At 35.3% G+C, this 144,179-nt stretch overlaps 2 protein-coding genes, 1 long non-coding RNA gene and 3 pseudogenes across 5 annotated transcripts; 1 reads left to right on the top strand and 5 right to left on the bottom strand.

Moving 5' to 3' along the window:
- Window positions 1-50,037: 50,037 nt before the first annotated feature.
- Window positions 50,038-60,712, bottom strand: LOC124983611 (killer cell lectin-like receptor subfamily F member 1). Of its 3 annotated transcripts, none has more exons than XM_047551015.1 (7): window positions 60,592-60,712; window positions 59,642-59,740; window positions 58,615-58,643; window positions 55,892-56,034; window positions 54,984-55,096; window positions 53,446-53,593; window positions 50,038-50,288 (listed from the first exon to the last, which is right to left on the bottom strand). In XM_047551015.1, exons 1-6 carry the CDS (start codon window positions 60,603-60,605, stop codon window positions 53,452-53,454), a joined length of 540 nt encoding a protein of 179 aa, XP_047406971.1. In that variant the 5' UTR covers window positions 60,606-60,712; the 3' UTR covers window positions 50,038-50,288; window positions 53,446-53,451. The 3 variants fall into 3 exon arrangements, with proteins under 3 accessions (XP_047406971.1, XP_047406972.1, XP_047406970.1); XM_047551016.1 differs by lacking the exon at window positions 60,592-60,712 and adding an exon at window positions 60,245-60,334; XM_047551014.1 differs by lacking the exon at window positions 58,615-58,643.
- A 14,093-nt stretch (window positions 60,713-74,805) lies between these two features.
- Window positions 74,806-107,993, bottom strand: LOC124982779 (C-type lectin domain family 2 member F-like; annotated as a pseudogene).
- Window positions 75,810-76,262, top strand: LOC124981861 (40S ribosomal protein S17-like). Its single transcript, XM_047547884.1, has one exon. The coding sequence runs from the start codon at window positions 75,810-75,812 to the stop codon at window positions 76,215-76,217; it is 408 nt and encodes a 135-aa protein (XP_047403840.1). The 3' UTR covers window positions 76,218-76,262.
- Window positions 107,994-108,273: 280 nt separating the features above from the next.
- Window positions 108,274-114,981, bottom strand: LOC124981862 (uncharacterized). The gene is made up of 3 exons (XR_007108110.1): window positions 114,605-114,981; window positions 113,641-113,772; window positions 108,274-108,561 (listed from the first exon to the last, which is right to left on the bottom strand). It is a non-coding gene; the product is annotated as an uncharacterized LOC124981862 (long non-coding RNA).
- Window positions 114,982-116,999: 2,018 nt separating this feature from the next.
- On the bottom strand, window positions 117,000-117,858 carry LOC124982778 (poly(rC)-binding protein 2-like; annotated as a pseudogene).
- A 7,499-nt stretch (window positions 117,859-125,357) lies between these two features.
- LOC124984048 (lysophospholipase-like protein 1) lies at window positions 125,358-125,950 on the bottom strand (annotated as a pseudogene).
- Window positions 125,951-144,179: the final 18,229 nt, after the last annotated feature.

Below are 144,179 nucleotides of genomic sequence, written 5' to 3'. Positions count from 1 at the left end.
TTGTGATTGAGTAAACTTCCACTATGTACATATGCCACATTTTCTTAATCCATTCATGTACTGATGGGCTTCTGGCTGATTCCATAATTTGGCTATTGTGAATTATGCTGCTATAAACATTGAGTTCTGTGTATCACTGCAGTATGTTTTGGATAAATATCAAAGAGTGGGGTAGCCAGTTCATAAATTTGTTCCATTCATAGACTTGGTGGGAATCTCTGTACCACTTTTCAAAGTGGTTGTGCTAATTTTCAGTCCCACCAACAATGTATGAGTGTGTATCCCCCACATCGTGATAATTGCCATTATTGACAGGAGTGAGATGGAACTGTAATTTTGTTTTGATTTGTATGTCCCTAATTGTTAGGGAAATTAAAAATTTTTAATACATTTGTTGTCAATCAGTGTTTCTTCTTTTGAGAAGTGTCTCTTTAGTTCTTTTGCCCATTTATTGCTTGCATTATTTGGATTTTTTGGTGTCACACTTTCCAAATTCTTTATATATTCTGCATATTAATTCCCTGTCAGTGGAGTAACTATAAAAGATCAGACATCATTACCCTATGTACATGTACGATTACATGAATGGTGTGAATCTACATCATGTACAATCATAGAAACAAAAAGTTGTACCCCATTTGTGTACAGTGACTCAAAATGCAAAAAAAAATTTTTTTTTAATTAAAAGATTTCTCTCATTCTTTAGGCACTCTGTTCATGTTCTTAATTATTTTCTTTGCTGAGCAGAAGCTTATTAATTTGATGCCATCTCACTTACTGATTCTTGTTTTTATTTCTTGAACTTTAGCGTTCTTGCTAAGGAAGTTGGGTCCTGTACCAGTTTATTGGAACCTTGACTCTGTGCTTTCTTCTAGCACTAGTGAAGTTTCTGGTCTAATTCATAGGTCTTTGATTCACTTTGAGTTGATTTTCTTGCAGAGTGACAGATAAGGATCTAGTTTTATTCTTCAACATATGGATACCCAGTTTTCCCAGCACTACTTATTAAAAAGGCTGTATTTTCTCCAACATATACTTTTTGGTACCTGTGTCAAGTATCAGATGACTGTAAATGTGTGAGTTTATCTCTGTGTCTTCTATTCTGTTCCACTGGTCATAATGTCTGCTTTTATGCCAAAACCATGCTGCTTTTTGTTACAATAGCTCTGTAATTTGAGATCAAGTATTGTGATGCCTCCTGTGTTGTTCTTCTTGCTCAAGGTTGCTATGGATATTCTGGGTTTTTTACCCTTCCAAATGAAATTTAAGACTGTTTCCCCTAATTTTGTAAAAAATGTCATTGGTATTTTGATGGAGATTGCATTGAATCTGTGTAACATTTTTGGTATTGTGGCCATTTTGACAATATTCTGCCTATTCAAGAGCATAGGAGGTCTTTCTGTTTTCTAAGGTCCTCAATTTCTTTGTTCAGTGTTACGTAGTGTTCCTAGTAGAGGTCTTTCACCTCTTTTTGATATATCAACTTTCAAATTTTTGAAGTTATTATGAAAGAAGTGTTGTCCATAATTTATTTCTCAATAGAATCACTGTTAAAGTATAGGAAAATGACTTATGATCATGTATTCTGCTACTATGCTGAATTTATCAGTTCTAGAAGTTCTCTGATGGAGTTTTGGGTTTTCTAGATATAGGATATATTTCTTTTGGTTCATCAGTAAACAGAGAATTTGACTTATTATTTTCTTATTTATATAACTTTAATTTCTTTCTCTTGTCTGATTATTCTGGATAAAGTTTCAAGAACAATACTTAAGGGGAGTAGTAAGATTGGACATCCTTGTCTTATTTGGATTTTAGAGGAAATGCTTTCAATTTTTCTCTGTTTGATATGATATTGGCTTTGGGTTTGTCATAAATGGCATTTACATTGTTAAGTTCCTTTTATCTGCAGTTTCTCCAGCACTTTTAAACATAAATGGGTGCTGGATTTTATTAAATTTCTTTTTAGCATCGGTTGAGATGATCATATGATTCTTGTCCCTAATTCTATTTATTTGGAGAATTATATTTAATGATTTGCTTATGTTGGATCAACCTTGCATTCCTGAGATGAAGCTCATTTGATCATGGTATATTGTTTTTGATATTTTTAAATGTGATTTGCCTAACATTTTATGAAGAATTTTTGCAACTGTGTTTATCAGGGATATTGATCTGTAGTTTGCTTTCCTTCCTTTGCCTTTGTCTAGTATTGGTGTCAGGGTTATACTGGCTTCATAGAATGTGTTTAGGAGTGTTCCCTTTCTTTCAATTTCATGAAATAATTTGAAAAATACTGGTGTGAATTCTTCTTTAAAGGTCTGGCTAAATTCAGCTGAGAATCCTTCTGGTCCTGTTTTTTGTTTGTTTGTTTTTGTTTTTGTTTTTGTTGGAAGGCTTTTAATTGCTGTTTCAATTTCATTACTAAACATGGGTCTATTTAAGTTTTCTATATCTTCCTGATTCAATTGGGGCAGGTCATATGTGTCTAGAAATTTTTCAATGTCTTCTAAATGTTCCAATTTATTGGAGTATAAATTTTAAAAATAGTTTCTAATTTCTCGGAATTTCAGATGTGTCTGGTGATATCTCATTTTTCATCTTTAATTTTGTTTATTTTGGTCTTCTCTGTTTCTGTTTCTTTTGGTTCATTTGGCTAACAGTTTATCAATATTATTTATCTTTTTGAAAAAATAACTGTTGCATTGATCATGTGTATTTTTTAATTCTCAATTTTATTAATTTCAACTCTGATATTTATTATTTCCTATCTTCTGATTTTATAACTAGATTGTTCTTCCTTTTCTAAGGTCTTGAGGTGGAACATAAGCTTATTTATTTGACGTATTTCTGTTTTTTTCTTTAAAGTGAGCCCTCAATGTTATAAATTTTCCTGTTAGAAATGCCTTCATACTGTCCCAGAGATTTTGGTATGTTGTGTCTTTGGTCTTACTAGTGTCTAAAAATTTCTTAATTTCTTCTCTCATTTATTCTATAATCCATTCTTCATTAAAAAGAATATTATCCCATCTCCATGCATTCATATAGTTTCTATTATTTTTCTTGTGATTTCCATTATTTTTAGTTTAATTTCATATGATTGGATAGGATACACAAGATTCTATCATTTTTATATTTGTAAAATTTATTTCATGACCTAGAATATGGTCTATTTTTTTTTCCAGTTTCTTTTTCTTTTTTTTAATTGTAAACAAATGGGATACATGTTGTTTCTCTGTTTGTACATGGCGTAAAGGCATACCATTTGTGTAATCATAAATTTACATAGGGTAATGTTGTTTGATTCATTCTGTTATTTTTTCCCTTCCCCCCACCCCTCCCACCCCTCTTTTCCCTCTATACAGTCCTTCCTTCCTCCATTCTTGCCCCCCTCCCTAACTCTAACTCTAACCCTAACACTAACCCCTCCCACCCCCCATTATGTGTCATCATCCACTTATTAGCGATATCATTCGTCCTTTGGTTTTTTGAGATTGGCTTATCTCACTTAGCATGATATTCTCCAATTTCATCCATTTGCCTGCAAATGCCATAATTTTATCATTCTTTATGGCTGAGTAATATTCCATTGTATATATATACCACAGTTAGAATATGGTCTATTTTTGATCAAGTTCCATGAGCTACTGACAAGAAGGTACATTCAGCTGTTTTGGGGTGAAATATTCTGTAAAAGTCCATAACAACCATTGGTTTATACTATTGTTGAGATCAGAAATATCTTTACTTTGAGTGTACAGTTAGATGACCTGTCTATTGGTGATAAGGGTGTGTTGAAATCACCCAGTCTATAGTATTAGATCTATCTGGAATATAATGTTTTACATAATTAGGTACAACTAACATTTGGAGAGTATAAATTTATTATCTTTATATCTTCTTGTTGGACTGTTCCCTTTACCAGCATATAATGACTTTCCTTTTCTGATTAAATTTTGCTTGAAATTGGCTTTATCTGATATCATAATAGCTATTCCTGTTTGGTTTTGGACTCCATTTGCATTGAACATTTTTTTTCCATTATTTTATCTTCAGCCTGTGAGTGTGTTTGCCTATGTGCCATGCTCTTTTGTCTTGATGTCCTGCCTCACATCAGACTCAATGAAATTGGTGAACCACAGATTAGGACCTCTAAATTCATAAACCAAAATAAACTTTTCCTCCTCTAAATTGCTCTTGTTGGATATTTGGTCTAACTAACACAAAGGTTTGACTCACACAATGTCTATTTTCATTATACATTTTAATCTTGGTAAATAACCATGGTATGAGTTTATAAACCCAGTGGGTCCTCTGTAAAGAAGTCTAAGTTATAACTCCAATGATGATCTGAAGATTGATAAAATTTATCTTCAAGATTGTGTCCATCTAGAATCACCCATAGTGCCTAAATCTGTATCAGTCTGATGTAACTCACTATGGCAAAGGAGAGCCACTATTATATAAATGTGTTGTCCCAGAGTTATTATAACTCTGACAGACAGACAGTTTAACTCTAAGGAGATCAAATGATTAGCAGCTGTTGGTTGCATTTTCTGCTTTATAAGCTTTGGACACCCAGGAGTGGTCTCAGTCCCTCAGCAATCCAATAACAGAGGATGTGTTATAAGAGGGGAAGGTAAAGTTAAGAAAGTTCTTTAGGCAAATTAAGCAAATAAGGAACCCAGTCCCAAAGTGGGCCTGAAAAGCCACATATACGCTCAGTGATTGCCCCATGGATGATCACTCAGAATCTAAGGTAAAGTATTCACAAAAAGAAAAGCCTAGAGAGAAGACTGCCATCTATTCTCTTTTATTTATTTATTTATTTATTTTGATATCAAGGAATTGAATCCATGAATATTTAACCACTGAGCCACATCCCCAGTCCTTTTTTTGTTTTATTTTATTATTAGTGTTGTTGCTAATTATTATTTTAGTACTGGGAATTGAACCTAGGGGCACTTAACCACTGAGCTACATCCCCAGGCCTTTTTATATTTTATTTTGAGACAGCATCTCACTAAGTTGCTTAGGGGCCTTGCTATGTTGCTCAGGCTGCCTTTGAACTTGCTATCCTCCTGCCTCAGCTTCCTGAGACACTGGGATTATAGGCATTATAGGCATTTGCCACTGCACCACACCTGATTGTTTATTTTGAGACAGGATCTCACTAAGTTAAGAAGGGTCTCACAAAGTTGCTGAGGCTGGTCTCAAACTTGCAGCCTTCCTGCGTCAGCCTCCCAAGTTCCTGGAATAACAGGCATGTACCACCACATTCTTTTCTCTTTTATTTAGCTCTTTCTATAGTCAACTTCTCAGAATTCTGTATTTGTGGAGGGTATTAGTGTGCAGAAAAAAATGGTCAAAAGAGGCCCATCTGTCACTATCAAGAGAGCAACTGAAACAACCTAAATTCTTAGAGACCCCTTGAAGGCATTAAAAAATTTCAGCATAGAAGGGACAGTGGAAGTACAGGAGTAAACAACAACAAAAAAATCCATTGTTAAACCCCCTGGACTAGAGAATTTCCTTGTTACATGAAGGTGACTACATTTCTATAGATTAGTAAAACGAGAAGTCAGCAAACAATGAATAAATTCCAACACAGGGTCTTGTACTGAAACATTAATTGCTAAACTAGACTTATTTTGCCATGGTAGTTAGACAATCCAGAGAACAAAATTTTCTTATAAAGGGCAGGAGTGAATGGCAAGCGCAAGACCACAAAGAAAGGAAAACTCAGAGTGCCAGAACTTCCCCCTTCCCAGCCCTTTTACAGTGCAACTAACAGTGGTTTTATCTCTATGCCAAATTCCCTGGAAATTTTCCAGGTATTTCTAGCAACATGGCTAGATTTTTCCAATGTTTTATTAATAATTTGAGAGAGGGCTAGAGCAAGAGAATAATATTATCTCTTTGCAAAATTATATCAGATATCTGGACATGAGAAACCAAAAAACCTTTACTTTTGGAATCTGACAAGGTCAAATGGCAGCCTGTAAACAAGAGTGGCATCACACTGGGGACGTTATGGTCATACTCCACGATGATAAACTGGATCTACTTTTAATGAGAAAATAGATCTTCAGGAATGTGTCCATCAGTATCTTTTGAATCTTATTTTTCAAGTTATATCTGCTACCAAAGATATCATTTCGAAAAGGATTTCTGATAATTACTTGCTATTGAGATTTCAGTGTTTAGAATATGGTTTCTATCAAACTGATCAAGGTATAAGTATCAACCTTGATGATCAAATGCTTAAAAAGTTCCGTGATTATACTGGACCACATACAATGACAGAATACTCACGATGCCACAGTATGCTGTGAATAATCACGTATCACCCTTGTTTTTGTGGATGGAAAGATTTTAAGCAGAATAGGAAAAACAAGGAGTTTATGATGGAACTAAGGTAGCAATCATCGAAGTATGGATCCATATTCCCCTGGAAAACAGCCCCTCCTTGAGACCAGAAAGGTTGTGGGAGACTTTATGTTATATTCATACTGGACTAAGTCCAGGTGCGACTTCCACTCATCTATCTAACCCTGGTATGGAGGACCCAACACTTCTTTATTCATTCACTGGTCCATGGACTTAGGTCGTTCCCATATGTCAGCTACTATAAATAATGCCATAATGAGCATGAGAGTACAGATATCGCTACAAGATACTAATTTCATTTCAATTGGTTATACGCCCAGAAGAGGAATTGCTGCATCAGGTGGAAATTCCATTCTTAGTTTGTAAAGGAACCTCCATAATCTTTCCCACTATTTATATTGCCCCCAATAGTGTTCAGGAACTGCAAAATTTTCTCTATAACCTCCCTAATATATATCTCTTGGATTTTTGAGATTGGCCATCCTAACATGTATGAAGTGATAATTCATTGTCATTTTTGAATTTCCCTGATGATTAGTGTCATTGAGTAACTTTTCATACATCTGATGATCATTGGTATATCCTCTTTGGATAAATGTCTATTCAAGTCCTTCACTCATTTTTAAAAGCAGTTTGTTTTCTTTCTCCCAAGTTGTGTGTGTCCCTTACTTATTTTAGATAATAACCTCTTATCCAACACATGGTTTGCGAGTATATTCTTCTGATTTATAGACTTCCTTTACATTTTGCAGTTTTCTTTGCTGTGCAGATTTTTAGTGTGATGTAGTTCTTCTTGTTTAGTAGTGTTGTTGGCTGGGCTTTTGGTGGCACATAGATCTTAAGCTTGTTGTTGTAAAATAACAATTTCTTTAAAGGAAATAAGAAAATAGTTTATTCTTACCCAAATATAAAAGATCAGAGTCCAGGAACACAAATTTGTTAACTTAAAGGATGTGTTCCACCATGGAAGAGGTTACATGAATTTTTAAAGTCAATACTAACAAAAGTCATTAAGCAATGTATTTATTAAATAGATAGCTAGGGTCATCATGTAGACAAGTACAACAAGGTAAGGAAATTCCTTCTATAGGATTCAGATGTTTTCTTTATCAAAGCAGGGTAATTCCTTCTATAGGCTGCAGGTGTTATCTTTATCAAGGTGGGAATCTCTTCTTTAGAATTCAGATGTTATCTTTTCATATTGTTAGCTTTAGTGTTGGTGGAGGATAGAGGTCTAGTATTGGTCAAGGTTAACATGCACTCTAAAAGTTTTTTTTAGTTGTCCTGAGGATGTTAAGTCAAATACAGTGGTTGGTAGTAAATGACTATTTAAAGGCACTAAAGATAGGCCAAGATAACTTTTGCCTTTTTTCTGCAACATTTGGTCTCTCCATGGAATTGAGGGGCTAGGGGTATAACTTAGTGGTAGAACAGTTATCAAGTATATGTGAGGCCCTGGATTTGATCTCCAGATTTGAAAAAAGAAATTGAAATTGGTCTTCTAATTTTTTTCAGATGGATTGCTGTGTGTGTACAGAAATGCAACTTTTTTGTGTTGCTTTTGAATCCTTCAACATTGCAACATTATTAATTTTTAGTGTGTTGATCATTTTTCATTGCTGTGACCAAAATACCCAACAAGAAGAGCTTAGAGGGGGGAAAAGCTTATTTTGGTTCAGCCTCAGAGTTTCAGAGTTTCAGGTTGTTCATTTCCAATATTGTGGCTTAAAGTAAGGCAGAACATCATGGCAGAAGGCATGGTAGAATGACCTTTCTTTTTGATTTGGATGTCATTTATTTATTGTCAGAAATTTCTTGCTATTACTTGGAAGTGGGTATCTTGGCTTCATCTGGATCTTGTCAGAGAAACGATCAGTTTTTCCCCAGTGATTAGGATATTAACTGTGATCTTAATTATATTAGGAAATGGCTTTCTCTCTCCAAATCAAGAGATTTTGTCAAGATAGGCTGTTGAAATTGGTTAAAGACTTTTTCTGAATCAATTGAGATAATTATTCATTTTTATCTTTAATCATTTTATTGCATTCTGTTAATATGATGTGTCACATTGGTTGATTTGCATTTGTTAAACCAACCTTGTATCACAAGGATAAATCTCACTTTGTTATGATGTATAATATTTTTAATGTGTTCTTAACTTTTTTTTGTTATTTTAGTGAGTGGTTTTGAATCTATATTCTTCAGAGCTACTGGATTGTAATATTTTCTTGAGGTGTCTTTGTCTAGCTTTGGTATCTGGGTGATGATAGCCTTGTAGAATGAATTTGGCCGAATTCTATTTCTATTTTTAAAGAGTTTTAAAATGGTATAAATTCTGTGAATGCTCAATAGAACTTATCCATAAATTCATGTGATACTGGGCTTTCCTTTTAGGCAAATTTTTAATTACTACCTCAATCTCTTTACTTATTAGTGGTCTGTTCCATCTTCCTAGTATTTTCTGATTCAACCTTTGCAGGTTGTATATTTCTAGGAATTTATCTATTTTCTCTAGGTTATTCAACTTTTTGGTATAAAAATAATTTTTTAAAAAAAGTTGTAAGTCCTTAGCTATTCTAAAGGGGAGAAAAGAAAAATATTCGATTAAATAAAACCAGGAATGAAAGTGGAGATATTGCAACAGATGAAACAGCAGTTTAATTGATGCAGAAGTCACTGATGAATTATCCAATGTTATCGCTTCCTTGAGTAATTTCTAAAGGTTTTACCACTGGGGCAGGCCCTTAGAGCTTTATAGATTGATTAACCAACTTTCATTAGTCATGGGGGTCACCATTGTATTCAAATCCATCCAGCTTGCTTTTCGGTTTTCTAATATAATATCAAAATGCTACCTTATTGTACTTGGGACCTGCATAAAGACCAAGTCCCTTCTGAACAAATTATGATAGAAAGCTGGTGAGTTCAGATAACATTGGGCCAGTACAGTTAGTGTAAATTATTATCCAAGACTGAGGCAGAGAGTAAAGCATTTGTGAGAGCAATCACTGAATACCAGTCTCCTTTAGCCTGTTGTATGTTTGTGCTGTTGAAAACAAGTCTACAAGTGCTGGGGCTTTGGATAGTACAGCTTTTTTAAGCTTTAGAACAGTCTACTGTGAGTTTCTAAGCCATCTGCCTATTTCAGTGGCCAAACGGAGATATTGTACAAAGAGTTCATTAATATCAGCACTTCAGCTTCTAGTTGGGTGGTAATCTCTTTCTGATAACCAACTAGTCTGAATAGTTGTCACTCAGTATCCACAGATGATTGGATTCAGGATCCCATGAGGACACAAAAATCTATAGTCCCTCTATTCCCTTACACAAAATATGAGTAATATTTTCATATAACCTTCCATATCCTCTTATATACTTTAAATCATCTCTAGATTACTTATAATATTTACTATAAAGCATGTGCTATATAAATGGTTGTTATGTTTCATTGTCTAGGTAATAATCACAAGAAAAAGATGTCTCTACATCTTCAGTACAGATACAAACATCACAGGCCTAACAACATGGTCCATATCAACAAAAATGTAATATAGTTTACATCCATGATTCATTAAGTCCATAGATATGGAACCCGTGGGCATGGAGGTGCAACTGTACTGTTTAACTACTTTTTAGGCTTGGGGAATTCTAATGGTTCCCATTTAGCATGCCTAATTAGGAGTGTCCTGAGGATAGATTTGCTTGTCTTCTTTTTTATCATAGTAGGTACAGGAACCAATTCCTAATCTGATGTGCTCTCCATCCCATACATCAAGGTAAAGGGAACATAAGTACCTCACATAAAGACTACTTAAAATTCCCACTTTTCATCCAAAGTTGCATCTAACCCCATTAAAAATTGTATCTCCATAGCCTCCCAATACAAATTTAGCTCCTCTAAAGACTTCAATTTGTTTCAGAATCACAGGACTTTCTTGTTAAGAAGTCCCATAAAAGTCCCCATCAACTCCCACTTTACCCATATACATTCATATAATCTCTGACCACCAGCATTAAACCACAAGACCCTTACTCTTCATCAGTTTCTGTCTTGATTAATATGTGTAAACATTTCTCTAGGTGTCTGCATAGCATTTTTCACTGTAGTCTTAGTCTTTCCACTTTTTAAATTTCTCCAAACTGGATTAGTTGGAGCACATTTGTTTAAAGACTTTTAATTTGGGGAGACCAAGAGGTGGCTCCATCAATCTACCCAACCTCTGATAATGCTGTATCAATACCTCAGTTTCAATACCATCAAGGCTGTCATTTTCTCCCTATCTTGCAATAACCATTTAAAGATTAGTACACTGCTAGAAGAAGACCTTTAACTCTCTACTCTCTGTCTCCTATTTTATTGTTAGTTTCATTGCTTTAGAATCAGCAAGACCCATACTAGAAAACTTGAGACAGTTAAATCCAATAATGCTTCTTGGTTAGTTGTTTGATTTTGCTGTAGTAAGATTACACTGAGTGTCCTTGTCAAAAGCTGTCCCTTAATCACAACACTCACCATTACCTGAGTAAGGAGAATATTCAACAATTTCATGTGTAAGGCTCACATATGAAACATCATTTACTATATATCAGGGTGTTCCACTTGACATTTTTAGAAAGAGTTGAGCTGTTAGCCTTCTCAAGGCAAACACACTTTACAGTATGAATTACAGAGACTGATTGTTCCATCAGGAATAATCTTCTACATGTCTAGGTCATGTATAACCATCTGTGATTAGTTAATAGTGAGCTGTGGTCTTGTATCAAACCAAACTACAGCATTTAAAATCTAAGCTACTCTTCCTAAATCAGTCACTTCCACAATTCATTTATTGAAGTTTCTTCAGAAATTTTTTCAGACCCATTAAAAAATGATGTAACCCTTTCACACCACACCATTTGGTTTCAGTAATTTCTTGGTTTTCATCTTCCCCCACAGCAACTACCTTCTTGGTCACCCAAGAACTTAAAATACTTTCTGTTGTCATAACGTAATTTTTTTTTCTTTTGGGGGTGACTTTGAGGCTAGATCAACTGAAATCTGAGTTTTGAGAATAGACTGAATCTGAGTTTAGTCCAACATCAAGATCTGATCAAGAACTTTCTTTTACTTTCACTTTAGCTATTATAGAAAACAATAATCAAGGGACTATATATTTAGCATGCTTTTTATTATTTTTCATTTCTTTGTGTATCCAATGAACCACTTTCTCAGAATTTAAGTCTACCACCAATTCTAAATTCCATTGGCAATTTTTACCTTTAGAAAACTGATCTTAGATGCAGTTTCACATCATGAGACTATGTAGCCACCCAGGGATCAAGGTTCCTCATTCTCTAACTCCTCTTCCCTTCTCTTCCCAAATCACAGGTTCCTGTGAGCCTGGACCACTCTTGAAAAATCCCACTTCTGATAATACTTATGACCAATTTTTACTTACTTCTGATAACTAATGAAAAAATTATTTTATACACCAATGATCAGTTCTTCAACTCTTTAGACATCAACTGGATGTCCAATGACCTAATTTAATTCTGACACTAGCTACCTAAAGTTAATGTTAAACTCCACATTATAAGGATCTTAAGGGCTCGGCCTCACAAAGCTATCCCCACTCAGATATAAAGTGCAAGTCCCAGAGCCCCCACACTTGTATCTGACTGGGGTTAAAAGAATCAAGTATTTGATTCCTTGGCTCTTCTTGGCTTTGATAATTTGTTAGACTAGCTCATGGAACTCAGGGAAAACCATTTTCTTACTTTTATCAGTTTATTATAAAATATTATAAAATAACATAAATGAATTAATGAATGAAAAGATACATAGAATAAGTTCCAGAAGGGTCCCAAGCTTAGAATCTTCTATTTCTGTACAGTAAATTGTGCCACCTTCCTGACACATAGGTGTGTTCACCAATCCAGAAGCTCTCTGAATCCCCTTGTTTAGGGGTTTTATTGAAGATCCATTATGTAAGCATGATTGACTAGATCACTGACCATTAGTGATTAACTCAATCTCTAGCCCCTCTCTTCTCACTGGAGGACAGAGTGTAGGGATAAAACTTCCAACCCTCTAATTTTAAAGTTTCAGTACTCTAATTTCTAATTTCTGGAAAAAAGATCCCGTCCTGAAGCTATCTAGGGGCCCACCAAGAATCACCTTATCAGCACAACTCATATATGGTGGAAAGGGGCTCATTGTGAGCAACAACAGATAATCGCTAGGGTAATTCTGAAGACTTTAATAACTCTCATGTCAGAAATCAGGGACAAAGACCAAATATAACACAGAGTTCTCTTATCAACCTTATTATTCAGGAAATGAAAAGAAGTTTAAGAACTCTGTGCAAGAACTGAGATAAATAACTACATTTTTCTTATTATGTCACAATAACAGGATGCTTAGAAGAGTTGAAGTGAACAATACCTCAGATGAAGTGAAGAAAACAGAAAGAAAACAACAGTGCAAAAGAATCAACTATCATCACAACCTCAAATAAAAACTACCACTTGTATAGCACTTAATGTTTGTTTAACATGGTTCTGAGTGGTTAAAACATATATTTGAATTTCATCAAATATGATCAAGTAGACAGTATAATATTCTCATTTTAAAGATGAAGAAACTGAATGTATGAGAGAATATGAGTAGTTTTTTTCAAATTTCACATTTAATAAGTACAGAGCTGAAATTTAAACTCATGCAGTCTGTTTTTAGAGTCCATATTCTATGTCTCAGTTACATTATTCCTGAGGGTCAAACAGAAGAGTGAGTTTGGATAAGATGAGTGTTTTGGGAGACATTAAAAAATCAGCATTGCTCTTTTCTATTTATATCATTTTGTGTGACAAAAATCACAAAATCACAAACAATATACACTGCCTATAAAATCTTCCTTCACAGCATCGTGCATGCATGCATGCAGGTATGTACACACACAAACACACACACACACATATATATCTTAGCACACTGATTTTCAATACTTTATTAGTGCATTATAGTCATGCATAATAATTGGGTTTAATTGGGTTCATTTGGACATAACCATACAGGTATGGAATTTAATTTGCTCCATTTCAGCATTTCGGTTTCCAGTGACTCCTATTTTCCTCCCCTCCTTCCTCCCTTATTCCCATCTCCTCTAATCTAGTCTTCCTTCAATTTTTTTTATTTTTAATATTCCTTTATAATATACACAAAGGTGGAATTCATGATATGTTTATACATGGATGTAGTGTAATTATGCCAAATTCATTACACATTTCCTCCTGTTTCCCATTCCTCTTCCCTTTCCCTCAATCTCCTCCTTCAGGTTCACTGATCTTCCCTCTAAACTTTTGATATCTGATCATAAGGATAGTTACTTTGCTCTAACTTCTGCATTGATTTTTCTGGATTATTTCACTTGGCATGATGTTCTCCCTTTCCATCCATTTAACAGAAAATGTCATGATTTCATTCTTATTTGTGGTTGAGCAAAATTCCATTGTGTACGTATGCCACATTTTATTCCCCATACCTCTGTTGATGGGCACCTGGGCTGGTTTCATAACTTAGCTATTGTGAGTTGTGCTACAATAAACATTGATGTGCTGGTATCACTACAGTATGCTGATTTTACTTCTTTTGGACAAATACTAAGATGTGGGATAGCTGGGTCATGCGGGGGTTCCATTCATCATTTTCTGAGCACACTCCTTATTGCTTTTGAGAATAGTTGCACTAATTTGCAGTCCCACCAACGATGTAACTGTGTGCATTCCCCCAGATCGTCCAAGAGTATTCATTATCTGTATTCTTCAGAATAGCAATTATTTCTTTCGAGAAGTGACTGTTTACTTCTTTTTTCCCATTTATTGATTGGATTATTTGTATTTTGGCTCCCTCTTCATGCTCATAATCACTTCCTTTGCTGTGCAGAAGTTTTTAAATTTGGTTTTATTTAGGCCTATGATGTTTGCATCTGTACTGAAGATGTAGAGACATCTTTTTCTTGTGATTATTACCTAGACAATGAAACATAACAACCATTTATATAGCACATGCTTTATAGTAAATATTATAAGTAATCTAGAGATGATTTAAAGTATATAAGAGGATATGGAAGGTTATATGAAAATATTACTCATATTTTGTGTAAGGGAATAGAGGGACTATAGATTTTTGTGTCCTCATGGGATCCTGAATCCAATCATCTGTGGATACTGAGTGACAACTATTCAGACTAGTTGGTTATCAGAAAGAGATTACCACCCAACTAGAAGCTGAAGTGCTGATATTAATGAACTCTTTGTACAATATCTCCGTTTGGCCACTGAAATAGGCAGATGGCTTAGAAACTCACAGTAGACTGTTCTAAAGCTTAAAAAAGCTGTACTGTCCCAAACCCCAGCACTTGTAGACTTGTTTTCAACAGCACAAACATACAACAGGCTAAAGGAGACTGGTATTCAGTGATTGCTCTCACAAATGCTTTACTCTCTGCCTCAGTCTTGGATAATAATCTACACTAACTGTACTGGCCCAATGTTATCTGAACTCACCAGCTTTCTATCATAATTTGTTCAGAAGGGACTTGGACTTTATGCAGGTCCCAGGTATAATAAGGCAGCATTTTGATGATATTATAATATATAAAACTGAAGAGCAAGTTTCTATCAGAAGTTTCATAGAAATTCATATGAACTAGTTATAAAATCAAGTGGATTAATAACTTATTTTCTCTTATCTGCAAACCACCCTCCACTGTAGCCCTGTTGGGATGGAGATAATATCTATAAATATTAATTCTTGCCAGCTAGCACCATGCTGTTTTATCTGTTGAGGGTCCTGAAAGTACTCTGGAAAAGGGGGTTTCTTTCTGATCCCAGTGTGTTTTGCTCATCAGGTTTCTGCACACCTGACTGATTTTTCAGTACCCATTGTATATTTCTGTTGATATGTCACCTTATCTAACTTGTCCATCTGAGCTATGATACACCCTCTCTGTTGAGGTGTGGACCTCAGTCCTTGGTTTAGTATAGAGACCTTTCTCTTGAGTGTTCTGTCTTAATGTTAGGGGTAATGGCTGATCCTTGTATTTGTTGTTCCTATACTTTTTACCTCCTTTTAGTGGACCTTTTATTACTGTGATGCTCTATTGACAATTTTATGTTAAATTTTATAGTTCATATTGTGGAATTTCCTGACTAGACTCTAATTAGTATGGAAATTCAATGACTTTAAATGGAACTTTACTTGATTGATTTCTCACTCTGATTTCCTTCTGATTCAGTGATATTTAAACTTGTTAATTATCAGCGTCCTTATTTCATTTTATAAATAAACCTCATGGGCAACAGAGATGATTTGATTTAAGTGGGATAAATGGAAAGTTTCCCCAAGTAAGGCTCTTTCTCCTCCTCCTTCCTCCCATCTGCCCTTGGAAACCCCTCCCTGTTATCAGGACAGAACTTGATAAACAGAGCTCTGTACCAAAATTATGTGTGAAAAGTAAAGAATGGGCCCGCCTGACGCCCAAGCCAAGGTAGGACACCATCAAGGAGCTAGCTGGCCCACCAACCATTGAGGTCAGATGCCATTGCTGAGCCTGCCTGCCTGCCCCCCTACTGCTGAGGGACACTGCACTTGCCTCTGTGCTGACTCAGTGCACCCTCACTGGGGCTCCCCAGCTTCTTTGGAGGCTGATGCAGGCATTTTGAATTATTCCTGAGGGCGTGGCCATCATCATTGGAAGGGTGGCTCCCCTCCTGAGACACCTTCAGGAGACTGGAGGCCCTTTGACAGGACTCAGGAGTCAAGAAGAGGAGGTATTGAGACTCGGGACCAACTCAGAGCAGCCAGGTAAGTCTCTCCCACTGGGCAAGGTTCCCTGGATGGGTCAGTAGTCCCAGAATGCAGTGAACTTCGTGGAGTAGAGTTGCCCAGTGAGACTCCCTGGCTGGAGCCATGAATCCAGACAACCGGGAGCATTGTAGAGGAGGACCGCCCAGCAAGAGGCTTCAGGGCAGAGCGAGGGTCCCAGGCCTGGGTAGTAGGGACGTCCCAGGGAACGTCCCAGGGAACGTCGCAGAGGAGGTCTGCCCATCGAGAGTCTCAATCACAGGGTGAGTCTCCCTGGCCCAGGAGGTAGGTCCAGACCCCTGGGAACGTCACAGAGGAGGGCTGCCCAGCTCAGTGGTAGTTCAGGACTGAAGGGAACTTCTTGGAGGAGAGCTGCCCAGCAAGACGTCCCCACTGGGTGAGTCTTCCCCTCCGGGTGAGGCTTTCCCACCAGGGTGGTAGAACCAGAGACACAGGCCCAGACCAGCCATGCCCCAGCCCACAGTTTATTCCCCTTTTGACTGACCATTGGTCAACAAGTGGAGATGCCTTTTCCTACTAGCAGGAAATACACCCCACCTGAAGGTCACCACCCCTAGAGGGGCAGCTTCCTTGTGAATCACTGCATTATCAAGTTCCTCCAAGACTTTAGGCTACTGAAGACTAGGAGGTGAGTTATTGGAAATCTACAGGGACATTATAAGTCAATAGAGTTTCACTACTAAAGGGGTACACAACTGACCAATATGAGAAAACAAGGGAAGAAAATGTCCCAAATAAACCTAGATGCTACATCAATAAAATCCAATGACAGCAGGGCAGAAGAAATGTCAGAAAGGGAGTTCAGAATGTACATAATTAAAATGATCAGAGAAGCAAATGATGACATGAGAAAACAAATACAGGCTTTGAATGATCACACCAATCAACAGTTAAAAAAGAAAATGGGGGAAGCAAAAGATCATTTGAATAAAGAGTTAGAGATACTGAAAAAAAAAAAAAAAAAAAAAACCAGACAGAAATCCTTGAAATGAAGGAAACAATGAACAAAGTTAAAAACTCCATACAAAGCATAACCAATAGGATAGAACACCTAGAAGACAGAACCTCAGACAATGAAGACAAAATATTTAATCTTGAAAACAAACTTGACCAAACAGAGAAGATGATAAGAAATCATGAACAGAATCTATAAGAATTATGGGATATCTTGAAAAGGCCAAATTTAAGTATTATTGGGATTGAGGAATGCTTCGAGAAACAAACCTAAGGCATGAACAATCTATTCAATGAAATAATATCAGAAAATTTCCCAAATCTGAAGAAAGAAATGGAAAATTAAGTACAGAGGCTTATAGGACTCCAAATATACAAAATTACAATAGACCCACACCAAGACACAGTATAGTGAAAATACCTAACATACAAAATAAAGACAGAATTTTAAAGACTGTGAGAGAAAAGAATCAAATTACATTCAGGGGGAAACCAATACAGATATCAGCAGATTTTTCAATCCAGACCCTAAAAGCTAGAAGGACCTAAAACAACATTTTTCAGGCTCTGAAAGAAAACGGATGCCAGTCAAGGATCTTATACCCAGCAAAACTTACCTTCAGATTTGACGATGAAATAAAATCTTTCCATGATAAACAAAAGCTAAAAGAATTTAGAAAAAGAAAGCCAGCATTACAGAAAATTCTCAGCAAAGTATTTCATGAGGAAGAGATGAAATACAATGATTAAATCAGCAAAGGGAGAAACTACCCTAAAGGAATAGCCAAATAAAGGAGAAACCAAGGCATGTTCAAAAAAAAAAAAAAAATGAGTCAAATGACATGAATACAAATCATATCTCAATAATAACCCTGAATGTTAATGGCCTGAACTCATCAATCAAAGACATTGGCTGGCAGATTGGATTAAAAAGAAAGATCCAACAATATGCTGCCTGCAAGAGACTCATCTCATAGAAAGACATACCCACAGACTAAAGGTGAAAGGATGGGAAAAAACATACCATGCACGTGGACTCAGCAAAATAGTCCATCTTCATGTCACACAATGTGAACTTCAAGCCAAAGTTAGACAAAAGGGATAAAGAAGGACATTTCATACTGCTTAAGGGAAGAATAAATCAGCAAGACATAACAATCATAAATATCTATGCCCCAAACAGTGGCTCATCCATATATGTCAAACAAATCCTTCTCAATTCCAGGAATCAAATAGACCACAACACAATAATACTAGGTGACTTTAACACACCTCTCTGACCACTAGACAGATCATCCAAACAAAAATTGAACAAAGAAACCATAGATCTCAATAACATAATCAATAATTTAGACTTAACAGACATTTATAGAATATTCCATCCAACAAAGAGCGAATACACTTTCTTCTCTGCATCACATAGATCCTTCTCTAAAATAGACTGTATATTAGCCACAAAGCTACTGTTAGCAAATACAAGAAGATAGAGATATCACCTTGTATTCTATCAGATCATAATGGATTGAAATTAGAAATAAATGACAGAATAAAAAACAGAAACTATTCCAACACCTGAAGGTTAAATAATACATTATTATATGATGAATGGATAACAGAAGACTTCAGAGGGGAATAAAAAAATTCTTACAGGTAAACGAGAAAAAGATACATCATATCAAAATCTCTGGGACACTATGAAAGCAGTACTTAGAGGAAAATTTATTTCATGGAGCGCATTCAATAAAAGAAGAAAAAAAAATCAACAAATAAATGACCTAACACTACAGCTCAAAGCCCTAGAAAAAGAAGAACAGAGCAACACCAAAAGTAGTAGAACACAGGAAATAGTTAAAATCAGAGCTGAAATCAATGAAATTGAAACAATCGAAAAAATTGACAAAATAAATAGTTGGTTTTAAAAAGTAAAGAATTTCCTCAAATTTTATAAATTAAATTGTCATATTCATTATAGCCAGTGTACACTGGATGGATATCAAGTGGTTGTCTTATTCAAAAAATAAAACAGTGTCCTTTTATTTTTTTTTATTTTGATTCATTGTACTCAAATGGGGTACAACTTCATTTCTCTGGTTGTACATGAAGTAGGGTCACACCAATTGTGTAATCATACATGTACATAGGGTAATGATGTTTGTCTCATTCTATTATTTTTCCTTCCCCCACCCCTCATTTTCCTCTTTACAATTCATCCTTTCTCCATTCTTGCCTCCCCCCATTATGTATCATCATCCACTTATCAGAGAAGTCATTCATTCTTTGATTTTTTGGGGACTGGCTTATTTCACTGAGCATGATATTCTCCAGCTGCATCCATTTACCTGCAAATGCCATAATTTTATTCTTCTTTATTTCTGAGTAGCATTCCATTGTGTATATGTACCACAGTTTCTTTGTCCATTCATCCATTGAAATGCATCTAGGTTGGTTCCACAATCAAGCTATTTTGAATTGAGCAGCTATGCACATTGATGTGGCTGCATCACTGTAGTATGCTGATTTTAAGTCCTTTGGGTACAGGCCAAGAAGTGGGATAGCTGGGTCAAATGGTGGTTCCATTCCAAGTGTTCTAAGGAATCTCCATACTGCTTTCCAGCAGGGCTGCACCAACTTGCAACTCTACCAGCAATGTGTGAGTATACCTTTTTCCCACATCCTCTCCAACACCTACTGCTGCTTGTATTCTTGATAATGGACATTCTAATTGGGGTGAGATGAAATCTTGATTTGCTTTTCTCTTATTTCTAGAGATATTGAACATTTTTTCATATATTTGTTGATTGCTTGCAGATATTCCTCTGTGAAGTGTCTGCTCACTTCCTTAGCCCATTTAGCAGGTGGTATTACAATACTATACTACAGAGCAATAGTAACAAAAATGCCATAGTATTTATACCAAAATAGACAGGTAGACCAATGGTATAGAATTGAGGGCACATAGACAAACCCACATAAATACAGGTATCTGATACTAGACAAGGTGCCAAAAATATACAATGGAGAAAAGATTGCCTCTTCAACTAATGGTGTTGGGAAAACTGAAAATCCATATGCAGAAAAATGAAATTAAACCCCTGTTTCTCACCCTGCACAAAACTCAACTCAAAATGGATCAAGGACCTAGGAATCAGACCAGAAACCCTGTACCTAATAGAAGAAAAAGTAGGTCCAAATCTTCATCATGTTGGCTTAGGACCACACTTCCTTAACATGACTCCCAAGGCAAAAGAAATAAAAGCAGGAATCAATAAAGGGATAGATTCAAACTAAGAAACTTTTTCTCAGCAAAGGAAACAATTAACAATGTGAAGAGAGAGCCTACAGAGTGGGAGGAAATCTTTGCCAAACACACTAAAGATAGAGCACTAATCTCCAGAAATTATAAAGAACTCAAAAAATTTCACACCAAATTTACAAATAACCAGTTAATGATGTCCTTTTAAACTGACCCTATTATCTAATTATGAAGCAGTAAGATATCTGGAAATGAAATACCCTTATTTCTACTAAACAAGAAAGTAGACACACAGTGAGGAATGATCATGAGAGAGGATGTGTATGGGACTAGATTTCAAATCTCAACTCTTGAGGTTGAGGAAAACTTCTGCTTTCATTTCTTGTTTGGAAGACTAAAACCTGCAATTGTGGTTCTGGAAAGCCCCTGTTATGACTAGGTCAAAGAGGGAAACACCAGCAGAGGAACAGTTTCTTCTTTCAAAGAGGACTATTCACTCAATAGTAAACCTACCTTCTCAGGCATCCTCACTGTGGGAAGTCCTCATCCTAAATCTTCACATTAACTTGATCTTATCTCACCTTTTACTTCAGAGAATGATCAAATATAAACTACATTGCAGAGGTCTGCAATATACAGAATTAACACAAGAGGATTGCATTCTGACAAACCTTATTAATATATCAAAATAAATTGGAATAAAACTAGTCATTTATCTTCAAAAACTATTTGCTTACCTTACATGAACATTGGGTATAACTTGATTTTCAAAATGGGTATAAAGAGAAATGAGCATATGGTGAACCTACAGTATAAACTTGATGTTCTAAAATAATTTCATGGAAGGCAAAAAATATAAAATGAATTTTTAAAAATGCCATCTCAATGCTCATAGAAATAAGATAGTATTCTTCTGAGCCTTCCAGGTAATTGGTACATTCTGGAAATGAGATCTAAGTAGGTGTCATCTTGTTTATTAACAGGTTTTTGTTTATGTAAGATTCAGAAAGCAGACCAACAGGAAAAACACCTTTCCCCCATTCCCTACTATAAGGAGAGCTATAGAGAAAGAATATTTATCATTTAAGACTGTGCATTATTTCCAATTTTAAATCCCATATTTGAAAGGAGGACAGTTTTCTGATTACAAGTGACATTAAAATGAATGATCTTAATATTGTTGAACAGGAAAATCTAAAATGAAGGGAAGGGATGGAGGATAGGAAAAGGAAAAACAGTAGAATGAATCTGAAATAATTTTGCTAAGTACATATATGGATACATATAATGAATCCTTCCATTGTGTACATCCACAAGAATGGGATCCTAATTAGAATAAGTTACATTCTATGCTTGTATAATTATATCAAAATGCATTCTACTATCATGTATAACTAGAAAGAACAAATAAAAATAAAATGAGTTTATGAGTTAAAATATGATTAAACAGAGTTAAACATCTACAAAAGCCAAGAAGAGAGGAATGGGACAAACAGAAGAAAACAGGTCCTATGTCCATGGTTGTATACAGAATTGACTATGTCTGAGCCTCCACAGAGAACAGAGGGGTGTGTATGTTTAAAATGATTGTTTCTAAGCATCCAGGCTTAATGATTGCTGTCTTTTTTCATTCCAGCCCTCAGATTCCATAAATTGTTTAGGATGGATAGGATAATAGACATAAAAAATAGCAGATTTTCTGCATTTCAGGACACTCAGCTTTTTATATGACAGTTTCTGATTTTCAAATATTAATCATCAAATGTTGCAAAAATATTTTAAAGTATTATTTGGGCATGTCTTAGGCTGAATTTCATTCATAGATTGCTAGCTAGTAATTTTTGAATTGTTTTTATACAAAGCATTCATGCTAAATGATTCCTCTGAAAATTTGACAAAAATTTTCAGGTTTTAGGTAGCATACCACTTTTGACCTCAAATTTACTTTCCTCTTTAGAAAAGAGGAAAATGTAATGAGAAGAATCAGTGTTGATGCAAGACTCTTTCTTATCATTCAAGGTCTATTATCATCTGGACCATCTTACCTTATATTTGCACAATATAAATCTACACCCAAACTAGGCTGGACACTTTCATAGTAATTTTAAAAAATGTAACAATAATTATTCCAGAAATGGGGGGGTGGTCTTTGCTTAGTTCTGTGTTATAAGAGCAATTGGTCCAGATAAAGTAAGAAATTGTGATTCATAAGCAAGTGGCAGGAGCATAAGTTCTCCAAGAATAATGGACACCAGGTAACCAAGAAAAACTGCAGCCATAAAGGAAAATCCATTGAAAGGCCCTATGCACTGTAGAATATTAATGTTCTGGTCCTCCATAGTATATGTTAGTGATAAATTTGAGGACACCAAGTTATTGGTGGAAACAGGTTTTGGGAGAGGTGCAGGACTTCACCTATAATAGCACTATACCCTCAAAATAGGAAGCAACTCAGGATGATGAAGATAACAAGGACAAAAATGCTAGTTACTTTTTCAGGAAAGAGTCACACATTTTTATCTTCCTGCACATTGCTGTCATCTGGTAGAATGATGCCAATTAAACACCAAACTCCCTGGTACAGCCAGAAACCATCCCCCAAAATAACTCAGGATTCTAATATTCCATTCTTCCATCTCTAATCATGAAAACAGAAGGTTGAATCCTTAATTGTCCAAACGCCAATGCTGTGTGGCAAGAAATGCCCAGAATCTGCACTAAACAGTCAAAATTGACTCTCACTACATTAAATAATGGGAAAAAATTCCTTACAAATAAAAATCAAAACTAGTTTTTGTTTTCTTTCAAATGTATCAATCAAGCAATATAGTATCTTAAGTGAATTGATAAATAGCTCTTTACGCATCAAGTATTTTAGTGCATACTATTGAGTTTTTAAAAAATATAATCATTACTGTTCAGAATAATGTTTGGAAATGAAAGAAAAAATAATTTCATAGTCTATGTAAGAGGTTTAAAATGAAGTGCCGAAGAGATCACAAAATTGTTATGTGAGGCATTTATGTACTTGTTGATTCTTAAATATATAAATTAAAAATGTATAGGAAACTTGCTTATATAAAAATGCTTAATTTAAGTATTAAAGAAATGTTAATATAGAAACAAAATTACAAATAATTCTATCAAAATGGAAACATCCATTATATTGTACCACAGTTATTGAATTATGTTAATGAAGATTCAACTTTCATTATGTGCAGCTGCTTTAAAACATTCTACATTGCCTATAAATATAAATGAAGTTATGGGATATGTGTGCTTTTTTTAGAAGATGATTCAATTCATTTATACTTTGGAGCAGGATTTGTAGAAAATAGATTTCATTTAATTGTTGTTGAATAGAAGTTAGCGTTGGCCTAGTATTCACATGTAGAAGAAATCCACATTACCTGATAAAATAAGTGAGAATGTGGAGGAAGAAAGACAAAGAATAAGACTTTTGCAACATATTTGGGAAAGTATACATAGAATTTTCTTAAAATATGAATGAAACAGTCTTTGAATAAAAAATATTAATTATAAAATAAAAATAACATGCTATTACATAAATATTTCCTTACTTTACATATTTGTTCTACAAACTATTTCCACATAATTTCTTCTAAGCCTAAAGTGCTACAGAATCAAACATACTGAGATTGTAAGTCTTTAGTTTTTATTAATGCTTGTGCCTTGAGCTATAGAATTTTATATACTGGACAACTACACCTACATCTTTAGAAGAATTTCAATCTAGTACAGTTTCTAATGATATCTGCTATTTTTAAAGCATTATAAAGTTGAAAAAATTATAAATCGAACCACTGTAATATGGGGACCACTTGTATATGTTTCTTGAATCCCTTGATGTTCAAGAGTTTATTTTGTAGTACATATTTTGTTTGGTAACTTTTTCCTTTATCTTTTTTTTTTTTTTTTTTTTTTTTAAGAATCACAATACCTAAAACACTACTAAATTGTCTAGTCTTCATTATGGTTTAGATATTAGGTGTCCCCCAAAAGCTCATGTGTGAGATAGTGCAAGAAAGTTGAGAGGTAAAATGATGAGAACCTTAACCCAATCAGTGAATTAATCCCCTGCTAGGGATTAAATGAGTGGAAACAAAAGTCAGGTAGGGTGTGACCAGAGGAGGTGTTCATCAGGGGTGTGCCTTTGGGGCATTTGTTTTGTATCCCATGAGTGGAGTTTTTTTCTTTGCTTCTTGGTGGCCATGCCCTGGCCTGCTTTCCTCTACCTTACCATTCTGCCATGATGTTCTGCCTCACCTCAGGTCCAAAGGAATGGAGTCAGCCATCTGTGGACTTGATACCTCTGAAATCATGAGCCCCAAGTAAACTTTTCCTCCTTAAAATAGTTCTCTGGTCTCGTTTAGTTAGACCAGTGAAAAAGCTGACTAAAACAATCTTAAAAGAAATGTTTGGTCTTGACTAGAACCTCCAAGTTCAATACTGATTAATTTAATTCCTGTATAAAAGAAAGATAATTATCATAAATTAGAAATATTAAAATAAAATATCTTGATGTTTCCCACGAACAACAACAACTGAAAAAAAAATTCTCAACAGTAATGATTGGGCATAGTGAGCAAAAGCATTGTTTAGTTTGAAAATATGAAAAGCAATATGACTGGAATGGTAAAACTACTTCTTCTAATATTTTAAAATATACTTCTCATGTTTAGTAACTGGTAGCTATTTAGAGCAAAGGAAGATGGTATGTACAAGCTTCAAGAACAGTGATCTTTTTTCCTTAACATTTAGTAGAAATTTTACCTGGAAGATTTTACATGTTCATTCTCTCAAGCAATATACATTTAGTAAGAGAAGAAACATCTGCATATATAAACATAAGTAATAATAAAATTATGAAGGATTCTAAAGTTCTGTTCCCACACTGAGAAGGGGTAAATATTCTAAAGGCAGATTTGAATGAAGGAGAATGACATTCTCAGTGGGGTGTCAGTGAGCTAAGGTTTGAGCTTCAAGTTCTAGGTCCTTGTGGATTGGCATGCTCCTTGTGCCTCCCTACTGCTAACCCATGCACTTGCTTTTTTCATTAGATTATTACGTTTTTGCCTTTTTCTTCCCATGGGCATTTAGGGCTTGGACATTTCTAACTTCTGAGGTTTGGGGTTGCAGGCTACGGTTTAGCTCAGCACTTCCAATTCCCTAATACAGCTTTAAATGTGAGTCATTTCTTACTGAAGTAACAAGCAGAGGAAAAGGATTCCAAGAGTGAGAGGCTGAGGAGCAAATAAAATTTTCCAGCGTGAGCATCTTCCTTTTGCAGGTGAGTGCTCTGAACGTCTCTGGTAAGTTTCACGTGCCTGATAAAGGTATCACTGAATCAGATGTAAGTTAAGCAGTGCTGGAAGGATCACACGGAAGACTTACATGCAGGGAAAGGATGATTTGGAAGGAAAGTCTGTTGGATAGTTTTCTCTTAAATTGTGAACATAATCATTATCAAAAGTCTGGTAGAATGCATGAGCTTATAGTTGATTTAGGAAACAGTTTCAAAGTAAAAAATAAAATAATAATAGGGTAATTTCAGAATATATATAACCAGATGGGTGTTGTGAGGTGATTCAGTTGTAAAATTAAGCTTGTAATCTGCCAATTATTAAGTGTTTCTGGTCATTCTTTATTTAACAAGATAGAATTTTCTGGCTCTTCCAAGAGAGAGAAAATTTGGGGTATGTCAGGAAACAGTAGATCAAAGAAAAATCTGGGTGATCTCGTGAAAAATGAAGAGTAAAGGGAGAAAAGAAAAAAACGTTAGTTTGATCATAGTTATTTCTAAAGAGAGTCATGTGTTTTTTTGGCACCTGGGGAAACATTATCAACAACTTAGTCTGGAACAGGCAAGTGGTTGAGAAACAAAAATGATAAAGAGAAACAAATCCTTATTTTAAAACTAAAACAGGATTATTAGGAGAAATGGATAAGTCCAGCAGTATTGAACCAGAAATTATGGAAGAAGTAACTAAAATATTGATTCTAGAGACAATGTGTTTAGAACTTTGCAGCATTTCTTTTTCTCTTGGAGCTTACAGTCTCTTAAAAGAAGCCGAGAAGAGTCTACAGAATCTCAGTCTAGCCTAGTAAATTGGACATAGATGTTGGAGAGAAAATAAACCACCATATAAAGAATCGGAGTCCTACACTAACCTGTTCAGTGATCTTGAATAATTCCTTTATGCTTGATTCATTTTTCTCATCTATAAAATACTATAGTTGGAAGAGGTGATTTTCAGGGTCTTTGCATCATGAGTGTACTTGTATGTGATAACTTTGTATCATTATATAACTTTATCCCTGGAAAGGTAAGTTATTGTACTCTGAGACATTTGATTTTGGCACACAAAATAGGACTAGTATGAAAGGATACAGAGGAATCGAAAGTGGAGAAAAGAAGGTGATATCTCAGGAGAAAGCCTTTTGCTGGGTGACTTGGCATTTCTCTGTGGGAATAAATGGAACTTCCCAACTCCTTGAAGGCCAGCCAGGATGTAGCTTCAGCCAGCATGATGATGTTAACATTCACATGCAGGGATCTGAGTTGCTGGGGTCACCCACCTACTCCTCTGTGCCTCCATGACAAGAGATTTTGTGATCAGGTTGTAACCCAATTTAGTAGCTTTGAGGGAGACAAGTCTAGTCAGACTTGCAGATGAAGGCAGAGGCACAGAGCTACCAGCGCCCATCAGACCACCCTCAACCAATGCAGGACAGACTAATAAGTGAAAATAGAGGTTGCCATTAGCCAGAATTTGGGGTGTGATTTATAATATAGTATTAACATGGCAAAAGCTCCGTGGAACAAATGCAAATTTATGGTCTTAAAATAGTACAGAAAGTTTGGGGTTAGTTTGTACATACTACAGATCTGACTTGTCTCTGGCACTTTCTATCTCTGTCTGTCTGTCTCTCTCTCTCTCTATTTCTCAACAGTCTGCTTGTCTCCTTAAAAAATTGTTTGAAAGATGAGAAATTAAACATTTATTAAAAACTTCAACACACAAAAATAGAACACTTTGCTTTGTAATCCAGTTTAAATTGTCAACCTCATTGCTTTTTGTTTCTCAAGCTGATGAATTGAAATATAGTATGTCTTGTTTCTGTCCTTTTCTATATCAAATGATATTATATGATTACGATTATCTTCACATGAAAAAAATAGCAAAATACTTTTGCGGTTGAATTTGAAAGCTGCTTCCTATTTTTGGAAGTGAATCTCTGCATTTGAAAACATCATTACTGGCAGAGAATCAATAGAATGTAGTCTAGTGGTTAAATGGACAGAGCCAGCTAGTATCTATGCTCCGCTGCATATTAGTCAAGTACTTAAGGAAGTTTTTCAACCTCACTAATGCTTTAAGGATATTGCCTCATCCGTGAATTAAAGTAGTAGCTCCTACCTGATAATGTCTTTGTGAATTTAAAGAAAATCATAAACATTAAAGGCTCAGACCTGATCTTACCATATTGTTAAACAAATGACATATGTTAGATATTCTTATTATTAATATTATTTCTATCAGGATCAATCAATTTGAATTATCTGGTATTTTACAAAAGTTTTGTATATGGTATCATACAGCATGTACTCATTTTTGTCTGGATTATTTTATTTAGCATAAATATTTTAATACTTATCCATGTTGTTGTGGACATCAATAATTCATTCCCTTTTTTTATTGCTGAGTAGAATGGTATCTACTCACCCATTGATGGACATTTGGATTATTTCCAGTGTGTGGCTATTTTGCATAAAACTTTTAAAATGCCTGTATAAGTCCTAGTATAGATCTAAACATATATGTCAATCACTTGATGCCCTCTCTTGAGGCAATCAAGAGATACTGTATTATATGAGACATAGGACATAGCTACCAGCATAAAACAATGCACTGTTTTTCACTAATTTTTTTTTTTTTTTTTTGCAAATAGGAGTACACTCTAAAACAATGAAAAAAGTACAGTATAATACATAGATAAACTAGTAACATAGTCATTTGTTATCATTATCAAGTACTATGCATTATACCTAATTGTATGTGCTGTGTTTTATACATCTGGCAGTGCATCAACCTTACCACATGTGAGTGATGTGTTACACTGACATTAGGATTGCTACATCACTTTACAATAAGAACTTTTTAGCACCATTATAAATTTATACCATTATATATGTGGTTATCCTTGACCAAAACATGGAAATGGTACTTGGTATGATCAGAGGTTTTAATTGTAGTCATTCAGATACCTATGTTGTGATTTCCAAATTTGGTTTGCATTTGCATTTTCTTAATGATGAGTGTTTTTGTAAGTACAATTTTACACCATATATCTTCTTTAATATGTATCTGTTCAATATTTCTACTCATTTTTTATGAAGTCATTAATTTTCTTATTAACTATTGAGAATTCATTATACATTCTGGACACAAGTTCTTTACCAGATATTTGGTCCGCAAATATTTTCTCCCAGTCTCTATAGCTTATCTTTTCATTTGGTTAACACTATCTTTTGAAGAGAAGAAGTAATTACTTTTTAAAAAGCACACGTCATTATTTTTTGATAACTCATGCCTTTTGAATTGAATTGAAGAAATTTTTTCTTAGTCCAAAGAAATTTTTCCAATGTTCTATTCTAGAAGTTTTATAGTTTTGGGTTTTTTATTTCTGTGATAAATTTTGAATTAATTTATGCTAATGGATTGAAGTATGGATTGAAATAATTTTTTGAGTATGAATATATTCAATTGTTCCAGTATCATTTATCAAATGACTATCCTTTTTGTGTTTTTGACAAAATCCCATGTCCACATATATGTGAATTCATTTCTGTACTATTTGTCTATTTTTACAGTTACCTTGCTATATTGATAACTGCAGCTTTATAATAAATCTTAAAACTAGGTAATGTTCATGGAATTAATCCTTTTTCAAACTTATTTTGGCCATTCTAGTTCCCTTGTATTTTCATATGAATTTTAGAAATAGCTTGCCAACATCTGCCAAAAAGCAAAATAATGAGAACAAAGTCCTGGGGGAATATTTTCCTGGGATTGTAATGAATCAGTTGGTTAATTTGGGTAGAATTAACAATTTAAAAATATGTGTTTTCTGACTCATAAAAACAGTATCTCTCTGTTTATTTGTGTCTATAATCTTTGTCTGAATGTCATGTAGTCTTTATGTATCCATAAGTATTTAAAATTTTATGCTCGTGTTAATGATTTTTTATGTTTTAAAATTTCTATTGATCATTGCTATTACATAGAAATACTGTCAATTTGTTACACTGATTTTGATCTTGCATCTTATATTATTTTAAACATACCAGTAATAGAGATCTGATTAATCTTTTATAGGACATACTATCTCCACCAATCTTACCATGCAGTCACAAGCATCTCCAAGACAGAGTATAAGATTTTATATCTCTAAAATCATTATCTTTGTCTTCTGTTTGGTGATTCTAATAACTATACTGGCCACAATTTTAACAGGTGAGTTGCCTATTTCTCAATATGCTCATGTAAACTCTACTATGAAGTATTTTATTATTTGCAAACCTCTCATATTAGTCAAAGTCAAGGAATGATTTCAGACCAAATATAATCCTGACATTTTTACAGATACTTCTCATCTTATGATCGGTTTATATCCTGATAAACTCATTTTAAGTTGAATGTACCATAAACAAAAAATGAACTTAATATACCTAACTCATAAACATCATAGTTTAACAACACAGTCACTGTGTTCACATTTGCTCTGTAACTGGTGTGGTTGATTTGGAGTTATGGTGCACTGCTGCTGCTAAGCATAGTAAAAGAGTATCATAACCTCAAATCACTAACCTGAGAAAAGGTCAAAATTCAAAATTTGAAGTTGGGGTCCTGAGTGCATATTGCTCTTGCATCATCATGAACTTGAAAAATCATAGACTGAACCATCATAAGTTGGGGACCATCTGAATATGGAATAACCCTTTTTCTTTTCTATAAAATGAAGACAGGGACTGTACCAAATATTGTGAGGGTAAAATAATCTATGTTTCCTTATATTACTGGTTAGGTTCTTACCAGGTAAGGGTTTCAGTGTACACTATAAATCACTATACTGTTTCCTTCATCAAGAAAGACTCATAATGGAAATAAAATACAAGAATTAAAAAGTATGTTTGATGAGATAACTAATTTACATTTAACAATATTGCCACAATTTTTACAACCTGCCATGAGGTTCTTATCTCACTGCAAACTGGTAGCAGTTTGTGGAATAGTATCTAGCGTGTAGACTAACTCATCCCAAACCATACACATTTATATAAATCTTAGTATTTTATTTTAAGTTGCTTCTAGTTGATAGTTATGCCTAAAATAATTAATTTTGAGTCCCAGGTGCAAAACAGTTGCTCTCTCTGGTTGTGCAATTTGCACTGATGGAGTCAGATGTCTAAGTCCTAATCACAGTTGATGACTCTACATATATAGATAAAATTGTTGCTCTCCTAATAGCCATGTTTTTTACAATGAAATATAGATTATGAATAAGATTATTTTTATATTTTAAAAGCAACATTTCCTCTTCATGATAGTAAACTAAGAACTTCATGTCTTCCTAATAATTAAAACCATTATAATAAAGTATTAAAAAACATATACATAAATATACATGTATGTAGATCTCATATACAAATATATAGATGAGTTTCACATGGACATATGTGTTATAAATATGTACATAATATAAATATATATAGTAATTTATAGAAATAAATGTTCATATACTATGTGTTTATACATGAGTGTAAGTGATTTTACACAGATATAAGTAAATTAATCAAGCATGTTCTATGAACTAAGTATTATGACTCAATATATACATGAATATATGTATATGTATGATTATATATATTTATGCATACTTGTGTGTATGTATGCAAAGACACATTTATAGTATATAAATTTGTACATATACTATAGGTGTGTGGGTAGAGAGAGGGAGAGAAAATAAGGTAATTGTTTAAACTAAGTGCAAAACTAGGTATTTAAAATAAGACAAATGTGATTCTCATCCTCATGAAACAGCCAACAGGAGAAAAAATTATGAGTCAAATAATAATAATAATAATTTCTATGAAGAGGACTTTAAGATATCCAGATAAATTAATAATTTTGCCAAAGAGTACTGCAGTATGTTACATGAATGGGCTTCAATATTTCCAGTAAAAGCAATTTAGTGATGGAACTCATGGTACCAAATTGACTGATTTTGTGCTTTGGGAAAAAAAAAAAAAAAAAAAAACCAGACTCTTCCTACTTAATAAATGTTGATACTTAAATTAAAATAATCTGTAATAAACATCAATGATATAACCAATACTAAAATTAAAATTATTCATGTACTTGGGTATGCTTGAGAGGTATATGACCATTATATACCCAAATATGATATAATTATATACAATCATGTTACATAATAAAGGGAATAGAGTCTAAGAAATAAATCATTAGGCAATTTCATCATTGTGTGAGCATTGCTGAGTGTTCTTATACAAACCTAGATAGTACAGGGCAGTCACTCAATGTGGCCTCTTGATGAAATCATGGGATAAAGTAAACACAACATATAATCTTATAGGATCACTATCATATATGTGGTCCATTGCTGTCAAATGTCATTACGTGGAACAAGGTTTGCTCTCCCCCTAAATATGCAAATACATTTTTCATATATGTTGGCACATGCAGTAAAGAGGCAAGAAGTAATCATCAGATGCTGAGATACAGAATAAGAGACAAAAATGATCATCAAAACTATAACATACAGAACCTGATGTTCTATCAGAAGTAGACATCATGGAAAGGAGTAAATTCTATCAAGTTGGGGCAGGGAAAATTCATAGAAAAGACAACACTTCAACAGAATAACTTTTATCAATATAAATAGATTATGTCTAAATGGATATGGCATTTTTTAATTATAAGTTTAAGAAGAGAGTGTGGCATTGAGGAATATTTATCAGCATAAACAAAAGCCCAATGTTACATTATCATGGTGTGTATAGGAACTGCAAGCAATTTTTATGAAAAAATTAAGTGAGCAAAACAAAGTGCATGCAGAGAGAATAAAGCTACAGAAATAGAGATCAAATCCTGATGCGTTTTTTCATCAAAGTTTGAGGAGAAAGATTATAACCATCAATTAAGCATAGTGTAAACAAATGCATAACAGGATCAGATGTTCCCACTTAGTTGCCTGGTGTACTTTAATGTGAACACAGGTCTTTCTTACAAATGTGTTTTTCTAATATATTTTTACGAATCAATATCTCATCTGTGTAACACATATGATACTATCTATACCTAATTTGGAGATAATCCTTTAGTTTAAGTTTGAAAAACTTCAGCATGCTAAAAAGCAACACTCAGTTTTTGCCCATCTCTCAGGCTTTAGTTCCCTCTTGTTCTCTATATGCAATTGTACTGGTTTTCTTCCTTTCTCAAGTGAAAAGTCAGTCACTCCAGGGCATTTGCTCATTCACTTTCTCTTTGTTGATAACACATTTAACCCACTCATCTATTGAGTTCAATGCAAACTTAAAATATTAGCTTAGAAGTCCACTCCAATTTCCTCCTCTGAAATAGAGAAGCTCCCATTGACACATGTTCTTTTAGCCTTTATCACTATTCCATCTGTATCTTTCCTTGAATATTTTTTTATTTGTTCCTTTTAGGTGTACATGACCGTGGAATATATTTTGGCAAATTATACATACATAGAGTACAACTTATTCTATTTAGGAGCCCACTCTTGTGGTTGTACATGATGTGGAGTTACCCTGGTCATGTATTCAAATATAAGACTAGGAAAGCTTTGTCTGATTAATTCTTCTTTCTTTCCTATTCCCCCTCCCTCCCCTTTGTTTCTCTTTTTTTTTTTTTATTGTAAACAAATGGGATACATGTTGTTTCTCTATTTGTACATGGAGTCAAGGCATACCGTTTGTGTAATCATAAATTTACATAGGGTAATGTTGTTTGATTCATTCTGTTATTTTTTTTCTTCCCCCGCTCCCCTCCCACCCCTCTTTTCCCTCTATACTGTCCTTCCTTCCTCCATTCTTGCCCCCCTCCTTAACCCTAACCCTAAACATAACCCTAACCCTAACGCTAACCCCTCCCACATCCCTCTCTTTTTCTAATTCAGTGGATTTCTATTATTCTCTCCCCAACTTCCCTTGTTTTGGTTAGCATTCACGAATCAGAACATTCAGTCTTTAGTTTTTTTGGATTGATTTTTTGGATTTTACTTAGCATAATAGTCTCCAGTTCCACCCATTTACGGGCAAATGCCATAATTTCATTTTTCTTTATGGTTGAGTAATATTCCATTGTGCATATATAACACATTTTCTTTATCCATTCATCTGTTGAAGGGCACTTAGGCTATTTCCATATCTTGGCTCTTGTGAGTTGACCTGCTATAAACTAGATGTGGCTGTGTCACTGTATTGTGCTTCTTTTAAGTCCTTTGGGTACAGACCAAGACGTGGGATAACTGGGACAAATTGTGGTTCCAGTCCAGATTTTCTAAGGAATCTCCATACTGTTTTCTATTGTAATTACACCAATTTTCAGTCCCACCAACAATGTTATGAGAGTACCTTTCCCCTACATCCTCTAAAACATTTAATTTTACTTGTATTTTTTATAATTGCCATTCCGACTGGAGTGAGATGGAATCTCAGGGTAGTTTTAATTTACATTTCTCTAATTGCTAGAGATATTAAACATTCTAGCCCTAGTTTTTTTCATATACTTTTTTACCATTCCTATTTCTTCTTCTGTGAAGTGTTTTTTTGGTTCCTTTACCCACTTATTGATTTGGTATTTATTTTTCTGGTGTTAAGTTTTTTGAGTTCTTTCTATATCCTGGAAATTAATGCCTTATCTGAGGTACAGTTGGTAAAGATTTTCTCCCATTCTGTAGGATCTCTCTTCACATTCATGATTGCTTCCTTTGCTATGAAGCACCTTTTAAGTCTGATACCATCCCATCAACTGATTCTTGATTTAACTTCTTGCACTTTAGGAGTCTTATTGAGGAAGTCAGTTCCTGAGCCAACATGATGAAGAGGGGGCCTACTCTAGTAGAAAGAAAACTTCTAGTAAGCTCAGTGTTTCAGGTCAAATGTCTAGATCCTTGATTCACTTTGAGTTTTGTCCAGGATGAGAGACAGAGGTTCAATTTTATTCTACTACATATGGATTTCCAGTTTTCCTAGCACCATTTGTTGATAGGCCGACTTTTCTCCAATGCATGTTTGTGGTGCCTTCATCTAGGATGAGATAACTATATTTATGTGGGTTTGTCTCTGTGTCTTCTATCCTGTATTATTGGTCTTCATGTCTTTTTTGGTGCCAATACCAAGCCATTTTTGTTACTTAGCTCTGAGTATAATTTAAGGTCTGGTATTGTGATGACTCCTGCATCACTTTTCCCAGTATTGCTTTGGCTATTCTGTGCCTCTTATTTTTCCAAATGAATTTCATGATTGATTTTTCTATTTCTATGAAGAATATCATTGGGATCTTAAAAGGAATTGCATTAATCTGTATAGCACTTTTGGTAGTATGGCCATTTTGATAATATTAATTCTGCCTATCCTAGAACAAGGGAGATCTTTTCATTTTCTAAAATTAATTTCTTTTTTTTTTTTTTTTTTTTTTTTTTTGCAGTGCTGGGGATCGAACTCAGGGCCTTGTGCTTGAGAGGCAAGCACTCTACCGACTGAGCTATCTCCCCAGCCCTAAAATCAATTTCTTTAGTGTTGTGCATTTTTTATTGTAGAGATCTTTCACCTCTTTTGTTAAATTGATTCCTTAATGTTTTAATTTTTTGAGACTATTGTAAAGGAGATAGTTTTCCTGATTTGTCTTTCAGCTGATATATCGTTGGTGTATAGAAATGCAATTGATTTAACAGAATGAATCAAAAACTATTACCCTAGGTAAATGTATGATTATACAAATGGTATGCTTCTACTTCATGTACAAACAGAGAAACAAGATGTATCCCATTTGTTTACAATAAAAATACATTTTAAAAATTATGGAAGAAACAGATTCATGTGTAATGGTGAATATTGGACCACAACTATTTTCACATTTGTAAATTGGTTTTATATTAAACCCTGTAGCCTAATAAACTGCTGTCATTTCTAACTGACAGGCATTAATATTGTACATTGCAAGCTATAAATATTATTTTGAAATTCCTCCACTTTGTTTTTAAATTTGTAATAATAGAATCTCCATGTCATATAAAATGTGATTTTGTTGGGTCATACTTCTTTTTTGGGGAAGACGACTATGCAAAGTGGGATAATTTTCTTTTATGATTCCTTCATAAGACCATGAAGTCACTGTGTCAAAATTGATAGCTGCTTTGTATTAGTTCTGAACAATTATTTAGTAATCTCTACTGTCATTTTGTATAGCAACAAAGTTTAAGTTTGCCATTCCATGGGGTATATAATTGGTTTGTTGCAATTTTGGTCTATTGTTATCTGTAAGTTTGATTGTTACATACTAATGGTGAAGAAATACATCCAGTTGTTACATAAAATGCTTGTTCCTAGAAAAAAAAAAAAAAAAAGAAATACGATTGATTGTTGTTGTTATTATAGCCTGTTACTTTGTTGAATTCATTTATTAGTTCTAGAAGATTTCTAGTAGAGGTTTTTTGGGTCTTCTAAATATAGAATCATGTCATCAGCAGATAGGGGTAATTTGAGTTCTTCTTTTCCTATTCGTATCCCTTTAATTTCTATTTTTGTTTAATTGCTCTGGCTAGAGTTTCAAGGACTATGTTGAATAGGAGCGGTAAAAGAGGGCATCCCTGTCTTGTTCCAGTTTTTAGAGGGAATGCTTTCAGTTTTTCTCCATTTAGAATGATGCTGGCCTTGGGTTTCGCATAGAGAGGTTTTACAATGTTGAGGTATGTTCCTACTAGCCCTAGTTTTTCTAGTTTTTGGAGTGTGAATAGATGCTGAATTTTATCAAATGTTTTTTCTGCATCTATTGAGATAATTTATCATGATTCTTGTCTTTAAGTCTATTGATATGGTGAATCACGTTTATTAATTTTCATATGTTGAACCAACCTTGCATCCCTGGAATGAACTCCACTTGATAATGGTGCACTATCTCTTTGATATGTTTTCATATGCATTTTGCAAGTATTTTACTGAGAATTTTTGCATCAGTGTTCATCAGGGATATTGGTCTGAAGTTTTCTTTCCTTGATGTCTTTGGTTTTGGTATCAGTGTGATATTAGTTTCATAGAATGAGTTTGGAGGGGTTTCCTCATTTTCTATTTCATGGAATAATTTCAGGAGTATGGTGTAAGTTCTTCTTTAAAGGTCTTGTATAACTCAGTTGAGAATCCATCTGGTCCTGGACTTTTCTTTGTTGGTAGACTTTTGATGGTGTCTTCAATTTCTTTGCTTGAAATTGATGTTTAAATTTTCTATGTCCCCTTGATTCAATTTGGATAGGTCCCATGTTTCTAGAAATCTGTCAGTGTCTTCAAGATTTTCTATTTTATTGAAGTATAGATTTTCAAAGTAGCTTCAATTATCATCTGTATTTCAGTGATATTTGAGGTGATATTTCCTTTTTCATCACAAATTTTAGTAGTTTGGATTTTCTTTCTGTTTTTATTTGTTAGCTTGGCTAAGGGTTTATCAATTATTTTTATTTTCTCAAAGAACCAACTTTTGTTTCATTTATTTTTTTGAATTTTTGTTTCAACTTCATTAATTTCACCTCTGATTTTTATTAGTTCCTATCTTCTACTGCTTTTGGTGCTGGTTTGTTTTTCTTTTTCTAAGAGCTTTGGGATGTTTGTCCCATTAGGTTCTTGGCAAAACAATGGTAGAAACCATATTAATAATAGACATACATATCAGTACTCAGTACATAGAGTACTTACAACTACACTGTTATTGAAGAAATTGGTTTCCATTGAGTTATTTTATATAACCGATTACTGATAGAAATCAAGATTAGTGTGTGAATGAGAGTTAATGTTATAGGAACATGTTTGGTCATCTAGGAAGAGCCTTGAATATGTGAGCAGTATCAAGATCTACATGAGTGGCATCTACCAAAGAAGAGAGGAAGTACAACAATTTAGGAGCTTACTCTGGCAAAAAACATAGTGATTAATGAATTCCCCAGTTTTTCATATTGAAGAGTCAAAGGTAGTCTGGTGAAGTTCATTCATCTGGATATATTAATGTTTTAAATCAAATTCTTCTTTTTCTTAGAGCAGAAAATTTAGGGATTTACAATCTTCCAGTACTTAATGTTTTATAAAATCATTTTTAGTCAAAAAATGCAAATCTCCTACTGAACACACACCATGCCTGGATGACTGGATTACCTTGGAAAATGCTTTTATTTTTCTGAAAATACAACCACTTGGGCAGCAAGTCAGAACTTCTGTGCCTCTCATGAATCAACTCTTGCTGTATTCAACACCACAAAAGAACTGGTAAGACAATGCTTTTGAAATATAAGCATAGAAGTTATGGCTGATACAGAGAATACACTGGCAATGCAAATAGTACAGAAATGTCTGTCTTACATAGCACAGAGAAGTTCCTACTTTTCACATTAACTCAATAGACCATAGAAAGAGCACCTGTTAGGATGAGATCACAGGTAGTTCAGGTCCGAGCAACCTTCATGATACAAATGAAGCGACATTCTGAAGATAACTTCCCTCACCTGACTTTTCAAATGGAAGTAGGGACACTTAGAAATAAGGTACACATGCTAGGCATTTTACCTATGCTGTATGTGTTGGTCAGCTTTTCATCACTGTCACAATCAAACTTGATAAGAACATCCTAGAGAAAGAAAGGTATATTTGGGGCTCATAGTTTTAGAGATTCAATCCATGGTTAGCTGACTCTATTGTTCTGGACCTAAGGTGAGGCAGCACATCTAAGAGTTTGGTGGAAGAAAGCTGCTCATCTCATGGCAGCCAGGAAGTAGAATAGAAGAGAATGAGGAGCCAGCAGAAAAAATAATTTCCAAAGGCAAACCCACAGCGACCTACTTCCTCCAGCCATACCCCACTATTGCTCCACCCCATAGTCCATTCAAATCATTGACCTATCGAATGGATTAATGCACTGATAAGATTACAGCTCTCACCATCCAACCTTTTCAACCTCTGAACAGTTACATTGCCCAACACATGAGCTCTTTGGGGAACATTTTTAGATCCAAAACATAACATCCTACATAGTACAATTTAATTGCTACTAACAATTATCAAAAAGACCCCAACTCTTCTTCAAAAATGTTCAACTGTATATTTACATAGTTCTACATTTTCAAGTGGAAACACATTACCAAAATTCAAGGAAAATCTAAAGCCCTTTCCATTGTTCAGACCTGGAAAACTAATACAGTCTCAGAAGAAATAATTATTTAAGTAATTATCTAACTTAATACCAAATGAACGTTGTCTTTTATGGAACTCTTTTAGAAGTAATAATAAGCAATGAATCATGAAAAATCACTTGATAAAGATATTGGAAGGAATAAATGAGTCAGTATAACCACCATCTGGGAGCTTTGGGTGCACAAAAAAGGGTGATCAGATAAATTTAAAAACATACTACTCAGACCTTCCCCAAACATAAAGATAATAGAATTGTATAATGTCAGAGGTGATGAGACAAAAAAAGGTAAGAATTCAAGGAACAGAGTGGTAATATTTAACAAGTATTGAGTATTTCTTTATCAGGAACAGTCAGAGGAGGGATTAACCAATTTTGAAATTGATTTTACAAAATATTCTGACAAAGATCTTTAAATGAAGACATTAGGATGGTTGAAGATGCAAATGAAGACGATACATAACAGGGGGTGGAAGGGAGGCAAGAATGGAGGAAGGATGGATTGTATAGAGGAAAGAGGGGTGGGAGGGGTGAGGGAAGAAAAAAGAAGATACACATTCCATTAAAAATAAATTTTATATATATACACACATATATATATACATAAAAAAATGTTCAACATCTTAATCAGGGAAATGTAAATCAAAACCACACATATTTCCTCATTCCAGTTAGAATGGCAGTCACCAAAAAGACAATAATAAATGCTGGTGAGAATGTGAGGGGAAAAGGAACATGTATACACTGTTGGTGGGATTGAAAATTAGTAAAACCACCATGGAAATCAGTATGGAGATTCCTCAAAAAACTAGGAATGGAACCACTGAATGGAGCTACCATATGACCCATGTAACTATACCACTCCTTGGTATTATAATGTCATCACACTATAGTGATACATGAATACCCATGTTTATAGTAGCACATTTCACAATGGTTAAATTATGGAACCTGCCTAAGTATCTACAGATGAATAGTACATATACACAATGGAGTTCTATTCCTCCATAAATAAAAATGAAATTTTGTTATTTGCAGGAAAATGGATGGAATTTAAGAGCATTATATTAAGCAAAATATGCCAAACTTGGAATGTCAAGGGTCATATATTTTCTCTTACATGTGGATGTTAATAAAAAAAAGGTGAGGAGATCTCATGAAAATAAAAGGGAGACCAGTAGAGTAGAGGAAGTGAAATAGGAGTAGGAAGAAGGGGTGAGAAAAGGGAGTTTCTGGGGAATTAAATTGGCCAACTTGTATTCCATGTATGTATGAATATGTAATAATGAATTCCACTATTATGTATAATTATGATGTGCCAATAAATCTTAAAAATGGTTCAGACAGTTTGGATAAAAAATAATAATGAATTATGCACCTAAAGTAGGGGAAATGGGTAAACAGATAGATATGGAAAAAGAACAAAGAGAAATATTTTAACTATAAACAGTCACTGAACTAATTTTAGACATAAACATAAGAGAAAACTATAGCAGAAGAAAGTATAATGAAATAATAAATGAGAAATGAAAATAGCAAAACTGCCTCTTTGAATAAACATGATTGATAAAAGAAAAGTAGAGGGCTACAGTTATGGCTCAGTGGTAGCGCACTTACCTAGCATGTATGAGACCCTGGGTTCTAGCCTCAGAACCACAATAAAAAAATAAAAGTAGAAAAGTTTTTTAATAAGTGCAATTAAAAACAATAGATATTTAGCCTGGTGTAGTATTGCATACCTATAATCCCAGCTACTCAGGAGGCTGAGGCAGGAAGACTCAAAGTTCAGACCCAATGTGGGCAATTTAATGAGATGATCTTAGTAGCACAGTGCTTGCTTAGCATGTTCAAAACCCTGGGTCCGACCACTAGTACTGCAAAAAATAAAAAAGAAACAAACAAACTAAAAGGAAAAAACACAGTGGAGATCTGAAAACATTAAACATTACAAATAATTTTATCCCAATATATTTGAAACAGCATAAATGGATAATTATTTAAATAATTATATAAGTAAGTGTTTAGACAATGTATAAATTGGAAGAATAGATGCATTTTTAAAAAACAAAAGAATAAAAAAATGCAGATTAGAATGTTTAAGCCAACTAAAGATATACAAAACTCAAAGTAATTCAGAGAAGGTACAAGAAAAAAAGACCAAAAATGATGGTAGTCTAAAACTCAACACTAATAAATTCAAATCAATCACACACATCTCTTAAAAGAAATTATCAGACTGTTTTTTAAAGCAACAAAAAAATTCTGGCTATGTGCTACCTACAGAGATATATCAAATCATCTGATTACATATATGCATGTGTACACACACACACACACACACACACACACACACACACAGGAAAGACAGGAAAGTTCAGAATTGAGTGAAGGAAAAGATATGAAAGCTACTCTTACCCAAACTAAACCAAACAAAAAACTTAGTGGCACTAAAACCTAGAAAGATTTACTGGCAACTTTAGTAAAGACTTCAAGGAAGAGAGAATCTTTGTCTTATTAAAACTCTTAGAAAACCACAGAGGAAAAAAACTACACAATTCACTTTACTACTGAAATCATTTACAGAAGTAGAAATATCCACCAACTAACCCAAAGATCAGAGAAGGACAATGGGGTCTCTAAGATCTTTTCCAAATCTCAAAGTCTCTATTTCCATGAAGAACATAATGAATTAGATGAAAGAGAATCAGGCTTATTTGATATTCACCCTGTAAATTACCTCATTAAAGCATTTCCTGGAGCGATATTCAGACCATTCTCAATATTGGATTGGGCTGAGCAGAAAACCAGGACAGAACTGGCAATGGACAGATGGAACAAGATACAGTGGTTGGTAAGTTTCAGTACATAATTTACACAACTAACTCTGGAGACCCCAGTCCTTTCCTACCTTGGAGAAATCCAAGTTACAAACTATTCACACCATTCTCTTGAAAGATTCTTTGTGGTAAAAACGAAAATGAGCCCTGAGAGAAAAATAGTAACACAAATCATTATGCAAATAATTTATACCTGTAATATGCCGCACAAAATGCTTCATAGTCATTATATTATTTGCATACCACAACAATGCTGAGGGGTAATGATATTTTTCATTTTACACATGAAAACATTAATATTTAGAGATTTCAAATAATAGAATATTTGGAAATGCATATTTAAAATGTTTGGCAATTACTCATGCACTTCCATCACATATAGATTTAATATTTATGAGTTTATGTAGCTACATTTTAGGCCAGAAAAAAATATGAATTAAGTTTGCTTTTTATTCAAGCAATTTTGTGTTGGGTCACAGTAAAAACTCATTGCAGATGAAATTTTTCTCTAAAATTTCCAACCATTATACATTAATTCTGTCATCTTTTTCCTTGTATTTTGTTTCAGGCTTAAAATTATTGGAATTGGAGAATGTTCCTATCTACACAAAATTGGGATCAGCAGTTCTAGTAGCCATTTGTTTAGGAAATGGATTTGCGGTAAACCAGTCACATATATACCATGAAGTTAAGACACCATAGATATAAGGCATTTTATATTAAATGTTGCTTTTATTCCTACTAAAATATATTATATTAATATACATATACCTGAAATTCATACTCACAAATTTTAATTGTTGTTTCACTTCAAATATCCAAATCCATCTTTATAAATCTATTTGATTCTTGGCATTCAAGATATATATAAATATTCTATCATACTTGAAAGTTCTTGGGGTTGGGAATGTAACTCAAGGTTAGAGGGCATGCCTAGCATTCACAAGGCTCTGGATTCAATCCCAGCACCACAATATAAGTTTCCAAATCACTTAGTAAATAAAATTTCTAATATGTAATTCTTTAAAGTATGAATGAAAAGCTTTAATTAAATTTTAAGATATTCTGTGAATATTGTAATTGTATAAATTCAAATTAGTGTCATTTAAAATGACTGCTTTTCAAGACTAGAGTCATCAATCCTAGTTATCTTTCAGTTTTGCAATATTTGCATTATGTTATCAGACTTAATCAAATATGTAGTGTAATTCATACACAAGAACTTCACAGCAAACAAAGTACAAATTAAATGCATACAGATCCTCATGGAGGGGCCTTCAGGATTGTGAGTAAACAGGCTGAACTATCACTGTTCTAGCTGTGAATGCCAAGGATCTATTGCCTAGTGATAATATGAATGGTATAAACTGGTGTGAGAAGATAGATAGGGGATTGTTTGGAACTTTGCTGCTCAAACTTCTCCTATTTGAGAGACCCTCTTCAGAGGATATTATCTTCATGTTTATTCAAGGTGAACAGTATTTTTAATTTTAAAGTTGTGAAGTCTAAAGAATACATCCGATGGATGCTGAATGTATACTCACTAATTGTAATCAAAGTAGTGGTAATAGGAGAATATACATTGGAGAATGGAACTAGTAAGAATTTAGGGAAATAACAGTAATGTCTCATCCTATGTAGACCATACCAAATTTTCCATCTTTTCATTCCATTTTTCCCTTCCTCACCCTCATTTTCACTTTTCTTTTCTTCCTTCCTCCCAACCCCCTTCTTTAAAAACATTTTTTAATCATTTTTAATTTTAATATGAATGTAGGAAATTACTAACCACAGTTTATAGGTGACTAGGCAGTAAGAGATTAAAACAGGAGTGTCCTTTCTAATTAAAACTGGCCATTGCATGGGTTGTAAAACTCAAGACTTTGTTCTTAAGGTGTTTACTTAATTGTATCATATTGTATTATTACTCTATTTTATTGTACACACTCCCCTGTAGAAAGTATAAATACAACATTTTTTGAAAACTAGAATATAAAGAGTAGTGACAAGTATCTTAGCACTGCATTTACAATTAGAAAAACAAAAGGATTAGATAGATGAACCTTCAGCATTTAATTACCAAATATTGCGAAAAGCACAAAATTAAATGCATGTGACACATGAAGGGGTTCAGAGTTAGCATGAAGAAGAAATGAGATTTCCATTGAAATGATCACAGGGAAAATATTTTCAAGTTCATAAATAAAGAAAATAAGGGTTTTCCACAATAAATATTCTCAGGAAGAATTTTGCCAGCAGAGTGAAATTCATGTGTGAGGTATCTCACAATTGAGAAATTATGGTAATCAGGAAAAATTGCAGATTGGAAAGAATAAGAGTTGAATGTAAAAGGAGTCAAGAAAAGACTGGCAGGCCAGTGCCAGAATTAAAGGGAACTCCACACCATGCTAAGTTTAGACTTGGTGCTCCATGGCACTAAATACTTAAGCATAAAATAGCAATATCTACACATATTGTTTAGAATAAGAACTCTAGGGGTTTATGAAAGAATTTTCTGGTGACCTAAGGAATCATTTAGAATACTGTTAAATTGTCCAGAAGAAAGGATAAGATCAGTGCCAGAAACAATGACAGTGAGACTGAGGTAATGGATGGGGTCAGAGACTCTCAAAGATGAACCCAGAAAATATGGGATGAGAAGACGAGAGGAAAAATAGATAGTAAGAATAAATTCCACGCTTCTCAGTGGTGCTAGTGCTTGATATTTCAGACAAACTGAATTGTAAAAAGCTATGGGAAATTTAGGTGAAAATGTTTAGCCAGAAGGAGGAGATACCATCTGGAAATTCAGGGCTGTATATATGAAACAGATGTAAATCAAGTAGCAACAAGAATCTGAGGTGTAAGCATACATGATGAAAGGAAAGAAACATCTGGTAGCAAAGAACAATTATTGACTCAATGAAAAAACTTTTTCCTCTTTCTTCCATAGTTATTTCTTGATTTCTCTTTTTCTTCTTTCTGCCTTTGCTTTTTAGATAAGGTCAATTTCTTTAGGTTTGTGCATTTGTGAGAGCTGAACTTACGCCTATAAGAGCATTAGTATGACAATATGCCTTTAGAGAGAAAAGTCTGTATTTGAAGAAGTATGAAATAGTAGCAATGCATATTTTTTTCGAGAGATAAATGCTACAATAGTCTGAAATACTGGCTTCACAATATTTCTAATGCTGAGTAGTCTCTAAAATAAAGTAGGAAAGTATGTGAATGTTTCTGTGCTTTTTCAAGTTATAGTTTGCAAATTATATGGTCATTGTATTAGCCCTTCCTAATAATAGAGCAATAATGTCAAGAATCCCTTTGTGTAACTCCTGGCTTTCATGGAACATAATGCTATTTAACACTTGATGTTACAGTTATTTAAATGTTTGACTAAAGTTCATTAACCAATGCTAAAATAAAATTATTTTAAAAACAAATTGAGACTGATGATATTTTTTGAATAAAATTGCAAATATCCCCATAACTCTTTTGGAAAGCAGTAATGGAAAATTACACATGAAAATGCATATCTCTAAAATTCTAGAAAGATAGCATCTAAGACCTATAACATTTTTATGTTTGATTAGGCTTCTAATTATATTACTAGATAGCATAGTCATATATAATATATACTTAAATATAAGTTAATAAGTATATAATACTTTAAATATAAGTTAATAATTATATAATACTATAAAAATAACATGTTAGATTTTATAATGATTACAGGGAAACCCCAGGTGTTCAAAACAATCTAACTGTGTCTTTTAATGAGAAATAGTGTACATAGAGGGATAATATTTCAGGAATACAATCTCACTGTGTATAGATTGAATATAAGATCTTTCATTTGACTTGAAATACACTTACTTGGAAATGATGACACTAACTCAATTTTGTATATAGTCTCCATGGGTATTTGCTCCCAGAATAGTATTTAAATACTTATGAACAATTTAAAATTGATAGTTTATCAATTGATTATTTTGAAGTTCTGATTTTGGTTTGGATTAAAACAATATACCATGTACATCTTACACTGACTGCCTTCCAGTTGCTAAGGTGTCCAATGTGCAGTTTATCTAGTAAAATCTTTAAAAATATTAATGGCAAACCTTCAACTAGTTGAAGAAAAAAGAAAGAGAGAGAGAGGACTGAAATAAATTAGTTTTTCCAATTTGTTGCCATAAAAACAGACACAAAAAACAATGGAACAGAATAGAGAGCCCAGAAGTCCAGAAGTAAGTCCATGTATTCTGGAAAACTGATTTTGGATCAAGGTGTCATGAAAACAATGTGGGAAAGGACACTGTCTTCAATAAAGTGATTATGGGAAAACTGGATGTACTCATTCAGAAGAATGAAATTAGACTCTTCTGTCACAAGATGTAAAAATCAACTCAAAATGGATTAAATATCTAATTAAAACCTGAACTGTTAGCTACTGGAAGAAAAGGTGGAGGAAAATCTTAATAATATTGATCTTGGCATTGATTATTTTTAGATATAATCCCAGAAGGACAGGCAGCAAAAGTAAAAATAGACAATTTGGATTACATTAAGTTAAAGAGATTCTGTAAAGAAAAGAAATAAGGAACAGAATGAAGAGACAACCCATGGAATGAGTGAAAGTATTTCCAACTATATATCTGCTAAGGCATTCATATCCAAAATATATAAATAACTCAAAAAATTTAATAGCAAAAGCTATTTTAAAATGAGCAAAGGATCTGAATAGATATTTCCCAAAACAAAGACATACGATTGGCTGACAGGTATATAAAATTTGCTCAGCATCAATGATTATTGAGAAAAGACAAATTAGCATATGAGCCAGTGGAGCTGGACCTCTTACCCACTCCTGGTGCGCTGTCAGTTTAGACCTGTGCATCATGGACAGAAGCTGACAATGACTGCTAGGTATTCCATTGGCCACCAGAGCACCATTTCCTGCAGCCCATAGGGAAGACAGAATAATTGGTTGGCAGCAAGAGAAATTCAGAGGAGCATAAGGATTCCTCAGGAAGGACTCCCAGCACCAGCTCTTCATTGTCTGCTCCACTGGGAAGTAATCAGCTCCCAGGAAGTTTGAGAGATTGCTTTTAAGCAAGAGGGCCTCACATCAATTTAGAGGGATGGTCTGTAGCAAGCCAAACAGAAACCTAGAGAAGAGGTGGTGATGGTCCTAGTCCAAAGGAGGAGCTGTAACCTGTGCTGTAGCCGCAAGAGTAAACGTTATCCTTTCCCTTGCTGGAGTGAACATCAGCCCTGCCTTCAAATGTTTTCTGTCACCTCCTAGGTACAGGCTTGTTCTCCTAGCCTACTACGCATGGTCCTCCCAACTCTAACCCCCCAAACCCTCAGTGATTACCTCCACTACCTCCTACCCCCATGGCAGGTCCCTACAGAAGCAAAACATAGTCACCTTAGACTCTGGCATACTGAGACTAGGCCCTGATTCTATCAGCCTCACCTGCCCACCAGCATACTATTTAATACAAAATATTGTTAAAGAAAGGACAAATTAAAACCATAATGAGATAACACCTCACAACTGTAAGAATAGTTGTACCCAAAGGGATGAGAGATAAAAAGTGCCCATGAGAATGTGAAAAGGGAACACTCACAAGTTGTTGGTAAGAATATAAATTATTATGGCCATTATGGAAAACAGTAGGAAGTTTCCTCAGAAAACTGAAAAATAGAACTACCATATGATTCAGTAAACTCAGCACTGGGCATTTATCCAAATGAAATGAAATTAGTATATCAAGAAATACATGTATGCTTGTGAAGCTTTACTCACAGTAGCCAAGATTTAGAATCAACCTAAATGTCTATCAATGGACAAATGGTGTGATAGTTAATATTAGATTTTGCCTGGATTGAAAGATCCTTAGAAAACTGGTGAACTACATTTCTGGGTATGTCTGTTAGGAATTTTCCAGGGACAATTGGTCTGAGCTAGAAAGTTCTGTCCTGAATGTCAGTAGAACCATTTAATAGAATAGGGGCAAAGATGAGATAAAAAATGGAAGAAAGGGAAAGCTCCTCTATATTCAGTTTTGATTCTTCTTCAGCAGATGTGGATTTTTTTGTGTGTGTGCTAAAATTATCTGAGGACATAAGACTCCAGATTCTTTAGCCATTGAATATGGACTTGTACCAGGGACTTTCTAGAGGGCTTCAAGACCTTCTGCCCTGGACCAGAGCTACATCATTAGTCATTATTGTTCTGAGTTTTCTATATGCTTGGACTGATCAGTTACTGGTTTCTTTGACTGTCTGTCTTGGACATAGCCATCGTGGGACTTCAGCCTTTTACCATGTAAGACAATATAATAAATAATTTCCTCTTATAATTATATATACATTCTATTTGTTCTGTTACTCTGGAGAACCTTGACTAATACAGATTTTGGTACCAGGAGTGTGGCTAGAGAAATAGAGTTGTAAGAACAATTTTTCTTGACCGGTTTTGTTTTGGAATTGGTTTTCTAATTTAACTAAATATAAAATATCTAAGGAGTCTCCTTCTGGTGATAGTATAAAGAGTGCTGAAAGTTCATCATGTGAATTCTTGAAAGAGACATGCAAATTAAATGCATTTGATGCTCCTAATTCACTACTAAGATGAAAGCAATTTAGTGACTCTATGTGTGATGACTTTTGAACACTTTTGCTTCTAGCATTGTAATAAAGGAAAAGAACAAGTTAAGATATTCAAATTCCCAGCTCCAGATGTGCATAATAACCTCAAATCTTCTAAGTGGGACCTGAGAGAGAATCTTATTTCCCATTGCCATAGTGCTGAAGTTGCTTAAATTAGTCAGTTACATGCCTTTACCATGTGATTGGCTAAATTACAATGCAAGTTTAACTCCCAACCTTGCAACACACGTACAGTTAAAATGAACGGAATGGGATCTTGTGACTTGGGGTGGAGATGTGTGGGAAGACTTTGATGAGGTAGGGGACACTGAACTCCTAAATTTCAGTAAGTTTATTTTGCCAGAAGAAATGGCTTCACCACCCTCCATGTCAGCAGCAGCCCCTCCCCCACTCCCTGTCCTTCTGCCCTCTCCTCCTCTTCCTGAAGGAGCTAACTCCAAATTGCCTTAGGAAACAGTAATGACTTGACCTATTAAAGGGATCATCAAATCCCTTAATCTTCCATGATTTTTCTCCCCTTTCTTCAACTGTAACTTTTTTTTTTTTTTTTTTTTTTGATACTGGGGATTGAACCTAACGGTGCTTTATCACTGAGCCACATCCCTAGTCCTTTTCATTGAGACAGGGTCTCACTAAGTTGCTTAGGGCCATGCTAAATTGCTGAGGCTGACCTTGAACTTATGATTCTCCTGTCCCAGCTTCCCAAGCCACTGAAATTACAGGCATGTACCATGGCATGAGGCTATCACTTCTCTTACATAATTTTTCCCACATCTTTCCAGTGCTCAATCTGATAAAAGTAGAATATATTTTTTACACTCATTAAATTAAATAAGCATGGATTCATGGAAGTTTCTGTGTTTAATTTCTTTCTTTCTTTCTTTCTATTTTTTTTCTTTTAGTAGTGCTAGGAATCAAATACAGGGCCTCATACTTGCTAGGCAAGCACTCTTTCACTAAGTCAAATCCCCAGCCCTAGCTCTTTTAAAATAAATTAGAGGTTTTTAAAAATAAACTATAATTACTTCTGTGTACACACATGAATTTTAAATGAATGTGGTTTGTTTTAAATTAATGTGTGACCTTTCAATGTATGACCTTTTATTCTTAGTAGATCTAAGGCCTTACAATTAGATTTTGATTGTTGAACTCATATTTAAAAACATGAATGTGTTACATCTCTCTGTTTCAAGTTTTAATATAGATTCTACATTAAAAACAAAAGCAAATAGACAAATAACCTAGAAATTTTCATTTTATTAGTGCATTTAAACTAAGCATTGACCTTTACTTTAAAAAAAATTTCCCTACATTACCCTACGTACATGTATGATTATATGAATGGTATGAATTTACATTGTGTGCAGCCATAGAAATGAAATGATGTACCCATTTGTGTACAATGAATCAAAATGTAGTTTGTAAAAAATTAAAAGCTAAAAAAAAAAAAATTTCCCTATGTGCCAGTGGACAGTCTCCAAATATGTGTATACCCAGTAAAAGCTGTGCTGGGGCGAGTCTTAGAACATATTAAATACATGCTGGACACCACAAGTATTTATTCAAGTATTACATACATCAGGTTCATTGTTCCACACAATGATGAGGATTACTGAGTCTACAAAGCTTATGACACATTAAAAAATACAAAATCCAAAATGATTAGGGTGCTGACTGTTAGAATTAGGTATGAACAGGGAGCTGTGAGAATGTATATGAAATCTATTCAATTCACTCTGAAGTGGAAACTGTTCAAGGAAGTGTTTTCCTCCAAAGGACACTTAACTGGTGACCTGAAAAATAAGGAAGAGTTAAATAGATGAGCAGGGAAAGGAAGAATGCTTATTAAGCTGAGGCAGCCAAAGGTGATCAGAATGGAATTGACAGAAAACATGAAACGTTTGAGTAACTCAGTAAAGTTGAGTGTGGCTCCATCAAAAAGCAAGCTCAGAAGTGGGGGAGGAATGAAGAGAAGCCAAGACATGAAGGGGCTGGGAAGGGTAAAGGCCTTAGACAGTGGAACCCCACTTGGAAGGAAGAAGTAATGCCGTCTGATTTGAGGTCTGCAGAGAAACAACATTGAGAATGGATTTGGTGGGCAAAACTGGAAGCAGTTGCAGTCATCCAGGATGATAGGTTGGGTATGAACATCATGTGGACAAATTCCAGAAATAATTAGGTGTTAAGACTGACAAGACTTAAATGTTTGAATGTTGAGAATGAAAAGGACACAGTCATTCTTTTGTCATTTTGTTGCTATTGTTGTTGTTGTTAGTTATTCATGACAGTGGAGTATATTTTGACATAATCATACAAACATGGACTACATCTTATTCTACTTAGGGTCCCAGTGTTGTGGTTGTACATGATGTGGAATTCACTTTGGTGTATTTATATATGTACATAGGAAAGCTGTCAGATTCACACAGTCATTCTTGATTCCAATGACTTCAACTTAAACTAGTATAAGCAAGTTTCTGCAATTCACTAAATTAATAATTTTAATTTTTAATATGGGAGTATTGAGATGTCAAATAGAGATGTCTGATAGGCAATCAGATACATTAAGGTCAATCCTTGGAAATATAGAGTTGGGAGCTATCAAGTTGATGGCAACTGATGTTATGGAGTGGATGTAGTCAGCATGTGTATGACAGAGGACTCAGGCAGAATGCTGAGGAACAACAGTATGTAAGAGGACAGAAGAGGAAGCAGATGCTGCAGTAAAGACTGAGGAGGAGCAGCTGAGGAAAAAGTTAAAAAAGCACTAGAGAGCACTGTGCCATAGATGCTAAGGTTAGAGAATATTTGAAGAAGAAAGGATAAATCCATAATGATCAACATTGCTGAGAGTTAGTGAAATTTAGAAAGTTCTCATTGTATTTAGACAAAGGAAAGTCTATGGTGACATGGTAAGAATATTTTAGTGAAACAGTAGTAAAAGCAGAAGAAAAATTTGAAAGGAAGTGGTGTGGGAGTAAGAAAGTGGAAAAAGCAAGTATAATCAACTTTCAGGAAGTTTGACTTAAAAATGTGGGAGAAATTGGGCAGAAACTGGAAGCCACATGTGGTTAAGGGGAAATTTTCTATCACTCTTGCATGTTTGGCCTCTGAGGAGGAAGAGGAAGATTAGTGAGGAGATAACCAAAGAAGCATTCTCCTTATAAAACTTTAGGAGGTCTGCAACTCCACCATAGACTAAAAGATTTGGTTTTGATAGAAAGAAATACTGTAATTTAAATAGGAAGAAAGGTAAAATTAATAAGTAATATATAGGCAGTTGTGAAAACTCTGTGGTAGAAGGTTCAAGAAAATATCATCTAATGTCTTCTACAAAAAACAGCTCCTCTGAAAGTGACAAAAACATATATTGGAAAGATGATAGCCTATTCAATATATGGTGCTAGGAGAAATGGAAATACATATGTAACAAAATTAAATTAAACCCCTATCTCTCATCCTGCATGAAACTCAACTCAAAGTGGATCAAGGACTTAGGCACTAGAACAGAGACCCTGTGCCTAAGAGAAGAAAAAGTAGGCTCAAATCTCCACCATGTCAGCTTAGGAACTGACTCCCTTAACAAGGCCCCTAAAGAGCAAAAGTAAAATCAAGAATCAACAAATGAGATGGATCCAAACTAAAAAACTTCTTCAGAGTAAAGGAAACAATAATGTAAAGCGAGAGTCTACAGAATGGGTAAAAAATCTTTACCACACACACCTCAGATAGAGCAATAATCTCCAGGATATATAAAGAACTCAAAATATTCAACACCAAACAAACCAAATAACCCAATCAATAACTGGGCAAAGGAACTGAACAGACACTTCACAGAAGAAGAAATACAATCAATTAACAAATGTATGAAAAAATGTTTAACATCTCTAGCAATTAGAGAAATTAAAATCAAAACACTGATAATTCATCTCACTTCAGTCAGAATGGCAATCATAAAGAATACAAGCAACAATAAATATTGGAAAGGATGTGGGGAAAAAGGTACTCTCATACATTGCTGGTGGAACTGCAAATTGGTGCAACCACTATGGAAAGTAGTATGGAGATTACTAGGAAAACTTGGAATGGAAACACTATTTGATCTAGTCATCCCACTCCTCCGTTTATTCCCAATTTAAAATCAACATACTACAGAGATGCAGCCACATCAATGTTTATAGCAGTTCAATTTGAAATAGCTAAACTATGAAACCAACCTAGGTGCCCTCCAACAGATGAGTGAATAAAGAAACTGTGGTATATACACCATGGAATATTACTCAGCCTTAAATAAGAATGAAGTTATGGCATTTGCCAGTAAATGGATGGAACTGGAAAATATAATGTCAAGCAAAATAAGCCAATCCCAAAGAACTAGAGGTCAAATATTTTCTCTGATATGTGGTTGCTAATTCACAATAAGTGGGGGTGGTGGAGAACAAAAGTATTTTGGACTAGACAGAGGGGAGTGAAGGGAGGGAGGGGGCATACGGGTAGGAATGATAGTAGAATGAATCAGACATTATTACCCTATGATTACATGATCTGTGTAATTCTACATCATGTACCAGACAAATAAGAAGTTATACTCCATTTATGTATGATGTGTCAAAATGCATTCTATTATCATGTATAACTACTTAGAACAAATAAAAAATATATTTAAAAAAACAAAGTCCTCTGCTAGAGGCAAAGGGAGTGAAGTTTTAAGAAGTCAGTGAATGTTTTCTGTCTGAAATAACCACTATTAAGAGTGAAAGATGAGTGTGAAATTCAGTGTTACTATCAAGGTTGAGCTAAGGACGGCTGAGGGTGGGTGCTTGGATTTATAGTAACACCTTTTTTTTATCTACACCATTATTTTCATCACCATGATATTTGTTAAACAAAATTTCTATAAAATACCTAAGTACAAAAGTTATGAAGCTTCTTTTTTAATGAAAAGAATACCTATGATCAATTCAGTTTGTTTTCTATGGATGAAGAAATCACTTCTTGACAAATCCAGAAACTTTCCATCAGACAACTTTCAGAAAATACACCGTTATTTGTTATCAGAGCACAGACATTCTCTTTAATCTGGCCTGTGACTTGAAATCTGTAGAGGAAAAAGCAACATGTTAGTGATTCCCAGATACCTGCTCTTAGTTACTACTAAAAGCATGACTATATGTATTTTGTATGCTTTTTCTTTCCCTTGCAAGCTAGAAATGTCAGGTCCTGCAATATTCACTCAAGAAATGTGCACTAAAAACATTTCTTCTTTAATGAAGGAATTGTTTCAAATGATTTCTTAATCAAAAATGGTCACTTGTAAATGATCAATGGAAACAAGCAGGCGAATAAAAAAATATTGCTTTCCCAATTCCATGAAATCATATGGAAAATAAAGATCTCAGAGGTCAATTTGACCATTTTAAGATAAATATTTATTTTCTTACTCCAAAATTCCTGTTTAATCGTTCTAGTATCTGCAATAATTAAATAATAGCATCTTTCATAACAAACTGTATCATATTCATCATTTTAACTTTGGAAATACTGACATTCAAAAATATACATAGTTTTAAAAAATATTAAACCAACTTTCTGTATAACACTATTAATTTTTCATCTTTATACCTAATCTCAATGTCACACTCTCTTTTTATTTGTTAAACCTCCTTGATTCTCCTTGATTCCTTGATATATCTAGGCTTCACATGCTAAAGGTGGCAACATTACCCAAGACAGGACTGGGCGAAGAAGTGAGAATTGAAATGAAGAGTAGGGAAGAAAAACTCCTCCTCCCTTTTAAATTTTTTGAACTCACATTGACAAGAGAATTTCTGTGTATGCATGTATATATGGGTATATCCAAATTTCTTTACCCTTATCACAAAAGATGGAAATTTCTCTTTTATTCCATTTTCCATGATGTTCCAAACAAATTTTTCTTAGGCAAATAAGCTATAAGGCAATTTCAAAATCTTAAAAAATCAGTAAATACCCAATTTTAACAATCAGATTAGTAAATTAAGTACTCCAAGCAAGTTTGAGTGTGAGTTGACAGAGGTTGCTTAAAAAATGTGGTAAATTTCTGTTAGAAATCATCAAAGCTAAAAACGTTTTCTTAATTTAATGTGTCTGATATATGGAGCGGATGGCACAGATAAGCAATTTATAACATAGAGTATAAATTTTAATGAGAGATGTAGATCATCTTGGGTGAGAATCTTCATTTATATGGTGTCTTTCTGTTCCAGAGCATGTTTCACTACCCTTCAGCCCACTTACTAACTCTTGCATTATTAAACTATATGGAATTTTTAATATAAGAATAAATCAGGAGTCTATTTCTCTAAGACAGATTTTCTATTCTTCACACATTAACAAAGTCTTCCATCTGTAGTAACCAACTGGCCATTGAAATTCCAGGGAGCCACTATTAGGGGTGGACTGCAGAGCTGTTGTATTTCCCCAATGATATTTGAATGCCAAACACTTACAACTGTAGATTTAATGGTGTGCCATCCAGCCAGGTCCATGCCTTCTGTGGGTGTGTAATGTTTAACCCAATCCAAAAGTGGTTTCCAACTTGTATATTACTTTGTATGAACTCCTGTGAAAGGATCCAGTGAAAATGAACTGAATTAAGCCTATTAGTATATCTTCTTCTCATTTTTTCCCCTGACTTATAATGGCCTTAATGTTTATCTTGCTATTCAGGAAAATTATAAGAGGTGTTCCATAGTTTTAGGGAAGAAACTCAATATAGGACGGTTTTCAAACTGCAAGATCTTGTCAGGTGGGGGCATGTGCTGCTTCATGGAAGTCATGACCACGAGAGCAGCTGCTGAGAGGTGTAAGGGGATGTGAAGTCCCAACAAAGAATTAATAAACCTTCCTGATGAAGGCAGCTGTTCACTAGTTGTTTTTAACAGAGCAGTCTCAAACAAATCTGGTCCCTATGCTGAAACTATACACTAGCCAAACTAAAAAGCCCCATATCACCTTCCCCAGGTACTAGCAATATCCACAGAAATTGATAATGCTTTGATGAGTATCTCTGATCATTCCTATCTTTCCTTCCAAGAACTAACCTGGAAGGATAATATTGATAGTAAATGGGCCTTGTTTTAAAACCTAGCTTTGCCATTTACTTGGAGAAGTAAATTGTCTAGTTGCACACCTGGCAAAGTTCTTATATGGAGACAGGGAAAATTCTACCTATCTCACAAGTTTATCTTGAGCACGAAGTTATACAAAAGTTGTAAAATGCATAGTGCGATGCCTAGCACATAGTAGGAATTCAACAAATGGAAATAATTAATACTTGTATAATCCCTTTGTCATAAAATGTACCTACTTTTTCCCAGTTTGGAAAGGGTTAATTTTTAAAGACATTATTTCTTACCAGCTCTGCCTTGTCTTCTATCACCAAAAGATGTGACTTTTTCAGTGAACATAACTTTTGGCTATCAATCCATGATTTAAAATTCATGAAAAATTTATAGCATTTCCCTTTTTTGTGCAACCAATCATTAGGGCATAAGTTTTCTGAAATAGGAAGACAGGATGAAATAGAAATGAGAAAGAAGTTTCAATATCAAAAACAATTTTTGCATTAATTTTTTAAAAACTTCTCCATTAAATGTAAGAATTTTGCCCCATTTTTAAGAAATGAACTCCCTTTCCAGTGAAGAATATCTTTAGAAGAGACAAATGCTAGACATATTCATATCTATTATGTAAGTAACTACTTCACATGAAATAATTTCCTGAATTCACACATGAATATATGAAATTTTTGCCTAACAAGAAACTTATGAGAGGCATAAAATTATTAACTTTAAACCTCTTTTTGGGTATAAGGATATTGAAGGTTAGCTAAAGTATAAAGAGGGAAAGTGAAGCAGAGATTCAGTAACTGACTCAAAAGGTCAAAGAGATAATAAGTGCAAGGGCAGAGGGAAACTTAAAGTAATCGTCATATTAATATATTGAGAAAAACTACACAAGAGATAAAAGGTGCTATACTCTTAAGGAGCTAAAAGGGCAAATTTTCATCAGTCTGATCTCTGCCTCTGTTCCTGTCATGACTGTAAGAAACTGTCTTTCAGGATGTAGATCAACCCAAGGTTTGAACCACGAAACCAACTTCTTGGGAAACCATGACCAGAGGGTGAAGTATTTTTTCCTTTTTTATAATTTTAGCAATCAAGATCTATTGAGTCCACCTGAACAGAAGGGTGGTTTTAAAAATAGAGAATAAATAAAAATATTTTATTTTTTATAGCAGTTAACCACCTTTAAAATTCTAACTAGAATCTTCAAGGAGATTTCTGAGTAATTAAAAATCAAAGAATGTGAGGGTTACCTTTGAAATCAGAGATCCTAAAGGTATCAGGGGAAAAAAAAACTGCTGAGGGAAAAAATTCCTTTAAAAGTTTCGTTTTGATGCAGAAAAATATATTTTGTACATACATTATCAGAAATTTGTAAAATAAATTATGTGCCATGACCTATATGTATCTATATGTCTATATGTCTCAATGACCACCAAATGTATCTCTATAAAATGGGAAAAGTTTAAATGGATACTATTTTATGATTACATTCAGAAAGTGTACATATTGATGCAATATGTTTACATATTACATTATGATTACATTCAGAAAGGTTTCAATTGATGCAATATGTTTTATATCTTAAGTCATATAAATATTGATTATATTTTATTTAAATTTTAATTACTCCACTATTAAATGTGATATATTTTTAAATACCCATGAATTTGTGCATAAACTTATCCAATGTATCAAATGAGATAAACATAAAAATAGAAAGTGTAAAATACTCTATACAAAAGTTCTTGAGTGCTGCAGTGCTGACCTCAGTGGAGGAGGGCCTCCAAATGACCTAGAGAGGTCTATGGGAGCACATGTTTGTGACTTGGCTTCCTATCTTCAAGAGGTTTCTAGAAGTTCAACCTGAGTTCCTTATTTCAGCAAAGCAACCTTTAAAAGGCTTGTTCAGTACTCTCCTTGTTTCACTTATGCAAATAGTCAGGCCAAGTTAAATGATACTTATTTTTGCAAACAAAATAATTTGACTTTGATTATCTTTGATAGAAATTGAATGATTGTAGAGAAAAATGTTTCAACTGAGTATTGGTACCACTGAAAACTAAAACTTGACTGCCTAGATACTTACCTAGACTATCTGTAGAAGACCCACATGCTAAAGTTGGTTGCTTCCCTCCTTTACTCAGAACAATAACCATGACTGTGACATTAATGTATATGTCACTTAAGATATTCAAACTGCAAAAAAGGAGATCTACTGAATTGCCCCTAGAGTGCTCATGCCACCATCAAAGCCCAACATATGGTAAATTCCTAGACTGACTGTTCTCTGGACTCAGAAACTCATTTTGTGGACTTCTCGATTACAATGCACCTTATAACCCTAATCCTTCTCCTCAGCTACCAGTTTAACTTCCTGGAAAGTTTCAGATGGGAGAAATAAAAAGGATGGAAATAATGCCATCTCAAATATTCTAGTTTTGCATAACAATTATTTCAATATGAAGACATTGAAATTGAACAGACCAAAAGAATCCTGGAGGTTCCCCTTCTCTGAACAACAGCAGGAACTTTTAAGAAATGAGGGGGCATGCTTTCCTTTCCATGGGTGGGGGGTGGCTGGGGTGGTGTGAGGGGATCACTCACAGGAAAAAGATTGGGAATAAATCTACCAACTACCCTCATACTCTTTTTGAGGAGTTGTTTGTCCTAAAGAAGACAAGACCACTTGCACAGGGATATTATAAACTTTCTTATCCCTAATTTGTTCTCCTGAAAAACCTGTATGTCTTTCCTAAAGAAATTTACTTTTAGTCTCACAGAGGCCATTCTTTGAGGTCTTTCTTCCTCACAGTCTTTCCCTAGAAAGCTAGGCTAACAGGTTAGTGATTTAGCTACTTCTCTCCATAGCTCCTACATGCATTGTAATAAAACTTTGCCTTTTGTTAATCTGGCTTTTAGCAGTTTGACTTTTTTAGTTGATGCCCACCCCCAGTGAGGATGGAGGAAAAGATTTTCCTTCTCAACACTACAATGAAATAAAATTACATACCTGCAGAGTTTGCATTGTCCTGCTGTTTTCTGGGAGAAATATTCACACAATTGCAATATTTGGTTACATTCTCATTATTAAATATCTCCTCACTGTGGTTATCATTTAAGGAATGCATGCTTTGATGACTTACTAATAAATAAAGACATTAATAGCAATTATATTTCTATAAATGTGTGGGCTTTTTAATTATTTATTTCAATGAAACTGCAAGTGAATCCACAAATTGCTTGTCAAGAAGAGATCTATTCATTTACATCTGACAAAAAAATGAATTTAGATATTTGGGGAATTTCTTCCTATAAAAACTTAAGTAGAAATAAAAATAGCATTATTTAAATAAAACTAAAGTAAATTCAAGTCTTCATCTCTTTAGTCTGATAGGTGATCCTGAAATTCTGCATGTGATCTTTCCTACAAAAAGAGGAAAGGCTTAGCAAACTTACACATTCTTTTAAGTTTCAGAAATGATGTATGTAAAATGTTTACACCACTCCTAACATGTAGTAGATAACAACAAATAGAAACAATATTGAATATAATTGTACATAGCTCTTATTTATATTTTGTAGGCAAAGATATTAAATTTAATTTGGACTTAAATTTTAAAGTAGCTGATAATTTTGTTCAAAACTTCAAAGCATCCAGTCAATTTGTAAAGTCCAAATTTTTACTGAAAAGGCCAAATCAACTTCCACAAAAGTTAAGATTAATCACCAAACTATATAACTTCAGTTCATAGAATAGTGATAGTCACTAAATATTTACCAAGCGGGTAAAGTTATGAATAAAATAGCTTTTCATAAAGTAACACATTTGTTGCTTCCTCTATACAAGTGAAAACTAGTTCTAATGGAATCATCAATGGTATCACTTAATGTCATCATAGTTAAAATAATGAAAAAAAAAAGAGTATGAGGACTTCATAAAAAATGTAAGACGTTAAAAGATAAATGGAAATGTTTTTCTATCTCTAAAGGAAATGTTTTTATATCTCTAGCTAACATGTAACTTTTGATTTACTCACCCCAAATGATCAGTACTATCACTGTGGCCACCAATATAACAAGTACAATGCCCATCAGTCTCAGAGCAGTCTGATGCCACTTTGGACACTCTGGGTAATCTGTAATGAATAATTTTTCTTCTAAAACTTTTAGACATTAAATGAACTTAAAAACGTGTCATATAAATAGAAAATTCTGAGGGTATACATTGTCTTACCATGGTAGAAAGGAACATACAAAGTCTGTTAAATTGCCCTGAGATGAATTTATATCTAATTATCTTTAAAGAATTGGATTTATTGATTATAAAAAGTCAAAACACTCCATTTAAAACTTATTAAATATTCTTCTTATATTACCACTTTTGTTCCAGAACCATAATTTATATAGAGAATGGGTGAATATTAGTTGATGGAATTATTCCAACTAAAATTTATCACTTATGTTCATTTACATATTGACTGAATTACTTGGGTGATATTCAAGTAGTATCAAAATAACTGAAAGAAAGTTAAAATGATTGTCTAAAGGAGATACATAAGCAAAACTGAGTGTTGTAGCCCTTTTCTCAAATATTATTTAAATTAGAACATATTTATATTAATTCATGAAATAAAACTTACATGCTCATCTTTGTAATTGTATATTTTGCTTTAACAAATAAGCATTATAACAATTTCATAATCTTCAATCCAGGGCAAAGTTGTACTCATTATATTCATTTTAACAATATTTTTAAGCATTATTATTTCCAGGAACTGGGCTGGGTGTGAGAGTTGCAGAGATAGATAACACAGTCTATCAGGAAGACAGTTATGCAAATATATTATTTCAAATTAAGGTAGCAACATTTCTTAACACTAGGCTCTAGTTCAAGTTTTTGAATATTCTTATTGATAACAGAATTTAAATTCTCCCCAAGAATTATAGATACATAATTGGTAGTACAAGGGGAGTTATAAATTCCTACCTCTGTATGTCCATTTGTGTTGGCAATGATAGGAAGGTTTTCTTGGCTTCTTTATTACTGATCTTTCTGTGCTTTGTCCAACCACCCTGTAAATAGAAAAGTCCATTTTTGAATGAGGTGGAAGTAGAGACATCATTTGACAAAAACAATCAGAGCCTACACAATGTGGTCTTGAAACAAAGCCCACAGCTCCAAAACCACATAGGATATGGTTTAAAAGGGGAAGGGAACTTTACTTTTTACATGAAATGTAAATGTACAGGAATTTCTCATATGCCAAACAACCTGTTTCCCCTATTATTGCTATCTTAGGTTAGTATGATACATATACCAAATTATTGAATCAATATTGATACATTACTATTAACTAGGGTCTATATTGAAATAGCCTCAGTTTTCACCTAATATATTTTCCTTATCTGAGGATCCCTTCCAGAATACCACAATACATTTGGTTCTCATATTCATATGCTTAGTTGTAATAATTTCTTACTCTTTATTTTTGGTGACTTTGAAATTTTGAAAAATAATGATCAAATAGTTTGTAAAATACGCCCAAACTGAGAGAGTTTTCATGATTATACATGGTTTACAGGTTTTTGGAAGAAAATTGATGAGATAAATTGTCAATTTCATCACATCATATTGAAGGTATATATGGATTCTCACTGTCAATGTTAATCACCTGGCTGAGATAGGGTTTAAAGATTTGTTTAGTGTAAAGTTATTCTTTTCCTCACCGCTTTCAATACTGCACTCTTTGGAAGTCAATATGTGCATCTCAAAGGAAGGATTGGGGAGTGTATAAACACTGTGAAAACGTTATTCAGAATTCTCCTCCTGGGAATATTTACTTTTCTATTTACTTACTCATTTATTTTGGCATATGTTTATTTGTATTTATTTTATGTTTCCAGTTATAATCACTACTACTTTTTTGTTGCCCACATTTTTCTAGCTTTGGCCATTGGAAGCTCTATCAGTTGACTTCATGAGTTCACTTCATACAATTATCTCCAATTCCAATGCACTTGAATACCTCTACCTCCTCCCTTCAATTCTATAACCTCCCACTCCAACAATGAGAAATCAACATGGCTATTACCATCACCATTAATTTACTTAATTGTTTAATTTCAACATGCATATTTAATGGCTTTGGAATTGTTTCTCCAAACCTCAAAAGAAACTCTTATCAACTAGATTGTAATGCTTATTATGCATAGTTTCTTTTTTCCTACAGATTCTGCTCATTTCTAGTTACTTAGATCAGCCTTCAGTGAGGTTATTTCATATATTTGTAATAAAGTTATATTCTTTTGGTGCTTTCAGAATATCATCCTAGAATTCTCAACCCCCAAGTTGATTTTTAAATTTGCATGCATTAAGGTTCACTTTTTCTGTCATAAACTCACAGACTTTGTGTCATAAATCCACAATTACATCATCATACATGCTCTACAAACTTCCAAATGCTTCATCTTTCAACCCTATACTTCTCCTAAATCCTGGTAACTCCTGATATATTTGCCATCTCAACTACAATAGGGCCTATCCAGATATTAAATGGACTCACACATAACATAGCCTTTTCAGACTGGTTTCTTTCAATGTGCAATACACATTTAAAATTTATCCATATGTTTTTATAGTTTGATAGCTCTTGCTTTTTTGGCTGAACTCATTATAGGAACATAAATAGCTTGCTTATTCATTCACTTATTAAGGAATATCTTAGTTATTTTTAGTTGTGGGCAATTATAAGTAAATGTACTACAAATGCCCATGTGTAGGCTTTTGTTTGGATTTAAATTCCCAAGCCAGTTGGGTAAGTACCTAGAAAATTGGCTGCATGGTCATATGATGGACTCAGTTCAGCTCTGTAAGAAACTGCAGTTGTTTTTCAAAGTAGTAGCATTTGCTTTCCCACTGACAATGCACGAGGCTTTGTCTCTACCCCTGCTCATCAGCAATTGGTACTGACAGCATTTTCAATGTTGGCATTCTAGAAAGGTTCTAATGGTATCTCTGGGTTGTTTTCCTTTTCATTTCTCTAATGACAAATGATGTAGAACATTTTTTCATGTGCTAATTATTCATTTCTTTATCTTCTTTGATAAAGTGTCTGTTCAGATTTTTTTATTCAATTTCTATTTGGGTTGTTTGTTTTCTTATTGTCAGGTAGTAGGTGTTCTCTGCATATTTTAAGGACTTGTCTTTTTTATCAATATGTATTTCACAAATAGTTTCTAACAGCTTGCAGTTTGTGTTTTCATTCTTTTAAAAATATCATTTGCACAGCAGAAGTTTTTAATTTAAATAAAATCCATCTTATTTTTTATTGTTCATGGATTGTACTTTTGGTGTTGTATCTAAAAATTCCTCACTAAATCAAGGTCAATGGATTATCTTCCTATGTTTTCTTCCAGAAGTTTTATAGATTTTTCATTTTATATTTAGTTCTATGATTGCTTGAATTAAAAATTATTTGTTATAAAATTTGCATCTGAGTTCTTTTTTGTTTGTTTTTTGCAAATGGACATAGTTTTTCTGGTACCATTTGCCACACTTACATAGACATATATATGAAATAAATGATAGATGGATAGGAAACTCTCCTTTCTCTACAAAGTCAAAGCCCTTTCTCAAAAATGAGTTTTTAGTGAGGATGTTTCTATCCTGTTCTGTTGATTCGTGTGTCTGTTTGTTCACTGATACAGAAGATTTATCTCCAAAGAAGAGTCCAGGAGTTCTCAGAGAGAGGGGAGAACTCCACTCAGGACAAGTGAGGTTCTTGGTATACGTGACATTAAAGAGTTTCACCACTCACCAGTCAAAGGCATAGATTGAGAAGATAAAAATTCAAGGGAGAATTGGGGAAGTGTTAAGAGAGAGATGCCTTTGGGGGTGAAACAAGGAATGCTCTTTCAAGGTAGAATGGGGGCCATCTTGAGACTGAGAGAAGTATTTTGGGGGTTCCCAGCTCTTCTTTCAAAGAACATTTGGTGAGCATTGAGTATGGAAAAGTATGTAGGAATGATATCAGTCCAGTAATCTCAAGACAGTTTCTGGTGGTTTGGGTCAATCCCTGGAATGTTATACTGACAAGGCATTTGTTATCTTATCAACAGAGAGCACCAGAAAGTCCCATAAATTATAAGCCTTTCATTATATAATCTCTTTCTTTGTTTAATCTAATTATTGGGAAGTTAATTAACAGTGGACAGGTAGACTTAGAGATTTCTGAGGAATTTCTGAGAAAGGAATGTCTCCTTTCCACTTTTTCCTATTTCTTCTATTCTACCTCAATACCATACTGTTTTAATACTTCAACTTACAATAAGTCTTGACATTGCATGGTATGTATGAATCCTCCGTGTTCTTATTTCTCAGCATTGTGTTGACTGATCCAGATTTTTGCCTTTGATATTCTTAAAATCAGTTTATCATTGCCTACCAAATAGTTTGAAGGGATTTGTTTGAGAGTGTACACTACAGATAAAGTTGGGAAGAACTGACCCCTTAATCATCATGAGTCTTCCAATTCATGAACATAGACTACCTATTTATTTAGATATTTGATTTCTTTCATTTTTTCAGTTCATAATTTTCCAAATAGATATTCCTTATACATTAGATTTATGTCTAAAAATTCTTATTGTTTTGGTGCTATCGTGAGTGGTACTTACAAATGTTAAATTCCAATTTTTCATTGCTATTACATAGGAAAAGAATTAATTTTTTTTTTTTTTTACATTTACATAGGGTAATGATGTTTATTTTATTTTTCCCCTCCCCCCACCCCTCCCACCCCTCTTTTCCCTCTACACAGTCCTTCTTTCCTTCACTCTTGCCGCTATCCTTAGCCTAACTCTAAACCTAACCCTAAACCTAATGCTAGCCCCTCCCACCCCCCATTATATGTCCTCATCCGCTTATCAGCGAGATCATTCGTCCTTTAGTTTTTTGAGATTGGCTTATCTCACTTAGCATGATATTCTCCAATTTTGACCATTTGCCTACAAATGCCATAATTTTATCATTCTTCATTGCGGAGTAATATTCCATTGTATAAATATGCCACAGTTTCTTTATCCATTCATCAACTGAAGGGCATCTAGGTTGGTTCCACAATCTGGCTATGGTGAATTGAGCAGCTATGAACATTGATGTGTCTGTATCTCTGTAGTATGCTGATTTTAAGTCCTTTGGGTATAGGCCAAGGAGTGGGATAGCTGGGTCAAATGGTGTTTCCATTCCAAGCTTTCTGAGGAATCTCCACACTGCTTTCCAGAGTGGCTACACTAATTTGCAACCCCACCAGCAATGTATGAGTGTTCCTTTTTCACCACATCCTCGCCAACACCTATTGTTGCTTGTATTCTTGATAATCGCCATTCTAATTGGGGTGAGATGAAATCTTAGGGTAGTTTTGATTTGCATTTCCCTTATTACTAGGGATGTTGAACATTTTTTCATATATCTGTTGATTACTTGTACATCTTCTTCTGTGAAGTGTCTGTTCATTTCCTTAGACCATTTGTTGATTGTATTATTTGTATTCTTCGTGTAGAGTTTTTTGAGCTCTTTATAGATTCTGGGAATTAGCGCTCTATCTGAGGTATGGTTGGCAAAGATATTCTCCCACTCTGTAGGCTCTCTCTTCACATTTCTGATAGTTTCCTTTGCTGAGAGAAAGCTTTTAAGTTTGAATCTATCCCAGTTGTTGATTCTTGCTTTTATTTCTTGTGCTATGGGAGTCCTGTTAAGGAAATCTGATCCTGAGCCAACAAGTTGAAGATTTGGACCTACTTTTTCTTCTATAAGATGCAGGGTCTCTGGTCTGATTCCGAGGTCCTTGATCCATTTTGAGTTGAGTTTTGTGTAGGGTGAGAGATAGGGGTTTAATTTCATTCTGTTGCATATGGTTTTCCAGTTTTCCCAGCATCATTTGTTGAAGAGGCTATCTTTTCTCCATTGCATATTGTTGGCCCCTTTGTCTAGTATGAGAAAATTGTATTTATTTGGGTTTGTGTCCATGTCCTCTATTCTGTACCATTGATCTACCTGTCTATTTTGGTACCAATACCATGCCGTTTTTGTTACTATTGCTTTGTAGTAGAGTTGAAGATCTGGTATTGCAATACCCCCTGCTTCGCTCTTGCTACTGAGGATTGCTTTAGCTATTCTAGGTTTTTTATTCTTCCAGATGAATTTCATAATTGCTTGCTCTATTTCTGCAAGGTACATCATTGGGATTTTAATTGGAATTGCATTGAATCTGTATAGCACTTTAGGTAGTATAGCCATTTTGACAATATTAATTCTGCCTATCCAGGAACATGGGAGATCTTTCCATCTTCTAAGGTTTTCTTGAATTTCTTTCTTTAGTGTTCTGTAGTTCTCATTGTAGAGGTCTTTCACCTCTTTTGTGAGATTGATTCCCAAGTATTTTATTTTTTTCGATGCTATTGTGAATGGGGTAGTTTTCCTAATTTCTCTTTCTGAAGATTCATCACTTATGTATAAAAATGCATTGGATTTATGAGCATTGATCTTGTAACCTGCTACTTTACTGAATTCACTTATGAGTTCTAAAAGTTTTCTGGTGGAATTTCCAGGTTCCTCTAAATATATAATCATGTCATCAGCGAACAGGGATAGTTTGAGTTCTTCTTTTCCTATTCGTATCCCTTTAATTTCTTTGGTTTGTCTGATTGCTCTGGCTAGAGTCTCAAGGACGATGTTGAATAGAAGCGGTGAAAGAGGGCATCCCTGCCTTGTTCCAGTTTTTAGGGGGAACGCTTTCAGTTTTTCACCATTTAGAATGATATTAGCCATGGGCTTAGCGTAGATTGCCTTTATAATGTTTAGGAATGTTCCCACTACCCCAATTTTTTCTAGTGTTTTGAGCATGAAGGGATGCTGTATTTTATCAAATGCTTTTTCTGCATCTATTGAAATAATCATGTGATTCTTAACTTTAAGTCTGTGAGGATATGGTGAATGACATTTATTGATTTCCGAATGTTGAACCAACCTTGCATCCCTGGGATAAAACCCACTTGATCGTGGTGCACTATCTTTTTAATATATATTTGTATGCGATTTGCTAAAATTTTGTTGAGAATTTTTGCATCGATATTCATTAAGGATATTGGTCTGAAATTTTCTTTCCTCGATGTGTCTCTGTCTGGTTTAGGTATCAGGGTGATATTGGCTTCATAGAACGAGTTTAGTAGGGTTCCCTCCTCTTCTATTTCATGGAATAGTTTGAGGAGTATTGGAATGAGCTCTTCTTTAAAGGTTCTCGGCTGAGAACCCATCTGGTCCTGGACTTTTCTTTGTTGGTAGGCTTTTGATGACCTCTTCTATTTCATTGCTTGAAATTGGTTTATTTAAGTTGTGTATGTCCTCCTCGTTCAGTTTAGGTAGTTCATATGTCTCTAGAAATTTGTTGATGTCTTCGAGGTTTTCTGTTTTGTTGGAGTATAGATTTTCAAAATAGCTTCTAATTATGTTTTGTATTTCACTCGTGTCTGTTGTGATATTTCCTTGTTCATTCCGAATTTTAATAATTTGAGTTTTCTCCCTCTTTCTCTTTGTTAGTGTGGCTAAGGGTTTATCAATTTTATTTATTTTTTCAAAGAACCAACTATTTATTTTGTTAATTTTTCCAATTGTTTCTTTTGTTTCGATTTCGTTGATTTCGGCTCTGATTTTAACTATTTCCTGTCTTCTACTACTTTTGGTATTGGTCTGCTCTTCTTTTTCTAGTGCTTTGAGCTGTAGTGTTAAGTCGTTTATTTGTTGATTTCTACTTCTTTTTTTGAATGCACCCCATGAAATAAATCTTCCTCTAAGTACTGCTTTCATAGTGTCCCAGAGATTTTGATATGATGTGTCTTTGTTCTCGTTTACTTCTAAGAATTTTTTTATTTCCCTCCTGATGTCTTCTGTTATCCATTCATCATATAATAGTGTATTATTTAGTCTCCAGGTATTGGAGAAGTTTCTGTTTTTTATTCTGTCATTTATTTCTAATTTCAATCCATTATGATCTGATAGAGTACAAGGTAGTATCTCTATCTTCTTGTATTTGCTAACAGTAGCTTTGTGGCATAAAATATGGTCTATTTTAGAGAAGGATCCATGTGCTGCTGAGAAGAAAGTGTATTCATTCTTTGTTGGATGGTATATTCTATATATGTCCGTTAAGTCTAAATTGCTGATTGTGTTGTTGAGATCTATAGTTTCTTTATTCAATTTTTGTTTGGACGATCTATCCAGTGGTGAGAGAGGTGTGTTAAAATCGCCTAGTATTATTGTGTTGTGGTCTATTTGAATTCTGTAATTGAGAAGGATTTGTTTAACATACTGGATGAGCCAATGTTCGGGGCATAGATATTTATGATTGTTATGTCTTGCTGATTTATGCTTCCCTTAAGCAGCATGTAATGTCCTTCTTTATCCCTTCTGATTAGTTTTGGTTTGAAGTCCACATTATCTGAGATGAGGATGGATACTCCAGCTTTTTTGTTGTGTCCGTGTGCATGGTATGTTTTTCCCCATCCTTTCACCTTTAGTCTATGGGTGTCTCTTTCTATGAGGTGAGTCTCTTGCAGGCAACATATTGTTGGATTTTTCTTTTTAATCCAATCTGCCAGTCTGTGTCTTTTGATTGATGAATTCAGGCCATTAACATTCAGGGTTATTATTGTGATATGATTTGTATTCCCAGTCAATTGACTTATATTTGTTTTTGACATGATTTGGTTTCTCCTTTATTTGGCTATTCCTTTAGGCTAGCGCCTCCTGTTGCTGATTTGCATCGTTGTTTTTCATCTCTTCCTCATGGAATATTTTGCTGAGAATGTTCTGTAATGCTGGCTTTCTTTTTGTAAATTCCTTTAGCTTTTGTTTATCATGGAAGGATCTTATTTCATCGTCAAATTTGAAGGTAAGTTTTGCTGGGTATAAGATTCTTGGTTGGCATCCGTTTTCTTTCAGGGCTTGGTATATGTTGTTCCAGGCCCTTCTAGCTTTTAGGGTCTGGATTGAAAAATCTGCTGATATTCTTATTGGTTTCCCTCTGAATGTAATTTGATTCTTTTCTCTCGCGGCCTTTAAAATTCTGTCTTTATTTTGTATGTTAGGTATTTTCATTATAATGTGCCTTGGTGTGGGTCTGTTGTAATTTTGTATGTTTGGAGTTCTATAAGCCTCTTGTACTTGGTTTTCCATTTCATTCTTCAGATTTGGGAAATTTTCTGATATTATTTCATTGAATAGATTGTTCATTCCTTTGGTTTGTTTCTCTAAGCCTTCCTCAATCCCAATAATTCTTAAATTTGGCCTTTTCATGATATCCCATAATTCTTGTAGATTCTGTTCATGATTTCTTACCATCTTTTCTGTTTGGCCAACTTTGCTTTCAAGATTAAATAATTTGTCTTCAATGTCTGAGGTTCTGTCTTCCAGGTGTTCTATCCTATTGGTTATGCTTTCTATGGAGTTTTTAACTTGGTTTATTGTTTCCTTCATTTCAAGTATTTCAGTTTGTTTTTTTTTTTCAGTATCTCTAACTCTTTATTGAAATGATCTCTTGCTTCCCGTATTTGGTCTTTTAACTGTTGATTGGTGCGATCATTTAATGCCTGCATTTGCTCTTTCATCTCCTCCTTCAATGCCTGCATTTGCTCTTTCATCTCCTCATTAGCTTCTCTGATCGTTTTAATTATGTACATTCTGAACTCCCTTTCTGACATTTCTTCTGCTGTGCTGTCATTGGGTTTTATTGATGTAGTATCTAGGTTTGTTTGGGACATTTTCTTCCCTTGTTTTCTCATATTGGTCAGTTGTCAGTGGGACCCTGAGATATTGCAGTTTTCCGCTACTGGCTTATAGTGTCCCGGTAGATTTCCAGTGTATCACCTCCCAGCCTTCAGTAGCCTGATGTCTTGGAGGAATCTGATAAAGCAGCTCATCCGAAGAAAACTGCCCCTAGCCCCCTACTGGTTCCACGGTTTGGAACTGGCTCTGTGCGGAAATGCTCTCACTGTGGGCCTGCGCCGTGCAGCTGGCCGTGTGGGAGGAGCCCACTGCCGGAGTGTGGAAGGCTTCCTTGGGAAGACTCTAGCTGCCCTGCCCGGCTCCAATAAGCCACCTCTATCTGGGCCTGCCACCTGGGCCAAGCTTTACCCAGTGTGCAGACTCACCTGTGGCTCTATTTCAGTCCGAGGCTCCCCTTCTTAACTCCTGGGTTCTGGAGCGACTAGGGGTGCAGTCTCCCTCTAGGCCGCCATCTTGGATCGCCCCGTGAAGAGAGCCTGCAGCCGGAGTGGGCAGAGCCGCCTGAAGAGGTCTCTGGCTGCCCTGCCCTAATCCCAGAGGCTGCTTGCTGATCGCGGCTCTCCGCTGGTTCGTTGCCGGAGTACGCTGCGCTGCAGGGGCTCCGGGACTCAGAGCTTGTTCTGGTCAGAAAGGCTCTCACTAGCAGGCCAGTTCCGTTCCGAGAACCTGGAGAAGCTGGCTGTGTGGGCGGGGCCCACCGCCGGAGTGCGCAGGGCTGCCTGTGGATGATTCTAGCTGCCCTGCCCGGCTCCGATAAGCCACCTCTATCTGGGCCTGCCACCCGGGCCGAGCTTTACCCAGTGGGCAGACTCACCCATGGCTCTATTTCAGTCCGAGTCTCTCAGTGCCTCCCCTTCTTAACTCCAGGGTTCTGGAGCGACTGGGGGTGCAGTCTCCCTCTAGGCCACCATCTTGGATCGCCCCAAGAATTAATTTTTTTATATTGACTCCTGAAAATTTGCTGTACTTACTTCTTAGTTCCAGGAATAATTTATGTTTATGCTTTTGTGGAGAGGTCTACACAGGTAATCATGCCATCTGATAAAGGAAATCATTTTTTATTTTAATTTGTGTACCTTTTCTGTCTTATATGAGCTAATACTTCTAATACAATGTGGAAAAGGAGTAGTGAGAGTGGACATTTTTGTCCTATTCCTGATCCAAAAGGGATCTTTAACCATGAAATATGATACTAAAAGTAGGCTTATTTGTAAATTTTACCAAATTGACAGAGTTCCCCTGTATTTGCTCAGAATGTGCATTATTGACAGGTATTAGATTTTGTCAAATTTCTTTTCTGTGTCTATTGACATGATAATGTTCTTTTTCTTTCTTAGCCTATTGGCATGTGGGTTAAATTTATTGAGTTTTAACTGTTGAATCAGCCTTGAATATTTGGAATAAAACCCACTTGATCATGTCATAATTCTCTCTTACACTTTTATTCAATTTTCTGGTGCTTTGTAGAGGATCTTGTATGCTCAAGAGAGATATTGGTCTGTAGTTTTCCTTTCTCTTAATGTTTCTATTTGCTTTCAGTATAATAGTTATGCTGATTTCACAGAAAGAGTTAGGAAATATTCTCTTTCAGTTTTCTTTTAGAAATCATGAAGAGGTGGTACTATCTGCATTATACTTTTGGTATATATGACCTGTAAAATCACTTCAGTTTTTTTGAAGGTTACTAATTAGTGATATGATTTATTTAATAGAGATGTTATTCAACTTATTTATTCCTCCTTATGTGAGTTTTGATAATTTGTGTCTTTCAAAGAATTGATTCATTTCATGTGTTATAAAATTTGTGGAAAATAATATTACCTATTACTAATGTGTTTTTGTAATGTCCATGCAATCTTTTATTCCTTATATTGAAAATTTCTTATTTTCCTAGTCTGCCTAGAATGTGATCAATTTTACTGATATTTCCAAAGAACCAGCATTTAATTTCCTTGCTTTTCTCCCTTGTTTTCCTATTTTAAATTTTATTGACTTCTACTCTAATTTTTAAAACTCTTTTCTTCTGCTTCCTTTGACTTAAATTACTCTCCTTTCTCTAGTTTCCAATGGAGAAATTTTGATTATTGATTTCAGATCTTTCTTCTTTTCCAATACATTCATTTAATGACATAAATAAATTTCTTTCTAAACACTGTCTCACTGCATCAAAATTTATAAGTTGGAGTTTTACTTTCATTTACTTCAAAATAATTTTAAATTTCTCTTGAGACTTCCTCTTTTATCCATTGGTTACAGAAAAATATTTATTTTGATCTTACTTTAGCTCCATCCATTCTTTCTATGCCCTTATTATTTGGAAAGGGAATGTTTTCTCTGTGCCATTGTATATTGGACATATCAACTTGCTTTTGATCTTTTCATGGGTTCATAGTCAAGAGTTTACCTTGAGTCTCAGATGAGACTTTGAACTTGAACTTTTGGGCAATGTCAGGACTGTTAAAACTATGAGGACACTTGGAGATGAAGTAAATGCATTTTTCACTGTGAGATAGACATGAACTTCTGGGAACCAGTGGCTAAATAATAAAATTTAGATATGAGATGTGCCTCAGAAGCTCCAGTGTTCTTGCAGAAACATTCAGAGATAAATGATTGAATTATGAGAGCTGTAACCTAATCAATGCATGCTAGTTTGAATGGACTAACTGGGTAGCAATTACAGACAAGTGAGGGCTGGAAATATAGCTCAGTTGGTAGAGAGCATGCCTTGTATGCACAATACCCTGGGTTCAATTCCCAGCACCCCAAAAACAAAACAAAACAAGCAGGTGAGATATGGCTGGAAGATGTAGATCACTGGGGACCCTGGAAGTTTTCTTCTCCTCCTGTGGCCCCATTTCTTTGCTTCTCAGGCACAAAGAGCTGCACAGCTTTCTTTTATCATGCCCTTCTGCCATGATGCTCTGTCTCACTCAGGCCCAGAGAGATGGAACCATCCAACCATGGAATGAACCTGTGAAAACATTAGCTTCAAATAAACCTTTCCTTTTTTAAGTTGATCTTACTGGTTATTTTGATCACAGTAATGGAAAAGAAGACTAATATAATCTATGTTCACAATAACAATACCTATATCATTTTTCTTTTGTAATGACTTTGATTATCCTCCTAGGGTAATGCTGGTTTCAGAGAATAAATTGAGAAATAATCCCTTCTTTTCAATTTTATGACAGAACAGTTTTTGTTTCTTTCTTAGATGATTGGTAAAGTTCTATGGACCTGGAGTTTCTTGCTGGACAGATTTTTAACTACAAGTTCAATTTCATTATATAAGTACCAGATCATCCAGGTTATTCATGTGAGTCAGATTTGGTAGGTTTTCTTGATTTCTTCTTTGATTCATAGGTCATTTGAAAGTGTGTTAATTGGTTTCCAAATATAGGGGGATTTCCCAGGGATCTTTCAGCTAAATTTATAATTTATTTCTATTTTAGCCTAATAGCATGTATTAGTCTTTTATTACTTAAATAATTTCAATTCTACTTATACTTGTTCAATGATAGGGAGAAGAATATGGGCTATCCTTTTAAGTATTCTGTGTTCACTTGAAAAGAATGTGTATTAAACAATTGCTAAATAGAGTATTCCATAAATGTCAACTAATACAGACCATGGATTAGGAGAAAATGTTTGTAAATTACACATTTGATAAAGTATTTTTATTTTGAATAAAAGCAGGCTCACAGTTTAATATTAAGTCAAAGAATATAACCTAAAAATATAAATTATAGGAATAGACACTTTACTAAGGAGATATATAAATAGTTAATAAGCACAAGAATAGACATTTAGGATAATACTTATAAATATGATCATCAAAAATATAACAGTAGTTCTCACCTCTCTTTTTACTCTGTCCTGCAAACTGTAGCAGCCTCAGTTTATCTGGCCAATAGGATTATACTTAACTTATGAAGAAAGCCAGAATGGGCTAGCCTTGTCTGGAGTCTCCCTCACCACACAACAGCCTGAAGACATTATCAACTCTGTAAGGTAAAGTAACTGAAGGGAAAGACTTACTTATTTCTCATTTCTCAGAGGTCATAATCATATATTGTCTGATGGGCATGTTCCTGAGAACTGTTTCCCTATTGCTCCATCTTAACTTAAAGTAGAAACAAAATCACACTTTAAACATCAGAAAACACTGTCAATGCAAACAAATCTAAAAGGACATTTTTTAAAAAGCCAATGCAAAGTATTTATAAATACTTTTTGAGGCCATAGCAGTGTGGGAAAGAGATATGTGTATATTTATGATGAAGAGAACCAACCACATAGAGGAGAAAACAAACATAAGAATAAATAATCTGCTCTCATGACACTAAGAGTGGCTTATACAATGTGTGAGAGTATATATACGTGTGAGAGAATCTATGTATTATATATATATATATACATGTATATTATATATTATACATATATACATATATAATAAATGTATCACTGACATAAAAGATTCTCAAAAGAGAATTATATATATATGTAACATATTTATATGTTACATAAATATATAATCTATATATAATTATATATGTAATTATATATAATACATATATATACACATATATTCTCTTTAGAGAATCTTTCAGCTTTAAAGCAGAAATCAACATTTGTTATTGGTACTTTGTATAGAAAAATTAGTAGGATAGAAATCTGACTTAATTAATGATGAAGTAAACCAACATAAATTTAATGAGAATCACTGAACTCATATTAGATATTAAAATATCTAAGGAAGCAAAAGCTCCAATTGTTCTTCGTGACAGTTTACATATAATTTGAGGTCTGAGAAATTTATCATGGTACTATATCAACACTTAGATAGTATCCCATTCATTCATCTTTATTTTTATTTATTATAATATGATAATGAGTAGGTTTGATGTCTTAATATCATTTTATTCTTTTTTTATTTGTTCTTTTCATTTATGCATGCAGTACAATGTATTTGAGCAAATTATATATACATAGAGTATAACTTATTCAATTTAGGATCCCATTCTTGTGGTTATACTCTATGAGAAGTTATCCTGGCCATGTATTCCAATATAAAGCTATAAAAGTTATGTTTGATTAATTCTACTATCATTTTATCCTTTATAAATAAATCAGAATAATTAAATATCTACCCTCACAAAATTATGAAAACTTTTGCTACCTATTTTCTCTAATGAATTCCAATTTACATCACTCATATAGGTAGAATTAGTTTATTTAATCATTGACCTAAAGTGAGAAAATGTATAGAAAGAGCTATATGTGATTTTTTGAAACATTCATTCACACTTTTGATACATTTTGATACATTCCAGTAATCTGATTTGAAGGGGGTAAAAAATGTAGAGTAGGTAAGTCCCAGGTTAGAATCTAGAAATTCAACCATTAATTTAAATTTTTCCCCAGAGCAAAATGCAAAAATCTCAGTCATGTTCTCTGCTCATTATCAATTATTCTGAATTAACTTATGAAAAATAATTACATGATTATTTTTTGAAACTATGCTAACTCTGAATAAAAGAGCTGATTTCTAGCATATTACAGAAAGGAAGCAGTACTCAGAGCATTGAGACCAATTTCTGTGAAAGACAAGATTAGCATCTCTTGATAACACGTCATTAATCAAAGAAAAGCAGGGCTGAACCACAGCTTTACAGGATTTGGTTGCTGCACCTGACCACATGTTGTAAAAGTGTCCCTTGGTTTATTGTGCTAATGAAAACTCAGTATGATTGAGAATAAACTGTGAATTTATAGGACTAAACCATTTTTGTTTTAAGATGATGCCTCATAATTCTCTGGTGAGTTTGTTAACATAAATTTTGAGTTGTTGACCACCAAATGCTTTAGAAAGTAGCGTATGATAATACATATTGGAACAAAATGTTGAAATAGCAACAGTATTTTAAGAAGTGCTTTTGCAACTAAGGAAATATATCACTGAGCCATAGAATTTGAGCCTGCAAGGAGGTGATGAAATGAGCCAAATTTATAACTTTGAAGCTGAAATCTAGTGTGCACATAAGCCTTGTTCTGTATTTGTCATCAGTTTTTTATAAAATTTAGAATATTGGTCCTCAATCCTAAAGTTTATAACCCAAGTAGATTTGGGATGGTATGTGGGAATGCCTATTTTAAACAAAATGTTCTGTATATTATTTTGTATGGATTAGATATAGGATTATAAGGCAAAATAATAAATCCTTAGAAAATTAAGAGAATATTTCCCATAGCTTTAGGTTAAAAGATTGCTTACACAAGACAGTAAAGAGAAAATGGTAAAATTGGCTCCTTTATATCAAGAAATTTTGTTTATCAAAAAAATCAGACCAGGACCCGCCAACATGGGCCGCATTAGTACCAAAACTGTGAAGAAGGTCGCCCGGTTTATCAAGGAGAAGCACTACACGCGCCTGGGCAACGACTTCCATACCAACAAGCGCGTGTGGGAGGAGATCGCCATTATTGCCAGCAAGAAACTCCGCAACAAGATTGCAGGGTATGTCACACATCTGATGAAGCAGATTCAGAGAGGCCCTGTGAGAGGTATCTCCATTAAGCTGCAGGAAGAGGAGAGAGAAAGGAGAGATAATTATGTTTCTGAGGTCCCTGCCTTGGATCAGGATATCATTGAAGTAGATCCTGACACTAAGGAAATGCTAAAGCTTTTGAACTTCAGCAGTCTCTCCAACTTGCAGGTCACTCAGCCTACTGTGGGGATGAATTTCAAAACACCACGTGGAGCTGTTTGAATCTTTCTGCTATGCTGTAATATTTTCAATAAATCTGGGACAACAACAAAAAAATCATAAAATGTTAAAGCCAACAAATCAGAAAAGATATTTGCAACATTTAACAATATATAATATATTAGCATCAAGTATATTAAAAACATTAATAAACTATAGAAAGTAGTCAACTCACAAAGAAAATTAGTAAAAACTAGAAAAGTCCTTCAAAAACAGGAAGTCAAATGACTAGTGCACATTTTACAAGGTGATTGTCTTTGTTCATAATTAGAAAAATATGAAAAGTTTTACCAATGTGTGATAGCATTAAATACCTTTAAATTGGCACAGTTTTTATCACTATTTGTTGACAACATGATTCTATATTTAGATCAAAAAAAAAAAAAAAACTCCACCAGAAAACTTCGAGAATTCATAAATGAATTCAGCAAAGTAACAGATATAAAATCAATACCCACAAATCAAATATTTCTATACTTGAGTGATGAATCCACTGCAAGAGAAATTAAGAAAACAACCACATTCACAACAGCCTCAAAAAATTAAAATACTTGAGAATCAATCTAACAAAAGAGGTGAAAGGCCTCTACAATGAGAACTACAGGACACTAAAGAAAGAAATGAAGGAGACCTTAGAAGATGGATAAATCTCCTATGCTCATGGATAGGCAGAATTAATATTGTCAAAATGGTCATACTATCAAAAGTGTTATACAGATTTAATGCAATTCCTATTAAAATCCCAATGACATTCTTCATAGAAATAGAGAAAGCAATCCTGAACTTCATCTGGAAGAATAAGAGACCCAGAACAGCCAAAGCAATCCTTAGCAGGAAGAGTGAAGCAGGAGGTATCACAATATCAGACCTTAAACTAAACTACAGAGCAAAAGTAACTAAAACAGCATGCTATTGGCACCAAAATAGACATGTAGACCAATGGTACAAAATAGAAGACACAGAGACAAATTCCCATAAATACAGTTATCCAATACTAGACAAAGGGGCCAAAAACATATATTGGAGAAAAGATGGCCTATCCAACAAATGGTGCTGGAAAAACTGAAAATCCATATGAAAAAAAAAAAAAAAATGAAATTAAACCTGTGTCTCCCACCCTGCAGAAAAATCAACTCAAAGTGGATCAAGGACTTAGGCACTAAAACAGAGATACTGTGCCTAATAGAAAAAAAAAGTAGGCCCAAATCTTTATCATGTCAGCTTAGGACCTAACTTCATTAACAAAACGCCTAAATTGCAAGAAGTTAAATTAAGAATCAATAAATAGGATAGATTCAAACTAAAAAACTTCTTCTCACCAAAGGAAACAATCAATAATATGAAGAGAAATCCTATAGAATGGGAGAAAATCTTTACCACATGCATCTCAGATAGAGCACTGATCTCCAGGATATATAAAGAACTCAAAAAACACCAAAAAGCAAATAACCCAATCAATAAATGTACAAAGGAACTAAACAGACACTTCACAGAAAAAGAAATACAATCAATTAACAAAAGTATGAAAAAATGTATAAAATGTCTAGCAATTAGAGAAATGAAAATCAAAACTCTAAGATTTCATCTCAGTTCAGTCAGAATGGTAATTATCAAGAATATAAGCAATAATAAGCATTGGCAAGGATGTGGGAGAAGAGGTATACTCATATATTGCTGGTGGGACTGCAAATTGGTGCACCCTCTCTGGAAAGCAGTATGGAGATTCCTCAGAAAAATTGGAATGGAACCACCATTTGAACCCAGCTATCCCATTCCTTGGCCTATACACAAAGTACTTAAAATTAGCATGCTACAGTGATGCAGCCACATCAATGTTCATAGCTGCTCAATTCACAATAGCTCAATTGTGGAACCAACCCAGATGTCCTTCAATAGATGAATGGATAAAGAAACTGTGGTATATATACACGATGGAATATTATTCAGCCATAAAGAAGAATGAAATTATGGCATTTGCAGGTAAATGGATGGAACTAGAGAATATCATGGTGAATGAAATAAACCAATTCCAAAAAACCAAAAACCAAATGTTTTCTCTGATAATCAGATGCTGATCCATAGTGGCGGGGAGTGGGGAGGGAAAAATGAAGAAACTTTGTATTGTGCAGAGGGGATGAAAGGGAGGAATGAAACAGTGAGGGTGGGAACGATGGTAGAATGAGACAGAGAATATTATCCTATAATATATGTATGATTACTCTACTGGTGTGACTCTGCACCATGTACAGTTAGAGGAACGAGAAGTTATGCTCCATTTGTGTACAATGTGTCAAATGCATTGTGCTGTCATGTATAACTAATTAGAACAAATTAAAAAATTAAAAATTAATTAATTGGCACAATTTAACACATTCTGATACTACCAAATGTCAATGACTTTGTGAAGCAATAGGAACAATGGGCCATCATAGTGGGACTACACAATAATTTTCAAAGACAGTTAAGTATTACCTAGAAGAAGCTTCTCAAGAAATATGCAATTCTACTCTTAGATCTTTTTCCTAGTAATGCTATGACTAGTGAGTGATTATATTTACCAGAATACATGTATAAGAAAATCCATTGTATTTGTCTTTTTTAAGACCTAAACAATAGGAAACACCTGATTTGTCTCTAAAAAGAAGAATGCTAGAAAACTATTGGAGTAATTGAAATTAACGATATATCCAACTACCTGTGATATGGTTGAATCTCATAAACAAAATAATCATGTGAAAGAAGAAAGCTACTATATAGACAGATAAATGATGGATCAATAGACAGATACATAATAAATGCAGTCATAATATATAATGCATAAAGTTAAAAATAAATTAAGAGTTAAGTGGCAAAGGGAGGTCAGCAGAGGAAAGGGACTAAGGGGTGGGAGGTGAGCAGAAAGGGGAATGAAGGCTGGGGAGTGATATTGGCCAAATCACATTGCTATATTTTGTGAATAAATGAATATGTAGCAATAAATCCTGTCAATATGTAGAACTGTAATGCACCAATAAAAAGGTGGAAAAACATAAAAGAGTTAAGTAGCCGAACTCTAAAAAAAAGCAAGATAAACAAAAACAATGAAAATTAGAATGAAATTCAGAAGAGTGCTAAATATGAGGGAAAGCAGAAGGTTTAGGGAACATGTATGTATTAAATTATTTTGAACTATTTTAGCAGTTCATAAGTCTGACTTTATTTTTCCTTAATAAATTACCTTAATATGTACAGGAACTCTTCATTGTATAATTGGAACTGGAAACAGGCTTCATACATAAACCAACATAAAAGTAGGAATTAGTAATTATATTATTTAATATTATTTAATATAAATGTGGGGGAGAAGATTTAAATAATTTTCATCTTTAAAACTACAAAAATATTTTTGAAACAAGTTTATTTTATGCTTAAAATTTAAGCTACAAACTTTTAAATGCAGTAATTCTTAGAGTAAGGGGAAATGTGACATTTTTAAGAAGTCATTATTTTTTCAGAAAATTTTTTAGCACAACAGCACAACTGTACCTTGTTTTTGACTTAATTTGTTCATCTATGAAACATGTTTCATTCTTTGCTTCTCCTTTTGACCCTCTCTGTCTAATGTCCTCCAATTTGCTCATAATTTTGCCTGTGATTTAAAGAAATTTTTAATATGACTTCCATGGTTCTCTGAAATTCTGAAATATTTGCAAGTGATTTAAATGTAGATAGTATATTATATTTGCACTATGTTATTGAGCATTAGCACCTGGAAGGCAGTGAGAACCAATTCACAAAGACCTTGATGTCATGACAGAGATAGAGGTTAAGGTGAGGTGGGTAGAAAGAGCATGGGGGAACCAGTTTTGTGGGTGTTTGTTCATCAGTGAATGATTGTTTCTGTTGTTTTTAATGTTTACTGCTTTCTTAACAGCATATCATCTGCCATGATTCTGTAAATGAAAGTTTGGAGAATATATTAGAACCTTCAGAATGAGAACATGTTAAAGCAAAAGGTATTTTAACACAGTTTTTAAGTGATTCTCACAGTTCACATGTGATGTAGTCCATATAAACAGTATTGTTTCCACTTGATATTGATTTGAAAAGTTTACTTAATTTGTTTCAAGTCACAGAGTTACTAACATTCTATAAACCTGTACTCAAATCCTCTGTGTCAAAGTCCTGTTTTAGCTAATGTATTATGCTGCCCCCAAGTGACAGCAATTTATATTTGTAAGTACCTGTAACAACTATTTCCCCTTTCTTGGGGATTTAGGAAGATTAAAGACCTATTTACTTCTCCATCATTGAAGTTATTTTTTTTTTTTCCTGAAGGCAATGTGAACACTAGCCCTCTTCAATGTCTATGTTGGTGAGAGGTACGGACTTTAAGATTCAAGTGAAGTAAGACTAAATGGGATGATAGTGTTTAAGGAGAACCTGAAAATATTCCTATTAAAAGCAACAGAAACAAAATTATTCACTGATGAACAAACACCCACAAAACTGGTTCCCCCATGCTCTCTCTACCCACCTCACCTTAACCTATATCTCTGTCATGACATCAAGGTCTTTGTGAATTGGTTCTCACTGCCTTCCAGGTGCTAATGCTCAATAACATAGTGCAAATATAATATACTATATACATTTAAATCACTTGCAAAAATTTTAGAATTTCAGTGAGCCATGGAAGTAATATTAAAAATTTCTTTAAATTACAGGTCATCTATGGATCTTCATAACTGAGATCAAGTAAGTAATTTCAAAGGTAAATGACAGCATACATTTAAAGTGATAGAGATTTCCAAAGATTTGCTTATCCTTCCAAACTCTTACTAAAATACCCTTCAGAAAGCTCATAATGGTATCATAAATCATAAAATGAATATGTGTCAGAATATGGAAGAAATTCCTACAGTTATATTAATTGATGGGATAGAATTAAAACATTTTCTAGTGGTCAGTAGGAATTCTACTACCTGTAGGAAATTAAAAAGTAACTTTGACCTCTCCTTAGGACAGTCTCTAAAACAGTCTGTGAGAACAGAAGAAGCAAGGCACAGACGATAAAAGTCATGGTAATTTAAGAAACTGCACCAGGAACAGTACAGGAAGACAGAAAGATCCTCTGCTTGAGGTGAGGATTCCTTTCACCTGTGTACACTAACTGCAACACAAGTCTATAAATGGGAAAAAGAAGCTGTAGAATTATTATAACTGAATTAGAAGACAGCCCATACCTTCATCTACAAGCGCAGCAAAAAGTACTACTGCATTACTTTTGTTTTGGAGAATCAGCCTTCCTAGAGTCCTGCAACAGCAGTAAAACAAGGGTTGAGACTTTTGTTTCGCACGCCTTCCTGTAATTTGTATGGGCTCTGTGATCCTCTTCCACTGACCTCCAGAGTTCACACATTGGGTAAGGACAGCAGTATATGGCAATTCTGACAAGAATTGTAATATCACTATATAGCAATCTACCCTCTAGTTTTATATTAGAGATCTGTCATGAAAATTGCTAGTTCTTTAATGAACATGCCTAGAAACCAAAGGCTATTCCTTTAGATTTAATAATATCCTGTTATATATCAAGCTGTATCTCTACTCAAGGATGAGAAGATAGGAAGATCTGCATCTTATAAACCCACTCCTGTGCAAGAGAGAAATAATGTTAGGACACAAAACAGAAGAAATGTAATGTGAAAAGTTCTTATATCAGCTAACTCTCCAAATTTGCAAATATAGTGAACAAAAAGTGTTCATAATAGTCAAGATGACAAGAATAAACAGCAAACATTTCAAAAATAATTCTGAAAGGAATAAGTGGACTAAAAATTCTCATCATATGTTAAACATGTTTTAAAACTTAGACAATTTTTACAATGCAAATCTGAATGAACAGATAAAAATGAGACCAAATAGGGAATCTATAAATATATAATTTCATGTAAAAGTATTAAATGTTCTTTAACTATGGCATAATAAATTAAGGGAAAATGAATATACTACTCAATAAATGTATTGAGCTGAGTGGAAATTCTAAAAAATAATATGCACCAAAATGAAATATGTGTGTATGAATCTAAGTGGACACTATGAATACCAATACTGTATCCTTATGAACTAAGAAAATAAAGCAGATTTTGTAATGGGAAAATGATTTGTTTAATTTCAACATGTTTAACTCTCAAGATGAAAATTTCTCAATTTAAAAATATAAAAATGTTTTCCACAACTATTTCAAAAAATGAACACATCTATCATACAAAGACCTAAAATTGGATATAAGGAAGCTCTGATTGTGACGTAGCCACTCATTGTTTGCCAAGGTTTATTTTGACCAGCCTGGATGTCCAAGCAATTGCTCTTTTTGTTTATCACTGCTCTGTGGTACCACTCTCAAAAACATATTTAGTAAAGATTCTTCTTTAAACTTAATGTTTTCTTTCACTTCAGCATTTCCCTCTTGAAACTTGAACATGGAATTTATAAATAAGCGACAGAATTTGAAAAGAATAAGAATTGACTTTTTTTTTTAACAATTTTATTTTATTTTGCTCCCAGGAATTGAACCCAGGCATGCTTTATTGCTAAACTGCATCCTAGCCATTTTTTTTTTTTTTTTTGCGGTGCTGGGGATCAAACCCAGGGCTTTGTGTTTGCAAGGCAAGCACTCTACCGACTGAGCAATCTCCCCAGCCAAGAATTGACATTTTAATAGATTTATAAAAATATGAGCAAATTATTCATAAAAAGAAATATAAATAATAATTCAATATATGAGATTTTGTTCAACTGAACCATAAACCAAATAAACTAAAATCATTTCTACAATGAAAGTGCATTATGATTTTCTCTCTTTCAGGTGGACATAGAAATGATAGGTAGTGTTTTTACATGTTCTAAAAGGCCATTACATAGTTTGTAGTCATGAATATTGTTTTAGAAATAATTTGGTAATAGTTAAAATGCTAACATTATTTAAGTAAGAAGAAAGTAACTACTTATTTATATTTTAAAATATTTACATAATTGGACCAAATAGTTTTATTTCTACGACTATATATTTTTAAAAACTTGAGTATAGAAAGCAATCTCCACAAATATATTTATAACCTCAATAGCTATAAGAAATACTGTAAGTATCCAACAGTAGAATTAACTATGGAAAATTCAAATGATAGAATATGATATAGCCAATAAAATTATAGCTATAGTAATAGAAAACATAGAGCAATTTTTTTTTCATTTCTTAATGGTAAGTAATGAAATTAGAGACAGAATATCCTATGGTGAAACTTCTCCACTTGCCAAAAAGATGACCTGTAGCCAAACAGGAGCAGAAACTCACCAACAATTAAATAAATTTGCTTTATTTTTCTTTGGAGTAATAAAGAATCTACTCCTTGAGGAACCACAGGTCTTCTCACAAAGGGATGGTTTAAAAAAGACTACCAAACTTGGCCTTATAGAAGGTGATTTGGGAGAGGATTCAAGAAAGTGAAGCTTTGTGTTGTATTGAGTTCTGTCTGGAAGCAAGGATAATTCTATGACAGGAATTAAGGAAGATTCCTTAACAAAACTTATCTCAAAATAGGTAAAAATAAAGTAAGGTTAAAGCTGTTATCTGAAAGAAGCAGCATCAGTCATACTAGTAGGATATAAGGGACATGAATAGGGAAGAAGTTGGTATTTTTGTGGGTTTTGTGATTTTGTTTTGTTGTGTTTTGAGATCATCATGAGACAGTCTTAAGTTTTATTTTGCTGTTTTGTTCTGATGGGACAGGGTATTGGTTTCATTTTATCACTGTCACAAGATTACCTGAGATAGTGTTCTCTGATATTCTTTATGTTCAACAGGAAACACTCAGGACGTAACCATTAATGCCATATCTACTCCTAGCAACATCAGATCTAGCTATTAGTGCTGAGTTAATTTCCAGAAATCCAGAGTGGTTTGTTTCCTCCTTCTCCTCCTCTTCTTTCTCCTCCTCCTCTTCCTCCTCCTCCTCCTCCTCCTTCTCCTTCTTCCATATTAATGAAGGCTTTCTCTGACTGAACTGAATATCCAAAACAAGAAAGTGACCCTCTAATTTGAAGATACAGAAGTTTTCTGTGCCAGGGAATCAACTTAAGCCCATTAAAATAAACAGAAGATCAAGTATGTCTAGGAATGCAACTATATTGATTTACACTGATGTACCATCACCAAAAACAAAAGCACACGTCCTCCTCCAATTTGATTCTTTTCCTGTGCTCAATCAGAGGAAGAAATAAATGAGACAAACTGACTAAAAATCCCTCAACTTCTGTGTACAGAGAAACTTATCAATGAGGATATGATAAAATAGTTTCTTGGTCAAGATTCCTTCTGCCCTAGAAAACACTGCTTTACCATGTGATGGATTTTATATTCATTCTTACTTTATCACTAGACTATTCTTTTTTTTGTTTTAGGTTTCCTGAACTACACATTAGCTTTAGCACAATATTTTTCATGAAAAAAAAAGTTCAGGTTTGCTTAGAGCTATATTCTGATCATGTGATTGCAGGAGATTTTTTTTTTCAAACTACTAGTTATAATTTTTGCTTATGTTCACAATATTGACAGCACAGTCCAACTCTCAAGGAACCATCTTATTTTTCATTTTAATCTTAAAGTCATTAGGCTAATCAAAAATTAAAATAAACTATTAATTTGTTTTATCTGGGTAATTAATAACTACAAAATAGGTATTTGAATGTCAAGAAATAATATTGATATTCATGTTTTGATAGAATTTTATCCTTGCTTTTTCTAGTTTTCAGATCTTCCTTGATGTTTTTGTATTAATTTAATAATGAAAATGTTGCATAATTAAGCATTTAACATTTGTTATTAAATTATCTTTAATCATCATTATGTTTACTGTGTTTCTTAAATTCAAACTAATTTTCAGTTTCCCTCCCAACAAAATAGTCAAAGTTAGTATCCCAAAGCTGAGGATTTTATCAGCAGCTTACTTTCTTAAAAAAAAAAAAAAAACTTTATTCATTACTTCTAACAATTTCAACATTTCTGTTTTTCCTCTCTCATCTACAGAAATTCAAGATTGTCTTTGAGCAAAGAAGATCTACAAAGGATCTGTAAACTACAGAGAGCTCATTTATTCTGATTTAACAGTTTCAAGCCTTACCCACTGAAAAATCTTACCTCAACCAAAAGTGTAAGTCTACTACATAGTTTCTGATAGGCTGTTGGCCATGCTGGATATAGCTGGCATTGTCCTTTTCATATGATTCCTGGTGCATAGTTCCTGCAGTCTTAGCTATGGATGCTAAAAACCTAGGCTTTTTGATGTATTTAAAATTATTCCTTCACAGCTAAGACACACAAAACTAGATTTATGGTTTTAATAATGTGTCAGAAAAAAAAGAAAGAGAAAAGAATAATGAACACATTAAGATATCCTCTGTTTAGAATATGCTTTAATTCTTTTACCACTTAGTAATAAGGGGATCTGGAAGCCCTCAGAAATCTGTTTGTGTCCACTTGACATGGTTCAACTGAAATTCTCATTTGTGACTTTTAGGGTGAGGTGTGTATTTCCTTTATTAAACTCCATTTTTCTTGTGAAATAGCAATATGAGGTGAGCTTCTATATAGTTTTTATTAGTCCTCTGATTCTGGTTTTAATTATTCTTGCACTAGAAGCTTTCTGTGTTCATATCAATTAATGAAAAGAACAACAAAAAATGTAGTTAGCAAAAATCTAGCAGTCATTCATGGTTAAAACTCTTAGCAATCTTAGAGTGGTAATTGCCTTAACTTGATAAAGATCATCTACAATAAAACTCCAGAAAACCTCTGTTTAGGCAACTTCCTGTTACTGTGACAAAATACTTGAGACAATCAACTTAAAAGGAGCAAAGTTTCATTTCACTCACAGTTTCAAAGTTTTCAGTCTGTGATCACTTGGCTCTGTTGCTTTGGGCATCTGGTGGCAGAGTACATCACGGAAAAAGCATGTGGCGCAAGGAGGCCTGTTCATATTACACTTGTTATTTTATCAGGGAAAACTGAAGGAAAGGTTTACAGGATCTCTGTATGCTAATTATCTCAAAATAAAATGTTTTTAAAACTAAAATATTAAAAGATTTTTATAATTAAAAAAGCACCTAAAAGGGAGATATTAGACAATTCTAACACATAAGAAGTAAAAATGTCAATCTTCACTTCAAACAATTATCCAGTAGTTTGTGACTCCCTGTATAGAAACCTGCTACTCTCCAACTCCTATTGGGAGGTTGTCTTGTACATATTAAAAAAACTTTATATCTCTATTTTAGGGTCTATGACACAGATTGTGCAATACAGAATTGTAGTTCTTTACCTAATCTTATATGTAGCATTTATAGATATCAAAATCTCTAACATGGATTTTAAGTCAAGTATTCATTTGATCACTCATTATCATGTACCCACTAAAATATTTTCATGGTCACTGAAAACATATCTATTTAAAAAAAGTATAGTTTGTTTCTATTTTAGAAATATACATTAAACTGTAGTGATATAATATATATCTACATACAAATATAAACTGTGCTTTTTTAATATATATTTTAATAGCATAAAAAAAAGTAAAACAGTTAAAACAGGTTTAGTGATTACAGAGCAAGGGAAAGAAAGGTGGCCAGAAAATGTTTTTGGTAAGAGGTCCTTAGAGTAGAGATCTAAGGAAAACAAAGAAACACACAGTGCTAATTCCTGAGGAGAGAGTTTTCTAAGCAGAAGAATCAGCAATTATAAAGAGCTGGGACAGGAGAACCCTTGGCTAAAGAACAGTGTGATTGGACCATGGGCAGCAAGGAGAACTGCAGGGAGACAGAAGTCTGAAGAGGTATGTGGGGGCCTGATCATACAATAACTTAACAACCAAGGTGAGACCTTCAGATTTCACTGAGTGAGACAGAGAGACATTGAAGGGTTGCCATCAGAATTACATCCTCAGACTTGCTTTTATGAATTCATTCTAAATAATGTGTGCAAAATAGAGTGTGTGGGCAAGGAGGCAGAAAGTCTGTCAATAGCATATCAAGCGAGGGATGGAAACAACAAAATTGGTTGCTGGCATTTTTTAAGGCTGATATATCTTCAAGGTAGAGGATATCTGAATATATTTTGGGCTTATTTTGATGGATACGTCATAGGAGAGAAAAGGTAACTAGTAAAATGTATTTGATAATTAATGAGAAGACAAAGAACTACATGGAGTGAAGGATTAGGTTTTTAACTTGAGTCACATTAAATGCAAAGCAGCCATTATGTATTATTACAGGGCTGTGAGGAATCTAGCCAAATACATTAGGCTGGAGTGTAGGCAATGGACTAGGACTGGAAAATATAAATGTGACTGTCATCAACTCATAGAAGAGACCAAATAAGCCAAGCTCAAGAGCTAAGGTGCTACATACTTTAGAGACCAGAATGCATGCTAAGCAAGCGTTCCACTGTGGAGCTACAACCCCAGCCTAGGATTGTTTTCCTTAACAATCCTGCCCTTAAGGTATGTCTGTAACCATGTTACAAAAATTTTGGTTTTTATTTTAATAAAGTGATAAAATGAAAGTATTATGTAGGGTCAGATGCTAATATTAAAAAAAAATTATTTTGAAAAATATTTGTTCTCTTTGTCCTTTATAATATCTAGGTTTGTGATATTTGCCAGGACTCTCAGCTGGTGTTCATTGCATACCTACACAATGATTTTATTTTGTCATTTTACTAGAATCAAAACCAGAATTTCTGAAACTCCAAATAGTTTTCAATTTTTTTCAGATGGATAAAAAATAACCCTTATTCTTTTCTACATATCAACTGTGAAATAATTGTTATATAGTAATTTTCACAGAAAGTTCTTTAAGTCTTCTCGACATAGAATTTATCAAAAGGAAAGCCAAATATAGAAAATATTAGTTTGAGATTCTCCTTATGCAATTCAAGTTCTAAAGTCATAAAAATCAAATATTACATGTTAATAATATTTTAAAGAACTTTGATGTTTACATAGACTCTAATTTGGTAATAAATAAAATATGAAATAAATCTTCCACACTAAATAATTCATCATTGAAAACAGAGTTAAACTAAACCTATTATTTTGCATCTCTAGTTTTCCAGATCCTTATTTCACCATAAAATAATCTTTAACATACTTATAAACATTTGTACTTAAGGAATGGGAATGAGGTAGCAAACATCGGATGTATGCTCACTTAGCTATTAATGTACCTTACAAATATAATCTTTCTTTATCCTTTTGTTGAAGTCACCATTGTAGAACATGCAAGGTGATCAATAAAGCAGCAAATGAAATCAACAAAAGGTGGTTATTTCTCATTTAAGGAAAAGAATGTGAATTATACCTTGTCATGAAGTTCTAAAGTAGGATAACTATTTTTTTATTAAAATATTTTTTATTTTTACAGACACATTTTGATTCATTGTACACAAATGGGGTACAACTTTTCATTTCTGTGGTTGTACACAATGTAAATTCACACCATTCATTTGCTCATGAATGAATGTCTGTTTCATTCTACTGTTTTTCCATCCCCAGCCCTCCACCCCTTTTTCCTCTACACCATCCAAAGTTCCTTCATCTTTCTCTTCCCCCTGCCACCCCCCCTCATATATTGTAATGCACTTATCAGAGAAAATATTCAGCCTTTGGTTTTTTGGGCTTGGCCTATTTCACTTAGCATGATATTTTCCAACTTCATCCATTTACATGCAAATTCCATAATTTTATCCTTCTTTATGGCTGAGTAATATTCCATTGTGTATATATACCACTGTTTCTTTATCCATTCGTCAATTGAAGGGCATCTAAGTTGGTTCCATGATCTGGCTATTGTGAATTGAGCTGCTATGAACATTGATGTGGCTGCATCACTGTAGTATGCTGATTTTAAGTCCTTTGGGTATAAACCGAGGAGTGAGATAGCTGGGTCAAATGGTGGTTCCATTCCAAGTTTTCTGAGGAATCTCCATACTGCTTTCCAGAGTGGTTGCACCAATTTGCAACTCCACCAGCAATGTATGAATGAGCCTTTTCCCCCACATCAATGCCAACATTTATTATTGTTTTTGTTTTTGATAATAGCCATTCTAATTGGAGTTAGATGAAATCTTAGTGTGGTTCTAATTTGCATTTCTCTAATTACCAGGGATGATGAACACTTTTTCCTATATTTGTTGATCACCTGTATATCTTCTTCTGTGAAGTATCTGCCCATTTCCTTAGCCCATTTATTGACTGGGTTCTTTTATTTTGGGTGTAAAGTTTTTTAAGTTCTTTATAAACTTTGGATATGAGTGCTCTGTCTGAAGTGTGTGTGGAAAAGATTTTCTCCCACTTTGTAGGCTCTCTTTTCACATTATTAATGTTTCCTGTGCTGAGAAAAAACTTTTTAGTTTGAATCTATCCCATATATTGATTCTTGCTTTTATTTCTTGCACTATGGGGGTCTTGTTAAGAAAGTCTGGTCCTAAGCCAACATGATGGAGATTTGAGCCTACTTTTTCTTCTCTTTAGTGAAGGGTCTCAGGTCTAATTCCTAGATCCTTGATCCATTTTGAGTTGAGTTTTGCACACGGTAAGAGATAGGAGTTTAGTTTCATTTTACTGCATATGGATTTCCAGTTTTCCCAGCACCATTTGTTGAAGAGGCTATCTTTTCTCCATTGTAAGTTTTTGGCACCTTTGTCTAGTATGAGGTTACTATGTGGGTATGTCTCTGTGTCTTCTATCCTGTACCATTGATCTACCTGTCTATTTTGGTGCCGGTACCATGCCATTTTTGTTGCTATTGCTCTGTAGAGAGTTTAAGGTCTGGTATAATGATACCTCCTGCATCACTCTTCAGGGAACAAGACAGGGATGCCCTCTTTCACCACTTCCATTCAACATCGTACTTGAAATACTAGCCAGAGCAATTAGACAGATTAAAGAAATTAAAGGAATACAAATAGGAAAAGAGGAACTCAATCTGTCACTATTTGCTGATATCATGATTCTCTATTTAAAGATCTAAAAAACTCCGCCAGAAAACTTCAGACCTCATCAATGAATTCAGCAAAATAGCAGGTTATAAGATCAACACACATAAATCTAAAGCATTTTTACACATAAGCAATGAAACATTTGAAAGGGAAATGAGGAAAACAACTCCGTTCTCAATAGCCTCAAAAAAAATAAAATATTTGGGAATCAATCTAACCAAAGAGGTAAAAGATCTCTACAATGAACATTACAAAACAGTGAAGAAAGAAATTGAGGAAGACCTTAGAAGATGGAAAGATCTCTCATGTTCTTGGATAGGCAGAATTAATATTATCAAAATGGCCTACGACCAAAAGTGCTATACAGATTTAACACGTTCCAATTAAAATCCCTATGACATTTCTCATAGAAACAGAAAAAGCAATCATGAAATTCATCTGGAAGAACAAAAGACCCAAAATAGGATGACTATTAAGTACAGATAGTGATAATTACTCCTCAGGCATTAAAAGACCTAGCACCAATTCTTATATCTTAATACTATACTGTGTGTGTGTGTGTGTGTGTGTGTGTGTGTGTGTAGTTGGTTAGGGAAGTGGAGAGTCAACATTTAATAGCCGCCCTGTGCATCAAAGGGTATTAATCTTGATCATCGGTTCAGAGATACTATATTTCAAGGAAGAGTAACTGTACTCAATTTGGCAGCAACCTCTCCAGAGTGGACTGCTGGCAGAAAACTATCACATCTGTTCTGGGCTGGACCTTGGGAATGTAAAAGAAGTTTGGATAAATGGTGGTCAAGCAGCAGGGTGCAGTGGTTGCTATTACTGTTCATTATAAGAGGAGCTATTTTCCTGAGTTTTGGGATGTCTCTTAGTTTATTGACAGAACTACTCTGCCCTTCCTCTGTACTGACAGGAGGCTTGGCAGTCACTGGGTGACTCACTAGGAGCACCACAGGTTGCAAGGTTGTGACCTTTCCCCTACAATAAAAGGAGAAGAGACAGAACTCAGGTACACTAATGAGGAACTGAAAATTTTCAGTGTCCAGATTTAGCACAGCTGAGAAGAGGCCATTTTCAGTTATTGGAGGAGTGGAAATGTCTATGAGTTTCTGACAGATGTCATCACTGGAAGCAGCATGATAACCTTCTACCTCTGTTGATGTTCAGAGACCGGTTCGCTGAGGGTGAGGACGGACAATGCCTACCCTACCTAGCCTTACCCAGCGCGCTTACTCAGGCATCGAAGATCGAGCTCTGAAGGCACTGATCTAATTTTATTTAGGGTTGCACAGGACATATATAGGCACATTATCCAATCAGGTTAACATGCTTGTTAAAGTATAACAGAGTCGGTCTCCGTTATACGTCGAGGGTCCAGGTAGTGTAAACAAACCAAGCATGCTTAAGCAATTCTGCCCAGCAACAGGTCTGAGACAAAGGACTCGGGGAATGGCAAGCTCCAGCACACAGCATGAGGCAAGGCAGCGCAGTGGCTCACATCGCAGCTTTCTGTGATGCATGTCAGAACGAGGCCTCCCCTCAGCTCAAACTCAGCCTCAGCAACTGCAAACACCTTCATTCCATGGTGATTCTTTACCATTACCTCAGTTTCTCTGTTCAGACTGTTTGGCTTACTTAGACCATGGTGTCAGCGACTGCTGTCAGATAAGCTTGACGAATGTTCCCTACACACCTCCACACAGTATTTCACAGGATTAGGAGCAGTGTTGACTCTCTTGGTGATGCAGATGGTTCTTAAATTTTGGGATTTTGTTTTGTTTTGTTTTGTTTTGTTTTTGTCAGAAGGAGGAGGTTTCAAATCTTTAAGTTTTAGCTCTGAGGTATTGGTTGTATCTACAAATTTAGCACAGATAGAGTTGTACCAGTGTCTCTAATCCATCTGGAGTAGATTCCAGAAGATCAACCACTACATGGTCTAATAATGTAACTCCCCATTGCTCTGTGCCCCTGATGCTTCATTCCCATAGTGAGATTTTTTGTTTAAAGTGAGTAATTCCAGTTCTCAGTATACACACTCTTGTAATTTCAGTTGAGGGTTTTTGCTTAGATTTGTAATCATCTGTAAAATGGATGTTTCTTGATCTAAGAAGCAATTGGATTTTTATCAATCCAGTTGTCTAGTCTTTGAGGTGCAAGTAGTCTAAGGTGACTGGTGACCTCCTTTCCCAGGGGACTCTGAGGTAGTCCTTCTTCACTGAAGCACAAACTCTGACTCCTGGGTGATTTCAGCCCTTTGGACAAGCATGAGAGCAAAACAAAACTGAAGATGCTAGCTACAGTTATTTATTTGGCTCATTTTATAGAAGACAAAAATGTAATACAAAGAAGTTGAATAGCATCCTAGGGTCAAAGAGAGCTGAGGATTCCCACCAGGCAGCCTGTGCCCTGCACCATAATCCTCAGTCCTATGCACTGGATGCTCTTGGCAAACTCACTTCCTTTCTCAGCAAAGTCAGAAGAGGCCTTCCAGGCTTGAGAAGTTGAGCTTTATATAACCAACCAGCCCCATGACTCTTCCACAGTTTAAGGTCTGCCATTTAGGCACCCACTTCAAGTAAACCTCTGGGGCCTATGGTTTGCAGGCGTCTTGCCAGATATGACTGAAGAGAATTGAATCCCTGCTTCCGTGAACTCTGAGAGGTGGGGAGAAGCTCTCTGCTAGCCCTCTGATGTCCTTTGTACAAATGAGAAAAAGCACCCCTGGGTGCCTGTGTGCGTGTTGGGAGGGTACTTTTGGCAAATAGGGCACCATCCTATGTTGAATTATAGAGGGCGATCCTTCTCCTGGGTGGAGGGAGCACCACCTCAATCCACACAAGAGGCAGACCTCTGCGTTTTCTTAAAAATAGTTTTCTACTATTATAGGGTAGATTTTTTTTTTTTTAGTTGACAAGATTTATTGTGTCCTCCCTGTTTCTCTGTCTCCTTTGTTCTACCACTATCTTCCTTCTCCCCTTCTCTCCCTCTCTCCTCCCCCAGGCTCCTAGCTTATCAGCCAATTATAGCAAAGCTTTCTCTCACACAGGAGAGCATGCAGAGGAATGCCAGCATAACACTATATAAATCACGAGCTGTCCACATGCGGCATGATATTAGATAGCCAATCCTTCAGCCTGGTGTTAACACGTCATAAGTCTCCAAGGAACTAGTAAGCAAGCAACCTTTTTTGGGTACTTCCTTATTTTGGTATCCAGTGCCCTTTGGCTCACTGCCAGGTGCCATCTTGTCCAAGACGGCCCTCAACAGGCTCCCCCTTTTTGTTATAAAAAGAAAAGGACAGCGACTGTGTCTGTCTTAGGTGCCAGAGTCAGACTTTATCCTTACCTGTCACTGGGAGTCAAAGAGCTGTTGGCATGCTTTGATCCCTGTCTTAGGTTGGTATAAAGTCCACCCTGTGCTTACCCATCATTGACTACCAGTCCTGTAATTGGGAGAGCCAAGTCTGAGGATCAGAGCCTTGGTCCATGGCCATAAGGGCTTACTATACCACTAAGACTTGCCGTCTTTGATGACTCCTTAGAGACAACAGATATCTGAGCAGCAACAACAACAGCAAGAACAACAATCCCATCATAGCAAAACTTCCCATCCATTGTTTACCAAATTGTAACGTTGACTGTAAGAAACTAATGGCTTCTGGCATACCCGGGACCCTTGGAATACACCCATTTTTGTCATAAAAAAGAAGTCTGAGAAATGGTGACTCTTACAAGATCTGAGAGCCATAAATTCCAGTATGTAGATTATGGGCCCGGTACAACTGGGTCTCCCCCCATTAGCTGCTATTCCAAAACATTATCATATCATCTCTATAGACATAAAAGATTGTTTCTTTTCCACTCCTGTGCATCCCGAGGATAGCCCTTGATTTGCCTTTTCCATTCCTTCTTTGAATAATGAAGGGCCTAATACTAGATACCAATGGGTGGTCCTTCCCCAGGGAATGGCAAATAGTCCCACTATGTGTCAAATATATGTTGGCCAGGCTATATCTCAGATTAGACAGAATTATAAAGAACTTTATTGTCTCCATTATATGGATGATATTCTTTTGGCTCATAGGGAACAGGAGACTTCATTGGGGGTATTTGACAATATTATTGAAACCCTAGGGTAGATTTTATATTACCTATTTTTTATCTTGAAAATTATCTTCTCCACTGTAATTTAGTTTTGAAGTAATGGGATCATCTTTATAGCTGACTGCAGATCAAACTTGCAACTCAATGGATTTAAGGGTATTGTGCACACAGGAATATTAGGTCCAGCAGAAGCTTACTTCAGATGGTAGTAGACATGAAAATGGTCCCCCCAGTACCACAAAGATATTAAAACCTTCATCACGTTTATTTCTGTTGCACGATGTGAAAGTAGAGGTTTCTGCATCAACGGAAGAAACCTTTGGTTTAAGCTGGAGGAAGTGGTGCAGAAGTTGTAGTTGCTTTTTCTCCCCTCACCCCCGACCCTTCCACACACAACCCCCACTCCAGGAACTCAGTGCTCTATCTCCCTACAGCAAAAGCACAGCAAGTTCTGAGCCCTCCCACGTGTTTCCGTCCTCTCGTCCTTACGCATCTCAGTGCACTGACAACTGGACCTCTAAAGGGTGTGAATAGAGGAGGAAATGGCCTCATCTCAGTCCAGTGCCTGCTCCTCACCTGCAGGTGGGGTTTCCTGAGCGTTGAGCTGTGAATTCTTTCCCCAACTCTGACCCATTTTCCTTCCTGGAGTGCAGACCTCTTGCTACCTCCTCCCGACCTTCATCTGGAAGTGGGAGTGAGGCTTGCTGCCTCTCAGCGAGGGAGGCAGAGGCCAGAAAGAGGCTGAGGTAGGAGGCACTCTGATTCTTATTTTGAGTAAGTGGAGATCGTTGGTGACTTTGACAGGTGCAATTCTGAAGAAGTGGTAGAAAGAAAATGCACAATTACCCAGGTCAGTTCAACAAAAAATGGAAGGAAGCTGGTTCAATAGTGCACACCAGTAATCTCAGAAACTTTGGAGACTGAGGCAGGAGGACCACAAGTTGGAGACCAGCAACTTAGCAAGATCCTGTCTTAAAAAGGATCAAAATATAACTAAAGTATAAAGTGCCAGTACCCACACCCGACACACACACAACGGAAGGAGAGTAAGTGAAAAGGGGAATATGATAGGAAATGCTTTTGAAGATGTTACTGTTTGCTGTAAAAGGAGCATAGAAATGTCTGATAACTGTAATCATTAAAGTGCAATTATGATTAAAGCTTGTGCATCTTTAACCCAGGGGAATCCTTAACTTTTCTAGATACTTTTTAGGTTGATTTAGTTAGGATTTGATTTAAATTGGCTTGAAAACCTTTATTGTTTTATTCCTGCCAGAGAAGTAAGCTTTTAGGAAAAAGGACACAGGAGTTTGGGTGGAATAATTAACGATAGAAAAAAATATGATATGTGTGACATTGTTAGAAAGGACAAACCTGGCAGAGGACAACAGATCAGGTCAGAAGCCTCAAGGTTTTCAGGTATGAACCAGGAGGTGGAGAGGACCCTGAAAGGTAGTGCAGAGGGCAGTAGAAACAGACAACACTCTTCACAGTTTCCAGGGCACCACATGCGGACAGTCTTCTCATTGCCTTATTTGCCTTTTCCCACCAGAGGTCTCTAGAGCTCGGTTTTGTCTGTCAGAGATAAAGTTTATGAGAAGCCTCATAGTGATTTTCAAAGAAATGAAATATGAGCCAGACAACCTGCAAAGAACAACTTGCAGCTGCGATCGCTACTTACCATCCAAATGAGATGGTGAGGACTTGATTACACAAAGAAAATGTCCATAACCTTCATTTACTAATTAGAAGAGGAATTTTCTTGGCAATTATGTTCTAATGTTATTCCTTTCTGTGACATAAAAAAGAATCCATTTTTAAAAGGCATAGCGATCCAGCTTGACATGACTGTAGCCACAGTGGTTATAATAAGCATTTTGCCCTCCAGTTGACTCTGGCACCTATCCCAGGCCCTATTAAGCAAACAAAGTCATTAAGACAGTCAGCAAAGCATGGTGTCCTGGACACTAATCCCAGGAATGTTTCTTAACTGACATTTGAATCTGTTAATAACATTTGAGAAAGGTCAAATACATCCTGGTTAGCCAGGCTTAGCATATAAATTCCTTCCATCTGACTTGAGGTGCAGGAATATACCCATCTTGCCCCATGTCCAGACATGCTTCTGTTGGGAAGACCCCAATAAATTGCACTTTCAGCAGTCCCAGATCTGTCTGCCTCTTTCTTCAGTCACAAAGCACCCTCTGCCTGTGTGAACTGGTTCTTACTCCCCAGGACCATGTTTATCCTGAAACAGAATGGTATTTGAATTATTCCGTGAGTGAGTTATATGCTTGCTACTCTTGGTTTCTGGGAAACCAAACAGACAATTTCCTCCAGTCAAAGTGCTTAGAATGGAAGGTTTATCTGAAGAAGAAATGCCTGTGATGAATTTAAAATGAGTGAAACAACTGAATATTAGCCAAAAGAACAATATGGGAGGAATTTGAGGGTTTTCTGAGTAGTGGGAACTAAATGTCTGTCTTATTACTCAGTCTGGTTTCGAGTAGATATTTTTGAAAATGATTTTTTTAAAAGCTGTGAGAAGAGTTTGCAAGTAGTTTTGCAACCAGAAGGTCAAATAGTTTCTATAGAGTCCCTGCCATCTACTAGTGACTCCACAAAGCACTAAGAACATAATGAAGGAAAAGCCACAGTGGCTCTTCCTTTATGTAACTACATTCTGACTGGGAAATGAGAAAATTGATTAAGAGAAACAGAATGTACTGAGGTTTAGATTGGGGAAGCAACACAAGGATGGGGAAATATGAACTAACATAGAGGTCATAAAGCTGTTGATTAAACAAAGACCAAGCAGAGCAGAACAAGCTACTTCTCTATATTTGCAGCTCTCTACCCATTTTCCACACCCAGAGTTGACCCCTCTTACCCTCATCTATTCTCATCTACACTAGCATTTAAGTCTTTGAAACTGTAGTTGCTAATGGGGCTTTAATTCAATTACTTTGGGATAGCCATGCCCTGATTGCTTTTAGAATTGTAAAATCATCACTAGAAAATAGACTTGAAGTGCAGGCCATATAGCCCATCTCATAGAGTGCCTGCTTCTCATGCTGGAGGCCCGGGTTCGATTCCCCAGCACTCTGAGATTGTGGAAACAACAAACAAACGAAAATAGACTTGATGGTTCATTGGACATGAACGCCATGGAGTTTCTGGCTTAACAAGTTACCTCTTCTGAGACCCTTCCCGAAGGTGGGGGTCTGTACACTAGCAGAAAATTAACTAGAGATATAATTTTTTGTTAATTTTTTGTGTCAAATTTAGAAGATTATGAAGGGAGTGAATGAGAGAAGAAGATGGAAAAGAAAGCAGTGTCATTATATGGCCTCAATCATCATTAGGGGTTTAAGTTGTACATACTAAGAGCAAAATTGGAGCCATTGAAGTTCTATGCAGAGAATGACCTGATTATATGTTGGATTAGAATGATCGGTTCAGTTGCAATGTAAAAAATACATCAGAATGAATTTAATGTGGGAAATCGGTGAATCCCAAATTATCTGACATTGTTCCTGTAACATGTTGTAAAGCATTCATTAGCTCCTGTAACGAAGAATTTCCCACATGTGCTTTGAATGATTAATTCAACTAGTGGTGAATTCCCTGAAGTAATAAAATTTTATTTGAATAGCTCACTGACTTCCTGTTGCTTATAGCAAGATCATTTTGAAGACTGAACTTTTGGTGGTTAGTTTAATTTTTATTTCCATCGAGCAATAATGGAAGAACATTTTCACCAAAAATTTTACATAAGTCAGATACACAGATTAGCAAGAGAGTTCCTTGCACAATTTTATTTGACTCTTAACAACTAACCAGTGGTGCTGGTATTAGTATATTCAGTTTTCATATAAAGAAACTCTGGTAGGAGGGCTACATGATTTACGGAGATCACAGGTGGCAAATAAGGGAATCCATGTTTTAAGTTTATAGTTTAGAAACTAGTTTATAAAGAATCCTAGGTCAGTAAGGGTCATAATTTGACTCAAATTTCATTCATGACTTAGTCACACACAGTTTATCAATATAAAAATCTGCTTATCTTTTCTTTCTGGATTTTTGTGGAACTTAACCTTATTTTGTGAGAAAAGTGACTGATGCTAAGCCTATGGGACAAAATCTCATAGTTATGAAGGCACTGCTTCATTCCACAGGTATGTTTTGAACACATCTTTATTTACACACTGTGCTAGTCTCTACGGATAGAGAAGTACATCACACACTAGATTATGAAACCTGAAATGAAAAGAATTGCAAAGCAAAAGTCTACAGTGACAAGGAAAAAAGAAACATTTATTTCCTAAATGAAATGTGCTTTCCTGCATATAATAAACAATAGCAGATTTAAAATATAACGAATATTTTATAAGAATATAGAAATACATTTATGAAGATTACATAAATATAGCATAATTTGGTGGATTTCATTCCCCAGTCATTCCCCATATCCTCCCACCTCCCTGCTCAATCCTCTTCCTCTATTGGGCTCACTTCTATTTTCATGATCCTCTTTTTTTTAACTCCTTTTTTCCCTTTAGTAAATGAGTATGTCACATCCATATTACAATGACACCACAATGAATCCAACTTTTATATGTGATTATAGTGCACCACCAACTAAAGTAGCAATAATAACAACCACAACAACAATAAAGGGAGCTCCCTGGAGTAGACAGAGTGAACCAGAGACAGGGAGGAGGGAAGGGGCAGGGAAGGGACTGGGGAGGAGACTGATCATTTGTGGTGTATGCTTGAAGAAATGTGGCATCATGAATTCCACTATTATATATAATTGCAATGCACTAATAAAAAAATTTAAAAAGAAGAATTACAAGGAGAAATAGACAAATACATCAATAAAGTAGAAAAGATGGAAAGGATGAATTGTAACTTGTTATTTCGTTCTTTTTGGGACTCATCAGTACAGTGTAGCTAATGCTATAAAATTTTAAATATTTTGTTTTTAAAACTCAATAATAAATAAACCATATTGAGATTAGGTATCCAATGAATGAAGAGTTCAAGTTTGATCTTAAATTAAAGCAGGATTTTAAATCCAATAAAGGGTAAGATAAAATGGCATTTGTTTGTAAGTATAGTATTTATTTATTCCACTGTAATTGAAAACACGAACATTGAAAACTGAAGTGTAAAAAACACTTTGTCACTGGTTATAATATTTTAGAATATAAAATAAACATTAATTTTAATACTTTTAAAATTTTCATTTATAGTTAAGAGAATTTTGAATGGGGTAGCAAAAGTGTTAAAGGTCTCAAACCAATTATAATTTTTTCATTGACTATTAAATCATTTGCATGGTTTCAGTTGTCTGCTCATTTCTATGGTCCCATGCATTCAAAGCAAGTACTGACTATATAAGAAAAGTTTTATATCTGTTCATAGAAGTGATATGGATTATACCCTAGGTTCAAAATATAAGTTATCAACTCATACCAAAATACCTAGTTTAGAATCATACCCTTTCAGATTCCTGTACTATGATATTGCCAGGACAGCTTGCAACTTGGTTGTCAGCAAATTTGTGAATGTATATAGATAACATTTTAACGATGGGCAAATTAAAGAATGGAGCAGCAACTGTATATAACAAGTTACAAAGCATCCCTCTAACCTGCTTTATTTTGAAGAACCTGACATAATTCCGCACTTGTGGACATAGCTGTTTGGTCTGCTGCATATCCACTTCCTGTCTGTGTAGTGCCTGGCACTACTGATTCCATTATCATTCAGGTAGGCACATTCTCCATCTCCTTTGATGGAAAACCTAAAACCAGACACAAAAATATTAAATATGCATAGGTTGGACATTCACTTCTCCACTATAATGTCCAGCATCAACCCTCCATGCTTTTTAATGTGAACAAGAGAAATGTGGCAGTCATTGATAGTATATGCTATTTTTGCATTTAGTTTCCTTTCATCTCAATGTCTTTGCTTAAATCACACAGGTTTATCATTCATCTATGCCAAACCCATTTATGTTATTGATTTGGTATTTAACTGGTGCTTGCTGTTGTCCCCAAACTGTTGTCATTGGTGGCCTTCCCTGAAGATTATTTTTAGTCTTCTCCCCAATTGTTTCATAAATATACGAAAGTTTTTTAAAAAATTATTTACTACTAAATTCCTAGAAGAGTTTAACTTTTTTTTTTTTTTTTCCTCACGCAAGAGACTTTATTTATGTGGACGATTAATGCGTCCGCTTAGGGCAAAAAGAAGGGGCAAAAGAGAAAGATGGCCTATGGCTTCTCCTAGATATTGGAATCTTGCGGGCTGGAAGGAACCAATCGTGGAGGAGAATTCTTGCAGGCTGACTGATGAACCAATAGCATGTTAGGACGTAACGTGGGAGGCAGGAAAATGGCGGCAGCATAAGCCGGAAATTCCTGTAACGTAAGAGGCAGGCAGAGCGCAGATTGACAGGTGGTGGGGAGGCGGGCAAAATGGATGTAACTCATGGGCAGGGGAGTGGCTTTATACATTACATTCCCCCATTACTTTTTTTATAAAAAATTTTAAAAAATCTTGCTCTCCAGTTCTTTTTGAAAACTTCTCTCTCCTTCCTGCCTAGGTGACTGGGGTTGGTTTTGCAGGTGAGATGCAAAAAGTTCATTCTCCTTCCAGACTTCCAAAAGCAGATGATTTTTATGGACTTCATTTCCTCGATCTGACTGATCCCCTATTTTTACACTAACTGCCTGTCCCCAATTCTGACTTCATTTACCCCTCTAATTCTAGGAACTCCTTCACTGCTGTAGGGAAAAGAGGTGATGACTGATCTGGCTTCTTTGAACTGGAAGTGGGGAGCCTGCTCTCCCCCAACTGGACTTCTACCATGAACCCCTCAATTGACCCAATTTCTAAAAAGAGTTTAACTTTTTTGATGGAAGTGATTGTGTCCCTGTATGTTACCTGTTCCAATGAAAATATTACATTCAAAATACCACCATTGTAATGTTCATAGTGCTAGAAACAATTTAAAGGAGCTAAGGCTTCTTTTGGCTCATCAGTTCAGAGGTTTCAGTCCATGGTCAGCTAGCTCTGTTGCTTTGGGCCAATGTGAGGAAGAGCATCATGGTAGAAAGGCATGGCAGAGGTAAACTCAGCTCACTGCACTCAGGAAGCAGGGGCACGCATAGGGAAGGGGCAGGAACTAGGTAGGGTCCCCAAGGGCACACCCCTACTGTGTGCCATATATCCAAATTTGGGGAAGTTGCAACCTATGCCTGTCACTCAGCACAATGTTTTTAATGCCCACTTTCAATATCCAACATATGCAATGTGGATGAGAAATTATCTGATTACGTTTTTCTGAATAGAAGGATAACAGTGCATCTAATGTCTCAGGTTGGAATGTCAGTGTATCTACTTCCTCTAGCCATGTCCCAACTGCCTACAGTTACCAACAAGTATCCATTAAAATTATTAACCCATCAAATGGATTTATCCACTGACTTCCTTCTGGCAATAAAATTTTAGAAGATATTCCCAAAGCTTCTCTGGAAACTTGCTTTTATAAATGGATGCAGCAGTGTAAAGAGTGTAGTTTTACAGGTATCAGTCCTCAGTGGCTTCCTAGGATTTTACAACCCTCCCTGTGTATCAGCAAAGTTCTAAATCAGTGTAAGTGACTGCAAGAACTATGCCAGATGCTGTCATCCTGCTAAGGATGTCAAGTGAAATCACAATAAGGGATCTTCTTTCTAAAGACTCAGGTAGTCAAGGAAGAGCATAAAAATATTTATATTTTTGGGGGGTGAATTTAGGAATTTAGTGGGGATTGAATCTAGGGCCTTGAGCATACTAAGCACACTCTCTACTGCTGAGTCCAGGACTCATATTTCTTATCTGCTAGTGCAATGCGCTTTCCATGTGGATACCTTTTCTCATCTCATAAACACAAGTCACACACATAACCACACATGAAAACGATAGAAGAAAAAGAAGTCTGAAAACTTACAAGGATTTATATTCAGTTTTGTCTGTCCACTTCCAAATGTGATGTGATGATTCTCTGTTAAGGCCAATCCAATGATCAGAAAGGCCTTTATATCTTATCAGAAAATTCTGTTATAAAACACAGAAAGTAAAAACATGTGTTTCTGTATTTCAGAAAGTTCTGGAGTTTATTTTCCCTACAGCCTTCTCTTCTGCGGGTGGCAGCATTGTATAATTGAGAAGAATAGATTTTGGAGTTAGACTAATCCTCAATTCTCAGTTAAGTCATTTAATATCTGTGATACTAAACTTCTTTGTAAGTGACCATATATTCAAATTTGGGAAAGTCACAGCCTATGCCTGTCAATCCAGCACAATGTTTTTAGTGTCCACTTTCAATATCCAACATGTGTCAATGCAGATGACAAATTATCTGATTACTGTATTTCTGAGAAGGAGAACAGTATATCTAATCTTGCAGGTTAGTATGCCAACGTATCTGAAATGACTCGCAGAGTTCCAGGCCAAGAATATACCCTCAACAAATGGCACATGCTAATATGTATCTTATGCCACAAACTCTTTCTGAGATAGAATCTTTCTCATATTTCAGCTTTAACTTTATGCAGCCTAAACCACTCAGAGGGCAAAGAATTCTAAAGAAAAAAAAGTGTGATCCAAAAACTTTTCTTACCATTTCCTCCTGGCTTTCAAACTGAGCAAGACTGACTTCTAAGGAAGCAGTCAGCAGACTTCTAAGGTCTGGCTGAATGTCCAACTCCCTATATCTTCAGAAAAATAAAAACACTTGCCTCCAAATCCAATCCAGTCTTTTGGGCAGGTAGCAAATACAGGGTTCTCTAAGATCGGCGCAGTCTTTTTTGCTAAAATTGAGACAACCACAGGGAATAAGTAAACTTTCTCATCTCTTTTATTTACTTTTTTCATTTTACAATCCTGTGGTCCATTTTGAAGTATGTATATAGATTGTTGCATTCCTGACTCATCACCAAGTCTTATCTCAAGCATAATAATCATCTGTCCAGTGATATTCATGTGGGTATCTGCTCCCCTTTCTGGGGTCGTCCTCCCTGCTATTCACAGCAGAAAGAAAAACTCCTTACTTGTCCTGCATTTTACTATCATGCATTTCTTGAGGGATGCAAAAGCTTCCAGTACACAAAGTATGACACCATTCAAAATGCTTCTTTTGATACCAAAAGTAAGATCTGGGACTTCCTGAATTGTCTGATTGTGTGTGTGTGTGTGTGTGTGTGTATGTGTGTGCGCGCATGTGTGTGTGTATTCTGTTAAATGTGTATAAAAATATTTTGGCCATTGGTCATTGGTAGATGTCCTGAAACCAACAAGATTTCAGAGTATAGCTTATTGGAAGAACAGATATTTTTATCCCATATCTCTGCCTTTTTCCTCCCTTAACATCTAAAAATTATGCATTGCTTTTTGGAATGTTTAGTGAAAGCAAAACAAAAAGAGATCAGGTAAGAGCTATTGAATATCAAAAATGACTTATTCTCCCTTAGATTTAATAGTAGGTGATTCTTTACAGCTATTCCTAATTCTTATCTCTAGAATGAGTCTTTAGGGAAGAGGATAAAAGCAAATAGTTGTAAAGATTAGTATTACTGATTTATTTTAATATAACAGAATTATTTTTAGAGACTACTAAATATTTTAGGTGACATTAAATAAAACTTTTTGGTAAAATATTTATCTGACTTTTTAAACTTCTGCATTATTAATTGAGCTACTTAAAGCTAATTGAATGAAATAATGTTTTTCATATCACATAGTTTTATGAAATACTCCAACTATAATCAATTCTCATTTTATTTCCTCATATAAAATGCTCAATATATTCTTTTGTTATTAACAAAAAATAAAATTATATGCAATTGCTGGACCAATTAAATCTTGGGGGAAGGGTTAGTAGATAGACAACTCTAATGTTCACAGAAAAAATTTCATCAGAGGATTAGTTTTCTTAATAGAAAGTCTCCGAATTTTTATAAATCATTTAATTTAATTACTATAGGAGGCTAATACAAGAATTAAATACCCTATGTGAAGGTATTTACTGAAGAATTAGTATACTATTTGTCATACTCCCCAACTAATACATACTAATAATTTAAGTTATACATATTACATTATGATGAATTATTGAGAGCAGCACATGCATTAAATCACAATTTAAATTTTAAATTTTGATAATATGTAAATTGTTTTGATAATTATCAAAATTATATTAAATTGTTTTCAAATATGAAATATTACTAAAATTCTAATTCTAAATAATCTTGAAAATTTATTTTAAGAGAGGCTTACCATAGGATTTTTAAAAATGAAATTTAAATGTACATATACATATTAAGTGGCAGAAAAAATAAAAAATATTAAACATGAAGAAATAAACAACTTTTAATAATACAAGAACATCTCATATTTCACTATGATAAAATTCGAGAGCAGAAATACATTTGAAGAAAACAAACCAACTAGAATATTCTAAGATTAAGAAAGTTTTGGTTCTTTTTTATTGTTAATTTTTATTTATTCATTAATTCTTTCATTTGCTCATTCATTTGTTCATTTTGTGGTGGGGAATCAATCCCAAGTCCTCGTGCAAACTAGGCAAGCATTCTACCACTGATTTATGCTTCCAGACACATGGTTCATCCTTATTAAAAAATAATAATGATAATGGTGGGTTTCAATTCATGACAAAATTTATATTCCAATAGATATATTTAAAAGGACAATATAATAGGTGAATTTTAATATGCCAACATTAATGATGTGTTAGAAATTACATCATTTACAACTATTTAAATATCTGATAAAAATGTCAGGTTCTACATAGTTTTTCAAATTGTTTTAGAACTTGTAGGATGGCTTAGGAGGCTGAGAAATTGTAGGATGACCTGGGAGACTGGGGCAGGAGGACCACAAGTTCAAAGCCAGCCTCAGTAATTTACCAAGGCCCTAAGCAACTTAGTAAGATCCTGTCTCTAAATAAAAATATAAAATCCCACTGGTTGTATATCTATGTATACAGGGTAATAACGTCTGATTCATTCTACTGTCCTTCCTATCTCCATACCCACTCCCCTCCCTTCAATCCCCTTTACCCAACCTAAAGTAACTCTATTCTTCCCTAGCCCCACCCCCATTGTCAATTAGTATCCACAAATCAGAGAAAACATTCAGCTTTTTGTTTTGGGGAATTGGCTTGTTTCACTTATCATGATATTCTCCAGCTCCATACATTTACCAGCAAATGCCATAATTTCATTCTTCTTTAAGGCTGAGTAATCAGACATTATTACCCTGTGTACATATATAACTATACCATGGGTGGGATTCTACATCATGTATAACCAGAAGAATGAGAAATTATATTCCATTATACATGTTGTGTCAAAGTGTATTCTACTCTCATGTATAACTAATTAATACAAATAAAAAATTTAAAAAAGAATTTAAACATTTTTCTTCATAAAAAATAAAATAAAATAAAATAAATAAAGAAATGTGGATGGACTTGATGAATGCACAGTGTATATATGTATGATAATTATAATGGTGAATTCCATTCATTTATACAATTCATATGTGCTAATAATTATAATAAATAAATAAATAAAACATCATTTGCAATATCAAAATATATATATATATATATATATATATATATATATATATATATATTTAAAATGTCTGGGGATATGGCTCAGTGAATGAGCTCCCCAGGTTCAGTCCCCCCTCAAAAAAGTGGATAGTAGAAGTTGTAGGAACAACAAAAATTTGAAGACCACGTTTATAAATCAAAATACACATATTTTCTTGTGTTAAGTCATCTCTACCTGAGCAGTCCTTTAATATGCCAAGGAAATCTGGTGATGTATTGCCTCTATGTACGAAGACTGAATATTTTTTAAAGAGGTGTGTAGTTCTCATATATGTTCCTGCATTTTCAATCTGCTTAAGTATAAGATATAAATACTTAGGTCAAAGGCTAAGCCTCTACCTGAGAATATTTCAAGTGGACACTTCTCACTTTATTCTTTAATGAAATGACATTTCTGATTGGAAATGTCAGGAAATAGTTACGTAAATGAAATTTCTACACTCATGGCTTTGCTTGATCAATGAATAGCAATACATTTTTTCCACAGCGCAAAAGAAAATTCTTTATCGTTGACTTTTCTCTTCCTAAGATTTTATATCCCATTTGTTGGTTCAGCTTCCAAAATATCCACCCTGCCCACACCTGCACTTATCATCAGGTCTAAGCCATTGCCACTTCGTTGATTTCTACAAGATTTCCCTAAAAAGTCTTTCTGCTCTTATCCTGGTCTCCTGACAGTCTATTCTCAGTATGGAAGTCGATCATTCAGCCATCAAAGTTCAATGCGGCAACTTCTTTCTTCCTATTGTAGAGTGAAAGCCAGTTTTTAAATGACTTACAAGGCTCCTGCTGTCCACGGAGGATATATTCCAAGCCCTCAGGATGCCTGAAACTGTGGATCACACTGACTCCTATATATACCATGTTTTTTCCTATACATACATACCACTGATAAAGTTTGGTCTTCTTACTTAAAAGACAGCCTTTATGGCTTCTCTTTGGTATATCCAAATTGCCAACATTACTGCTTTTGAGCTTTAGGGGCATTGTTAAATAAGGATTAGTAGAACACAGATACCAAGACAGTCAACCTGATAATGGAGACAGCTCCATGGATGGGCAGGTTATGGATACATTAGACAGAGGGATATTTCAAATTTGGGGCAGGATGAAGAAAAATGGCATGACTTTATTACATTATTCAGAGCAGTTTGTAATTTAAAACTTATAAATTGTTCATTTCTGAAATTTTCCATTTAATATTTTTGGAAAACAGCTGACCATGTGTAACTGAAACCACAGGTAATGGGGGATGCTGTACCTTCCCCTGTCACCATTATATCACTCTTCTCCACTCTTACTCTGCTCTATCTACAGCACGCTCCTGAAGTCTTAGGACTTCGCTTTTCTTGTTCTGTCTGGAACAGTTTCCCTAGGAAACCATGACTTTTTCATCCCCTTTAGAATGTTGCTAAATACCTTCCCAAGGAAGATCACATTGCTACACTGTGTATATTACAACCTGTTCCACTCTTACCTTGTTTAGTCTTACCTGTACCTGCCTGCTAGAAATTAAGTTCAAAGGGAGCAGAGATTGTTTTTTGTGTGTTTTGTTTGCTTATACATCTCAAGCACTTTACACAGTGCCCGATGCATAATGGAGCTCAAAATTAAATGAATATTTATAGATAATATAAATGTGTACAAATATTGCATGGTTTGGAGAAAAAGTAACTTATCTGACAAAATAATGGGAAGTGCAATAACAACTGTAATTAGGACCAAGATAATGAAAAAGCACTGATAATAAACTCTGATAGGAGTTACGGGAGATGAAACTGGTGGAAAGTTTCCTTGAAGAGTTTTACCTGCAAAACATAAATATCAGAATACAATCTCATGAAACTCTTCAGGAGAAAAAAATTTAATTAGTCACAGAATCAACTCCAAGCTTAGTTTGCACTCTCCTACTGCAAGTCTCTTTTACAAAAGGTCCTGTCCATCAATAATATCCATGAAAGAGTGTACAGACAAGGGAAATGGAAATTTTCCTCTACAGAATTTTCCAGTTATTAGAATAATAGGCAATAAAAGTATAAGACACAAAAAATCAGGATGAAAAAGAGACATATAAATAATCCAGATTTTCCTCCATAATAAATGACCTGGTTAGAAGTACCAAGGGATACATTAGAAGATAAACAAATGTAATTCACCTTTTTTCCATTTAAAAAGTTAGATTTATTAAAAAAAAAAAAAGAAATTTTCTTTTCACATGCCTTTAAGTAAAACAACTTATGGTCTAATTTCTTTTTTTTTTTAATTTTTAAATTTCTTTCTCTTTATTATACATGACAGTAGAGTGTTCAGACATACCATACATACATGGAGTAGAACTTCCCATTCTTGTGGTTGTACATGGTGTGCAGTTACAGTGATTGTGAACACAGGAAAGTTATGTCCAATTCATTCTACTGCTTTCCCATTCACATCTCTCCTCCCTTCCCCCAATTCTTCTCTGTCCAGTTCAGTGAACTTCCACTCCCTTGCCCCACCTATTGGAGTCAGCATCTGCATATCAAAGAGAACATTTGACCTTTGGTTAGGGGGATTGGCTTATTTCATTTAGCATGATAGTCCACAGTTCCATCCATTTGCCAGAAAATGCCATATTTTCATTCTTCTTTATGGCTGAGTAATATTCCATTGTGTATATGAACCATTTTCTTTATCCATTCATCTGCTGAAGGGCACCTAGGTTGGTTCCATAGCTTAGCTATTGTGAATTGAGCTACTATGAACATTGTGGCCGTGTCACTATAGTATCCTGATTTTAAGTCCTTTGGGCCAAGGAGTGGGATAACTGGATCAAATGGTGGTTCCATTCCAAGCTTTCTGAAGAATGCCCATACTGCTTTCCAGAGTGGTTGCACCAATTTGCGGTCCCATAGCCACGTATGGGTGTACCCTTTTCCCCACATCCTCACCAAAATTTATTATTACTTCTATTCTTGATAATTGCCATTCTGACTTGATGTAATGCACCATTTTAACAGAATAAGAAAAGCAGGACACAGGAGCATCTCAAGAAATACAGCAAAAGCATGTGAAAAATTTAATATGAACCCATAATAAGATGTCTCAACAAATTATGAACTGAAGGACTTTCCTTAATTTAACAAAGGGCATCTACAGATAAACTGTATCCAGACTCATTCAGAATGGTGAAAGAATAAATGCCTTGCCCAATTGGGGTGAGGCTAGGATGTCAGTTCTCACAAATCCAGTTGACATTTTGTTGGAGGTTCTATCCCATATTAAGACAAATAAATTCTGCACAGGGGAATAAAAACTTGTTTACTTAAAAACCTGTATGTGAACATTTATAGCAGTTTTATTGTTTTATTGATGATTATTAAAAACTGAAAAAATTGCAAAAATTCAAATATTCTTCAGCTGGGAAAGAGGTGAAAAAAAAAAAAAAAAAAAACACCACTCAGGACTTATGAAATAAAGCAAAAGAGGAAAAGTTTAAAAAGCAGGGGGCGGGGGTAAGAAAAGAAAGAACAAAGAAAGGAAGAAAAAAAATCTTTATTACAAGCTTTACAGATTTGACCAAATCTGTCAGGTTTCAAGTTTCTCTCCCAGGGGCCCCTAAACTCAGACTTGCTCAAAAGATGAAACAAGCACCAGAACCCCAGCATGCAAAAGCTCCTTTACAGCTCATTCTGACAATCTTGACCACAAAGCTGCTTTCTTTCATCTCTTGCTCTCTCGTCCACAATTTTTTTTTTTTGCTCAGATTTCTTAACCTCTTTTATAAAATGAAGGTCTTTTCCTGTTTGGTTTTTGAGATACTGCATATTTGGAAATAAGAGTATTATTCCTGTATCATTGGTCCTTTTGAATAAAGTCCTTCCTTGTCTAAATTCGAATTCGTTTTTATCTGACAAACTATCCATCCATATCATAGTGTGCTCAATCTCAAATGCATTCCTACAGACTCTACTGCAGGATACTATTAGGTGACATTTGGAAAAAGCAAAAAGAAAACAGATCAGCAGTTGGTAAGGGCTGTGGACAAAGGGGGGAGGGTGTCTATAAAGGGGCCTGAGGGAACTGGGAGTGGGTTATGGATCTTCACCTTGATTAGATGGTGATTCCATGATTACATGAGTCTGTTAAAACTCAAAAAGTGTACACCAAAACAGTGAATTTTACTGAGTATGTTATGCTTTTAGAAAAGTTCCTGATGGCTGCCTTTTATCTATTTCATTATATTCATTCTGCATACATCTCCCAGAAAACCAGGAAGCCTCAGCTTAAACACAAAGAAGATGATATGTATGTAGGATTAGATGATTTTAGGCATTTGGATTTTAGTTCAAGATAAAAATCTCAACATTCATTATTTTTAGTTCTACAGTAAAAGTATCTTAATAACTCAGTGGATCCTAACTTATAATTTTTTTCACTGTCATTAAGGTAGTATGTAAATTTCCCCTTGAATTTTAGTAAAGCTCCGATTTGCCCCTCTGACTAGTCTTCTTAAAGCCACTCCTTTTTCTTCTCCTTTTCCTTATTGCTTTCTTCTTGCTTTCTTCTTTACTTACTTTTTTTACTTTAAAAAATCTCCAGCATATACAAAAAGAAAATAATAAATTCCCATGTGCCTATTACCTTTATGATGATTTTTAAAATTATCAACATATGAGCAATCTTGTTTCATATGCATATCTTATTCTCCTTATCATCCTTCAAATTAATTTAAAGCAACTCATTCAAATTTGAAATAAATGGAGTTGATTATGATTTCTGGGTTTTGCATTTTTTAAATATTGTATTTATTTATTTTGATTTGTTGTACACAACTGTTTTTTCTCTGATTGTATATGAAGTAAGGTTGCACCATTTATGTAATCATACATGTACATAGGGTAATGATGCTTATCTCATTCTGTTGTTTTTCCTTCCTTCCCCCAACCCCCGCCTCACCCCTCCTTTTCTTCTGTACAATCCATCCTTCCTCCATTCTTGCCTCATTCCTACCCCCCATTATAAATCATCATCCGCTTAACAGAGAGATCATTCAGCCTTTGGTTTTCTGGGATTGGCTTATCTCACTTAGCATGATATTTTCCAACTACATTCATTTACCTGCAAATGCCATAATTTGATTCTTCTTCATGGCTGAGTAATATTCCATTGTGTGTACATACCACAGTTTCTTTATTCATTCATCAATTGAAGGGCATCTAGTTTGGTTCCATAATCAAGCTATTGTGAACTGGGCAGCTATGAACATTGATGTGGCTGTATCACTGTAGTATGCTGATTTTAAGTCCTTTGGGTATAGGCCAAGGAGTGGGATAGCTGGGTCAAATGGTGGTTCCATTCCAAGTTTTCTAAGGAATCTTCCCACTGCTTTCCAGAGTGTTTAAAAATTCTTTCCAACTCCAAGAAAATAATATATACTCTTATTTTTTTTCTAGCGGATCCCTGTATGATCCATTTTCTTTGGTTGCAATCTCAAGAGTTTAAAGTCCATTATTTTTAAAATAGAAAATGATATTACACATATTATCAAGGTATTTCAGTGTTTGTCTTTCTGGGCCTGACATTCCACTTAAAATAATGTTTTCTAGGTTTCTCTACATTGTCACAAATTACATTATTTCATCTTTTTTGATGGTGTATAGTAACCCATTGTGTATAAGTCACATTTTCTCTGTCCATTAATCCATTGATGTACGTTTAGGCTGATTCCATATCTGGGCTATTGTGACTAATGCTGCAATAAACTGTGAAGTGCTGGTGTCTCTTACCAGAGACTGGGGAGAGCAGTGGGAAGAAGATGGAAAAAGGGTGATCAACATGTACAGTGATACAGATAGGAGAACAACTGCTGGTGTTCAATGGCATAGCAGAGTGGACATAGTGAGCAGTGACACACAGTGTATTTCACAATAGCTAGAAGAGAGAATTTTTAATGACTCACCACAGAGAATACCCAAGTTTAAAGTGATGGGTATGGGCTGGGGATGTAGCTCAGTTGGTAGAGTGCTTGCCTTGCATGCATAAGGTGCTGGGTTCAATCCCCAGCACCACAAAAATAAATAAATAAAAATAAAGTGATGGGTATGCTAATTGTTCTGACTTTATTACTACCCAATGTATATATGGATCAAATAGCACCTTGTACCTCATAAGTACATATAATTATTATGGATCAGTCAAAAAACTAAAAAGTCAAAAAGCTGGAGACTTTGAGGGTAAAAAACAGGCACCTAAAATGTCTTCTACTAGAGATTTCAAATATCCAACAGGACTCAACACCAGAACTTTCTTACATGTTACTAACAGCTAGCAAGATACCTATTTGTAATACTTGGCATTTATACCACTTGATATTCATATTTGACTCTGACTTTTTATTTTAAGTAATAAAATAGTAATTGTACATATTTGTTTTTCTTCTACCTTCCTTTACTGTGTACTCTGCCTATCGCTCTCCAAATCATATGCCTATTATACTTTGTAGCTAACAATTTCAAATTCTTAGTTAGAAAACAGTATTAGAATTCATCTCTCAGAGGAAGGAAGAAATGCACCATATTATTGGTTTAATTTTAACTTCAGTTTCATGATCCAAATTACTTACTTACCTTATAAAAGCAGTTAAGTTTTAGTTATAGGGCAGTTACAAATTAGTAGCAATTTTATAACATCTGTATTTGGAAACATGAGTTTCAAATTTGCATTGTTTAACCCAGTTCAGTATTTGACCAACTTGCCAGCTGGTTAAATATTTAGTTCTACTTATGGGAACACTATGGGCTTAGCTGATAAACATTAATGGTCTTCAAGAATTTTTTTTTTTTTTAAATATAAACCCACCCTGTTTTCCAAGAAATTCAATATCCTGTGCTCCCAAATAAAAAAAAAGAAAAGAAATTAATATGCTAAACTGGGAGAGGAGAAGGAAATACATATGTGTACTTCATTTTCTGCTTTTAGAAAAACATGTATTTTACTTCATTTTTCTTTTTTCTGAAGTTTCACTTCCTTTTTTCTGTACAATAGAAATATCCACATGTTGTTCTTCTTTCTCACATAGCATCCCCTATAATTTACCGTAAAATAAAAATGACAGAGGATTTGCTGGTGGATCAGTTCAGACTCCCTCCCTCCCTCACCCTGAAATCCCTCATTTCTCTTTAATTACGAAGGATCTGCAAACTTAAAGGCCCAGCTTCTGCAGGGTAAATTTTCTTAGTAGCATATTACAGAGTCCTGGGCATTGGAGTCGGCCATCACTCTGGGACATAAAGTCACAGTGTGACTTGCCAGAGTGTACACCACCAGAGACTTGGGCAAAAGCCGTCTGAACGCAAGGAGCAGTTCCCTCGCCCTCTTGCAGTTAAATTCACTATTCATTTCTCTTGCACCAGAAATATTTAAGTAACACATACCAAAATACAATAACCAATGTAACAATTCTTTATCTATCCTCCCACCCACTCTATCCCCCGAACATGTCACCTTCTGTGGAGATTGTAAAGTACTAACATGCCTGAAGTTCAGCTCCCTTTGTGATTCAGGGGCTGGGGAGTAACAATGCCCCTCTTAGGATTTTTCAAATTACTTTACCACGTCCTGCTTTCTCCAGGCCACCTGTGAATTCAAGGTCTGTCCTTAACATTTCCACTGAAGCCTCTGCTTCTGTCATCGTGGTGCTCAGACAGGAGAGTTCACTAGTGCTGAGCAGGAAGCTGAAGAGCACTGAGAAATGAAACTCAGTTGTGGGAGTGAACTCGGGACTGTCTATTCATACATATTCAGAATGATTTACTAATGACAGATTCTGGCCCCTGAGAGAAAAAGCATTTCAAAACAGGAATCAGGGAACCAAATTAAGGGGAGCATAAACAAAATAAGTTGAACTGATAAATGCTTTAAGATTTTAAAATTTTTTAAACTTTTTAAAAATGTTTTTAAATTTTTTTTAGCTTCACAGACTTCTCTCCTTCCAAGATGAAATAATAAGGGCCAGTTTTATTCTCCTACTGAAATCAACTTTCAGAAAAAGGACAAGTATCCTTTCAAGCACAGGTATCATACCATCTCCTGGGGCAGGAGGCATAGGAAAGCCTTAAGGTGTCCAGCTCACTCACTCATCCTGACCTTTCTCCTGGTCCACACCCTGCCTGGCACCCTCCGGGCTGAGCCTGCCAGCCTCACCAGCACTCCGTGGTGGGTTTGGGGTTAGGTGTCTTTGTGTTTGTTTCTCTGTAATGTTAAGGGCTGAGGAGAAAACCCTGGAGATTGACAACAGGAAGACAATGCTTCCTAGGCTGGCCTGGGACCCGACCCTTCTCTGTCGGGCAGCTCCTGTTCTTAGATCTACCAGACCCCCTAACCCTGTGATAAGGAGCCAGGGACACCCTGTCCCAGTTTGGGGGCAGAACCCAGGAAATCAGGAAACCCAGGAAATCAGGGAAACCCAGGCCAGATTTCTGAATTGGGGGCAGAGAAAGATGCATAGGGGGAGCACGAGGGATGTTTAGGCCGTGACACTATTCGTTGAAAGGAGGAAAAATTTGTTTTAGCTTACCAGAAACCTCTTGCCCCCATGGCTGTGGGCCTTTAGTGAAGCCAGGAGTCTGGAGGAGCACAGCTGCTCACCTCGTGGCTGACAGGAAGGAGAGAGAGCGCGAGACCAACCGACCATGCCTTCTGCAGTTGTGCCCCTCTTAATAGTCTTCACTGAGCAAAGACCCGAGGAGTCTGAGGCCTCATGATCCAACCACTTCCTGGACTCTGAAAATTGCTGTGTTGGGGACAGTTCGACACAGGAGGCTGTCCATATCCAAACGACAACTCTGCTCTAAATTAAGCCTATTAAACTTTTAAACAAGAAAGAAAAGCAGATGTCTTTCCAAGAGTTTTTTTCAGCTCAGTGACAGGAACCCATAATCATCTTCCACTTTGTGGTTTTACTGCTGCTTGTAAATAAAGAAGACAGATGTCCTCTGCCACAGGGTACAGTCAGGTGATGATTTTGTTCAGTGACGATGCATTGGTTTCTGTCACATTTCAGAAGTGGCACCCCAAGGAGTTCCTCTAATTATTGATTCTCCCAGGAGGTAAAGGAAAGTAAATATGCTGTTAATAACTAGATTTGTTAGTTTATTCCTTATGAAATAGTTTACTATTGGGCTGGGGATATAGCTCAGTTGGTAGAGTGTTTGCCTTGCAAGCACAAGGCCCTGGGTTTTATCCCCAACACTGCAAAAAGAAAAAAAAGAAAAGAAATAGTTTACTATTTATATGTATGTATAATATTAATTTTATCCAATAGTTGAACTCATTAGCTACTTGGAACATAGATTTTTTTTGCCCCTGTTTTTAATAAAAAACTATAATTTAGCTATTCATTCTGTTCTGGTTGTTTTTAGAAATAGGAAAGATAGTTATTCATTATTTAATACATGTAAATATAACTTTTTCATTATTGCTTATTAGGGATTTTTCAATTTTTGAGTAAGAATTTTTTTTCAAGAAATAGGAAAGTTCATGCATTTCTCTGTAAAAATAATGAAATTGGATAGGTATACCTAGTATAATATACCCTTTATAAAGGAAAGTGTCCAAGGAAAGTGACTGATTTTGAGTGCATAACAACGGTTTAAAGTTAACCCTTTTTGTTTCTTTCCTTTTTGAAACTCCAAAAGACAAGCATAAAGGATCTAATTGCAAGCCTTGCATGTTGACCACATGTCTTAGGTACATCATTGGGAAAGAAAGGCAATGTAAATCAATGCCTAGTTCATATATTCAGAAAAAAATTCAGGAGCACAGCACTATTACTTCCTGGGTCTGCATTCAGAATTCTCCTGTCCTCAGAAGAAAGGCAACATTCTTCCTCATGTATTATAATCCTTTATATGCAAGGAGGAGGGTACATAAATAAGCATGTGACCATAGTTTTTTTATGACAGACCCATAAAATGTAAATGGATTTTGAGTGAAATAATTACTTGCAAAGTGTTGTGGAAGATGGCTCAAATCTGTTTTATTTACTATGATCTAGTTAAGTGACAAATTGCAAACTTGTGTGAAAGGTGACACATTATGTAAAGGGCTAGATGGTGACACGGCAATAAAAAGGCCTACAAAAGAGTAAAAACTAAGACGTTTTTCACTGAATGAAAAAAAATATCTGGAATTTTATCGATCTGCCTATAGTGACATATCCAGAGTTTCTCTGATCATAAGATCTTCATCACAGCAAGAAAAACTTGTGTCTCTCTTGTTTTGTTTGAATTGAACATTGTGGATCAGTAGCAACCCATAAACTGTGTTTCCAGTTAAAGTGAGTTAAATACAGAATTGAAAGTAATTATTTAAACTCTAAGTACCAAGTTGACACATGATGACCAACTCACTGACGCCATCTTAGTCAGTGGTGGATCACCATGGGCATGAGCTGCTCATGAGTCATGAGCAGTAGGCCATACTAAAAGGTGTGCTTTATTAAGCTTACTTTCCCAACTGCAATCCAACTATGTACAAAAATCTGGTGTCCATTTATTTCATTTTCTTTTTCTTTTCACTGTTCCAGTTTCTATTTACAAAGAAAAAGCTCCAGTCCATCTTTTAGTTTTTTGAAAAATTCCTGACATTACAGAACTAAACTGAAATGTATTAATAATCCACTCTTAAATTTCCATGACAAACAGAAAAATTCATGAGCCAAAAAAAAAACAGAAACAAAAACAAAAAATGAAAAAAAAAAAAAAAGGATATGGATCTCAGCATTAACAGCTGAACAAAGAAAGGAATTAAAATGTTTTAATTAAAAATCACAAGTGGATGATAAACTGTGTAGAAGGTGAAAATTTACAAACTACTTAAAACCTGGAATCACTGACTGTTCAGAAACTACACAGACGGATCATGGGTGGTGGTGAACAGCAGAAAGGGATTATGGATCAATCTGCATTGATCTAGCTGCTCCCCAGGTCACCTGTCTCCCAGGAAACCTGACGTTAGTTAGATACTGAGCCAGGCTAATGCTGGCAGCAGATCCAGTGATGGTAGCTGCCTATCTGAAGATCCTTCCACTGGGTTTCAATTTTGATCTGCACCCCAGACATCTGACAGATCTCATTGATTTTGGTGCCTTGATGCCCAATTACGCAGTCAATTCCTCATTTGAAATGGGGAGTTCTTGAGAAGTAGTCTGAGCAGACGCATCCAAACCTACCCAATAGCCTTTCATCTCTGGAGAACTGGATTAAATGTCACTGAATCCGGTGTTGCCATGCATCCTAGGAAAATGAGACTGTTGCATTGCCAACTGGTGCAGCTTGGTCAAATCTGGCTGTGGAATGGCATGCTATCGTTCAATGGTATAGGCCTGACCACCTGCAAACATGACTGGAGAACTTGACAGGTTGAATTGAGGAGCATATCCCCTGCCATTGGACTTGAGCCCTTGTACTCTCTTTTATTTCCTTAATCTTGAACCACCTTTTCCAGTGAGAGAGCCACATTGACTGGCGGGGACCACCAGCCTCAGAATGACTGGGGGTCTACTGGCAGCTGGTTTTTGGTCATAGAGCTGCTGATATCCTCTTCCAGTTTGTCAATGATCATAGCAAAGGCTTTGAAGGGCATTAGTGGGTCCAGCCAAAGGGATAGTTCTCTCAGGTCAATTCCCTTCTGAGATGTGCATGCGTGCACCACTCTCCTCCCACACCTTCTTAACTGATACTCCTTTTTTCCGATGATACTTCCTTCCTTTCCATGCATAAGTAGCCGAATGGTGAGAGTGACATTTACTCCACCTTCAATCACACCCATGTCCTTGTTGAGCAGTGTTATGGGGAGCTGGGCTTTGAATGGTCAAGTCTCTGGTCACTGGTGGGAGTGAAGGCCAAAAACTGCAGGCACAAGAGGACTGAGGGGAAAGGGGGAAGGGGAAGGACAGGACTGAGGCGGAAAAACTTGCCAAGTGCAGGAAGGTGAAGGCTCTCCCCGACCCCTACCCCTGGGAAGGCGGAGAAGGAAGAGCTGGGTGAAAGAGGAGGAGAAAGTGAGAAAGAGGCCTTGGGCAGGTGGAAGGGGTGGGGAGGGTTCAGGCTGCAGCTGCTCTGGCTGCTGACTCCGCTGGTCTCTCACTTTCCTAAGACAGTAAAAATTAATTATAAAATGTAAAAGATAATTTGTTGGAAGTGGTAACTGATAAATTATTAAAGACAAAATTTGAAAACTATTATTCGAATTACTTTGAATAAGATTTAAAGATAAATAATCTCAGCCTGCTGAAATTGCCTTAAAACATCTTATTTTAGTCTCTTGAACTTATATCTTTGCAATTGGTTCCTCTATTATGGGTAGATTAAAATGAAATGGATTCCATTGCATAGTAGAGTAACTACAGATAATAATAATGAACTAGATGTTTTAAAAAGTTAGTCAAAAGTATTTTGAAAATTTTCACCAGAAAAAAATTGGTAAGTATGTTGAACCTGATTTAAACATTTTATATTGCATACATGTATCAAAACATCACACAGTACCCCACTAATATGTACAGTTTCATGTTTTAGTTCTTAATTTAAAATAAATATTTAAAAGTTTTTAAAAATTAAAATAATCTTATTGTCTTCTGTGGGCAGAATCTTGTCATCCTTGCAAAGTAGCAAACTTATTTGTCATATTAAAACTTCACCTATTGATGTAAATAAAATTAATTCAAACAGCACACATATGCATTTATTATGATAAGTAAAACTTCACTCCTCAGCTTAGGAGCAGTTACAGTTTTAGAATGTCAATGTCTGGAATGTAATAGTAATTCTTCATAACAGTTATCAACGAGCACATAGTTTTCATATTCCTTTCTTCCTGTAGTGTATTCTGATGGTATCTGTTGAAATATAATTTTATGACTGTGGAATCTAATTTAAAAATGGATTTGTATCTTTATTACCTTGGTCTTTTTTTGAAAATTTTATTTCTGTGATAATTTCTTTTTGTTGAATTTTATAAAAGTTCAGCCTATGATGGATTGGGGGGGAGAGATTTTTATTACACATAGTAGTTTAGTTGCTCTTTATTAGATGTTCATAATACTATTCTTATCTCAGTTAATTCTCACAACAATGACAAAGTCTCATTTTATGAAAGAAATTGAAGCTTATGTTTAATAACTTTCTTATGTTACATACTTTAGTTAGATACTAAAGGTACAGCTATGTATGATTCACCTTGGGTCTATCTGATTCTAATGCATGTGGATTCACTACTATGCCATATGATTCACTGTCTCCACCACAATTGGAGTCTTCCGTTTTCCTTTTGTCTCATGCTAGTCTATTAGGTTTGAAACTAGTTCTGAAAGAACAGAGCTTTCTTGGAAGCTGCAGAACTTTTGCAGAGCACTGTGCTGTCTATGAAAAAGAAATGGGTCATTCATAAAAATGATTCTTGTTAGTAAGTCTAGATAGCTACAAGAATTGTTTTACTGGACTGAAACATATCAATCAAGAACAAAATGCAGTACTTATAACTGTTTATCATGTGTTGTCTCATTGCTTGAAAATACAATTCAATTATTTGATTCATATATATTGTGTGCCTACTAGACAGGAGACTCTGAAGAACTGTGAACAAGACAGAAAATGTGCTGCTGTCTTAGAACTCTCATTCTAGCAGCTATGAAATGGACAATACTAAAAATGCAACAAAGTGAAGGTGATTTCAGATAGTGTTAAGCATGACAAACATGGCTGGGATAGACTATCTTGGAAGCAACATTAAACTGAAGGGTCAGGGAAAGCTTCCCTGAGATTGTAAAGCTTGGAGGGTTGAGCATTCCATCCTTTAGGATCAGCAGAAGAAAAGGGCCTAAGGCAGGAAGAAGCTGTCTTGTGCAAGAAATAGAAGTTTTTGTGAATATTATACAATCAGATCAGCAGCAGATGCAGAGATGGGGAAGGATGAGTGGTAAGAAATGATATTGAGGTTATAATAAAGGTTGTCAGATCCTGTTGGACCTTGTGAAAAAACTTTTTTTTTTTCTTTAACTGCAGCAGGGAGCTACTGGAGAAAGTTTTTGAGTGCATAATTACACAAATAAAAATCAAATCTTTAAGTTCTTTGAAATTTAGAGAAAAACAAGAGTCAGTAAGTTAAAAAAAAAAAAAAAAAAAAAAAAAACTGTGGACCTTCCAGTGGGAAGAACAGCAGAATAATGTGGTGCTTTGGGAAGACATAAGGGTAAAGCATTGGGCAGGGCTATTTTGCAGTTCTATTTCACCCTTTGAAAGACAGGGAAAACTATCCAAATTCCCCAGTTACACTTACTGCTTTCCAATAGGAAGCCATGAAGAATATCTAGGCTGCTGTCAAAAAAGTTTCACTGCATAGGGTTAAATAGGCAAGGAAGACGTCATTCAAGAATGTTGTGATGAGGTCAAGACTGTTGCAGTCGGGGAGAAAGAGGAAATTCAGCTCTACTGGACAAACGAGGGTAGAGTTCACAGCCCTAGGGTTACGAGTGGAAAAGTCTGGGAGAATTTTAAGAGGGAGAGGAAAGTCTACATGATTAGAGCGTCTGTGTTGACTGGCTGAGACTGACGTAAATTAGATTCCTACCCTCGTACACAGCTGACAGATAGGGAAACTCTCTCTCTTGAAGATTATATTTCTTTTTTCTGGGGGGGGTGATTCTTTTCTTTATTTTTGTTTTTAAACAAAAACAAAGGTTATTTGTCATGTTTTAATTATTATTATATTTCAACAACCATCTTCAGGCAAGCATAGAAAAAGATTAAACTGATTTAAAGAATGCTGACTAATATGGGAGATTGGTAGACTAGGGAAAAATACAAAAATCTAGTTTTGTGAGCCAAAAATCTCCAATCTGAATAATATCTATCAACTTGGGAAAAATCACAAAAGTTTATTTTGCATTCACATCAGTTACCAATTCATTGTTAGACTATATTTGTTTCCTTTAGGAATACCATTTTCACAAGTGAAAATGGTAAGAATATGATCTATACAAATAAGAAGAAAAGTCTAAAGTAATGATCTCCTGAAGGCTTTTCTCATAAAATCCTCAGAACTTCTGAATAAGAGAATATATATCCACACTCAAAACAATCAAGTTGTTTTGTTGGTTTGTATTTCATTGTTTATGAAGCATTTTTATTGCTGGTTTATAGTGACAGTGGATGAAATGTTTTTGGATACCTATATTATGCCTCAGGATCTTATCTTTGTGATTTTCATAACCAGTCATATTCACAGGTACTGGCCATGACACTGGAGTTCGTAGTGTTTAGGAGACCAAAGAACAGTCACCACCCTCAATCCAAGTTCACCTGGCCAAGGTGCACTAGGTAAATAAAATGAAATTCCTGCTTGGTAGCTATAAAACAAATGAATAATGTTGTCAAAAAAAGAAAAATCTTTCACCTTTGCGATACATATGAAATTTTTCATAATAGAATGTTGGAGGGGAAACAATGGTCAAAATGATCACATTCATTTGGTTCAATCTAATTATATTCTCTAATTCAAAGTTTTATTGATTTTTTAAAATTTTATTTATTTTGATTCATTGTACACAAATGGGGTACAACTCTTGTTTCTCTGGTTGTACACGAAGTAGAGTCACACCAATTGTGTAATCATACATGTACATAGGGTAATGATGTTTGTCTCATTCTGTTATTTTTCCTTCCCACCAACCCCTCCCCACCCCTATTTTTTCATTATTCAATCCATCCTTCCTTCATTCTTTCCTCCCTCCCACCCCCTGTTATGTATCATAATCCGCTTATCAGAGAGATCATTCAGCCTTTGGTTTTTTGAGATTGACTTATCTCACTTATATTCTCCAACTGCATCCTGCAAATGCCATAATATGATTCTTCTTTATGGTTGAGTAATGTTCCATTGTGTATACATACCACTGTTTCTTTATCCATTCATCTATTGAAGGGCATCTAGTTTGGTTCCACAATTAAGCTATTGTGAATTGAGTAGCTATGAACATTGATGTGGCTAAATCACTGTAGTATGCTGATTTCAAGTCCTTTGGGTATAGCTGAGAAGTGGGATACCTGAATCAAATGGTGGTTTCACTCCAAGTTTTCTAAGGAATCTCCACACTGCTTTCTAGAGTGGTTGCACCAATTTGCAGCCCCACCAACAATGTATGAGTGTACGTTTTTCCCCACATCCTCACCAACACCTATTGTTACTTGTATTCTTGATAATTGCCATTCTAATTGGGGTGAGATAGAATCTTAGGGTGGTTTTGATTTGCATTTCTCTTATTACTACAGATGTTGAACATTTCTTCATATATCTGTTGATTGCTTGTAGATCTTCTTCTTCCTTAGCCCATTTATTGATTGGGTTATTTGTATTCTTGGTGTTTTTTGAGTTCTTTATAGATTCTGGAGATTAGTGCTCTATCTGAAGTGTACGTGGCAAAGATTTTCTCCCACTCTGAAGGCTCTCTCTTCATATTGCTGATTGTTTCCTTTGCTGATAAAAAGCTTTTTAGTTTGAATCTATCCCATTTATTGATTCCTGCTTTTATTTCTTCTGCTTTGGGAGTCACATTAAGGAAGTCTGGTCCTAAGCCAACATGATGAAGAGTTGGACCTACTTTTTCTTCTATAAGGTGCAGGATGTCTGTTCTGATTCTGAGGTCCTTGATCCATTTTGAGTTGAGGTTTATGCAGGATGAGAGATAGGGGTTTAGTTTCATTTTGCTGCATATGGATTTCCATGTTTCCAGCACTATTTGTTGAAGAGGCTATCTTTTCTCTTTTGTATGTTTTTGGCACCTTTGTCTAGTATGAGGTTATTGTACTTATGTGGGTATGTCTCTGTGTCTTCTATCCTGTATCATTGATCTACCTGCCTATTTGGTGCCAATACCATGCTGTTTTTGTTACTATTGCTCTGCAGTATAGTTGAAGTTCTGGTATAGTGATACCCCTTGCTTCAGTCTTCCTGCTAAGGATTGCTTTAGCTATTCTGGGTCTCTTATTTTTCCAAATGAATTTCATGATTGCTCTATTTCTAAGAGGTACATCATTGGGATTTTAATTGGAATTGCATTGAGTTTGTATAGCACTTTTGGTTTGTATTAATTCTGCCTATCCAAGAATATGGGAGATCTTTCCATCTTCTAAGGTTTTCTTTAACTTCTTTCTTTAGTGTTCTGTGGTTCTCATTGTAGAGGTCTTTCACCTCTTTGGTTAGATTGAGTCCCGAGTATTTTTATTTTGAGGCTATTGTGAATGGGGTAGTTTTTCTAATTTCCCTTTCAGAGGATTCATCACTTATGAATAAAAATGCATTGGATTTATAAGCATTTATTTTATATCCTGCTACTTTGCTGAATTCATTTATGAGTTCTACAAGTTTTCTGGTGGGATTTTTTTGGCTCCTCTAAATATGGAATCATGTCATCGGCAAATAGGGATAGTTTGAGTTCTTCTTTTCCTATTCGTATCCCTTTAATTTCTTTAGTCTGTCTAATTGCTCTGGCTAGAGTTTCAATATTGAATAGAAGTGGTGAAAGAGGGCATCCCTGTCTTGTTCCCGTTTTTAAAGGAAATGGTTTCAGTTTTTCTCCATTAAGAATGATGTTGGCCATGGGCTTAGCATAGATAGCATTTACAATGTTGAGGAATGTTCCTACTATTCCTACTTCTTCTAGTGTTTTGAGCATGAAGGGGTGCTGTATTTTATCAAATGCGTTTTCTACATTTATTGAAATAATATGTGATTCTTAAGTCTGTTGATGTTGTGAATTACATTTATTGATTTCCAGATGTTGAACCAACCTTGCATCCCTGGGATGAAACCACTTGATCATAGTGCACTTTCTTTTTAGTATGCTTTTGTATGCAATTTGCTAAAATTTTCTTAAGAATTTTTGCATCTATGCGCATTAGGGATATTGGTCTGAAATTTTCTTTCCTTAATGTGTCTTTGTCTGATTTTGGTATCAGGGTGATATTAGCCTCATAGAATGAGTTTGGAAGGGTCCCCTCCTCTTCTATTTCATGGAATACTTTGAGGAGTATTGGAATGAGCTCTTTGAAAGTCTTGTAGAACTCAGCTGAGAATCTATGTTTTGTATTTCAACAGTATCTGTCATGATATTTCCTTTTTCATCACGAATTTTAGTAATTTTGAGTTTTCCCTCTCCTCTTTGTTAGTGTGGCTAAGGGTTTATCAATTTTGTTTATTTTTTCAAAGAACCAACTTTTTATTCTGTCAATTTTTTCAATTGTTTCTTTTGTTTCAATTTCATTGATTTCAGCTCTGATTTTAATTATTTCTTGTCTTCTACTACTTTTGGTGTTGCTCTGTTCTTCTTTTTCTAGGGCTTTGAGCTGTAATGTTAGGTCAATCAATTGTTGACTTCTTCTTTTCTTGAATGCGCTCCAGGCAATGAATTTTCCTCTTAGTGCTGCTTTCATAGTGTCCCAGAATTTTGATATGTTGTATCTTTGGTCTCATTTACCTCTAAGAATTTTTTTATTTCCCCCTGATGTCTTCTGTTATCTATGCATCATTCAATAGCATATTATTTAATCTTCAGGTGTTGCAGTAGTTTCTGTTTTTTATTTTGTCATTGATCTCTAATTTCATTCCATTATGATGGGATAGAATACAAGTTAGTATCTTTATCTTTTTGTATTTGCCAAGAGTAGCTTTGTGGCATAACATATGGTCTATTTTAGAGAAGGATCCATGTGCTGCTGAGAAGAAAATGTATTTGCTCATTGATGGATGGAATATTCTATATATGTCTGTTAAGTCTAAATTATCAATTATGTTATTGAGATCTACAGTTTCTTTGTTCAATTTTTGTTTGGAAGATCTGTCCAGTGGTGAGAGAGGTGTGTTAATATCACCTAGTATTATTGTGTTGTGGTCTATTTGGTTCCTGAAATCGAGAAGGATTTGTTTGATGTACATGGATGAGCTGCTGTTTGGGGCATAAATATTTATGATTGCTACATCTTGCTGATTTATGTTTTCCTTAAGCAGTATGAAACATTCTTCTTTGTCCCTTCTAACTAATTTTGACTTGAAGTCTACTTTATCTGATATAAGGATGGACACCTTCACTTTTTTTTCTGAGTCCATGTGTATGGTATGTTTTTTCCCATCCTTTCACCTTTAGTCTATGGGCATCTTTTTCTTTCTTTCTTTTTTTTTTTCAATTATTTAATACTTTATTTATCCCTATAATTTGGCAATAAAGATCACTTTTCTCAAAAACATTATATTTGTATTAACAAATAAACCTTGATTCATTCATTTTGTCTTTCCATTTCTCCAGGTATCTTGGTAAGAATCCATGACTTCAGTTTTTCTAACTCAGATTTGCTTAGCTCATGGTAAAGATTTGGAAAACTATAATAATTTGCGTTCACTTCTATTGAATTTGTTTCTTCACCCCACGAATGAAGAACTAATTCATCTGCAGGACCATGACACTGAAGTACGCCATCATTTTTCTAAAGAGTCTAGTAAACAGCAGATGCTTTATTCAAAAAACTAGACAGAACAAATACTCCTGCCACATCTTGATGATTTCTACATGCTAAATGCATCACCGTGCTTCCTCCCATAGAAAATCCTCCTACTAATATCCTGTTCTTCCTGATGCCATTTTTTACTTCATCATCAATCAAGTCAGTGACCTGACATGTTGCATCAATTGAGTCAAGGTGTTCTGGGCAGCCATTAGATATTTTAAATCTGTCAAACCATACATTGGCGAATCCTCCCCTCAAAGGAGTATAAGACCTGAGTCATGCAGGAAGATCAGTGAGGCGCTGTGCCTCCCAACCCGCAATACCACACAACGCCGCAGGAGAACTGAACCCAAGGCAGCAGCCATTGCAGAAGCTGTGGGCATCTTTTTCTATGAGATGTGTCTCTTGAAGGCAGCATATTGTTGGGTCTTTCTTTTTAATCCAATCTGCCAGTCTGTGTCTTTTGATTGATGAGTTCAGGCCATTAACAATCAGGGTTATTACTGAGATATGATTTGTATTCCCATTTTGGCTAATTTTTGGTTTTTAACTTGAATTGGTTTCTCCTTTATTTGACTATTTCTTTAGGCTAGTTCCTCCCTTTGTTGACTTACATCATTGTTTTTCATCTCTTCCTCATGAAATATTTTGCTGAGAATGTTCTGTAGTGCCGGCTTTCTTTTTGTAAATGCTTTTAGCTTTTGTTTATCATGGAAGGATTTTATTTCATCATCAAATTTGAAGGTAAGTTTTGCTGGGTATAAGATTCTTGGTTGGCATCTGTTTTCTTTCAGAGCTTGAAAATGTTGTTCCAGGCCCTTCTAGCTTTTAGGGTCTGGGTTGAGAAATCTGCTGAAATCAGTATTGGTTTCCCCCTGAATGTAATTTGAATTTTTTCTCTCACAGTCTTTAAAATTCTATCTTTATTTTTGTATGTTGGGTATTTTCATTATCATGTGCCTTGGTGTAGATCTGTTGTAATTTTGTGTATTTGGTGTCCCATAAGCCTCTTGTATTTGATTTTCCATTTCATTCTTCAGATGTGGGAAATTTTCTGATATTATTTCATTGAATAGATTGTTCATTCCTTTGGTTTGTATCTCTGTGCCTTCCTCAATCCCAATAATTCTTAAATTTGGTCTTTTCATGATATCCCATCATTCTTGTAGGTTCTGTTCATGATTTCTTACCATATTCTCTGTTTGGTCAAGTTTGTTTTCAAGATTAAATATTTTGTCTTCAATGTCTGAGGTTCTGTCTTCCAAGTGATCTAGCCAATTGGTTATGCTTTCTGTTGAGTTTTTAATTTGTTTTGTTGTTTCCTTCATTTCAAGAATTTCTGTTTTGTTTTTTTCAGAATCTCTATCTCTTTATTGAGATGATCCTTTGCTTCCTGCATTTACTCTTTTAACTATTGATTGGTGCAATCATTCAATGCCTACATTTGCTCTCTTATCTCATTGTTTGCCTCTCTGATCATTTTAATTATGTACATTCTGAACTCCTTTTCTGACATTTTTTCTGCCATGCTGTCATTGGATTTTATTGATGTAGCATCTAGGTTTGTTTGGGACACATTATTCCCTTGTTTTCTCATGTTGTTCATGTATCTTCCCCTCTAGGAGTGCAAATCTGAGGTATTGCAGTTTCCCCCCTATAGACTTATAGTGTCCTTGCAGGTTTCCAATACCTCACCTTGAAGTGAGAGATCAATATTAGCAACACACCATACAAACAATATGCATCCTTAACTCAAATAGTCCCTTTTAAGCTATTAATTATATTTTCTTAATAAACAGATATTATGAGTTAAATTATTATCTACAACTTAGCCAATAGTTTTGCAATAAGGACCACAATTTCTAATGGTGGACATAGAAGATGGAGAGGGGTGTAGGATACAATGTTAATGAGATAAGAAGTGCATCTAAAGAGGTACTATGTCATATGAATAGTGAAAGCAGAATTAAAAGAAATTGGTTGTTAGCATGTGAAAAGGGAAAAAGAGTCTCCAAGGAGACAGATAGATAAGAGGAAAATAGGATGAGAAAAATATGAATAAAAGAAAAGTAGGAATATTAGTAGGTATAATAGAAATAATCATAATATTTCTACTAATAAAAAAATCTACAATAAAACTATACAGTACTGTTCAAACCTCCTAGTCTTAGGTAGCCTGATGCCTGGGAGGAACTTGATAAGGCAGTAACCCAAGAAGGGTGCTGCCCCTCTAGGGGTGGGGCCTCCAGGTGGGATATAATTCCTGCTAGTGGGAAAGGGCACCTCCTCGTGTTGACAGATGGTCAACCACAGCACCAGAGCCGTGGGCTGGGTCCGGGCTGGGCTGGACCAGGTTCTCTGGGCCAGGCCTCCCTGGCATGGAAGTCTCATCTGGCGGTGCTGGGCTGGGCCTGGGCCTGGTGTCTGTCTCTGGGTCTTGCCTCCCCAGCGTGGGAGCCTCACCCAGTGGTTCTATGCTGGGCCTGGTTCAGATTATATTTCAAAGGGATGGCTTCCAGAGAAAGATTCCCGAAATCTTTCTGACCAGAAGCCAAAGAAAATTTACATCTCAAAGGATAAGAGGAAAAAATTTACAATAGCAAATTTTCTCAAGTAAATTCTCTTAATAAAGAGATTCAGAGGCCTGTAGTCAGGAGGAAACCTGTCTACGATGACGTCAGCTTTAAGGGTACACGCAGGCCATTCGGATCATCACATACATGTATGAATGTGGTTCAGAGTGATCCTGATGTTAACGACCCTCAAAGTTTCTACCTAAAGATGTGATAAAGTATTTTATTTAAGTCTGTAAAGTATAAATAGTATGGGTTACCTTCTGCATTGCAAGAACCCATAAGACTCTTAGCAAAGCAACACAATAAATATTGTTTTAATTTACTTGAATTTAAGCAGACTGTTTAACCAGAAGCAGAAATGCCTTTCTAAGTATTAATCTCAGGCTGAGGAAAATCTAAGATGTAGGTAATGTCTTTCTTTAGTTTTCCTTTTCCCATGTGTCTTGGTATTTCTGCTATTCGAAGAGCAACCAGTGGTACTGTAGGTTGTAAAACAAGCCAGAATTTTAGAGTTAGAAAACAGAATTTACTGTTGTTATTTACTCACTGATAAAGTCAAGAAAATAATCCATTAATAAGGCAGATATTGGTTCATGAAATAAAATTATATGGATTTAAATGTTTTACCAATAACTTCAACTTTCTGACTTCAGTATTCAGGTGTGTGTACAAACAGAAGGGCATTGTGTTGCCCTCTGCTGGGAACTATTCATATATATGTTCCGTAGAAAAGAAAAGAAAGATCTTTGGAATATCCATAAAAGAAATTTCATTCTGGGAATAACTTCTCCATTTCTATACATACAAATACTTTCAAATGGACCGGCAAACATCAACCACAAACCCTTGAGAAGCATATCAGTATTCTTCTCTTCCTCTATCCCCCACCCACCTCCTCATATAAGCAGCCAGAGGACATGCTGAATGAAAATGTGAAAACAATGGGCCAGATTGTTTACATCATTTACATCGGGGTTCTGAAAGTTTATTGAATTTGCAAATAACCTGGAGCTCTTTTTACTGCAGCTCTATATTCACAGAATTTGGAACTCTATGCTTCAAAAAAATCATCCAGGTGAGGCCTATACTGCTGGTAGGAACTTGCAGAAACTCCCAATCTTGAAGTACAGACAGAAACACTTGCAGCTAGATTGATAAAAGGGGCCAATTCCCATAGACCCTAGAAGAATCACCTCCCAGTGCAGGAGGAGAAAGGGGGATCAGTAGAAATTTGCTTTGGGTAAGGAAACGGGGTACAGCACAGTATGAAGACATGTTTTTAGGTTTCACCTCCCTCCCAACACCCCACATCCTGGGGTTTATGATTAGGCCCAAGAAGGGTCTCAGACCAACAACCTGGGACAGATTGAAGAATCTTTACTCAGATTTCCTCAAAGATGAAGAGTTATTCTGCCTAAAACTTGACTTTTTCTGACCCTGGTACTGAGGATAGGGAACAGAGCAACTGCATGGCTTCAAAGATGACTAAAATATGGGAAGAAACTTCCCTGACTTAGAGTTTTTTAGGAAAATACGTTAAGTCAGGAGGAGTGGCAAGCTGTTTGCGGTCTTCCCTCCTGCCTCTGGTGTAGCCAAGAGACAGATAAAGGGAAATTCACTTCGAAGGGAAATTCACTTTGATAATAGATGGAGAGTTTTAAGGGTTTACGGAATGAGAATATGATTTTCTATCCCACTTTACAAATTTCTTAAATAACATTTTTGAATGAAATGTGCCTCGTGTTCTGTTCATGTATGTATTATTTTACAGCAACTGCTTAAGATAGTGTATCCAATATAGAGTGAGCTTACCAGGGATGGGCCTACTACAGACCAGAAGCTCTCTTAACCCTATTACAAATATTCTCAGTCTCCACAGAGCACTATTACCTCAGTTTATTCTGACTAACAGCAGATTAAAGGGCTTAAATATCTTTCCCAAACTAACAGAAAAAGTAAATGGGAAAACTTGGTCTTGATCCCATACAATCTGATTCTAGAGTCTATGAAAACTCATGGTCAGAGGATTCTTATGATACCACTAAAAGGTGCAACCCGAGCCATTGTGTAGGGCTCTTTCTAAAACTCTGCTCATTCCTTTGCCCTATAATAGCTTAGTCCATTCAAATCAAAAGTATGTAAACAGTTGACCTTAAAAAAAAAAGTATAATTCCATGGACTAAAATGCAAAAGTTAGTAAGTAGTATTTTTGTTTATTAAATTATAAAACTGGAGAAATACAAACATAATATTAGTAGTAATAAGAATTGACGCTGTTCCAGGGGATGTAATATCAGCAACATGATGGAGTAAGAAACTCAGGACTCTCCCTGCCCCACCCACAAAATACGGCAGATCAGCAATAATTCATGGACATAATCCTTTTTTGAGAAATTAGAAACTAATTGAAAAATTCCCACATCTCAAAAGAATGCACAACCAGAATCATCAAAGCAGGAATGAAAATTCAGAACACCTTCTAACCAGAACCCTGTCCAGGACTCAGGGATGCATAATCAGGAAGATACTCCATAACCCCAGCTTCATCCAGGAAAGAGAAGGTGCTCACTTGTGCATCCAGGACCCACACTCTTTTGAGAGAGTTTCTCAGAGCACTGCCTTCTGTCTTGCCATGCTTGGAGCTCAGAAAGTTCCAGCACAGTCTACTTATATTGCAGAGAACAGAGGCAGTAGTTGAACTGGTAAATGCCATTGATCCTTCCCCTTGCTCAGCACAGAGCAAGCCAATGAAAAGATCCCAGCTGTCAACTTATCCCCAGGGGAGAGTTAATCCAAGTGTCTAGTACTCCTGCTTCTCGGGGGCTACGTGAAGAACAAGTGTGGGTATCACCAGTCCTGGGGTTCTCATGGGTTCAGCACATATTAACCCCGAGACAGAGAAGGAGCAACATCTCGGACTGTTAGACACCACAGCTCCTCCCCCACTATAGTTCAGTAAAGAATGAACTGACAAAAATCACAGCTGTGTCCTTCCTTATAGTTGGGGAAAGAACTGATAGAGACCCAGAATCTCTGGCTGGGCTGACTAATGGTGCCTTCCCTGATGAAGGCAGTCTGTGAGGAGTAGAACAGGTGCTGCTTTGTCAAATGCAAGACCTCAACACAGAGAATCAAGGAAAATTAAGAAACAGGCAAAGATGTTCCAGACAAAGGAAAAAGATGTTATAGCTTGGGTCTGGAATGTCTCCCAAAGCCTTATGTGCTAAAGTCTTGGTTGCAGCTGGTGGTACTATTGAGAGACATGAAGAGGTGGGGCCTAGTTGGAAGACGTGGGTCACTGGGGGAGTGTCCTTGAAGGGTATATATTGTCCTCCTGCCCCCCCCTTTCTAGATGTCATAAGGTCAGCAACTTCCTCCACCATATATTCCTGCACATAAAGAGGACGTGTGTGTGGGTATGTGTACACACATATATGTGGAGGACAGTCCTTTATTGGAGTACCTTTATTGGATCCAGGGGCTTATCTAAATAGTTTTCCCACTTTAACTGATGAGTTTGTAACAGACAGTCACTAGTTCCAGGATATCATGCTGTGATCCAGAGGTTTTTAAGTTTGCTGGCAAAGGACAGAATGGTCTCTTTTAAAGGAGTAGCAGAGAAGAGGCAGGGAGCCCAGCCTGGTAGGTGGAAGACATTCAACAGTTTGTTTGTTTGTTTGTTTATCTATGGTCACTAGGTGGTATCGCACTCCCTGCCCGCAGAGAGATAAGACACAGGCCTGGTTCTTTTGAGCTCTTTATTTTGCGCGCTTCTTCCTCATAGTTCTTTCTTTGTTCTTTTCTTTTGATCTCTCTTTGAGGAACTTACACTCCAATATATACAGTACTTGTAACCAATCAGCATTTTCGCACGAGGGGAGAGCATTAACAGATACAGGCAGCAAAGGCAGGCATATAGTGGACCTGTACTGTCCATCAGGGAGCTTAGCCAATCCCTGGAACTTCCTCAAAATAATGTCAGTTGTTTATGCAAAAGTTAACTGCTCTGGCTCACTGCCAGGCGCCATCTTAGCCTTGCCACACCTAGGGCCAGGGGTCCGGCCGAAACCCCGACAGTTCCCCCTTTTCTCTTTTAAAAAGAAAAGGAAAGCTCGGGACCGTGCCTGTCTTAGGCGGAGTGGTCAACCACCGTCCTTACCCGTCATCGGATAACTGCAGAGCATGCTACAGCTCCTGTCTTAGGTCGGTACGGTGGTCACCTCCTTCCTTACCCGTCTGGCTAGCGATCCAGCATCGTGAGCCATACTTGTGGGGAACTGCCGGCCTCTAGGGCAGCCATGGCCTGATGGAAAATGATACGATCTCTAGCTTGATCTCGGCGCATGTGCATGATAAAGCGGGTGAGGAAGACAACAGCAACAACCATGAACATACAAAAGGCTCCCATACCTGCCCATTGTTTTACAAAACTGAAAGAAGAGGATAGCCAACTTAGCACTTCAGACATAGGGGCTACATTAACTCTAGTAGCATTGAGACTAACAATTTGAGATCTAAGAATAGCAGTAAGATTATCAAATTCGTAAGACCAGTTTGTTTGTAGCTGAGCAGACAAGATTCTAGACAAGTTTGCTGCATAGCTGAAGTTATGGTAAGCTACAGGTGTAACGCACAGTCCCGCCAGATGATAAATACATCCCACGTTTAACAGTTCCTGTAAAATGTCCATTTGTTCTTGAAGTAAGTCCACTCGCTGGTTCATAAGGAGTATGCCTGCTGTTAGATGTTGGTTTAGGGTCTCTTTAGTCTGTAAGGCTGCAGCTATATTTTCAGCCAAGTGATTGACTGCTGTTGCTGTAGGTATGGCAGTTGCTAGTGCTGCTGTTGCAGAAACCACTATTGCAGTGACCATAGCCGCTGTGATGTCAAATTCTCTCCTGTTTCTTGATAGCAACACTGGCAATTTTGCATCTGTAACAGAGACTGGGACTGGTAGGAAGGTAGGAACACACATTAAGTCTGCCAGCAGGAACCTAGAAGCATTTTAACATTGAGGGATAGCACAAATCTGAAGTACAATTGAGAGAAGTGGTTGTTTTGTTACATAGTTGAACTGTTCCTCCTAAGAGACTAAAAAGAGGTAGTAAGTTAGTTTATTCCGTGGAAACACACAAACTGAGCCGCAGCTCCAGTAAAGCACCAGGTTACCCTTATTACCCAGAGTTAAAAAACCCCAAACAAAGAGACAAAGAGAAAGTTTATCTTTAGGGGACCTGAAGGTCTCCTCTATTCCCCCTTTTTGTTTATTAAGAGCATTTTTGAGGGTGAGATGTGCATGTATAACAATACCTAGTTTTTGTGGGTTATAAGGTACATCTGTGGTTAGAGTTATTTTAATTTTAGTGAGGAATTGGTTCTTACCAATTTTGGTTTTTAAAGAAAAATTTAGACTTTATAATGCAGTACAATCTTTAACAGTTGCTTAACCATAATTGTATAAACCCTTATTTTTAAGACAATTGTTTTAAAGAATAAAACTTAAGAGACACAAAGTTAAGAGTAAATTAGTGTTTTTAAGAAAACTTTGTCATTTTACCATGTCATTTTACCATATAGATTAAACTTTGGTTTATATCAGAACATTAGTATTTTACCTTAGGAAAAACCTTAAATAGCTTTAGCTGATTTACATACATACAACCAACTTAGTTACACATAGACTTGTTGAAACTTGTCCTTTATTACACACAGACTTTCTTATCCAGAAACATTTTCTTTTTCTTTTTATTAAATACATTTTAAACCCAGAACCTTTTATTTTTTCTTTTTTATCTGTCGACCCCTTTTTGTTCACATTCTGAAACAACTCTTATGAAATTTTTTGAATTCAGATACTCTAATTGAAACACAGTTGAAACTTTTGGGACCCTTCGTATATAGAATTCCACTTGTTAGGACATAACTTTTAGTAACCTTGTTTTTAGTTTAGTGATGACACAAAGCAATTTTAAACCCTTTTATTTACCATCCTATGAAAACACCAATAATGTTTAAGTATGTTACCCCATGTAATTTAAGGAGTTAAAAGTACTTGATGTTATTTAACAATTAGCATTTTAACCTTGTAAATTAACCAGACGTCTCTACAAACACATTTGAGTAATCCCATACATGTTAACTCCAATTTATTTATTTTATAAAAACCAAGATATCAGACGAGTGTCCTGAACCGGATCTGCTGTCTCTTTCCTGTTGAAGAAAAGTCCTAGAAGCAATTGATATTAGACATTGTTTAACATTAACATTTCATTAGTTTGACCACCTGGAGACTTGTAAGTTATTTTTAAAGATATTTTACTTTCATTAGTTTACCCAATTTAAATTGAACCTATTTAAATCATGTGAATAAAAGTATTTGGATCCATTTTTAAATTTTAATTTTAAGAGCGCTCAGTTTTGACAAAACATGACATTAGACAGCACAACATACAGATAACATAAAATCAAAGGCCTTGTAACTTTATAGGTAAATGTTCATTGCAATGAAACAGCTGTTTAAAAACTTCAGTTGAATAAAAAATAGAACTGATCAAAAAGAAAAAAAAATCATTAACCTAGGTATGCAGGATCAAAATTATGAGCTCAAAAATACAGCATTAAAGAAAAAACAAAACAAAACAAGAATCCTGAAGAATAAGTTAGTTTTTTGTTTAAAACGGAGTTTAAAACGGACACTTTTTTTCTTCTTTTCTTCTTATCTTTAGGTTACCCCCCTTTTCTCCTTGAGACGCTGTAGTTACATTCCAATGTGGCAGGGGGAGGGAGGATCACCCAGGACTTTTTAACCCCTTTTTTACCTGGTTGAGAAATCAGGTTAGGTTTGAATGCAGAAAATCACAAAACATTACTTTTTACTACTTTTAAGGAATGGAGCTGCTGAGCTCTCTGCCTAGGGGGACCCTCCCCTAAACTGATTTCCCTCTTTTTAGCAAGTTGTTCTTCACACCCACTTTCATTTTTATTTTTGTTTGTCCCTGATCTTATTGACGCCCTTTTTGATGTTTTAGACCTTTTTTCTTACATTTTCTCCAAAACCTGACTGCCCTCAGTCAGAGGCTCCACAAAAGAGTGTTTTTTAACTATTGCCCACAGGTCTCGAGTCTTCACCGGTGTCAATGTCATCATTAATAGGGCGCTTAGACTGCATTGTTAGCTTCCCAAATGTCCTTTCTAGCTCCCCCCCTGAAAATTCCTCTTTTGAATCTTCCCCTTCTGAGTTATTATTTCTTTCTGAGTTCTGAGAACAGAACCGTTTCTCTTTAATCTCTTCTAAAACCTGACTTCCCTCTTCCAGGGGTCCCTTTAGATTTTGTTTATCTTTATGTTGTAAGCAAGATATAATCAGGGACCAAATGGCTAAAGTTCCAACAGGTAACAGCTTTTGTTTTTTTGTTATGTGTAGATCCTCTCCCAGGTGCTTCCACTGAGGAATATATTTAACAACCCTTTATCTAAAAACCATGGAGAGACCTTTTTTATGGTATCAAGGAATGCTCAAGCTGTTAGGCTGCTGCATTCCAGTCTTAGACAGTTCTGTTCCTATGATTAAATCTTACAGCACTAAGAGCTCCAAGCACACAAACAAGCCACACAACAAACACAAAAATAACACACCCCACACAAACAATCTGGTACCACTGCATCTATCTATGAAGTTTTAATTTTTTTCTGGGTTCTTTACCCTTCACTGCCGGCTACCAATGACGGACTCAAGGTCATAAATGAAATACCAATGACGGACTCAAGGTCTTAATATGAATATCACTGACGGACTCAAGGTCTTAATATGAATATCACTGACGGACTCAAGGTCTTAATATGAATATCACTGACGGACTCAAGGTCTTAATATGAATATAAATACTTACCTTTTACTTTATCTGTAGAGCTCCCGGGTTTCGGCGCCACCTATCGCACTCCCTGCCCGCAGAGAGATAAGACACAGGCCTGGTTCTTTTGAGCTCTTTATTTTGCGCGCTTCTTCCTCATAGTTCTTTCTTTGTTCTTTTCTTTTGATCTCTCTTTGAGGAACTTACACTCCAATATATACAGTACTTGTAACCAATCAGCATTTTCGCACGAGGGGAGAGCATTAACAGATACAGGCAGCAAAGGCAGGCATATAGTGGACCTGTACTGTCCATCAGGGAGCTTAGCCAATCCCTGGAACTTCCTCAAAATAATGTCAGTTGTTTATGCAAAAGTTAACTGCTCTGGCTCACTGCCAGGCGCCATCTTAGCCTTGCCACACCTAGGGCCAGGGGTCCGGCCGAAACCCCGACAAGGTGGAACCATTTGGATTGGCGTAGCATGGAACTGTGTGGAGAGTGACTGAACCCAGCTTCAGGTCTGAGAAGGTTAAACTTTTTTTAAAAATGGATGTTGAAGTTGGGTGAGGTGATGCACGCCTGTAAGCTCCCATTACTCAGGAGGCTGAGGCAGAAAGACTGCAAGTTTGGGGCTAGCCTGAGAAACTTAGCAAGACCCTTTCTCAAAATAAAAGATTGAAAAACGACTTGGGATGTAGCTCAGTGGTAGAGCACTTGCCCAGCTTGTGGAAGCCCCTGGGATTAATTCTCAGTAATGCCCTGAAGCCCCCCACCAAAAAAAAAAAAAAAAGAATTATGAGGCAGCATAGAATTATAAAACTCACTATGAGCATAAACCCTATCAAGAATAAATTATGAAGAAATAGAAAATCAGAGCAGACCTACATTTAGTACACAGATTTGAATCAGTAATCAAAAACTTCCCAACAAGGAAAAGTCCAGGAACAGATGACTTCATAGTGAATTCTACCAAACATTTAATAAAACAATGCCAATATTTCTCCTACTCTTTGAAAAAGTTGAAGAGGAAGGAATACTGCCAAACAATTTTTGTAGTCATTACCTTATTAACAAAGCCAGACAAAGACACCATAAGGAAAGAAAAATACAGACCAATATGCTCCATGAATACAGATGCAAAAATAGTCAATGAATACTAACAAACCAAATTCAAAAGTGCATTAAAAGGATCATACACCATGACCAAGTGGAATTTAACCCTGGAATGGAAGAATAGTTCAGCATATGAAAATCCATTAATGCCACACACCATCCTAACAGAATAAAGGATAAAAACCATAGGATTTTCTCCATAGATACAGGAAAGTATTTGACAAATTTTTCACCTTTTTTTGATAAAAACTCTCAATAAGCTAGCAATAAAAGGAAATTACTTCAACATAAGAAAACCATATATGGAAACCCCACGGTTAACATTATATTCAATGGTGAATAAAAGGCTTTCCTTTATATTTAGGAAAAAGTTAAGAATGTCCACTCTTGCTGCTTCTATTAGATAAGATACTGGAAATCATTGTAATCCAGTGCAAATAAGCAAAAAACTCAATAAAAGTCTTCCTCATGAGAAAGAAAGAATTGAAATTGTTCCTGTTTGCACATGACATGAAAATTCTAAAGATTCAATTCAAAAAACTTTCAGAACTAATAAATGAATTTGGTGAAATTGCTTCAATATCACCATAAAAATATATTTTGTGTTCCTATACTAACAAGAAACTACTTGAAAAAAAATTAGGAAGATGATCCCATTTACAATACCACCAAAAGAATAAAAATGCCTAAGAATTAACTTAAGTAGGTGAAGGACTTGTACACTTAAAACTGAAAAGTATTGAAGAAATGTAAATGGACCCTACAAGTGAAAATATATCAACTGTTCATTAATTGGAAGAATTATCTTTGCTAGATGTTCATACTACTGGAAGTGATCTATAGATTTAATCCAAGTTCTATCAAAACCCCAGTGGAATTTTCTACAAAAATAGAAAAACAAATCTAAAATTTATCTGGAACCACAAAATATCTCCAAAAGTCAAACGAATCCTGAGAAAGAACAAAGTTGGAGGTATCACACTTTTCAAAATTTATTGCACAGCTACAGTAATCAACACAGTGAAATGAAAATATATGGAATAGGAGAAAATATTCACCAACCATATATCTGACAAGGGGTTGATCTTCAAATACACAAGGAACTCCTATGACATGATGGTAAAAAAAAAAAGAAGAAAAGAAAACTAATGATCCAATTAAAAATATGCTAAGAACTTGAGTAGGCAGTTCACCAAAAGAATACATACAAATATCCAAGAGGTATATGAAAAAAAATGTTGAACATCACTAATCACCAGGGAAATGTAAATCTAAATCACAATGAGATGCCACTTCCTACCTGTAAGTATAACTTTTATTTTAAAAAAAGTCAAAAGACAACAAATGTTGGAGAGGATGTGTAGAAATTAGGACCACTGAACACAGTGGGCATGAATGTAAGATGGTACAGTCACTATGGAAAACAATATGAATGGTATTTAAAAATTAAACCCAGGACTATCATTTGATCCAGCACTCCTCCTTCTGGATATTTATCTAAAAGAATTGAAATCCAGATCTTGAAGAGATATCACCATTCCTATATTCACTACAGCACTATTCACAACAACCAAGAGGGAACTAACCTAAATGTTCATCAACAATGAATGGATAAAGAAAATGTTGTATACACATGCAATGGAATAATATTGTCTTTAAAGGGAAGGAAACTACCCACTGGAACAATATGGGTGAACGTGGAGGATGCTATGTTGAGTGAAATAGGCCAGTCACAGAAAGACAAATGCTGCATGCTTCCACTTATGAGGTATCAAAAACAGTTCAATTTGTATAAATCGAAGAATAGAACTGTGGTTACCAATGAGTTTGGAAAGGGGAAATGAATAAGAATTAAATTAGTCAAAAAAAAAAAGTTCAGCAAGTTCTAGAGACGTGCTGTACTGAACACTGTACCTGTCATGAACGATAATATATTGTTCTCAAAAATGTGCTCAAAAAGCAATCTTGTGTGTGTTCCTATTGCAATTAAATAAAAAGAATTGGCATTGCTAATACATATTTAGTGTATGATTAAATCAATGCAACTTTTTGGGAAGTAGTTGGCAAGATGGTAGGAACCTTAAAATTTTTCAGGTTTTTTGACCCAAAGACAAACAATGTGGACAAATAGTCACTTATTGTTTCAAAGATAGCACACAGATTGTTTTACTTAATGGTTAGAAAATGTTATCTATTGAATATACATTCAGGAATAGTATTATATTGTTCTGCATTCTGTAATTCTTTCTTGGAGAAGAAGTTTTGATACTCTTCAAAAGCATGTCCTTGTTTTCCTCTTTGCAGGGACATGAAAGGGTTATACTTCTTTGCCTCTCTGAGTTCAGGCATGGCCATAAGACCGGCTCTTCTCCACTAAATTTTATTATTAAGAGTGTAATTTGCCACTTTCTCTTCCCCTACCACAGCAAAAGGCATTCCTGGTGCCTGTGTCTCTGGATCTACAGTAAAGGTAGACACGAAACAGAACCTCCAGCAAACCTCAATGGTCATGCTGTGAGTTTCCTTACATGTGGCAAGAAATTGATTTTTTTTTTCCAGTGCTGGAGAATCATACCCAGGGCTTCCTACACACTGGGCAGGCACTCTGCCCCTGAGCTACACCCCAGCCCTAAGAGATGGATTCCTTTAACACCTTAGGCCTTCCAACTTCTTTGTCAGTTGACTCCAGCCCTAGCTAGCAGCCTGACTGAGGTCTTATGAGAAACCTTGGGTCACAAAGCCCAGAAAAGCTACAGATAGAGTTCTGGCCTACAAAGAGTGTCACATAATAAGTATTTGTTGTATTAAACCACTAAATTTTGGAGCAACAACAATAAAACCATTACATTCATCAAAACTGAATCAACAGTGCTGGAGTTGTGGCTCAATAGTAGAGGGCTTGCCTGCATGTGCGAGGTCCTGGGTTCAATACTCAACATCACATGTAAATAAATAAAATAAAAGATCCATTGACAACTAAAAAAATTCAAAAAACCGAATCAACAATAGAAGGAAATGAGTGTGTTTAGAACAGGATTAAATATAGACAGTAAGGAACTAGTCTGTTAAAGCTTCAAAATTATAATGAGAATATCACTATTACTTCAAGATCTTCTCTCATAGACAACATATTAATTCTTAAAGAATTCACTGAGTAATCTGGAGAGGGGAAACAATTTCATCACAAAAGTCTTTTCTGAAAAGCAACTGAAATCAAATATTTCTGCATGTGTGTTTAAAGACAAATAATGGATTTTCCTTTTCATTAGTTGTTTGAAAATTGTATCATATGAATTTATAATCTTTCCTTTTATATTTCACACTAATTCTACTGGCACTGTTCCTAATGTTCGCATATACAGTCAGCTTCTTAAAACTCTTTGATGGTTTCATATTCCTCCTGGTATAGTATTGAAAATGTATGGCTCATCCACATTTTTATACCTATTCTTCCTCAAACTATCTTTGAAGAACTTTCTGTCCTGGATAAATATTGCAGTATAAAATGAGGAATTTCCAGAAAAAACTTACAGGTGGACCTATGCATGGACACTACCTCACATGACTTTCCCACTGTGTCCATATAAGGTGAAAAACCAAAAACAAATGAAGAAGATCATTTCCTATAAATACTTCCTCATACTCAAATTATGGACACTTAGATTCTGATCAAAGAACTCCTACAAAAGATGAAATTAAAATTATAACACGTGATAGATGAAAAATGATCTGGCAGTGCTAAGCAGACAAAGACAAAAAAGACTAAAGAAAGGAAGACTTCATTAGAAAAAGTATAATATGAAATTGATTCTGCCAAACAGTAAAAACAATTAAAAAGGTAATAGTTGAAGAGGAAGAAATAAGGAGACCTGGATGAATAAAATGTTTTTTTTCTGAAGACTAGACAAGAATAGAACAGAATTTAAATGCTAAATGTTACATAAATAATATGACAACTAAATTTGTCCAGTGTAGAGGGTATGGGAAGGGGACGCTGGTACAGTTCCTTATTTTCTGTATAAGATAAAAATCTCTGCTGCACGAAGGGGAAACACCAGGTGTGCCTCAGACTTCATCACATCAGAGAAATGACTGGAAAGAAAGAGTGTTGTCTGTAATGAGTGAGCCAAGTTCTTATGCCCATCCAGTTCTCAGACCAATGTGAAATCAGCACTTCCTGTAGAGAACTCATCGAACACCCTGCAACAAAATCTAGTGAACCAACGGACAGTAGGAAATATCCCAGGAAAGAAAGCATCCATGGAACAACTGAATCTACCCATTCTCCCCCAGGCCTAAGGGCTGACTTGATATTGAGGATGAAATGGAGTAGTACTCAACTAATAGTACATTGGTAATGAGGAAGAACAGAACTAAGGCTGAACCACGATTGAAATGACCATTACCTAAAAAAAGAACACCAAAGGAAGGGTAAATGCGGCTAAATTTTTCTCTGACAGGTGGAAATTCACTTGATGGACATATTTGACAGACTAAGAAACAGATTAAGTACATTAATTTAAGGTATAAAAGTTACTACTGAAAGACCTTGAGAAGATCACAAAACTTTCCAAATTTCCAAGAGAAATATGTGGAACCTACACACAATGCACATATTTAGAACAGAGATGATACATCAAAGGTAACTAAAACACACACACACAAGCACATACATGCACCCAGACACACATACAAACTATAGTGATAAAATTATGGGGAAGCTGAAATAGAAAACAACAGTAAATGGAATAAAATCACATATTAATTTAAATTGATGCTTATATCAAACAGACATTATTGATTGTAAAATTCATAAAGCAAAATCACTAAAAGTATTGAAAATAAAATTATGGCCAAGTACATACTTGGGACTTGAAGAAAAATAAAGTACAGATAAATAAGTGGTTTAAAATAATATGGCTCCCCCATACGACATGTATTAACACACTTGCCAATGTTTCCTATGTGTCAGGGTGAACACGAACAAATAACGTTTATAGATCCAAATAAAGCTATTTCCCCTTTACTTTTTCTCAGAAGTAATATCTAATATGAGATTTTTGCATATTATTTGTGAACTTGCTTTGAATGCATTTACCATAAATATTTATTGATAAACAACATAGAGAATTGTTTTATGTAATTTTCTGCCTTGCATGATGTTGAAAACCCAAGCCACTTGGTGCCTTGGTCTGGGACTTCTAGGGAGACCTTTGTGGTAAGTATTTCCTGTTGTGCATAAAGGCAAGTGACCTAATTTTGTTCACAGTTGCAAACTTATGAAACTTGAACAGCAAAAACTTTGAGGCAATTTTTTTCTCTCATTTAATTTTGAAACGTTCTGAATATTGGCATAATTTATTACAGAACGAGCTACAAGAAGGATCATGTATTTGAAAGAATTTGTAAGAGTTTGAAGTCTTGTGGTAATATGTTCAGCTAGTGTTTAGAAACTATGAACTCTTTTGGGGAGGGTTACAGGGAATTGAATGCAGGGGGCACTCCCCCACTGAACCACATCCCCAGTCCTATTTTGTATTTTAGTTAGAGATAGGGTCTCACTGAATTGCTTAGCACCTCACTTTTGCTGAGGCTGTCTTTGAACTCCCAATCCTCCTGCCTCAGTTTCCCAAGTCGGTCACCACCACAGCCAGCCAGAAACCATGAACTTTTACTGTACGATCTGCTTATATTAATAGCTAGAAATTCAGTTATAATACCCAATCACGTATGTACACAAAATCAGCTTTTTCAGACAAATATAATCATTAGACTGGCTTAAGTGTGTAAAATTCACTTGAATATTTTATGAGACAAATTGTGTCTCATTCCCCCAAAATTTCATATGTTGGTGCTTCAGAATGTGACTGTATTGAAGATGGAGTCTTCAAAGAACCTGTCTCCTAATGGCCTCATTAAATTAAAATGAAGCTAAATTAAAATGAGGCTGTTAGGGTGAGCTATAACATAATATAACTGGCATCCTGACACAAAAAGAGGAGATCAGGACACATAGACATACAAAGGGAAGACCACATGAGACATACAGAGAAGATGGACACTTACAAGCAAGGAAAAAGGTATCTGAAGAAACCAACTTTGCCAACACTCTGATTTGAGACTTCTAGCCTCCAGAACTCTGAGAATTTCTGTTGTTTGAGCCAGTCCATCTGTGGTACTTTCATGTAAGCCCTAGCAAACTGAAAGCAGAAGTGTTTTATATCCACTCCCCATATATAAGAATATGTGTTTATCTTATACTTCATATTTTCACTTCTTCCTTCCTCCTTCACGTTTTCCTTCCTCCTTCAACTTGATTTGTGCAACTATTTTTTGGCATTATAAAAACAGATGTGAGTCAAGGGAAATTTTCCATGTAACAGCAAAAATGAATATAAATTGAAATTGCCATACTGCAAATATATTTTATGTGCAAAATATATAGGGATTCAGAGAAGGAATTATTTGTTTATAATCCCATATTTGAATGAGCTAGATATGGGGTACACAGACTCCTTGGTCAATGTCAAATGAGGCAGGCCATGAGCAAGATGAGATTTCAACACACTCCTTAATCATTAAAGTCTCACTCTCCCATCTCCATTGTTCCATTGCATTCCTTCATTTTTCAATTACGTGGATAGGAAAAGAGAAGATATTCCACCAAAAACACTGTTCTTACATCTTCAGTATTTTCAAAGAATGTGCCTGTCTTACCTTGTTTGTCATTACTAAACACTAGATCTCCCTCAGTTACAAAAATTTTCTTTTGTAAGCTTTTATTGTGACAAAAATATACAACATAAAATTTACCATCCTAACCACTTTTCAGTGTACAGTAGTATTAAGTATATTGACACTGCTAGAAACACATCTCCAGAACTCTTCCATATTGCAAAACTGAAGCTATGCACCTTTAACTATACCTCTTCACTGCACCCAAACCCTGGGAACCACTGTGCTACCTTTTGTCTCTAAGAATTCAATTTCTCTAGGTATTTCATATAAGTAGGATCATACAGTGTTTGACTTTTTTTATAACTGGCCCATTTCAC

This window comes from Sciurus carolinensis, chromosome 4 (genome assembly GCF_902686445.1).
Source record: "Sciurus carolinensis chromosome 4, mSciCar1.2, whole genome shotgun sequence".
Classification (NCBI taxonomy): domain Eukaryota; kingdom Metazoa; phylum Chordata; class Mammalia; order Rodentia; family Sciuridae; genus Sciurus; species Sciurus carolinensis.
The sequence above is the reverse complement of the archived record's forward strand: the minus strand, read 5'-3'. Positions and strand labels throughout refer to the sequence as shown.

What these genes read in the sequence shown, in the direction of transcription:
- LOC124983611 (XM_047551014.1), bottom strand. Translation starts at nt 60,697, where the DNA reads ATGGACTTTTCTATTTACAGGGTGGTTGGACAAAGCACAGAAAGATCA. An exon ending in ACACAAATGGACATACAGAG is followed by an intron (nt 59,741 to 60,591) that starts GTAGGAATTTAT and finishes TATTCATTACAG; the next exon opens with ATTACCCAGAGTGTCCAAAG. An exon ending in TAGAAGACAAGGCAGAGCTG is followed by an intron (nt 55,097 to 55,891) that starts GTAAGAAATAAT and finishes ATCCTTTCACAG; the next exon opens with GAGTTCATACAAAGTAATAT.
- LOC124981861 (XM_047547884.1), top strand. Translation starts at nt 75,810, where the DNA reads ATGGGCCGCATTAGTACCAAAACTGTGAAGAAGGTCGCCCGGTTTATC.